This window comes from Halichoeres trimaculatus, unplaced genomic scaffold, assembly GCF_033239565.1.
Source record: "Halichoeres trimaculatus isolate MK-OKI-2021-1 unplaced genomic scaffold, fHalTri1.1 fHalTri1_scaffold_7, whole genome shotgun sequence".
Classification (NCBI taxonomy): Eukaryota; Metazoa; Chordata; class Actinopteri; order Labriformes; family Labridae; genus Halichoeres; species Halichoeres trimaculatus.
The window spans coordinates 14,826,968-14,960,954 of record NW_027437185.1 but is presented as its reverse complement, the minus strand read 5'-3'; the positions used below and the strand labels follow the sequence as shown (position 1 = coordinate 14,960,954).

The 133,987-nt window shown below is 43.0% G+C and overlaps 5 protein-coding genes across 8 annotated transcripts; 1 reads left to right on the top strand and 4 right to left on the bottom strand.

The window, feature by feature from the left end:
• Positions 1-1,547: 1,547 nt before the first annotated feature.
• Positions 1,548-20,505, bottom strand: adam19b (ADAM metallopeptidase domain 19b). The gene is made up of 23 exons (XM_074674750.1): positions 20,169-20,505; positions 19,800-19,912; positions 19,595-19,668; positions 10,740-10,818; positions 10,486-10,562; positions 8,687-8,891; positions 8,537-8,602; positions 7,900-7,971; positions 7,630-7,796; positions 7,382-7,466; positions 6,584-6,723; positions 6,311-6,488; positions 6,144-6,233; positions 5,846-6,041; positions 5,118-5,226; positions 4,773-4,989; positions 4,557-4,634; positions 3,959-4,067; positions 3,737-3,866; positions 3,514-3,610; positions 3,093-3,419; positions 2,912-3,009; positions 1,548-2,827 (listed from the first exon to the last, which is right to left on the bottom strand). The coding sequence occupies exons 1-23, from the start codon at positions 20,284-20,286 to the stop codon at positions 2,821-2,823; spliced, it is 2,832 nt and encodes a 943-aa protein (XP_074530851.1). The 5' UTR covers positions 20,287-20,505; the 3' UTR covers positions 1,548-2,820.
• A 390-nt stretch (positions 20,506-20,895) lies between these two features.
• Positions 20,896-26,715, bottom strand: thg1l (tRNA-histidine guanylyltransferase 1-like). 3 transcript variants are annotated; one of them, XM_074674584.1, is made up of 7 exons: positions 26,583-26,715; positions 24,534-24,740; positions 24,252-24,428; positions 23,988-24,157; positions 23,779-23,867; positions 23,318-23,425; positions 20,896-22,902 (listed from the first exon to the last, which is right to left on the bottom strand). In XM_074674584.1, the coding sequence occupies exons 2-7, from the start codon at positions 24,728-24,730 to the stop codon at positions 22,741-22,743; spliced, it is 903 nt and encodes a 300-aa protein (XP_074530685.1). In that variant the 5' UTR covers positions 24,731-24,740; positions 26,583-26,715; the 3' UTR covers positions 20,896-22,740. The 3 variants fall into 3 exon arrangements, with proteins under 3 accessions (XP_074530685.1, XP_074530684.1, XP_074530683.1); XM_074674583.1 differs by lacking the exon at positions 26,583-26,715 and adding an exon at positions 25,144-25,227; XM_074674582.1 differs by lacking the exon at positions 26,583-26,715 and adding an exon at positions 25,106-25,123.
• On the top strand, positions 26,154-32,137 carry lsm11 (LSM11, U7 small nuclear RNA associated). The gene is made up of 4 exons (XM_074674581.1): positions 26,154-26,858; positions 28,653-28,792; positions 29,009-29,092; positions 31,470-32,137. Exons 1-4 carry the CDS (start codon positions 26,399-26,401, stop codon positions 31,803-31,805), a joined length of 1,020 nt encoding a protein of 339 aa, XP_074530682.1. The 5' UTR covers positions 26,154-26,398; the 3' UTR covers positions 31,806-32,137.
• A 1,076-nt stretch (positions 32,138-33,213) lies between these two features.
• Positions 33,214-51,565, bottom strand: clint1a (clathrin interactor 1a). The gene is made up of 12 exons (XM_074674595.1): positions 51,363-51,565; positions 45,894-45,998; positions 41,559-41,655; positions 40,959-41,067; positions 40,368-40,532; positions 40,089-40,272; positions 38,511-38,733; positions 38,340-38,427; positions 37,693-37,758; positions 36,886-37,187; positions 35,635-35,845; positions 33,214-35,507 (listed from the first exon to the last, which is right to left on the bottom strand). The coding sequence occupies exons 1-12, from the start codon at positions 51,401-51,403 to the stop codon at positions 35,194-35,196; spliced, it is 1,905 nt and encodes a 634-aa protein (XP_074530696.1). The 5' UTR covers positions 51,404-51,565; the 3' UTR covers positions 33,214-35,193.
• A 27,270-nt stretch (positions 51,566-78,835) lies between these two features.
• Positions 78,836-132,857, bottom strand: LOC141793199 (transcription factor COE1). 2 transcript variants are annotated; one of them, XM_074673692.1, is made up of 17 exons: positions 132,070-132,856; positions 131,087-131,243; positions 130,039-130,102; positions 129,281-129,336; positions 127,917-127,990; positions 126,356-126,424; positions 104,263-104,344; positions 102,657-102,798; positions 100,207-100,337; positions 98,292-98,418; positions 91,115-91,203; positions 85,988-86,053; positions 85,368-85,530; positions 84,038-84,217; positions 81,636-81,833; positions 81,193-81,261; positions 78,836-80,000 (listed from the first exon to the last, which is right to left on the bottom strand). In XM_074673692.1, exons 1-16 carry the CDS (start codon positions 132,201-132,203, stop codon positions 81,194-81,196), a joined length of 1,800 nt encoding a protein of 599 aa, XP_074529793.1. In that variant the 5' UTR covers positions 132,204-132,856; the 3' UTR covers positions 78,836-80,000; position 81,193. The 2 variants fall into 2 exon arrangements, with proteins under 2 accessions (XP_074529793.1, XP_074529794.1); XM_074673693.1 differs by lacking the exon at positions 81,193-81,261 and having other exon boundaries at positions 132,070-132,857.
• Positions 132,858-133,987: the final 1,130 nt, after the last annotated feature.

Below are 133,987 nucleotides of genomic sequence, written 5' to 3'. Positions count from 1 at the left end.
GGGCGAGAATCAGTTGGAATTAACACAAAACTCCAGCTGACGTAGCCTGGGGGTACTAACACCTCACAATGAGGTTTCTAGGAGTGTCCCCAGAGTGTTTTCTGAAGACCAGCTTTTGGGTCCAACCTTGGTTTAAAAGCCCCTTTCTTCCCAGGGCATTTTGGCAGGGAAAAAGGGCCCTCTGCTTTTGCTTTTTTCTATTGGGGTCAAAAATCCAAAGGCATAGCATGAGGGCTCCAATACTCCTAGGTGGTCACTGTGAGGTCCCTAGGAATATCCTGAGTTCCAAATTAAAGCCCAAGGATCATGGGGATGTAGATTTGAGTTGTAAGCAAAAAGTCTAACCCTACAGGTTAGGTACAATACTTTAAATTAAAAATGCTCACATTTCAATATTTTTTGTGAAAAAATTATATAACCAAAGAGGTCAGTTTTGAAAAAGCAAAATTGTTCCATTGGCGGAAAATGTCATCATTCAGAATAAGCTTTTAAGATTTTTGAGGGTCCCAAGAATTGCAGATTCTTGTGAGTTTATTTTCATAATTTTATTTTTTATGCACCACATATTTTCAGAGGCAGACAACATATAGAAAAGGAAAGCCAGTTTTGCAACTTCACTCTTCTACTACAAAGATAACAGAGGCTCATACGCACATTTGGCAATGTCTTGCTAAAGGAAGTTCTTTTGCATTCTTTGTGCCTTTCCAGATGTGTGAGCTTCCCATGCCATGGATGCTTGTGCACTTTTAATAAGCCAGTTGGTCCCTCTTCTCGTCAGAGCAGAGGACACAGAATCTATAATTTCTAGAATAATGTCAAATTCTGATTTGTCAGATCTTTAGATAATTGCCCACTTTGCCAGAGTCTGTCTGAAATGTGCTGCAGCCCAGAGAAGTTGCCAGCAATTCTGAATCTTGTTTTTATGATAATGTTGCCTTTTTGTTTGCCTAATCTGGGTGCAGAAATAAACTGTGTTTAACACAATATTTTTTGGACTTGGGGCTTGTGTAGCAATTAGGGATGTCCCGATATTACATTTTGACTTCCGATACGATACCAATACTGCAGCATTGAGTATTGGCCTATACCGATATTAATCCGATACGATATCAGCATTAAACATGCATACTTTTATTACTTATTCTGTAATATGTCTGTCATGTTAGAAAAGGCTTGATTAAGTGATATTATTCAAACAAAGAACAGTAGTCAGCAACAGTAGGTATGAGGAAAAACTGACCCATTTATTATTAACCAATGGGTAACACAAATTTTAACATTAAACATAAAAAATACTAGTACTTGAATGAAATAAAGAATAAATTAGAAGACCCAGAAAATAACCTAAATAAATCAAATAAAAACAGCAGGGGCAGGGTCTGGAATAGACTGCTTATATCAGAGATTTTAGATGCATTCCGATACGATACCGATATTTGTTTTTTGCTGATATCGGACCGATATCCGATATCAATATCGGACTGGGACACCTCTAGTAGCAATTCCCACCACACACCACATGTAGATACACAAAAAAACACAAGCAGTTAAAATGTATAACATGTTTTTATTTTTCCACATGATTACTTGAATTCCTGTTGGTGACATGGTGTTGTACAGCATCAGGGTTTGCATAGTTCTGGCACTCAAAGGTGGCACTCTGCATTTCCATATTACAGATAAAACCAGGTCATCCTCCACAAAGTAAAACACATTTTCATACAGTACCCTATGGTAACGTCAGAGTTATCAGAGTTACAAAGCCCACAGTTATATACAATCATTGCCTTCAAAACATTTTGGTCATAAAGGAAAAGTTTCAGCGGCATCTTTGGAAAAACATGCTAACTGATTTACATTCATGGTGCAATATTGAGATGTTAAACTGATTTTAGAAATGTTTATTGATTATGGATTCGTTGTGATCTGTATTAGAAGGGAAAAGCACAGACAAGTGTATCATTACCAGTTGTTGGTGATGACCAAGAAATTAAGTTGTTGTGGGTTTGAATGGCGATCTTAAAGTGACATTAAGTGGAAAGTACTTATCTATACTAACTGGTGATCACAACTAGTCGGCAATTCGTGGAAAAACATCTTCAAGAGAAGAGGATTAGGTAATTTATAAGATTGCCTAAAGTGCAAAACACACAATATCATAAAATCATTAAGTTTAAAAACTAAAAAAAATCCTGCAACTGACATTAACCTTTCAGGAAATGTATCCCCTGACAGCATGCATGAAGGGGTTTCACAGGTGCTCATAATCCAGTTAATAACCCCAACCTTTCAAACACAAGAAGCAATCAGCATTCAGTACTGGCATCTTTTCTTAATATAAGACATCCCTTTATATCTGATGCTCCTTCAGAGGCACCATGTTTAGTACATAGACTACATTGTAAACATACACTTTCCCTATGAACAAACACTCCCTTACAGTGTTTAAACACTGCTGCAGAATCATTTCACATTTACATTAACTTTGGGGACAATAACAAAAGAAAAAGTAGTTCATAAATTCACAGCTCTGGCTGTTTTTAGCTGACACAGAAGACCCATTAGGTAAAACACAACACATAAAGTTAGCCTTTAACTCAAAGACTAAGACTTAAAACATTCTCGTTTTGATATGTACCATGACTTTTAAATGCAACTCCTTTCCTCCAAACACATCAATGCAAATACTCTGTACTCCACAATGTCAAGTATTCATTGTCTTTCACACTTCCACATTTTCAGCTGCTGATATTCAAGAAGACAGTCTGAGGCAGTGTCTTAAACGATGATAGTGATGGTCCCCAACATCTCCCTGAGTTTTTAGGTTCTTAAAGAGAAAAGAGGAAGTCGACAAGAGTTGACAGAGGCTTTGCATTGGTTTGCATGAGAAAGTATGTGCCAGCAAATTTACCTGTATGGCTTTTTCTGTCCAGCAGATGGCGCCAAAGCAGCTTTTCCTCTTTGCAGAGCACTGGTTGTAATCTGTGGGCCGTTTGTTTGATGCTGCTCCTGGTAATAAAAAAGACATAGTAGACATGAGTTCACCAGAGCATACATTTGTCTTCCTCCAAGAACACAGAGAACGTACTCACCAATGGCTTGTTTGCAGGACAAGGTGGAGGAGGTCTGTTTGGGGGGTCTGGTCTGGTTTTGTTTGCAGCTGAGTGCGGAGTTCGGGGTAAACACGGAGGTCCTGAGGGCGGAGGTGGAGCTTGTTTTCGTTTCAGCTCTTTCAGCTGCGCAGTTTTCAAAGAAGGTGAAGTGTAACCCTGAGGAGAGTGCTGTTTCTGAGGAGGATCTACTGACTGGACGTCTTTCTGCGCTGCAGCGTATGCAGGTACAGGAGGAGGCTTCACTGCTGGACGGACAACAGCATTTCTGGACCGAGCCGGGCAGGATGGGCTCGGACGAGGAGATGACTTCACGTTTAGAAAAAAAAAGTTTAGTGGTTTAATTTAATGTAAAAATAATAAAGAATTGCAGAACAGAAAGTCATTTCTCTGGCTTGTTTACCTCTGAGTCTTGTTTCTTCAGCAAAAAAGTTGGATTGGTGTGACCGTTCAAATGACTGTCTGCACAAAGAGGTTTGTCCTCAACTGGGACTGAACAACTACAGGTTGAAAAAAAAGGACAGTAAATAATCAAGCATTTGGACACTGATTGAGACTAAACCAAATGCTTAACAGGTGCTTTAGTGATGTGAAGTGTAGAGTATTAGCAGCACTAAATTACACACGTTGGCACTGGAGGTGAAGCAGAGGTTTTCATTGGCCGGAGTTTGTGTTTGTGGCAGCACCACAGTCCAACAGCTGCTAAGACCACGAAGAGAACCAGAGGGAGGACCACCAGGACTGGGAGGAGGTTACCTGTTAGAGTTTATACATAAAACAGTAAGAGGTAGAAAGAGGCATTATTTTGATCATGAAGTGTTACACATCAATATATAAAAAAGTCTTACTCTGGCTGATGACAGGTCCACTGTCCACACTGCCCCCTGACCCCCTCTGGTTACAGAATGGAGGAGCCCAGCCGGCGTCACAGTGGCAGTTGTGATTGTTGTTGCAGAGCTGTAGATTTAAAAAAAGGGGATGTCTAAATTGAAGAAGTTGACGTGAAAGTACAGGAGAGAAGATATTTTTTGTGCACTCAGGAAATCTTGAAAATTTCACTTTGGATCAATCGTTTCATTGAACACGTGCTCAGCCACTTCAGATTAAGCATTAAATTGGAATTCAATATATTCTACAATATATTTAATAACTTTTTCCTTGAACTTCACTTTATTTGATAACTTTTACATTTCATTATACATTTTTCTGGCAATACTTCTTTACTTTAACATGAGCAAAATCTTAAATGTATGCCCTTCGTTTCCTCCTTGGGCCTCTTTCTGTCCCTGTGTTGCTAATTTCAATTAAGTTAAAGCTCCAAACACTCCTTGCACTACAGCCAAGTTTTCAAGATTTCCATTACATCAGGCCAGCTGCCAAAACTTCCTCAATACTCTTAAGAAATCCATCCCTCCAGCATCTCTGCCAACACACAAAGAATCTTACCCCACGTCCGTGGCACTTGGTATTGCACTCATCAGCTCTGAGGAAAGATGCATTGCGGCACTCTCCATTAAAGCAGATCTGCAGAGAGGAGAAGTGATGTGAAGAGAAAAGTCAGAGAAAGGGTTAAAGAGTCATTTAGCTCCTATACTTGGTAACTTACACTCGCTCAAACAGACTGGATAATGATAGTGTATCTACACACATGCACAGACTTACAGAATCAACTCCACATTTAGTGCCTGTCATGACCAGACCAGGGTCCAGAGTGTCACCCTGTGCCTCCTCATCCTCCTGCCCAGGCTTGTATACATGTGTCCCCATACAGGGCAGCTTCTTGTTACCCACAGTGACAGTGGTTTCTATGCCAACAGCATTGTTCTCTATGGGCTTGGAGGCAGAGGTTAAACACTGGATCTTCCCACATTTGGCATCCCTGAAAGGAGTAACACAGACATGACCATCAGTGACAACAAAAAGCTTTAAGGAGTTTGAATTGATGTTCCCTTAATATTTTAAATACTTTATTGACATAAATGAGGAAATTAATTAATTTATCCTCACCTCTCTTTACAGCTCCTGTATTTCCCAAACAGATCCTTACCACAGTTCCCATACATGTCTCCTGCTTCATTCACCTTCTTAAAGCACAGGTCAGGAGCTGCTCGGCCATCTGTGGTGGAGAAGGAGAAGGCGTGGTCACACATTAATAAAGCTGCACATTTTTACACACACACACAAATAAACACACAAAACACTAAGAGTAAATGCACGCAGTGTGTTATTTGACCACCTGATGGAGAGCAGATGGTGCCCTCACTGTTCTGCGTGGCTCCTGTGGTACTACAAAGACTCACCTGGGACCCTTCAGTCACAACATGAATATGGACTCTGTCCAATAACAGTCTCTAATCCTACAACCCACTGAGGGCTCATCCTTTACTCTGTGCAATTTCACACTCAGTGTAGCTGTCCTCTAGACATGTAAAGAAATAATCTCTCTGCTAAAAATTTGAGAATAACATAAACATTTGAATTTGGCCCAAAGGAAGCAAAACTGAGGGCTCTCTTTATGATAAGTTCTTAATTTATTGCAAAATAAATTAATCTGAAATCTCTCATGATTTACTGACCACAATGGAATGTAAAACACTCTTACACACAAAATGTGCTTAAACCAAACCCCCCTTTTTGATATGAATAGGGTTACATCTTGCGGTAGTTTTAGCGACAGCAGGTGTAATACTACATATGAGTTGTTATCATAATCAGGGATTACAGGGTTTACTCACCTCCTCCCCAGAGAGAGCGACACTGCTGCTCCAGGGTCAGACACATGCCAGTGTAACAGTAAGCTTTCCCTCCTGCACACGATGTGCCGTCCACTAAATAAAAATTAGCAGGGCAGGTCTCTGTTTTCCCATCGCAGTACTCCGCTAGATCACATGGCCCAGAGGGACCACGACACAGCACACCTGGGCTCTTCAGCTGGACACAAAGAGTATGAATGGGAGTTTAGGAGGTGAACAATTCAACATCCTCTGTAACATCCTCTGGTGAGATGGGTGTCAGGCTTTAGAGTTGCTCTACCTTGCAGTTTTCACAGCAGACGCCATGTGCACACTCAGCTCCTGCTTTCAGGGTGCAGTTATTGGCGTTACAGCAGGGGCTGGTGCACTCCTACACAAAGAGAGGAGAAGAATCATGAGCGTTGGCATAAACATGCTTGAGAAAAACTAAACTACAGCTGAACATACCTCCTCCTCTCCACAGTCACATTCTTCTCCATCCTCGAGGTAACCATTGCCACAGCGCTGCCCTCCGTACATGGCTCTGGTGTTTGGCAGGTTGAAAAGACACTTCCCTCCTCCAGAGTTCAGGTAGTTCTTCAGCTCCTTCAGGTTACAGCTGTTAAACACACGTGGAAATGGATGCCTATGGCGAGACACAAGTAAAACATGTAGGGAAGGTTAATTCAAACATATCTCTGGTAGGTTTTTGGTAAGACAAGGAACTCTGTCTACTCATACCCAGTAGCAGCAGCCATGATACAGCCTCCATCATCAGCTTTTGCCTGGCAGCAGCCTGGGCTGTCATGGTTCATACCAAAGTTGTGGCCCATCTCATGAGCTATGGTGGCTGCTACACCCACAGCTGACTCTGAGTGGTCCTATTTAAAAGAGATCAAAGGTTATCAAATAATAAATGTTGTTTTTGAATTGAGGCGAGAAAAACAGTTAAATGTTGGTCACATTTCTTTTTGCCTTCAATTCTACGTGAATGCATCCAATCCAAAATCGCTTACATAGAAAAAAAAACAGTTGACTAACTCTTGATAAGGTAAATAAATAAAAACCAATTAAAAATATATTAATAAATAAATGAAAAATAATATAAATTGAAAAAAAAATTGAAAAAAATAATAATAATAATAAATGAATAAATAAAATTAAAAAAAAATGAATAAAAGCAAAGCCAACATATTTTGGTGTTCCTTAACTATTGTGGAGCAATTAAACTTAAAAACTTTAAAAGCAAATTAGATCATCACCATTTTTGAACTCAGAGTAAATTTTTTTGACATCATGACACAGATGTAGAAACTTTTACAAGATCCCTATTTTTCCAATCCACACATACAGGGCAATAAGATTTTTGTGTTTTGCCCCTGTCTACACTTGGAGACTGGGATCGAAACAACCACCTCTACAGCTGAAAGCAAACCAAGTGTCATGTGCCTCTAACTTACATTTGACCCAGCACATAAGTTTCCGTTGCCAATAAATGCATGCAAAGAATTCCAGTTTGTTTGGACTCTCGTCTCTCACCGTGTTCACTCCACCAGACTGGTAGTCTGAGCACATGGCTTTGATCGGAGCCAGGCCTATGGTGGTGCCTTGAAACCCCCGTCCTCTGAAAACACAAAATGTGGCTGATGATTAGTTCAAGCTGGACAAGGACCCACCGGGGTACAACCAGTGATGTACATTGACAGTAGCTCTCCCTATGGGGCGTGAGGCTTAAGAAAGACAAGAATGGTTACTAGGGGTGAAGAATGACAAATGGAGAGACTGACGTGATGAGCTGAGCGTTGTCGTTGGGGAGCGTGCTGAGCTGCTTGCGTCTCCAAGACAGGAAAGCTGCCAGAGTACTGTGAGGGTTGTCTGAGACGCTGATCAAGTCCTGGCTGGTCCAAACCTCCAGACCAATCAGTGCAACACGAATGCTGAGAGCCTTGTAGTACTGCCAGTGTGAACAGGAGAATTCAGAAACATGTGTCATAACATAATGAAGTGTCAGACTACAACATCTGCATGTGGTCTTTAAACTCAACATCAGTTGTTACCTTGTCAACCAAGTTAGCTGCTTCCAGTAGCTTCAGTCTGGTCTTATCGAGATGACTCCCATGCTTCTCAAACTGAAAAACAAAGTTAACCACATTTTACACAGAAATAGAAACACCCACACACACCCACACTTTGGTGTACATCCTCTGCAATCTCCAAAATGAGACTTGACACTTGATGACAAGCAAGGTGTGAATCATACCATGATCTTAGTTTACTTCAAATAGAGCACTTGCACTTCTTTGATGAGTTTGATCTATTTTAGATCAGGTCTCTAAGAGAGAAATTCAAGTTGTCTTATGTGGTCTTAATATAAATTTGATCACTTTTGTCACATTTACACAGGAGCTGGAAATTGGCACACCTCAAATTTGGTGTTGCTGTTAAGCATAGTGTTACATATTTCTAAAGGTTGTTTTGCAAATACAGATGATTTAAACAGTTAAGTTGAACAATCGTGTTTATATTCACAGTTATGTGTTTTCTGATCCACCTGCATCATATTCTTCAACATACAATTGCAATTGATATTGCATGCAAAGCCATGTCGTGTTCTCCCACACTTTATGAATTAGTAAAAAAAATTCCCCAAGTGCTTAAAAAGTAACCAAATAAAAAACAGTAGTGTGTCCTCACCTCTGACCTGTCTGCCACCATCAGTACCTCTACATACTTCATATTCTTGCTCAGGTCCCTTTTTTCCTAGAAATCAGAGCCAACATTATCTCAATAGAAAAAATGTTTCAAGAATAAAGTCATGCTTTGTGTAAAGATGTTCTTCCTCACCCTCCTGCTCGGTGGTGACATCATCCCATGGATGAAGTCATTTAGCCCCTCCTCATGCTCCTTGTTACTATGGTGATGCAGGCACCTTCCAGGGGGTAGACGGAGGCTCTCGGCTCTGAACACAGCATGTTGATGCTGCGCATCCGTGGAGTCAGGAAGAGGCTCTATCAGGTAGCTGACGCTTGTGTTCAGAGAAATCAGTCCCCTGAGGAAAGACGACACTGTTGATGGTTCCATCTAATTATAGCTCGATGAAATCCCACGGGGATGACAGATGATGCTGCTGTCTATCAGCACACTGTAGTGTACAGTGGAAACCACTGCTTCTGTTTCTGTAACTGCAAAATAAAAAGTTCTTATAACCATTGTAACTCCCTTTTTTTAGGATGCTGGTTTTATGGATGAGTGGATCAGAGAGGCACATCTCAGGTGATTTACTTCTGTTTAGGTCTTCTGGGACAGACGGCCTTATATTATTCTCTTCCTTCTTCTCAAAACCACTTTAAGAGTGTCGACATTTACACAAGTATGCACACAGCAGCAGGCCAGGCAGCTGCAGAAAACATCTGGAGAGGTCAGACACCCACATGTCAAAGTCCCTCTATGGAGTGTTTGCATTTCTGCAGAAAACCTACATTAAGTAGGAGGAGGTAATCATTCTCTTCATCCAGATGCAGAGCAGGGAATCGCAGCACACATGTGGCTACGATCTCTGTCAGTGCTCGCCAGTTTCTCCTCTCAGAGCGTCTCTCCCTCGCAGGAAGGATGAGCTGCTCTGGAGTCACAGCTGGCCATAACAGAGGATCTCCACACAAAGCTGCACTCAATGAACCAACTCTGGAGCCAGTGACCTACTAACCTGCTGGACTGTACAAGACGCAACATGCAAAATGTTTCCTGTCACATCAGCAACCCAACCATTGTTTCCTCGGCCACAGTTGTGGTGGCTTTCATTATAATTTATTTATATCTATGTAATGCCCGCTCACATTCTGAGGAATCTCACTGAGAGCAGCAAACTTAGCTCAACAAAAATCCACTCTAAAGCAATTTAGCTTCAAAAGTGGAATATTTTGTCACACCTTGAAGTCCTAAGAGGTTTATTTGAACCATTTTGATTTGGATCTAAATATAGTAACTTGAGGATATTTTGGTTATTGCAATAACAGTACATTTCAAAATTGAACTACAAGAAAAACTTGGCCTGTGTTATCAGCCAAAAGGGATTATCAGCCAGGCTTCTCTTGAGGAAAGCCTGTTTCTCAGCAAGGTGTAAGCTGCAGAAGTTTTGACTGAGTTTCTTCATGCATGAAACTTAAATAAGGCAAAAAAAACGGGGAGGTTCTGAGGCGTGACAAACTTCCTCATCTACTTCAGGAAGCTTACCAGGACAGGAGATGTTGAACAGTGAATCAGGCTCTTGTAGACTAGAAAAGTTTTGTACTTAAAACTTTAAAAAAAGGAAGAAAATAAATAAACTTTGATTGATTGATTGATCTGCTGCTTGGCAAAAAAGTTTGAAAATGAATTAAAAAAGAAAAAAAAAGTACTGAGACGGTAAAATTTGCTTTGATTGATAAGCGAATAAAAGTCAGCCGCCTTAACTCAGTGTTTGGGAATAGTGGAAACTTTTCATTCTGCTTTCCTTTTTCACACCTTTGAAGAAGAAACTTTTACTCTGAGAGTGATTCAGTCTTTCGGGGACTTCCTAGAAGTCAGAGAACTGCCTTTCACCAGTGGGACCAACTTTAAATATTAGAAAACTTCATAAAAGCCGCCCGTGGTTGAGTTTTACGTACCTGAGCCCTGAGCATGTACTGACAGCAACACTTGAGCCCTCCAGACCCAAAACCACTCCATGGTACAAACAGTGTCCCTGGAAGACAAGCACAGTTAAAGTTCAACATAAAGGTCTTTGTGTGGATTTTTATTCCTTGCTTGTTATCCTACTGTCATTATATGACATTAACTGCAACATTTTCTAATACTTTTCTACTCTAGGATCATTCATAACACAGTGGTTGAAGGGCATTTGACTGTCTCATAGACTCACAGTGTTGACAGGAGAGGAAGTCCTGCGAGCTCCATCAGGGCTGTACCATATTTCCTGATACCCAGGGGCCAGTAGCTGCCTGGTCAAAGACAAAAAAGGATCAATTTGAATAAAATACATTCAATGTATTTTTTTGCCATTAGTCCACCATATTGATGCTGTTTAGGGAGACTGGATGTCCACTACAAAGAGCAGAAGCTGCAGGAAATAGGTGAGACAGATGATGACAGATTCTTCCCAGCAGCTCGCAGCTCATAAAACATTCAGTCTGTCGGAGACACTCTACAAAACCAGACCACTTTAAAGATTTAGGCAAAGATCGTCAAAGTGGTAACGGTAAAAAGCGAGAAAAGTGGAGGAAAGCTGGTAAAAAGCATAAAGCTTTCCAGAATCATCCTCTTCCTTTGTGGAAACAGCAAAAGCTGCTGATAGTGATACTTTTCAATGCTGATAAATGTGTCCTGTTTTTTTTGTATTTTACTATTTTTCTCCTTTACTGTATTTATTCAATTAGTAAACACACAGCACAAGAGATGGATAATTTATGAAAACACACATAAATCAAGAGAGACATTCATTTAGTAGCATTAGGTCAGACTTCTACTCTCTATATGTGTGTGAAGTGTGTATCCACGGACTCAAGCCTTCCATGACAAACCTCTCTCAGCCTGTAGGCCCAATATTTACATCTCCTGCAGACGCTTGTTTTCCTGTCCTTCTCCCTCTGACTCTGTCTCAATCCATTCTTCCTGTTTTCATTCATAAACTCGGTCAGCCACACAGCTGGTTTTCTTTTGCTCTGACTCTCTGGGTCTTTTGTCTCCCCTCCCACATTGTCTGAGTCTGATCCATCCAACAGGCTGAAACTACAGTGAAGTCAAACTGCAGAGAATCCTGCATCAACGGTGTGACCCCCCGCTGAAAGACTAAAGCCTTAACTGAAGCCGAACATACACCTGAAACTTATTAGTCCTTCTTAGATTTCATTTCTATCCTCTATGTGTCTGTGTGTTGTTAATCTTTGCCAATTTGTGGCTTTATTCTAAGGTAATAGCTATTAATCTTAAAATTGAATGTTTGTTCTTTTACTTATCTGTTTTGTTTGTAAAATTAAAAATGTGACTCAGTGAGACAAAAGAAGACAAAATTAAGAAGCATGTTTATCAAAATTGTATATTTCTATTGTTAAAAACATCAAAACTTAAATGTCAAAACGTTCCGTAGGCTTCACGTTCAAAAATGATAAGTTACTTTTTGGCCTCTGAAAGCCAACCCATAGTAGTACTATGTAATAGTAGTACTGGAGAGTCAAACTATCTGTTTCAAACAAAGTTCATCTTGTTTAAAACCCACTTGCTAACATTAGCTAGCCGGCTACTAGCTTAATTTCAACAGCAAAAAAGCATCATGCACCCCATCTAGCTTTTTGGCAGGAAAGTGACTAAGGGCTTTCCCCTGATGTCAAAATATGCCTTTTTAAGTATGATGGAGACAAATGAAGGGAAGATGGGGATTTTTCTTTTCTCCCCGGTCAGATGCCCTGAAGGAGAAACGCTCTTGAAACAATGACAGCCTGTTGATGCAATCAGCCACAAAGCAAGAGGAAGACAGAAAACAACTGTGTCATCTTTTAATAGATAACCACTGAGGGGCTGGGGCATGAGAGGGACACGCACACACACACACACACACACACACACACACACACACACAGAGTATAAAAACAATCTCAAAATCGATCACTCCATGACGATGTGTCTGGCTGATGTCACCCTGAACTCCCTCTGTGTTGTGTATGACCCTCCAGCCTCATTTATATCTGGTTTCCTGCTTCGCTAGCCCCCTGATGTTCCCATCATGCTCTTGTGCTGTCTGTGTAACCTTCTATGTTGCTCTCACAGGCAGGATTAATGTCAGATTAGACGATGATTGACTGGCTGGTTCAGTCACATGACTCTTGTTCCTTATTCTCACATGCCAGTTAGAGGCTACGGGCAGCTGTGGGCAAACTTAATGAGTGCTTAATGATAATCACACACTCAGTTACAACATGCAAACAACAGAGCTTTTGAGTACTAAGATCTGATGTTTGACTTTCATCTTTGTGTTTCCAGATCATGTGACACATCTCCGCATGGGAAAAGTTAAATCAACTGATTATTAATCAAGTTTTCATCTTTTCTTAGTAAGCAATGAACACAACCTCTTAAATGAGTCAGTAACTTTGATTACCACTTACCCCATGCCAACTGTTGGTGGATTTAACGGTTAAGAGATTCATCAGGAACAAAACAGTGCATCTGTGGTTCAGCACAGTGAAACCACAAGACACACCCAAAGTAACCGACTGTTGTAATACAGCTTCAAGTTGCCTCAACAGTGCAACAGAGGTCAAAGGAGGTTTATTTAAGTGAATGTGTTAATTAAATAAACTGTCAGCACAACTGCAATGGAATTTAAGTTCAGCATGTCATTGGTCGATCAGCGCATTAAGTTTGTATTTGTGTCTTTAAAGAAGTCCATTATGCCGCAAGGTGAAGCCAACCAGCAACACAAAGGAATAAATCAGTGAAGAATTGTGGGATACATTGTTGGGTTTTGAAACTGCAGTGAAGCGTAGTTGCTTTGATAAAACTGATAGGTGCCTATGAACAAAGCATCTCCTACACAATCAATGGCATGGGGGGTGAAGGTGGATTTGGGCTTAAAAACAAACAGTTATGAGGGCTTTGTAGTTAAAGGCAGAGTGAGGAATTGTTCATTAGTTCAAGATTGCTTGTTAGCAGCTGGAGCTGCTATGTGAGACTACGACAGGCTGTAAGTGTGAGTAACAGGGGAACAAGCTCTGCAGCTGTAGCTGTAGCTGCTTATTGGTGAAAAGAGAGAGAATCTTTAGACACAACGCTCGTCGTTTTTAAGAAAGGTAAACTTGCTGGGGATCGTTAAAGCCGCCGGATCAGTCCTGAACAACTGACTGTGAAACTCAGAAGATGCTCCGGTGGAGGGTCATACTTCAAGATCGCTGACTGGCTCATTTCACTGTCAATCAAAAAGGGATTCGGCCTCAGATAGATCATCCAATCATCATGCAGAAGCCCAGCGTCCAAGCCAGCCCACTGCCTCATAGACCCCCAGAGACGCTGAGCGTCCGATGGGCGGGAAAAAGCCCAGTGTTTATCCAATGACCGTCCAGTTTCCACAGTGGAACAACCCACTCTACACTTCCCCACTGAAGTCAGAAGACGCTCAGCGTCTGACTGTGTTAAAGCGCTGAGACGCTGCGGGATGAATGAGAAGGAGGTGGAGCAAGTTACCTGTGATAGGAGCTGATTCTGAACAAAAGATGAAGGAATTCTAGCGCATATTTTGTCAATGAAATGTACACACAGCAGTACAAATCACCTCTTTTTTGGGAACATTTTAGGGGAAGCTGAGCTGCCCTTGCAGTCTTAGAGCAATCGCCACTGATATTTATATCATTTTTTTAGATTTGAATACATCTGATCAATATTAATGCACTTACTAACGTTAATAAATCAGAATTAAAAATGATTTTCATTGATATGTTAGAGGTCATAGTTTTGTTGGGCAACAAATCAAAACATCAAGTCACACTAAAAAAAAAAGGTCTGTATCTCATTCATTTGTTTTCATATTAAACACATGCTTTGGAAAGAGCCACATCTTTACAGCACTGGGGGACCATATGAGCTCCTCACAGTGCCTTTACAGTGGAGAAATACTAATCTTTGAGTCTTAATTTACTCTAAGGCTATCCTGGCTAGAGCTCATCACTCACCACTTTTTAACTGGTGGAAGTATTGTTTTCTGAAAAAAAAAAAAAAAACAGAACCGTACCAAAAACAATCTGTGATCTTGTGTAGATCTTAAGATGTGGAACTGTTCCTTTAAAGCCACCACACTAAAGCACTGGCACTATTGGAATATCCCTGACCACTGAGTCTAATTGCATTCCTGTAAGCGCTGCAACGGCTTTCAAATCAAGTCTGCCGAGATCTGTGCGCTTGTGCGATGGCGGGAGAGCTGCACACAGTTTGGACATGGTCCAGTGTGAGGACAGACGCTCTGATTGAGGAGCGGGGTAGGAGCTGAATCAGGAGGTCTGACACTGAGAGCGGCTGAGACAAAGGCTCGGTTCAGCTTCATGAGGGGAGAGAAAGGCTGTGTGTGTGTAGGGGGTAACGCTAATGTACTTGTGAGATAGTGAAGGAGGGAGGGAGGAGAAGGGGACGCGGGTAATGTATTAAGGTCAGTGGGTCGCATTCCCTCACAGTATCAGATGACATCACTGAAAAACAGTTGGAGACTGACGCAAAGTCAAAGTAGCACTCGGCAAAAGAATGATGAAGAGGCTTTTATTGCACAAGGATCTGTTGTGTGAAGCCTTCTAGTGTGTGTGTGTGTGTGTGTGTGTAAGAGCTCCCCTGACACAGGAGGCCCAGACTAAGACATATAAGCAGACAGGACCCCAACACCGTGAGACTAAACATAGAAACAAAGGCAACAAGGTAAAACTAATTCATCCACACTCTGTGATCCATCAGGTCTGAGCTGCCAATCGTCAGTGTTTGTGTTCTTTTCAGCTGGTGTGTGTGTGTGTGTGTGTGTGTGTGTTGCCTGTCTGCGGGTGGCCACGGTCTCCCAAAGCCCTGACCGCAGCCAGCAAGAGGGAGATGTATGTTTGTCCTCGAGCCCTGGGGAGCATCAGACGAGGTGAGAGGAGGAAAGAAAGAAAGAAGGAAGAATGGGTTTCTCTTTTTAAAGGAGTCAGTGGATGAGGTATGAGGGGCGGAGAAGGAAAGGAGAGGAGAGGAGGAATGATGATGAGTACTTTTCCCAGGGGAGTGCTTCATCCAGGTCTGTGCACTTACAAGTGAACAGGAAGGGCATTAAACAGATGAACAGAGAAAGTCGTGCAGAGGAGGAAACAAGAGTATCTCCACGATTCATAAACACATAACTCACACTCCAACTAACCCCGACCGTCTCCACTTTCCTCTTTCCATGACTTCTCTCACCTTAACCCTTCTCCTCCGCTCCATCATTCACTTCCTAACACTTCTCCTCCCTCTCTCTGTCTCTCTGTTTTGATGTCTCCTTTCCTGCGCTCTGAGTCAGCACACCAGCCCCTGCCTGGCTTTTATCCAAATCAACACTCTGAGGAAGCGCCACAGCCTTTCATTAAGATAAAAGCTCCTGCAGACACACACATTCAACCCTCACACTTGTATACATAGAAAAGCGTAGCTGGGGAGGACAAAAATGGATTGACTCTGTGATCCAGCCAGGTGAACTGATGCGCACAAAAAGAGCCCCACAGCTCTGTATTTCTCCATACTTTGATAAAGTGATGCATTAAAAAGAGAAGAGGGTGGAATTTGAAGGGAGAAAGACGGGAGAATAATCAGATTTAAAACCCAACAGGAGTATAAACAAAAAGACAAGATCAAGACCATCTCACAAATAGATCATCCTCTCTTATCTGCAGGCTGTCAGAGGAGCCGTTGCAGGGGCAACGAGGACAAGAGGGAGTAGCCAGGACACAGACACGAACACTGGAAGCTTTTTCTCTGGCTTTTCTCCAGAATCAGACATCGATCTTCACGGACATAGATCGCTGTCTTCTCCAGCGCCTCTTCTTATAGCGTAACGTAAGAGATCTGTCTCCACATTAGGCCAACAGAGGACAAATCTAAACACAGAAACCCAGTACGGGAATGCTGAACGGGGAAACACCAGCTAATGGTGGGGTGAAGTAGTAAACCTCAGACTGAATAATGGGTTGCAGAGCTGGCAGGCTCTTTCTTTGAAAGCTGTTGAGCTATTTTTGTAAGCTGCTGTGTGAAAGTTATTGTGGTAGGTGATGATGGCTGAGTCTTGGAGTTTAATGTTTGAAAAGTTCTCTGAAGAATGACAAACATGACCAGATCCTTCCCTTAAGTTAGAAAGACTCTCCTTTAATCCCGCAAAGTAGTACAACGATGGTGAACTGGTTCATGTATCATCATAAAAAGACCTGATCAAGACTTTTATCATAAATTATGTCAATACATGTTGATGATATTCACACTACGTTTACCAAACACACCAGCTGTGAAACATATTTTAAAAATGAAGTAATACATAAAAATGGTCAGCACTCTCCATACTGCACTACAATATGGGCCTTAGCACTGGGTGAGGAAAAAGCAGAGTTGTAAAGTAAAGTGGAAGAGCCACTTACAAAGGCACTGCTGTAATTGTTCAGAATTAAAAAAGTAGAGTTTAGTGTTATCTAAAGCAGTTATTCAAGCAAATTTTTAAACTAAATACAAAAATATTACATTTCACATTAAAAAGCTAGTGTCTTTCTAGGATACAGACTCAGTTTCCCATGAGCACTTGCACCCACTGTCATGAGGACAGGACTTAACAAAGTGCATTTGTTTTGATACAAATGAATGGAGATTGAATCTACTTTTTAAGACACTTTTGGGCGCAGATAGCCTAGCTGTCCAGGTTGCGTCCCATGAGGTTTGCTCCGGAGCAAGTGGCCTGGGTTTGAATCCAGCCTGCGGCCTGTTTCCTGCATGTCCCTCCCCACTCTCACCCTTTTTACCACTACTTTTCTTTGTGTAAGACAACTTCTTACTGGATAGGCAACAAGGTAATGCATTAATTCATGGCTCCGTAATGCTATTGTTTGAACAGGAAAACAAGCAAACGTTGTAAACTCAGTTTGCACTTAAGTTTAGTTGCTGGCTATATTTAATGCTACTCACAGTGCTGCTCTTATCTCTGATATGTCTGACTTGTAACGTTGGTGAATCATGGCTATGTCCTACCAGTGCTCATCTACCAACTCCAACCTCACCAAGCAGAGCTAACATAACCTCACTCTCCATTTTATCGACAGATCCTTAAGTCTGAGTAGACCACTGCATATTAACTGTTGCATGTGGGTTGAAATGGATATTATCACTAACAGCTTGACCCGTGTTTTAGCCTTTAGCTCTTGTTCTATCACTCTCCTGTTCAGCTTACTTCAGCTCTTCTGTCCTTTGGTGTCCAAAATTACCACAAAATGAATTTTAGCAATCGTTTTGAGGAGAGAAAAACGCAGATCACTCTTCTCCGCTAAGCTTAGTCAGCTGGCGTGATGTTGTCACTGGGACTAGTGCCGTAGATCAATACCGTCAGACCTGACCCTGAGAATAGCATGTGGAAATAACCTACTTTGGCGCTGATAATGTCACCTTAAAATGTTGATTAAGATCAGGCATAGAAGTGAGACTTTTTCAAGATCACTTAGAAAGACCTCACAATGCCTTTAACAGAGGATGAATTGTTAAAAAATATCAGAATCCTTTCAAAACAAACTCACTCTGCCAGGATTTCATTTCCTCTAATCACCTGCTCACTGTACATTATCCCTTACATTTAAAGAAATGCTCTAAAAAGCTGCTACACTGAGAATCGTCAGATCAATTCTTTTTAGAAAAATTAGAGAATTAAACCTCCTTTTCATGGTAGGAATTCTCATACAGGCCCTTTGTAAGTTTTGGCATACAGGAGTATATGTGTGCAGAACTTAATACATTAATATTGTCTGTAAGATTTCTTCTAGATTATTAGATCTCACAGAAACAACCCATCAAAGCACAGGAGGATGCAGGGTGTGTGCTTCCCTTAGATTAAACTATGTTTTCACTTTATATTCAATGATTCATCTTATGCAAACAATTTAAAATAGTTCATATTTAAAGTTTTTTTTTTCAAAATCATTTATTCACTTGTATTGCCCCGTAGTTGGCACAGAAGTGACTGGTCCAAATGTCTCAATGTTCTCATCCTTTCTGTTACAGGAAATAGTTGTGAAGTTATACAGAAGTGGTTTCAAAATCTTTTTTTTTTTTTTTAAAGAATTTTGCCTGTACTCAAACTGAACTGAATTTCCTCTATTTTGAACACCCTTCAATTTTTAGTTATCATCAGCTCACAATTTCATGCTGAGTAAGCACAAAAACTGTCAAAGCTTTCATAACTTTCTCTTTCCCATGTCTCTATCCTTCACTTCAACAGACATACGCAGACAAACAGTGTGTGTGATTGATGAAAATTCCTCGCCCAGGAGGAAATCTAACAGTGTGACCACCTGCTGGGAGGGTGCAGAGCAGGGGGGTAAATCCCTGAGGGGACGGTCAGTCAGACACAGAGGAGTCATAGTTTGCTCATGTTAGTGTGTGTGTGAGTGAATGAATACCAGACAGGGCCTGCGCTTAACTGCAAAAATGGACTTCAATTCTAATGTTCATAAAAGCTTCCCTCTCCACTTGTGTGCTGGCTTGAATCCAAAGTAACGTAGTAAATCAGAGCTCCGTTGTCACCACAGCACTCCCTGCTATCCCACCCAGCAATCACAGTCTCCATTGAGCGAGCCAGATACTCGGCTCCCTTCCTATCGCCATCCTTTTGTTCCTGCACAGGAACTGCTCCATCAGATTGCAGGATGTTAGGTGCAAAGGCGCAATCTGACTTCCTGTTTGCCCAAGGCATAAAGATCGGGTGTCAACCCTCTGTCGTCTGAAACCATCATGCTTCTTTCCTCTCCTCATCCCCCCTTTCTGCACACATGGGGGCACTGACCTTATAAATGTGTCTATGGGACAGCCTCCATCTGCTCAAACAAACAGAGTGAGCAGTGTATCTTGTGGATGTCTCAGAAAACAAAGGACAAAGGTGAACACACCTTTAACACGTAGGAGAGTTTTATCTAGTTGTTACCTCTTGGGAACTCTAACTGTTGCTGTTAGTGTGAAATAAACAGAAGATGATGCTGTTATTGCAATACTCACTCATTTTTCTCCAGGTGTAGTGTGAGCTCTTGTCCCTCAGCTGTGATCTGTACCTGTGCCTCTGCAGGGTGCAGCTACAAAAACATTAAAAAAAGAGTGTTGCAAACAGAAGTTGACCTAGATAAGCAAAAATCTTTGCGCAAGTTATCAGCAAAAAATAATTGTAAGGAGAGACAAAAGGAGAGACAAAGACAGTCTGGCTCACCTCTTTGTTGGCAGACCTTCTGTGTCTGTGAGGACGCAGCCATGTGGGAGAAGTAATCTCATAACTCTGTACTTCCTCTAGGATGCTCCGCACAGAACCCTGCTTATTACCTCCTAATAAAAAAAAAGAAGAAAACATGACAGATGACCACATTAAGATGCGCTACACTCAGATGACCTGCAGAAGTAATATTTTTTATTAGAGCCTGGAATGAGTCACTTACTAAAAAACCTAAGAGTGGTTCTGCATGCGCAGTCACCACATTGTTTGAATTTAAAAGAAGAAACATTCCTGTGCAATGCCATATCGATTTGTTTTCTCTAGCACATGTAGAAACCTTTTTTCCACGCGTATAAAAATGCCACTCACCATTGTAAACAGCGTCTTCAGATACAGTAGCCTCCACGCTGAGCAGGACAACTAGCAGACACACACACAGGGAGGACTGCACAGCGTCAAGAGCAGGAGGACGCGCTCCTGGACACATTCTAACAACAAGCAGCTCCAAATGGATCCTCCAGACTCAGACATAAATGTGCTGTAAGCTGTTTCACGTCAGATGGACATGTCGTCGGCTGGGTGACGACGCGATGGCTGCTCGTCTGAATGAGATGCTTGCAGACCGCAGGGCGATCGTCTCCCTTTCATTTTGAACCCCTCCCCTTCATCCGTACACACACAGAGACGCACACACGGAGACGCAAAGTGAGGTGAGGCAAGACGCGCGAGGATATGATGAAAGGATGAACCGTGAGAAACACGACGTAAAAAACACGATTTCACAGCCTGTCTGAAAGGTTCAGGCCATCCGGACTCATTTCATGGACTTCTTGGATATCTTCGACGGAGAAACGCAAAAAATTAAATAAAATGAAAAATGAATAAAAAAAATAACAGTAATTTTAATAGTTTCAAGATTATCATTTTAAATTAATACATAGGGTAGAATTATTTCTTCGCCGAAATTAATCACTAGTAATGGGGTCGTTTGAGGACTCAGTTGTAAAGGGGCACTGCACCAAATAATTTCATACCTCTGTCCAGAAGCTGGACTTAACCTAAGTAGAAATAAAATAAAATAAAATTAGTCAAACTTGAAGCAAAGGAGCTGGAAATACAATTTATTCTGAAATAATAAATGAGCGGCAATCCTGCATTTCCCTTTAGACAACAATTAGCATTAGCTAATTAGACCCTCCATTCTTCCAAACACACAACCCAGACTACCATAATGGCATCACTGTAGCATCAATAAGGTTGGCTTGCCAGAGTTAAAGTTTTTTTCGAAGCTACTGAAGATATCAAACAACACTTAAGCCAAATTGAGGAGCACTACTTTAGGTCTTAAAGCTACTTTGATGCATGCACATTAATAGGACTGTTAGAAGCCAACACTTAAATTTTCTATTACACCCCAATATTTCCTGCATTGCTCCAAGAAATGGCTACTTTTTTTTATCCTTTTTGAGTATTTCATCAAACATCCCTTTATTTCTGCATGTGTGGACACAATAATAAGCAGTGTATATCTCCTTTAAATCCACATGTTGATAGCATAGTAATTACTGGTTTTAAAGTGTGACCATTTCCAGCACCAGTTTGACATTTTTATAATTAAGTCCAGTTTGTGGAGGTTGTGAGGACTACTTCCTCTATATGTTCCAACCAGTAGCCCAGTAGGCTTTCCTTTAATCCCTAAATGTAAACACATGCTAACTTTAAATAACTGCACTTGCCTCTACATGCTCTGGTGTTTCATGCCAAAAGGCCATATGTCTAGTCACCCTATGTGTTGAGTCTGGCAATTGTCCAAGAAAGTTAATGTCAAAGAGCCATATAAAGCCAATAATAAAGGAGGGGGTCTGAGTTAAGTTATAATGAAGAGTGCAATAAAGAAGACTCATAATACACTTCTGCAATAAGATTTGATGCTAAATGCAAACAGATGAGGAGAATCCAGGTTACGTAAAGTACAGTACACGAGCAACACGCTTCTAACAAGGTCACTAAACCAAAAATAAGGCTCTAATACCCGACAGTAACCGAGCCTACTACAGAAACAAAATACAGTAAGCCTCTAAAAACCTCAAGCCTCCAGCAGCCATTCATACTGAGCCGGTCATTTATAAGTGTGATGATAAATATTCCACACATGTCAGGAGGATAGAGTGTAGCAGGGTGTGTGAGGTATTCTTAGCACTGATGACAGTGCTGGCCACTGGTTCCATTCACATCTCTAAATGGTGTCCTGGCTGCAAGACAAGGCCACACAGACTGCCAAGGTATCAGCTTCTGCTTTACTCTGCTTATTTTTACCTATGACACACCCTTTTTTACTATAAACTGGACATGATATCGAACACTCTGCAGATATGTGTCCTAAAAAATCAAATACCAAACATTAAAATTCAATTCTTTTAAAAGAGTTTAACACTCACACAGACATGGAGAACTCTCCTCACATAGTGAGCCAAGAAGGAATCATGTTAGACATGCTGAAAGATCAAATACTTGTAGTACACTAAATGCCATTCATGCTCTCAGATGAGGTTACATATTTGGAAAAGCAACTCCAGGAGAGCGACATGTACTAGAGAAGGTAACTGAGAAATGTACAGCTGTCTCTGTGAGTTGGAGATAGCTTAGTATTAAACTGCTGTGTATACGCACAAAATCCCTCTGAACATGACAGACGCCTTCATGCAACTTTAACACAAAAGAACCTGTTTGGAAACTGCGATAGAAGTAAAAAACATGAAAGTCATAATTTGTTCCAGCTGTTCAAGAGTAGCACTACAAAGTCAGTCTCAGAAATAAGTTTAAGGACAAGCTTCATCAGTGGTATGCTGTTTAACATGTTCAGTGATATCAGTTCAAATCCACTGCTTGTGCTGGTCCACTTCACTTAGTTCTGTATTTTTCTCTCAAAGAACAGGATGTGTTAGCAGTTGTCATCCTCCAAAATGTCTGTGTGTTCTTCCCAGAATTGTTCTCCTATAATGTCACAGTGATAGGCCTGCACCTTTCTCCTGCAGCGTGTCACAGGCACCTCCTTCTCTTCTTCATTTGGCCCTTTCACACGTTTGATGACAGTTTCATCTCGCTGGAGATACAGAAAAAGTGACTTAATCAATACAGATTTAGATAAGAGGAAGAAACAGTTCAACATTTCAGGAAATATCACTTTGTCTATTTGGAGACGTTGCTTGATGTCATGTAACTTCCTCAACATTACAGTATCAAGACGAGAAATCTCTAAGATAAGACTTCACACCCCCTGTAGAACAGCTATTGTTTGGAAATGAAACAAGAGGGGGCGCATCACAGAGCACAAGAGGTTGAGGCTGATTTCAAGTCTAAGATACCCAAGATAACCCTAGAATATACAAGTGGAAGTGGGTGCAGAGACACATTCTTAGTCCTCTACACACACTGTAAAAATCAGAGATATCAGACATTTATTGGCCTCAATTACTCTTCCATGAGTGTGCAGTGTCAAACCTGTTTCAGTGGCTCACCTTCTCCCAAATGAGTGCAGTGCCTTTCCTGTGGAGGGCAGATTCATTGTTGTAGTTGATGTCAAACTCAGTGAACAGGATCTCATTTTTGTCTGCTGCTAATGTCCCCTAGGGTGGACGGACATCAAGTAGTTATACATATGCATCTTAACCTCATAAAATTCAAATTAAAATAAATGAATGTGCATGTTGTTAACAATTCAATACTGGTATGGGAATGTGGGTTACATGCTGACAGGTAATTTACTTATGCACATAGTGTAGCTTTATTGATGGTTTGTCCAATAAAAAATGGGTGTACCTCTCTCAACATCGACTTATAAGAAAAAAACATTTTATTGCTGGTGATGTGGTTTACTTTTTTTTTTTTTTATTAAATGCTTTTTATTAACAGGTAGACACCTCTGACAGTAGGTTTCAGTGCATTTGCAAACATATATTTACCTAAACTACACTCTCACCTTTAATCGTTCTTCTGCCTGGGTTGTGGTAAGTCCTCCTTTCTGTACTAATGTCCAAAACACTGTGTTATACAAATTGTTGATGTGACCTGAAACATACAAAATATGGATTTATTTTTTTTTACAACAGTTTTTCTTCAGCTTTTCAGTTAAAAGAACAAATTCTCCTAAAGATAAAACACGCAACTTTCAGAACAGTGAGCACTCACAATCTGCTTGTCTCCAGCTGAGGTAGTCTTTGAGGTTGCGATTGCTGGGATACAAGACCACACGCCCATCAAAACCTGGAGGGTACAACAAGGGCTGGTCTCCAAAATAATCCTTCCAGTAAAACACATATGAGGAGGAGAACTGGGAGGCCACATGGGTCATAAGTTTGCTGCCAGAAAAGAAAAAGTTGAAGTCTGACAAAATTCAACAACTTGGGAAAATCACTGACGTGACTCATTATGCAGTTGTGAAAACCAAAGTACCTGGCTCTCCTCTTGAACCAGGTAGAGGTCCTCTTGAAAACAAAGCTGAACTCATCACTTTGACCATATGCTATGGCAATATCCTCTAGTTCTTCCATCACAGAGCGAGCACTCCTGGTCATCAGACCCAGGGCCCTGTTATCATTGGGCTTTGTAAATTTGTGCTGCTCTGCAAACCTACAAAAATACACAAAAACATATGACACAACAGTGAGGTTGTAATGCACATGGGTCGATAACCTCGTTTCTTACTTTAAAACATATAGTTAACAGGAAACTCACTTGTGAAAATTGCGTCCATCCAGTCTCACAACAATGTAGCAGTTTCGTAGACATGTGTCGTCTGTTTCAAAGTTGCGGACGTACTCAAACTTGCTCTTGGCCATGTTTCTGGTACTGGTAGAAAGGCTGGCAGAGGACGCAGCAACACAAAAGGACCTGACACGTCCACCAAATCTGCAGAGCTCTCCTATCAGCATGGGGGTGCTCCTGAAACAGAAAACTTAGGTCGAAATCAAAGACTGTTAAGGTAAGACCACAATATTAGAGCATATAGGAACTCTGGAAATATTACATGCTCAGACCAAACAGTGTTGTAACTGGATTGCGACTGTGAGATATTTTGAGGAAAAAGCCCTTATTACGGACCTCATTATGAATAAATTATAAAAATTCATTATTTAATACTTTTTTGTCCGCCCAATTGCCTCCCCGTAACACGAATCATAACTATCTGAAATAACCGGCGAGCCCGCGTGTTTACTCCACGCGCCAGCATTTATATATTTTGTAGGCTACACAAAAAACAATATTCAAAAAGGTTGTTTTAGTATCTAAACTACGTTAGAAATTACATTTCAATGCAGCACTTGACAATTGAAACCTCACTCACGCTGGTTTGTGTACAGTCCGTCACTGAAATCTGTCGTAAGGGTACAAAAAATAACACAAACGACAGTTCCGCCAAAATTGAAACCATGTAAATATGACAGGTAAGTAGTGTATGGATAAGTTCTATTATCAGTGCTGTGCCAGCTCACGCAAAAAAATGAGCTAGCTTTAAGTTCACACTAACTAGTTCACGTTTATAGTTTATTTTTTGAAAAAATTGAACTAGATGGTGTGGTAGTTGTAGCAGCAGTAGTAGTATCAACAAAATTATTATTATTATTATTATTATTATTATTATTATTATTATTATTATTAATATCAATAAGGAAGTCAAGTCAAATGCAAACAGACTGCCAAAAGTAATAAGATGAATAGAATGATCAGGCAAGCGAAACTTGGGTCGTTAATTCATTACATTACACACTAATAAACCATTGCATTCAATTTTTGCAAAGGTGATTTCTATTTCACATAAACCAAGGTATTGCACATGAGTCAACTATTTTGCATAGTCATTAACTAAATAAACTATATGATGTTGCACAAGAACAAAAAATGTATGATGGTATTGCACCAGGTATCTACTTTGTCCTGTTGTTTGTCAATTTATGTTTTGCTTGTTTGTTATATACCCCTGCTGCAGAAGGAAAGGAAATTTTAAAGTCTGAATGCAACGGGTTGAGAGACCTGTGTCGCTCTGTCGTGCACCTCGGTGGTACACAGCTGCTTACTAATTCTAATAAAAGACAACAAAATTAACGGATAACTCGTTGGGAAAAGAAAAAAAAATATTGTGTTTATTCCGAAGTTCAACATTTTTCACAACACCCTTCCCCACCACATCATATACATTGTTTTTTATTCTGGGAATTGGTACAGATAAATTCGCGCCAACGTCGTCAGCCATCACTTGTATATTAGCACCATCTAGCGGCTTAGACGTGATACTACAACCAAGATCGTCTATGAGAAAGCAGCAACGACCATAGACATTATACGGCAACGACAACGTTTCACGGAAGTTGTAGCGTTTCTCTTCGAGGGTTACTAATTTTTTTTTATGATTTATCGACATGAATTTTATCATGCAGGCTATAATAGTCACGCCAGTTCACCGTTCAGGGTATCACATATATTCAACTGTCTGGCCTGCCCTATTTCCTGTGTCGTGAAATAGGTACAGAGTGAAGGCTCAATCTCAACTACCCAGCAGTCCTTGCTCCACTGTGTGCTGCTCGTCTGTGGCTGTTTCAAACATGGAGGAGAGGGAAAGGAAAAGTGCACCCACAGACCGAAAAGAAACAGTAACTGCAACCTGTTCAAGAACACCATCAAGCTCAGACCGTGGACCCGGGGCAGAAAGCAGAGACGTGGACCATGACGCAGAAAAAACAGACGTGTGCTCCGACAAGTTTGACCCTCTCCTGGCCTTGTACTCACCGACTGTACCGCTTCCCTTTCCAAATGTCAAATGTTTCAACAACGTGTCTGCCTACGAGAGCTTTCTTAAGGGAGGTCGGGGAAGGGCCAAGCCGGAGAACGTGGAGAAAAAGCGGCAGAAGGCAATGAAAGGGGTGGCGGACCCGGAGCGCATCGCCAGGCTGAAGAGTCTCATGGTGAACAACCCGGTGAAAGAGTCTGAGGAGGGGGAGAGCAGCAGCACGCCGAGGAGGAGGAGGCAAAAAACACAGAAAAATGTCCTCACAAGGATGCCTTGTAGGTGTAACAACAGCAGTAACAACAATTGCTACTACTACTTACATTTATACTACAAGTGTTTAGCCAAGTTGTGGGAAATCTTGTTGGAAGAGTTAAGAGACTAGTTCATATCTGCACCGTGTCCCTTAAAGTCTCAAGCAGTATTTTATGCCTCCACCGTGTTTCCATTCAGATCTGGTTCATGACATACTTTATTACCTTTATTATCCATTTTATTACGGTCATGGTCAGCTTTTAATGTAAAATCAACAGCATTAACCTGATCTCTCACTGTGGTGTAGTTTGAGACTGATTGACCAAAGAACTAACACAATTTAAATACTATGAAGACACAACAGATACCAAAAATCAGTCTGATTGACAAACAACCATTTCTCATTATTTTTATTTTTAAGAATGAATTTGCTCTATCGTTGTTTTTCAATATGAAATTTGTTTCTAGAAGATGCTGTGTTGAACTATATAAATGAAATCTCCTATTAATATTTACTTGAACACAAACTGTTGTCCTAGCGTTTGCTCATTAAGTTCTCCAAACAGCTATAAACACAAAGATTTGATGACAGTAGTTAATTGAAACTGCTGTAACAAACATTGACCTCAGATAACTGCTGAGAATATAAACAGTTTTATGTTGCCATAATTCTTGTTAGAGGACTGTAGCCTCCCAACTTACCTCACACTCAAACAAAAAGCAGTGTTCACTTGGTTCAAGATAACCGTGACAAATAAGATCTAATGCAACAAGACTCAAGAACATTTCTGATCTTTGGAGAAATAATCAGTTATCCTAAGTTATCCTTGATTACATAGATTTGTCCTGTATGGATGTTAGAGATCTGAAAAAATATCAATGAGCATCTGATACTTTGACCTCTGAAACAGTGTCAACATTTCAGCTCTGAATATCGATAACTTTGTATAAATACACAAAAAAAACATATTTTGGTTGAGGTGTACATGAAAAACGACTTCTGTTTCTCCACATCGTTAGATAGCACTTTAAAGTATATTTTCAATATTTTATTCCTGAACTTAATGACATAGGTTAAATGGTGTCCACGTCATTGTTTTTTCTATTTTTGGGTCAGTTGGTTTAACATCATTTGAAGTTTAATTTTTACAGTGTAGTAGACTGATAAAATCAAATTCATAGTTTTGCCCGATATCAGATTTTTCATTTGACATTTCTCAGTTTCACCAGCTGACCAATAATTGTAGGACCAATAATTTCTTTGCAACATTATTTTTAATGTCCCAGTAATTTAAGTGGCAAACTTGATGCACTTTATGTTTTCAAGTTAAGTTTACATATGTAACACGGCATTTGACTTTCAATATTTGAAAAACAATGAAATAGAAAAGTTGTCTCCAGTCAGATAGTTTTGACTTAATTTCTCCTTTCAGTTTTGAGTAACATTTCGCTATCATGTAAACATCATCTCTGTTTTTTTCACAGTCAACTGTGTTCACTTACAATATTCGTAGTATTGTATTGTGACCCAAGTATTGTAATGTGTATCATATTGTGAGGTTCTTGACAATACTCACCCCAATTGGATTTGCTTGCTTCCCCAATGTTGACACATTTTCTTTTAATAAGTATTGTTTCATCCTCCAACTGTCCAGTTGACCCTCTGACTGTAAACCTTTAGAAGTTTGGTTGTTTGCATGTTTAGCATTTTTTATTCACTGACATGTTTTCGTGCTTCAGTGTAAACTTCTCCTTTAATGTGTGTAATGTGTGAGCAGTACAGAAAGATGTTTAACCTGCTTGTGATGTGTCTACAGTGTGCAAAGGCAGTCCACTGGGGGAGCTGTACCGATGTGTCCAGGAGAGGATAAGGGTCAAAGTTCACATCAGGACCTTCAAAGGACTGAGGGGAGTGTGTTCTGGTTTTGTTGTGGCCTTTGATAAATTCTGGAACATGGTGAGTTTTCTCCTTGAAAGTGAAATATACTTTTAAAAAACCTAAAAGTCATTTGATGTAGATGTCCGATGTACCCATGTTGTGTGTACAGCGTTTTTTCTGGGTGTAGCTGCTGTTTGCAGAATCAGAAGTGTATTTATGACAAACATGTTATTGAATGAATCTTAGTTCTGTTCTATAAGCCCTTCATCCTTTGTTTTTATTTCACCTTATCAGGCAATGGTGGATGTAGATGAGACATACAGAGAACCTCTGTTTGGAGAAGCTCTCTACCATGAGAAAGCTCTCACCATCTCACGGGTAGGCGTCAGTTTCCATCATAAGTCTGAAATGAAAATATCTTTTTCTCACCAATGGGTCAAGTCCCAAACCATAAATGAACACATTTTCTTAAACCCTTTTTTATGAATGAATGATCACTGTTATTACACACACAACACATAAATGAGTCAAAGCATCAGAATTTTTTTGTTTGACAGTTTTAAATTGTGATTTTTTTTTTGTTCAAAAATCTCTTTTTTTTTCTTTTTTTTTAAATCCTAGTAGAAACTGATTTACATGTGATGTGCATTTTTTGGGAAAATATGGCTCCTGGTATAGTATGTAGACATCATCATCATCATCATCATCATTACTCAACTTTTTCACTTGATCTGGAGTTTAAAAAAAATTGCAAAGATCAGAAATATTGAAGAATCACACTTTCAATCAAATCAGCACCCCAGAAATCTCAACAGAATCGGATTAGGAGAAAAGTATATCGTCCCAGCCCTAGTCTGCACATAGCTCTGCCCCCGACAGGCTTCAGAGGGCTGGCCAATCAGAGAGAAGGGGATCTGTGGGTGGGAGACTCAAAGAGACAGAACATCATTGTGAGAAAAATAGAGACTTTTTTTTTCATGTATGAGGTGCGGTTACATTGGCAAACCGTACTGTGCTTAAGTACACTTCAACCATCAAGTCCAGTTTGTTTGACCAGTGTGACTGCAAGTGTGCCATGCTGAAGCACAGTTCACTTCTCTGCTTTGTCAAAGAGGTGGGCTTCAGCAAGGTTAATCACGAGCACAAGCACGTAGACCGCGCGTATTAGCCATGACCTATAATCACTGTGGCCCCTCCTCTCAACAATCATTTTAAACAGTGGGGATATTTCTGGCTGTGTCGAACCAAAACAACCTAACATGAGCCAAAAAGTCACTAAAGTTGTAGTAGTGCTCTCTGTGTCTTGTTGTGCTGACTCTGATCAGATTGCACATTGTGTAAACAGAAGTTTCACGGTGACATAGGCAAACCATACGTGTGTCTTAAGTCTCCGGCAGAGGAACAGTGCTCGTGTTTGAGGACGGCATGGGTCGAATGGCCGGTGTGGTCATGCCCTAAAACTACCAAAGGGGGACCAGGAACAGAATGAAATCTAGTTAAAAAGCACAATAGCCCCACTGAAGGATTTCAGATTTCTGAAGTAGTTGTAAATATTGACAAGTATGTATGGGTATAAATTATTAGGGCTGGTATAATAAGCTTTTCTCCTGATTAGATTCTTTTACGATTTTTGGGGTGCTGATTCGATTTAAATTGCGATTCTTTAATATTTCTGATTTTTGCTACTTTTGGTTTGCTTTTTTAACACTAGACTTTGGCTGTTTTCCAAACCGCCTTCTTGGCCCTAATTCAGTATGTAGTAGGCAGTATGCGAAAACTGGCGTAATCTGCAATATGCCAAAAATCCCTGGATGTCCTACTGATCCAGGAAAATTTCTCACTATGTGACAAATCAGTCTATCTGGCATACTGTTTTCCACAATGCACGGTGCTAACGCCGTTTGTCAATGTGGGTTGCAGGTTTTGGTGAATTACCACCATCTAGTGGAATGAGTTGGCATTACAACTACAATACAACAACACTAAAGTTACAGTCTGTGACATAGAATTGAAGTGATGTGAAAAGAACACATGTAAATCTTGTTACTTCGGGTTATAAAAGAGGTGTTTACTTCAACTAATTCATTAAAGCCCATATAAACCAATAATTAGCTTTTTTAAACATACATGGATTATATGGAAGTGTTGTTTTTCATTAGCTGTAAAAATCAAAATCCCACATTCAGATGTATTTTCAGTAAACGATATAATTTTTGGTGTAAGATAAGAAATCAAATATGATGATTCTGCTGTGATATGATTAACAAAATAATTTAATATGTTAAGATCTATTGAAAGCCCAACAGAACAGTCATACTACACACTACATGCAAAAGCAGTATGCAGTGCCCACTATATATTACATTCACATGTAGTATGTAGAAGGCGGTTTGGAAAACAGCCCAAGTGAAAAAGTTGAATCATGATGATGATGTCTACAGACTATATCAGGAGCCATATTTTCTAAAAAAAAAAAAAAAAAAAAAAAAGAATATCACATGTAAGTCATTTTAAGATTTATTCAGGGGATCTGACATCTCAACTTTTTTACAACCTTACTTATAAACAAAGACTAAAAATGAAGGACTTAAATTAAAAAAAAAAAAAAAAATTGAACAAAATATCATGATTTAAAATGTTGAACAAGAATTTCCGATAAGAAGATACAACAATTTTTTCTCCCACCTGTTAAAGTCAGGATGTCATTTTTCAAGTTGAATCCACAAATAGTAAACTGAATGAAATCTTTGTCTAGCTCTTTGAGAAGCTAAAGCTCCAGGAGAGCTTAGCAGTCGAAGAGTCAGCGAAGAAGCACGAAGCTCAGGAAACATCCGGCCAAACACAGTCTTCAAAGCCAAAGAACGTGTCTACTCAATGTTCCAGCACGAGAGAGGAGAGGAGGGACAAGTCCAAGTGTCCAGAGGCTGAGACAACCACACAGGAGAAACATAGAGTCTCAGTGAAAACCAGGGCTTCAGAGGCCTGTCAGAGGAAACAGACCCAGAAGTACGGAAAGGTCCACTCACGGCATGTCAACCAGCTTTTCATCAGGGGGGAGAACATCATCCTGGTAAACCCCCAGCCACTCTGATTTAACCCGTTTAGTTGTCACAGCCACACTTGATGGAATCTATAATTTTTTTTTACCCCTGACATCTGTAACAATAGGTGTGAATTACTATAAATGAACTGACAGAGATCTGATTTAATCTGATTTGAAAGAATCAAACATGCACTGTTGTTATATCATATTGATATGGAGGTTTTTCTCAGCCCTTGAGAGAAATAATCTTGTTTTGAAGAATAAAAGCTTCTCACCTCTAATTACAGATCTTTTTCATCTTGTTTAGTCTCCTTTATTGAGCTGGTGTGTCTGCGCTGTGGTTTCTATCCAGCAGGTGGCAGCGTAAACACACAAGTGCCATTTGTGGGGCCATTGTCGTCTCAAAGAGCTTGTCCCTTTATGTTGCTTTTCCCGTTAGTTTGAACAGGAATGACAGCGCAGTCTCAGCGGACTTCATAAATGCATTATGAATAATTGAGTTTGTGAAGCTGGAGATTGCAGATGGCACTCAAAAGCTGTCATTTGTCTTGACGTCTCAGATTGCTTTTACTCTTTAATGGGCACATTACCCATAAAAACACAATTTACTGCATCTCATGGAAGTTGTAAAGATGTTGCTGTTTTTTTTCTATTTTAAATGGCAGAGGTTACTTTTGGATGATGAGCAGCCCACAATGATTGTGTGTTGCCTGATGAGCTTTGTCTTATTTTATACTTGACTGCAGAGTTTAATTGACCCTCTTCTTTATGTTTTTGTGCAATAAATAGGACAAATTCTAGCTGAAGCTGAGCTGTTATTCATCTTCACACTGTTTCTTACACTATATCTGAATGTGATTAGTATCAGGCTGCCTCTCCAGAGATCTCAAACAGGGTCAATTGTTTAATGTAAGCTGTGTTGTAGTCATGTTTATAGCACTGATGTGTTCTAACAAAGCTAAATACATTACATGAAGGTCAAAGAGTTAATGGCCTTCACAATTAGACTGCAGTCTACATTAATTAGGCTAACCCAGAAAGTGACTGAAATAAAACCTTAATTTTGATCCTTTCAATGAGTATCAGATAAATCCATCACCTGCTTGTTTCAGTCAAATTGCTTCCTGTAACAAACTGATCTGCCTGAATTATGTCAGCACTGTCTTGTGTCTGGATCTTTATGTGCAGCCTGGTTAACTCGCTGTTCATTTTCCTATCAGCTAATTTACATCTCTCCACTCTCTGTCTGAACTTGTACATACATGTGCTCGCTGGTCTTTCCTCTCCTCAAACAACAGAGTCAACAAACTCACATTAACTCAATCTAATTTAAAGTGGAGCATCGTGGCTTCACTTTTGCTGCTTGAAGCTCTTTTGTATGAGGCTAATGACACAGTGCAACAAATAACACACACCATTAACAAATTTCAATCAACAGTTTAATGTCGTAGATAAAGAATCTTGATATGTAAATCAAATCAAAAAATGGGATAATGCAAAATCAAATTCTCTCAAAGGATTTCTTTTTTTATACATTTGCATATGCTAGTGTTTCAGTAACAATCCCATAATGTCGAGAAAATCAGAACAAATCGGAAGTAGAAAAAATGCATAAAACAACCTCTACTGATATATTTTAGAAAAACAGCAAACAGATTTTGGTCATTTTAATGCTTCAGACTCGGGTGCAAGGCTACTATGTGTTAGTGTGCTCGGCCTCTGGAGCCCTTGGGAGAGCAGAGAAGCACAACTTGAATCCTCCTGGCGCTGCACAATCCACTGCCCTCCTCTAGTCAGTGAATTATTTATCTGATCGTTGACAAACTCAAAATGTCAGGCAGCCAAGAGTCACTTATCAATCACTTATTACAAGGGTCAGGAGGCAACCAACGGCAGGCACTTGAACCACTGAAGAGCAATGCTTTGTACGTCTCACAGGTCAGGTACATGGTGTACGGCTGAATGCCATTGTTCATTGTGTGCTGTCCCACAAAACCACCTCATTCAAACACTGTGACATCCTGGGTGTGTGCACACTGCTAGCTGCTGAAAGTGCTTCCTCTCACACTATCATTATCATGAGCAACACATGCAGACTGATGAGGATGGTGATTATGGTTAGAACTGCTGCAACAACACTGATTTGAATCGATGTTTTTTTTTTACATGTATGAAAAGAAAAGATGGAAAGTGAGAAGGCAGCTTTTACCAAAGACACAAGAACATTTAACAGACAACACACAGATGCATGATACAATCTTACTCACAGTCTGCACCAACACTTGAGGTGTAAAAATGAGATGCACTTAATAATGTCAACCTCTCGCACTTGAGAAGGAAACTGAAAATGGGTGAGGGACACACAAAACAGATCAGGTGAAATAATATGATTGCATTTGACATGTGGACAGAGTACGCTTGGCTTGGAGCACGAGTACAAACGTGTGTACGTCGTACAGAAGCTCTGTCATCAACACTGCACAGTCACATTGTCTCCTTCACAGAGGTTAACTCAAGGGGAAAAAGGTCTTTCAGGCACTGTTACAAACAACCCACAACCCCTATGTGAGGCTTCTTCTACCTACTGATTATCTCATTTGGATGCAAACAGGTTATAATCTTCATAAGTAAAATATATAATATATTTAGCATTAAGAAAGGCCACAAATGATGGTCGTTTAAAGGAGAAGCTCCTTAAATTAATCAGCGCCTTCAATCCAAACACTCATGAACTGCAGCACTGACACGCCACTTTAGGAGTGTGTGGACTCATATGTACAAAGAGAAGGTGTCACTGTGCTCTGTCATAGGTCTTGATTCATTTCAGATTTGGTCTGTATGATACATCTCTTCACACCATCACCTACTCTCACATCAGGACTTCATAACTTATCTGGAGGGGCTTCAAATCTCTATTTACAGGTCAAAGGAAGAGCAAGGAGAAAACAAGAGGTAACCTGACATTCTTCAATGTACATTAGAAAGTTAAAATGGCTGATCATGTTACTCAAAGTCATCATCCAGTAAAGTTACTGAGAAAACATCTCAAAAATAATAATTACACAGCTACTGATATATTTTTTTGCTATTCTGGTGATTTGACTTGATTGAGGTTATAAAGCAAATCCCAAACATTCACTCTTCCCTCCTCTCGTGGGTGAATAACCAATGAGGCACAGTCGTCAGTGTGTGTCTGACCATAACCCCAGAGCAGACAGATCATTGGTTCAAACACAAACACACATTCATTTAGATCCATATCACTACTCAGCATTATTTAAAAAAATCAAGGAGATTGCAGGGTGTTGGTATGTGATAGTTGATATTATTCAAGTACTCTTTGTTTGCAGCTCTTAACAGTCCTTCACCGACGGACGGAGAGGGAGACAGAGAGGCTGATACCGCTCCACCAGATTATCTTAGCTCTCCAGCTCCATCATTTTCCAAAGTTGGCAAAGTCAGCAAAGGCATCTTGCTTCGGCTGTTGGACCATTGCAGGGTTCATCCCCATCCCCATAGCAGCGGGCATTCCCATGGCCATACCTCCCTGTGGCATCCCCATGTTCATGCCCATTCCCATCATGCCTTGGTTTGGGGCCATCCCCATCCCCATGCCCATTCCCATCCCCATCCCCATTCCCATGCCAGCACTGGGGTGCATCATAGGATTTACAGGTGGTCTGACTGTTGTAGGTCCAAGGCTCATACCAGAGAATCCCTGGGAGAGCATATTGGCAGGTGCCTGGATTCCTGGAAATGACAGAACAAACTCGATTAATAAAAACGCCAAATTTTAAATCACATTTGATGCAGAGTGCTTTGAAGGAGAGCCCGGCTACAGTGCAGCCTCTCATGCCAGATCTCACATTCCTCTAACCTTGCTGGAGGGTATTGAGTGTGGGCTGGTTTTGCTTGGGCGGCTGCATTCCTGGACCCAGGAAGTCCAGGCTGATGTTAACTGAAGGGTCCGACCAGGTGGAGGGGAGGGATGCTTTGGCTCCGGCACTCTGAGAGGCCATTCCAGGCTGCAGCGGCTGGAGGGACATGACAGGCTGCGGTTGTAAAGGACCCCCCATGTTCTGAAGGGGCTGAACAAATAAGACACAATGTTTGAAAAGAGCCAATCACGATAACAGTTACAAAAACATCCAGTGAAAGCTACATCGAAGCTCTGAAGAACACAAAAAAAGATACGGTTTCTGCTAATTACTCAAGTCCTCAAACCTTAAGCCTGACCCACTTAACCATACTGTCAGAGTCGACTGAACCCAAACCATCTAAAGCAAGTGGGGTAAAGAAAGTGGTGGGTGTCTTCTAAGGGAAACAAAGGCAGAGTTTTATTTAAGTAGGTCAGCAACCTTTTAACACAGAGAAACAGTCGACATCCACAGGCTTTTGTGTGCTTTTTAATGTTTTTGTAACTCAAAGCTGATTCTTCTCATTCCGTGTGTCAGTAACAGCAGGAGTGGGTAGTTAGTGGGCGGTCTCTGGGGGAGATAAGCATCTGTTGAGGCTGCATGTTAACCCTCCGCCATCGTGCCTGTCCTCCATCTTTTAATCACATGGGGTATGTCTTCATCAGACAGGCACAACCACAGATGTGGCCAACAAGAAGTGTTAGCCTGTAGCTAACATGAGATCTTCTTTCATCTCTCTGCTGGAATTTTATTTTTAAGTTTACAATTTCTTTAATTATATGACTTCTTATTCCCCCTTCACTCCAACAACGCTATTAAAACTAATCATAAGCTAAGAGGTTCTTCTGTACTACATGTGCATGCCAGGGTATAATTCATTACCCTCTTATTTGTTCAGAAAGTCAGAGCCTCAGTAAATACTTTCTTCCCAAATGTAAATACAATCAAAGCAAGATGTAATATTCAAGTGTTGAAAGTAATTCAGAATGATGCTTTCCTCTTTATTAACTTAAATGTGAACTTTAAATCAATCATCAATCACAGTCTAGCTCTGTTTAATGAACTCTGAGATCACTAAGTATAACATTATTTCCCTGGAGATCATTTGTGTCCACCTGTAAAATTTCAGCCCCCAGTTTAAGACCCTTGTGCTGATAAATGAATTATTGAATAATAGGATGCGTGTGTTTCCTGAGTGCAGTCATGCATACCTGTGACATAGACTGGGGCAGGACGGTGGAGCTCATGCTCTGTGTGCTGCTCATGCTGAAATTGAGGCTCTGGGAGGAGGTGAGGGACTGAGTCGGCCCCATCAAGTCAAACAGGTCTGCCGAGGCGGGAGCAGCGCCTGCAGCTGAAACCGGTGCAGAAACAGGGGCCAAAGCAGGACCTGCTGTCATGGCACCAAAAAGGTCGTTTCCACTGTTGTCGGAAGTCTGAGCTGAAGCTGGCATCTGACCTCCAGGGAAGGCGTTCCACTCTCCGAAGTCTCCATTGCTACTTGGGGCTGGTGCTGTTGAAAGAGCACAAAAAAAGTTAAATGTATGTTTGTTGAACTATCCAAACATTGATGTTTGTATTATGAGCTGAGCAAATAACTGCAAGATGTTGCAAACAAAAGTGGAACAGAATTTTTTTTGCTGTCACAGCGATTAGGAATAAAGAGTGGAGTGTTCATTGAGGCCAGCCTTGTGTTTTTCAGGGCATTTTCAGTGACCACTGGTGCCACATTTAAAATTTTTATTGAACTGGCCCCGCTTGTTGTCTCCCTCCCTCCTCTCAATCTCTCCCAGCTTCTTCCACCCCCACCAACTTCTCCCTCTGTCCCTGTCTCCTTGTCATCTATAACAGGAGTTGATGTGTGTCTGTTCTTGTTATGCAGAGCAGGTAGCAGGCTCCATATGGCCAGGGCTTCCTCCCAGCATCCCTCTGAATATTCTAGCAGTATGGCTGCAACAGCAGAGCACAAACATGCACACACTAACAAAAAAAGGAAAAAAAAAAGTCTTGAAACCAACCAGTTCCTGAGGAGAGGCTGACGGAGGCAGCAGGCGAGGAGAAGTCAGCAAACCCACCGATCAGGTCTGCATGAAGAAAGACACATTAACACGTCAATTTTAAACAAGCCAGCTCCAGGTGTCATTCCTCCATCGTTAGCATTCCTTCAGTGTCAGAGGAGGAGGAGGAGGAGGAAGGGGGTGGTGGTGGCTGCAGGAGATAGGTGGAGAAGACCAAACATCTGTTCAGCTCTCCCGCCCTCTCCATGCACCAGGGACAGCTCCAAAAACATCTGGTGCACTTAGTTCCTATATATCAACTCCCTCCCTCTGCTGTCCCCAATATCTGAAGCTAGCTTTAGCAGCTGGGCATCCACACTGCAGAGTCTAGTCCTGCAGTCACTGTGGAGTTTTATGATTTCAACGACACTGTAACACTGAACTTAACAGATGATCCTGGATTTACTCAAGTTAAGAAGTGTTCAAAGACTATGCAACAAGAGGCAGATATTTGTTTCTTTAGTTATGCTTCGCATCTTGGTACAATTTCTAAGCTGAAACCACAGAGTTTCAACAGATACCCGTCTGAGCCAGCTCCTGTTGAGGCAGTGAATATGAGCTTTTCTTAACTTGATGTTGAGTATGACTTGAGGTTTGCGGTAACGTACCCGTGGCGGCAGGCTTGCTTGGTGTTGCGTCAACCATCAGTAGGTCGACGAGGCCAGCACTGGCAGGCTGAGGGGCTGCTGGCTGAGGCTGGAATCAAGACATTTATAAGATCACTCATGGTAAAAATAAAGTCTTTCTCATGCTCCTGTTGGCTCAGAGAGATGATCTACCTGTTTGGTGGGGGTGTTTGGGCTCTTGTCCCCTGTGTAGTTGGCTGCAGCCCCCAAGTCTACTTTCCTGGATGGGACCCCTCCTCTCTTTCGTGTTGCTGTGGTCTCTGTTGCTTGGACTATCTGTACACTCTTGGTGGTAACCGTCTCCTCTTCGTTATCTTTATAGGCTTTTGCTGACTGGCCATTGTGAGACGAGCGACTCCGGTCATCCTCATTGTCACTGCAGAGATAATTGTACATATGAGTAGGCCTGTCATGATAATCAAGAAAACGATTAACCGAACGATAAATAAAAACGTCCTTGGTAAGTTTGCCAGCCTCGATAAACTGACACATGCATGCATGTTTTCCTCCTCTCTTTCGACCAAAGAGGCTGAATCAGAAGATGGCTCACTACGTCTATCTTTCCTAACAACGGGGTGCATAGGTTCTATAACGGATTTAGTGGATTTATAGCGGAGTGAGCATCTGTCAAAAATGGGATCTTTGGCATCTTTTGCGACGGGGCTGCTCGCACGTACACACGGAGAGAGCTGAAGCGAGCGTCCTGAGGGTTAAGGAGGAAACACACGCTAATATGAGTGATGGCACCAAAGATACGGTTCTTAAGCCGCTTGCCACAGTCCCAGTGTGGGAATATTTTGTTTTTTATCAGAATGAACAAAGTGTGAGCTCATGAACACCAACGAGCTGATACGTTGCATTTGTTTGAAAATAGTGGCGACGAAGAAGAAGGGGAGGTGCAGCGGAGCCTTGTTCTTTGACAGTCCGCTCTTACTGAGGCTTTTGGTCTGCAAAGTAAATAGCAATAAAAGCGCCAAATGGTGGGCGCTCAAAGACAGCTACATTGCCACAGAAATGCAGCCCTTCAATACGGTTGAAAGCCAGAAATGTTAAAAATGTTTGACAGACAGTACGGATTGACTGGGAAAAAGGACATGTTACAAACAATTCAGGAACTGTATAAACTCCCTTTTATTTAGGCTATAAATTTTATTGTTGTTGTTTTTTTTGAGTTTCGTTTCTTCTTTAGAGACAGGGTCTTTGTTTTATTGTTTTGGATTAGTATTAATTATTTTCATTGACATGTATTTTTTTCTAAAAGAGAGTCTATTTCATTTTCATTGTATTTTTTTCTCTTTCTTGTTTGTTAAATTTATTATATTTTATGTTTAATTTATTTTATTTAAAAGATCCTGACCTTTTAATTACAGTTAAATACTCTTAAGAAATTAAAGTTTCTTGCTTTTGATATGGTGTACTCACTTTATTATCCCACTTATAATTACATCAATGAAAAAATGGGAAAAAAAATCTAAATAATATTGACAATTATATTTTGGAAAATTATCGTCAAGCAAAATATGTTATTGTGACAGGCCTACATATGAGCAAAACAGAAATGTGATGACAAACAAAACCCACCATGCAACAGCCAATTCTTTTCCTTATTTCACTTTTCATACTTGAACTAATGGTGTTTGCGCTTTTTTGTCTTTTTTTTCCTACCTGAAGCATGGTTTGTGTCTTTTGGTTTAGTATGCACAAAAAAAACAGAAGTTTTTTCAGTCCTACCTAATTCGATCTGGTGAGTCATCTCTTTCCTTTTTCCTAAATTTGCTTATGGTATCATCAATGGTGCTGCCGATTTTGTCGCTGATCTCTCCAAACTTCTCGCTGAAGGGAAACTGCCCTTTCTTCTCCCAGTCTTCATCCCACTTATCCCGCTGGTTATCGCTGGAGTCATACCTGTCCCCCGCTGAAAGGATGGACAGGAGATAGGTGACATGGTGAAGAATGAGGATTTGAACCAATCAACATTAAGTTTTCTTCATATCTGAAGCAGGGACTTACAGTAACTGCGGTATCCCATGCTTTCTGAAGATACACCAACATATTTATCTTTGTTCTTCTTCGCCTTTTTCCGTTCTTCCCTGAGCCTGTCGTCGTCCTGCACAAACTCTACCAACTCCTTCACCTTCTGACGAACATTCACACCTTGGTCTTTCCCATTCTCATCTAGGGACAGACACACAAACATATATATATTAACATGATTCATGAACTAGCACCATTTAGCTTCGACCTCACCACACACACAGGGATGAAAACGAGCTGTACTTGAAGGCTGAATGTTCTTGTTGGTAAACTGCATCTTAAATAAACACATGGCTGAACGGAGTGAAAGCAGCTTGAGGGCAGGGTGTATTCGCGTGAGCTAGTGGTAAAGGGTTTGTTGTGGACTAAGAAGTGCTTAAGGCTTCCATCCATTCATTACAGCTCACACTGAAACTTGTGTTAATAGACACTAAATGCTGCAACACTGAGGTGGAGAAAGTGACTCACGCAACAAGACTGATAAGAAAAATGGACTGTTTTGTTTTCTTTTCTGGACTGTCCTCCAATATACAATAAAATCTAAAACAACAGAGAGTGATCACTTACCTACAAAGTGGTAGCTCTCTAATGATCTGAGGTCATACAGATGTTCTCTGGCGCTGGTAACAACCCGCTCTGATCCGTTCTTGATTAGATGTGAAAGCAGCAGCAGCGACTGAGAAACAGACACACAGCAGCGTTAGGAAAAGAAGAGAGTATGTCTCATTCTTAACTTTAATCTTGTTTTAGTCATTCTGTCTGTTGTTGTTTGTTTCTCCCATAGGATCAGTTAGAGGTTTGATTTGATTAATAAAAACATCTTTACACAGTGAGGCATTCAGATGCTGTCTAGGCTGTTTCTGTTACATATTTCAGAAATGTACTCTCTACTAGAAACATCCATCTTCACTTCATTTTCTTTGTTTATAATTAGCATGTGTTGTTGACAGCTTATTCCCTACCTGTTAGCAATAAGCATTTAAGCTGAACCTGACAGATGACTAACAGCTTTGGGTTTTAAGCAACATTTGTTTTAGTTTTTTTCTGGATTACACTTTTAGGTTGAATCAAAACTATAACTGAACAAATAAGCTTTGAGTTGAGTGAGACTTTGCACATGACTAAGCCTGTGTGCTGGTGGGATGTTGCAACAGTGCTGCAGCAGACCTTGTAGACTCTCCTCCAGTTCTTCTTGTTATCTCTCAGCATGCGGGCCCACAGCATGTTCATCACCTCTGGGAACTGCTCGTACATGAACGTGCACCTGATTAAAGGAACAGCCACAGAGCAGAGACGAGAGGGGAAATATGTTTTTATTTGTTAAGTGAGACAACCAACAGCTGGATGTTTAAACCTGTTACAGCCTTTTAACAAAGATTTTCTTGAACAAAGAAGCCTCTGGAAATTCACACAGGAAATATTCAGGAACTGCAGGTTCCTTCAGTACATTTTTGTTTGTGTTCCAGGTACTGACTGAAAATCAGGTCAATAAAATATCAAAGAGTGACAAAAATTTCTGTGTCAACCAAGTCGTCCAGTAACGCCTGTGTTTATGTTGGATGCATACATGCAGAGAATATGTAATAAATAAAAGGGAGCGGGTCTCACACACACAATACATTAGAGCCAAGAATGGAAAAATCTGAATAGAAGCAGAACTATGGATGTGTTCAGATCAGATCAGATCAGGTGACTATCTGATGATTTATTTGAGCAAATTTTGTGACACTTGTGACAGGGTGTCCGCGGGGTCTTAAAAAGTATTAAAAGTTGATAAATCAGTTGTGGGAAAATAAAGGCCCTTAAAAAGTATTAAGAAGTCTTAATCCTAATGTTATGAGGTAGTAAATTTTATTGGTATTTAAGCTTTGAATATTTATTTTCCTCCTCGTGTCAGTTACAAACTAACCTGACACCCCAGACAGACAGCTCCATATATCCACCACGGAATTAGTCCATCTGGTTGGAAAATGTTTTCAGGGTCTGAACCTTCAAAAATAACCACACCTGGTGATTGGACGATCATTTTGCTCGTCACACTCATCACAGACCAGTGTGAGGATCTAGAAAAAGCTTTAGCATCTCAAAATATTTCACTCTAGATCGTGAGAGTTTCTCAAGCCTTCTGAGAGAATTTCTCGAACTTTTGACGACGCGGGATCTTGAATTCTTACAATTTAGAGAAAGCTCCCCCCTGATCTCAGTTGTTTTGGAACAAATTTTCTTTGTTCAAGTCACTTTCTTACTGTATACAACGCAATGAGATAAGGTACTAATCAATACAGTTACGTAATTTTGTGAGGCGCGGGCTATACGTAGCGCTAGCAGCCCGACATATCCGTAGGCTAATGTGACTACAAACTCAATTTGCACAGTAGTTTAGAAGCCGTCCATGTAGGGCTAATGGAAAGCAAATAACACAATCTTAAGCACATGTCTTAAATTTTGACAATGGCGAAATAAAATTCTTGTTTTTTTTTCTTTAAGTTGGCCTTGAATGACAGCTGTTACTTTATGTGGTAATGGGAATGTCAATTAACCTTCCTCTAGTTTCATATATTCTTTTAAGCTTTATTCCTTCTCAGCTTACCTAATTTATGTTAAAATGAAAACTACAATCATCAAAGATCGGTTGCTAACAGCAGCTTAAAGTCACGATAAGGTCTTAAGACTTTTTGAAAGGTTTTTAAAAAGTCTTTAAAAGGTTTTGAATTTAACCTCAGGGTTAGCATATACCCTGTGTGAGGTAAGCTGGTCTGATGAAGTGTTGAATAGGTGGTTGGGTCTTTGGAATAAACACATCAGCTTATGTAGAGGCAGAAAGACATCATTTAATTTGAGTGAGGTAGCTTCTGCTGTTATATTTAGCCATGTAAACACCCGACCTGACTATTGTTATAACTCGTGTCTGCTCCACATTTTATGAGTTTCTGCTTTTTTTCATGGCTGGAACTGATGGCAAGAGTAAAGGTGAGAACTGACCATAGCCCACACAACTTTTATACTGGAGACTTGAAAACAATAAAAACAAACAAACAAAAAAAAAGAGACATTAAAGGCAACAGCAAAGAGTGAGAAAGAGAGATAAACTCTTGTGCAGGCGTAACCAAAGTAACACTATGTAGAGTTGTGTAGCAACAGTCGTGCTCTTCTTCATTAAACTTCAACACTGCAGTGACAGAAGCGTTTGTTGGCCTCAGGAACAGACGTGAGCGAGGGCTGCTCCTGCCGTTTTGACACATTAGACCGACAAAACAATTTAGCACATGTCAAAGTGGTGTTAATCTGGATAACTGCTCAATCCATGGACACCCAGCAGGATCACTTTACTTAGCGTCAGTGACATGAGTCTAAGTCTGAATCTATAATCAGCTTCTCAAGTCTTTAGTAAGCATTAGGGCTGAACAATTAATCGATTTTAAACCGACTTCGCAATGTATTAGAATGCAATTTTTAAAATCCCAAAGGCTGCAATTAGAAAAAGAGTTTTGATGTACACAGACCTGGAGGGAATGAAGAAACTTGTACTAGTTCTCCCTTAAAACCAGCTAAAGTCAAAATGCTGTTTTTTTCTGACAAAAAAAAAAACCCTGTGGACTACAAAGATCCATCCAGTAGGGCTGGACAATTAATTGGATTTTAATCGTGATTTCAATTTTGCTATCTGACAATCATAAAAACAATATAATCGAAGAAAAACAATTAATATGCCACACAGTGTAGATGTATGCAAGTTCCTGTGCTAGCTCTTCTGTGTTCCATGTGCAGCCACAGCGAGTGTATGTGTGACTTATGTGAATCAATAATACTGTATGTGGCACTTGCTGGTTCTTTAAAGTTGTGTTTAAATCAGTACTGAAGTTTTTGAATAAATGAATAATTGTGTTTATTAATTGTGATTCCAATATCATTTAAAATAATCCAGATTATTATTTTTACCGTAATCGCCCAGCCCTACCATCCAGTAGATCGTAGAGCCATACCCCTTGGTCACTTTTTTCTGTATGGTTCGTTACTCTTACTGACAACTGGAGGTCAGTAAAATTTCACAGTGTTCCCTTTTCTTTTTCAATTAAGAAATGCAAAAAAAGAATTTTTGAAGTTCAATTAACACAAAACTTGTGTTAATTGAACAATGCAGAAAATAAACTTCCCCCCCAAAAAATCGTATGCTAAATCGCAATCGCAATATTGGTCTAAAAAAAATCGCAATTGGATTATTTTCCAAAATCGTTCAGCCCTAGTGAGCATGATGGGAAATGACCATCTCTGCCCTAGCTTTGATTCTGCAACTAGGGATTGGTACCTTCCACATTTGAAACAATACGGTACCAATTCCCGGTACCTGGCAATCGGTATCGGTACTCAACGGTACCAATTTTTTCGGTATTTATGTGTGCGTAGATGGAAAAAAATATCAAATTGTTTAATAATAAAATGTTAAATATTTTTATTTAACATATTCATTCTCTAATACATAACCTTTTAATGCTGTGTTCATGTCCAGCATGGAAAATCACCTTCTCTTCCACTCCCTCACAGTCACAAGCATGCATTTAGGTACCTAAACATGGTACCTTTTGGTTTTACGTGAATCGGTACCCGGTACTTTTGACACAATATCGGTATCGGCTGATAAAAGCTTAAAAACATGTTTATCTGTATCGGCAGATAAGAAAATTTCTGTTGATATGCACAGCCGATAAGGTGCTATTCAGTTAGGATTATTATTATTTTCCATCTGAAAAATAAGCTCCTTAAATAAAATGTAGCACTTCATTTATTTGGACTGCAGAGCTCTGTGTCTGTCACCAGGTTGTTACAGTAGCTCTAAAATAATCAAATGCAACTTGGTTATGTTTAAAAATGCATTGTACATCGTAAGTTCATGTGATCTAAAGAAATTATTTTTCTGTATTTCAATACTGAATGTCTTGAGTTTGAAAAAATAGTACATTTCTTATTTATGGTAAAATCAAATGTTTTTTTGTCTTGTTTTATGTGTGTTTCTTAAACAAATAAGACCGTCACAATAAGAGTAACATGAATTCCAGTACAGGATAGACTTAGCTTCCTTTATAGTGAAAAAAACAAACAAACTTGTGATATCGGTATCGGCCAAATGGGGTTTTTATGTATCGGCATATCGGATATTGGCAAAAATCCAATATCGTGCATCCCTATCTGCAACTAGTAATTTTAGTAATTTTAAGGATTGAAATAAATGTTCACATGTTGTAGAGAATTTGAGGCTTCTGTTCAGGACTGCCCCCAATAGTACAGTAGCTGCTGCATAAATACTACCTCAGAAGCAGGAGCCTTTAAGGGCGGGGCAAAAAGTCTCAAACTTAATGGGATCTCGTGGTCATAATGGAGGGGAACTGTGGCTGCACTAAAAATACAGATGAAAAGAAGGAGGCTTTAAGATGATCTCCACACATTCATTTACAGATAACCCTGATGCTTCTGGCAGCATGTTACACACCACTGCGTTATTCTTACCTTGAAATTTCACTCATCAGCTGCCCGGATGGTCCCCAAGGGTCATCATTGGTGGCCTCTCTGACTTTCGACTCCACCTCTGAGTAGTTCATTACTACGTTGGTCCTGTGCAGTGAGGAAAAACAAACAAACATCATGCTCACGCATCAGTTTAGAATCTATGGCTGTCTTTGAGACGGTTCTCATATTACAGCCACACCCAGCCTCTTGTCCATCAAGACAGAAGCTGAAAGGATCATGGGACAATAGGGAGTGCTTGTATGAGCTCTAAATCTAACCACCAGTGAAACCAAAAACGAGACACAGCAAAGCACAGGCAATGCAAATCTGAGGAAATATAAACACGAGTGAGCTCTCAAACCACACTGATGGCCATGTGAGCTCTTTTAGTGACGAGGTAAGATTCAGAGAAGGAAAGAAGTGGAAGTTAAACCATGACTGGAATAACCACAGGTATAGATACACAGCATGTTTCAGGAACAAGTCAGCCTCTATGATTCATAAATCCAACAGCTAAATGAGCCGCTTCAGACAATATTTACCATGCATTCAACAAGGTTGACAGGTTTGGTCAGTGAGCTTTATTCAGCATCATGATTACACAACAAACTAAGACAAACCCAGCATGGCCCTGGATCTGTTAGAAAGAACAAACGTCCATCTGATGTCGGGCTGTGACAGAGGCATGTCATTACAGGAGTTTGGAGGACAAAAACACGACTGTCCAAGCAGAGAGTAAAAACACAAAACATGTGCTTCCACCTTTAGTGAGTTACATAAGTTTACACAACCCGTTCTGTTTGACCTTTTTAAATGGATTATAATATATCATTGATATGTAATAGATATGTTAAAAGCTAATCTTGCTTGTTTCTGCAGTGGATGCTGTACAGATTATTGTGTGTCAGAGGGGGTTTGCAGTGCTGGGGAAAGTGTATCGACCTCAGTATCAGAGAGTGATCTCCCTTCAGTTTGATACAAGTTTCCTACAGGACAACCTGAGTTTAATCTGTAAACAAAAATCTTATATCAGATAATTCATCGAAGCATGTCACAGCTCTAACCAAAATATCCTGAGCCAAAACATTCCAACCCTGCACCTCCCTTCTCCTCCCTCGCTGCTGCCACATCAGCAATAAATGCACAGGGCCTGAAAGAGCAGCATTGATTTGATGCTGGAGACACCTCCTCTGTGGTTGTAGAAAAGAGCTGCTTTACTACGACAAGCTGCAGGGCAGGGCTGCCAGACTGACAACGTCATCTCTTCTGTAAAAACAAAAATGTGTCTATGCCAACAACTGTGTTAATAATGAGCATGTCCGGTGTAGTTCCTCAGGTAATTCAAGGAAACCTCTCAGTAACTGTTCCTGTAACTGTAACTTACAGAAAATAATATCATGTTTGTTCCATACCAAATCTGAGGTTAATATACGTGTTTATAAAAATTAGCTATGTAAGGAACATATTTCTTATAGAAGTTTGTGTTTTCTTTGTGCATTGTAGGCACCAAGGTTATAATAGTTAACTAAAACAAAACTAAAATTCAAAATACATTGCAGTTAACTCAAACTGATAAAAACTAGAAAAGAAAACAAAAACGATAAGTAAACTAAAACTGTATCTTGTGTTTATAAAACTAACTCAAACTAACTAAAATTACAGACAAAATGCCCTCAGTTATAGTTTTTGACAATATCAATAGCCTTTAGGATTTAAATTAATCCGACACATTTTCCCCAACCAATTTTATGACAGTTTTAGGCAGTTGTCTGCGCCGCACAGCACCATCATAGCGATGTACTGGGACGTGCTTGTTAACTGCACTGACTGGCTGTGCGCTGTGCTGCGACCAAACGTAGTGGAGCAATGAATCAGAGCGTCTGTAATAGTTTAATTGTTACAGAGTCCAAGTTTCTATTTATTTAAGCTCATATCATATTGTTTTATAATTTGTGTTTATATTATTTTATGCAATTTATGTTTATATTTTTTATATTAAGTTTATATCATTTTCATGTGTCTAAGGCAGCAGCCAACATTTCCGTATCAGCATTGACTGAGCAGTGAGCACTATCTTGGACTTGAAAATAAACAGTATTACAAAATATTTACTCTGACCTTTTTGAATCCTGCACCTGGTAAATAAAGTATGAAAAAACTAAAACTAAACTGAAACTAAGCCTTGTTGCAAATATCAAAACTTAATAAAAACTAGAATGCCTGCTCCAAAACTAACTAAAACCAAACTGTAATGGAAAAAAAATGCCAAAACTAACTAAAACTAAACTATAATGAGAAAAACAATGTCAAAACTAACTAAAACTAAACTACAATTACAAATCCAAATTTATTATAACCTTGGTAGGTACCATCATAAAGCATCTCACGATGTCTATCTGTTTGCATGAGAGGCAGGCAAAGAACATGAGGATGTGATGTAGTGATGCAACATCTTATCTCTTCACAGTGATGGCTCCTGTCCTAGATATCAGCAGATGAAACGGAAGTTGTGATACTCACAGTGACACACCATCTCACAGATTTCCGTTACAATGCTGCAGAGCTGTGTCTGACAAAAACATGCCCTGCTGTTGCAAATAAAGTCAACCTGACTTCATATGTCAGAAATCAAACTGAACTTTTACCACTCAAAAACCTTACCATGATAGGATACAACATTCATTTGTATGGTGTTGCTCAACATATTGTCTGTATCAAATACAAGAGGAAGTGTTGCGTTATGCCAGTCACTGCAATGACTCACAGCTTGGAGATTCTGCGAGATAGTTGTTGTCTAAGTTGTGTCGATACAAGTGACCATTTTTGATAAGGCAAACAATTTCATCACTCTGAGTTTCAGAGAAAAACAGAGTGAAAGTATGTGAGGAAACTCCCTTCCTTTTCTTTTGAGTAAAAGTCTTACCCTTGCTTCTTGGTCTGCCATCATCACATATGTGTCTCTCACTCTTTTTAGATTTAGATGGGAAGATAAAGGCTTTGAGAAGGAATGTATTCTTGGACACAGACACAAGAACATGTTACTCTCAGGGCTGGCTGAATTAAATCTTCAGGATAAGGGATAAGAGCTATTGCTCACTACAATCCAATGACACGGGACATGTTCATGTTTAGTCAGCAGCTAATAGCAAACTAGAGTATAAAGCGGAACAAAAGATGCACACTCCTTAATGTGTTGCTCAAGTTCAGAGCTGACTGGTAATAGTTTCTGGTCCTGAATGACAGCTACTTGCCATGCATGCTTTGACTGGAACAGCCTTCAAACTATGCAAATTATCATACATAACACATTAACCGAACGATAAATAAAAACGTCCTCGGTAAGTTTGCCAGCCTCCATAAACTGACACGTGCATGCATGTTTGTTTTCCTCCTCTCTTTCGACCAAAGAGGCTGAACCAGAAGATGGCTCACTACGTCTTTCTTTCCTAACATCGGGGTGCATAGGTTCTATAACGGATTTAGTGGATTTATAGCGGAGTGAGCATCCGTCAAAAAGGCGATCTTTGGGGTGAAGACGGGGCTGCTCGCGCGTACACACGGAGAGAGCTGAAGCGAGCGTCCTGAGGGGTAAGGAGTAAACACACTCTAATATGAGTGATGGCACCAAAGATACGGTTCTTAAGCCACCTGCCATAGTCCCAGTGTGGGAATATTTTGTTTTTTATCTGAATGAACAAAGTGTGAGCTCATGAACACCAACGAGCTGATATGTCGAATTTGTTTGAAAATAGTGGCGACGAAGAAGAAGAAGGGGAGGTGCAGCAGAGCCTTGTTCTTTGACAATCCACTCTTACTGAGGCTTTTGGTCAGCAAAGTAAATAAAAATAAAAGGGCCAAATGGTGGGCGCTCAAAGACAGCTACATTGCCAAAGAAATGCAGCCCTTCAATACGGTTGAAAGCCAGAAATGTTAAAAATGTTTGACAGACAGTACGGATTGACTGGGACAAAGTACATGTTACAAACAATTCAGGAACTGTATAAACTCCCTTTTATTTAGGCTATAGTTTTTAAAGTTTTTTGTTGTTGTTTTTTTGAGTTTCATTTTTTCTTTAGAGACAGGGTCTTTGTTTTATTTGTTTTTGATAAGTATTAATTATTTTCATTGACATGTATTTTTTTCTAAAAGAGAGTCCATTTCGTTTTCATTGTATTTTTTTTCTCTTTCTTGTTTGTTAAATTTATTATATTTTTTGTATGATTTATTTTATTCAAAAGATCCTGACCTTTTAATTACAGTTAAATACTCTTAAGACATTAAAGTTTCTTGCTTTTGATATGGTGTACTCACTTTATTATCCCACTTATAATTACATCAATGAAAAAATGGATAAAAAATCAAAATGTTATTGACAATAGTATCGTTTATCTGCAATAATATTTTGGAAAATTATCGTCTAGCAAAATATGTTATCGTGACAGGCCTACATTTTATCAAAAAGTGGCTTCACTACTGCTTTCATCTAAAGTCAATACACAACTAAGTGTAACTATTGCTAATGTGTAAACTTAATAAAATCATCAAAATGATGGAGTCTGGAGCTGGGCACCCACCAACAAAAGTTGCCTAAACACTCAGATCACTAGTAATTGATTAATGCGGGCACTGTTATGCCACTGTTATTTTGTAATCCTTTTCTGTAATCTATCACGATAGAGTGACCCCGAGTACTACACGCAGTTACAGTCAGTAAACATTTATCTAAAGTGTTGAACAGTTTTTGTTGGATTCGTGTGTTTTTATCTGCTGTCACTGTCGTTTGGAACACTGTCACAAACAGGGTTGTGTGTCATACAGATACCAGTTTCACTTGCACAAATATAAAAAGAGACATAACATTCCGACAACTATCTTAAAAGTTTACACCGCGCAAATTCTCAGTGAAGTAGTGTGTGACGTTAAGTTGAATAAACTCAGCTACAAGTGTCAGTAGAACAACCCAGAGAGTAACACTTTCTCTCCTGAATAAAGTTGGTAACATGTCACTGGACGGAGTGGACGGAGGCCAGAAACAGATAAACGTTAAACGTTCAAAGTGTCCACGCGCTGAAAGTCATCACAAGAGCTGTCAAACTAGCTTAGCAGGCTAGCCTGCTCTGCTAACCACCTAGCCCACAGGCTACGTAATTAGCTAGCTTGGGTAAGCTAATCGAGACAGGTTTAACAGTCGGAAAACAACATCAACACCAAGTCTCGTGATATCGTAACGACACACGTTATGTCGTCCGTTAATCAAGAGGTCGGAGAAAATAACAAAGAGATAGAGGAGGCCCTTTAACTTAAGACAAACAGTCTAAAAGTGAGCTAACTAACTCGCTATTAGCATCCAGGCTAGCTAACTTGTTAGAGTGGCGTGACGTCAAAGTTTTGGGTACGTGTCTCTTTCAAACAGGTAAACTACGAGCACAAATGACACGGAACACAGGAGAATAGTTAAGAGATACTTACGCTTTGTCGACCAACTCCCTAACCTTCCACATGTTTAGCATCTTGGCTCCGTGAAGGGGGGCTTTCTGCCTTGGCAAACCCTTAACTCCAGGCAAACACCGATACCAAACCCTGAACTCTGGAAAGTAAACTCTTCTTCACCTCTCTTTCAAGACAGGAGGCGCAAACGCTCCAACAGGCAGACTGTAAGGTTACTACGGGAAATGCCCCTGTAACGTCATCAAACACGCGGAAAGCAGCATAGGAGTTGTAGTTCACAACTGGTGCTCTGACTCCTCTATTGGTACTGTAAGTATCTGAGAAACTCAACTTGTTTTGGACAGAAAAAAACAAACAAACAAACGAGAAGAACTAGTTGCTCGGTGAAAAAAAAGTAGATTAAAGAGCTCGTTATTTATGAAAACTAACTGCAACCCTGTGGGGTCGACTGAATTTGACAAAATGTCACTTTTATTGATGAATGCAGTGAAACACCCGGAGAGTCCCCCACAAAATATTATTTTACAACAACAAAAGTCATAGAAGTTGTTGAAAAAAAGTGGCCCCTAGTAGTATTCACAGCCTGTCCTGAGCAAAGGGACAGTAGACATTCTGCTTGACTTGATGATGTGGTTCATGCTCGTTGCTTGTGACGAATATAATATTATTGGTACTATGTGTTTTGTCATTGTTTTGGTGCCAGATTTTAGTAGACACATTAAATTGCAAAGGTGTTTGAGTGTTAAGGTGTTTCAAAATTGTGATGTGTCTTACCTTGTAAGCTACATAGAGAAGTGACGTGTTTCGATACTTCCACTTTGACTCTATGTTGATTTTATATATTTATGTGTATTACTCCACTAATAGTATCTATCTTCCTTTTTTCCCTAAGTGAGGTGACATTCATGGCTTTACTTCTTCTGATGCTCTACTGTACAGCAAAACTTTTCCCTTTTTGTCCAAATATGTCTCAGCCTCCCCAGAACTGTAGCCTGCGTTATCACTGGCAGGTCACCGCCCTGTGTGCTCTCCATCCCTCCTCATCTGGCATTCAGGCATGCTACAATGACCCAGTGATGTTGTGTGACAGGCCAGGCAGGGCACTGGCTGTTTGTGTCAATCCAGATCAATCACTCCCTCTTCTGGACAGACAACGTCATCAACGCACTGAAAGGTCATGAGATGTACTCAAGCCAAGCCTGTTGTGGTGAGCAGGGAGGTCAGCGGAGCAAGTGAACACCCTTGAATGGCTGAGTATCATCTTAAATTGACACATCCAGCTTAGGAGAGGGGAAAAAATAGACCCAGAGCTGGAAGGAAGAATTAAATGACTGATGGTGCTTTGTACCACTTGCTGATTCTCCTGTGACTGGGCGTTTACTAAAAGTATAAAGATTCTTTGTTATATTGATTTATATTCCAGGGGGCAAGGTAAGCCCTAAGATGCCCCACATCAGACAGGGCCTCTATTCTCTAATGATACGTGTAAATACAGCCCACGGCTTACACTTCTAGAAGAGCAGGAAGAAACAACACAATAGCCAAAATACAACCCATTTGAGAAAAAAACAACAAGAAACAGCACTTAACGACCCAGAATGCACTGCACCCGAGGGAGCAACCTCAATTACGGTTACACGTCCGAAGAGGAGAACTCTAGGAGAAGTGATTGCTGTGATGGAAATGGCTGCGTGTGTGTTTGTGCATGTGTGAGTGTGTGGGTTGCAGGAGGATGGGTAGAAAGGCACTCAGTAAAAAGATCTTTCAGAAACACTTTGCCTTGGTGACGTTGACGCGAGCTGTTGATTGACATGCACTTCTTGACAGAAACCAGAGCTATCAAGCTATCTGCCACGCATTAAGAATGGCACAGTCCTCGGGGAGGGGCCTAAGTGGTAAATGATGTTGCTCAAGACACTCTCTGTCAACAATGTGTGTGTGTTTCTGTGAGCGTGTGAGTGCTGAGGATGGCAAAGTATTCAATCACAGCTTTGATTGAAAACCCTTGTGTCCTTAAAGATCAGAATTGTGTACACTGACGTATGGGATGCATGTGTGTGTGGTGAGTGTGTGCTGGGGTGAGGCTTTGTTTTAAATACAACAGTGCTGTGCAGTCTGGGAAAAACTGAGCTGGCAGAGGACTTAATTGTAGAAATCTGATTTCAATAGATGTTCGAGCAGTTAAATCATCCTGTCAAAGAAAATCTTTTTTTAAGTTTCAAGAAGAGAGACGCAGAAACATTCTCTGTAAGAAACCAGACCCATATTCTGTCTTTAGATATGGAAAGCAAATCTGCTGTGCCTTGATATTTCATATTTTATAACCCAGTTCCATTCATCATCTTGCTCTGCGGTTGATCATCAATTTGGTCTTCTGAGACCAAGTTGTCACTTGCAACTTTTGAGCTGAAGGAGATGAAAAAGTAAGCCAGATAAACACAGTGTTATTGTAACAGAAGCCACACTAGGGGGCACTCTGACTTCTCCTCTTCTTGAGAGTGCTGAGTGCTGCACAGGGGTGAGTGTGTTCAGTGTCTTTAAACATGTGAGTGTGTGTGTCAGTCAAGGGGACCACTGGGGGTCGAGACTGTGTGTTTACATGGCTGAGGTTCCCATGACAAATGTGGTCAAAACAGAATCTTGACTTGAGAAAGTGCACAGGAAAAAGAAAAAAAAAAACCTACTCTTCTACAACTCAGCTATTATTCTTTCTCTGTGAACATGTGCTTCCAATCTCTGGAAACACTGTGAGCTTTTTTTTCTTTGCAGTTTTACAGTGTCATTACAAAACAATGTTCTTTGTTTTGCACATTAGCTATGAATTAACGATCCCGCCCATCTTTGTGCCCACAGAAGAGGTTCTGATGTGTGTGGAGTCACTCGCTGGGGCCCAGCTTCCCTCCTGTCAGAGTGCGGCTTCATTCACTGCTGTTATATTTCAGGCTGTTATTGTTGGCTCTCTCACAGCCTCGGTAAGATCTTTAGTCCTTTTCCCAAGCGATATAACCCCCACACACATCACACAGTATCTGACCCCTGTCTCCATGACACATGACAGGTCCACTGCAGCGCTTGTGTGTGGGCATGTGAGAAAATAGCGCACATGTGTGTGCGTGTGTGTGTTTGCTTTCATGTAAATGCTGCATAGATATGTGTTCAAGTGCACATAGCAAATCTGGCTCAGTATTGAATACCTAAAACAATGAGGCCACTTGTCACATGTTCAAAGTCGCACAGACAACCCGCTGTGATCTCAAACCGCACACACAGATGTTCCTAATGGGACTGAAGTAGCGTTCACATTCTTGTGGATAACCAGACTGTTTATTTTGCTCTCTAAACTGGACTGGATTGCCACTTTCCCTGGTGAGAAAAAGGACGGTGGATGTTAAAAAAAAAAAAAGTACGAGAAAGCTGATGAGAGAGGCTCCCACCGCAGTTTAGACTTCTGAATCCAACTGTCAGTCCGGCTCAACCAGTAAAACCTCCTCTGTGCTGATTTAAGGGTGACAGTAATTCAGTGTATAATGGAAGTTGATGCCAGTGTGCAACTCTCTGAATGCTTAAACCACTGTTGTATTTCTCTCTTACATGAGGAGATGGGCCTGGTGTAATTTTCAGTGCTTATGTTTATAAGTCAAGATGTTACAGTAAATCCTGTTGCTCTGTAGATGGGCAAGAAAGAGACACACACAGAGAAAACCCACACAGGTACACTCAAGTCCTAAGAGCATCTGCTTCTTTACAACCAGATTGAATTAGCAATTACAGAGAGTAAAAAGCAGAACAAAACATCTGGAGCTGTAAGCAGCAGAGGTTATAAATCTGAGAGTGGAAGGGGGGGGTATGAAAATGAGCCAAAGTGAGATTCTCAAGGACAGTGTCTCTAATTGGCCCATTAACATGCCAGGGGTGTCAAAAAGGACCCGAGGCAATGGGAGAAATGGGACAGAGCAGAGGGCTTTAGAGGGCGTGTGGAACACCAGGAGAGGAGGTAGAGCGGTGGCGAGATGCTGTAGGGGGAGTGAAATGCAGTTTTAGCAAAGACAGCTGAGAAGAAACATGGGTGCTTGAACCTCCTTACAGGAAATATACCCGATAAGCAGAGAGAAATCTCTGGAAAACGCTGAAGGGGAGTTGTGAAAAAGAAACCAGAGCTGCGTGGGTGCAAGAATCAAGAAGCTGGAGATTACAACTTTGCCAAACCACAATCATGCATGTTTAGGCACAGTTAACGCTCAAAGTAAACCTGAGGCTGAGCGTTCATAAACGCATTTTAATGTTTGAGTCCAGTTTGGTTGAGGTCCATATGAAAGTGAGGCTGGAAAGCCACAGCACCATTATCACATCTGCTTTTGCTATTATTGGCACAATAAATTACGTAGGCAATTTGTTTGCGCTGTTGTTGGAGTAATAGAATCAAATTATCTCATGTTAGGGAAATGATTATGTACGAAGCGGAACCCATCAGGGATTCACAAGGCGATCAGTGAAGACAGAGCTGAAATGTTGCAGCTTTGCACGTCAACTGTACCAGGTCCACTACGTCACTCAGAAGAACTCCTCAACCTTAGACAGGAAGTAATGATACCTGGTTCACACAGAAGTTGATTCACTCTCTTTGATTGCAGTTTTAAGAGTGCTAAGTCAGTGAAGCAGCCCTGCAGTACATCAATGCAGCAGTGCTCACAGAGAGAGGGGAGGGCAGCCATAATGAGAGAGCCTGACACACCTAAAATGAGAAAAGTTTGAGAATGAAGGACAATATCAAATGAGTCTTATCAATTAATAGTCCAGAAACAGTGTTTACATTCTCACTCCAAGGCCAGACACAGGGTGGATGTTTCAAATAGGTCAAGGTTGGAGCGAAAACAAAAGTTAGTCGATTAGCAGTCGAGGTGCAACATTCCTACTTTGTATGCTAATCCGGCACATCATCGTATCATGTAGGCACCGGCTGCGATTCTACATCTGCACGCACTCATTTAATTATCCAAACACAATTCACAAAAGTCACTGGAAACAAACCAAACCAAAATAAAATAATTTGCATATATTTAAAAGAGCAGATAAAGTCCCTCGGGGTTGGTTAATATTTCAGAGGCATAATAATAATATGCTAAATCATTCACATTTTATCCAGCACCAAAACAAAGTGGCTTTGTCGATGTAATTAGGGTGTTTTAGAGTTGAATCACCCTGGCAAATGACCATGTTTTTCTCTCCGGGAGATCTGTGTGTGAATATACCTCAGCCTCTCTCCTGTACGTGTGAGTGTTTGTGTGTGTGTGTGCTTGTGTTGTATTGTCACCATTCCTCCATGTGCACTGCAGTCTTAGAAAAGGATTGATTAAAGAGAGAGTGTCTGTCTCAGAGCAGTTAATGAGGTTTAGTCCCATGAGCTGAGAGGTTCTGGTTGTGTGTGAGTGCACGCACATGTGTGTTTGCGTGTGCGCATGTGGACCTAGTGGAAGACGTTGTTAATTGGCTAAGACTTACTTTCAGCTGGGGGATAGTCAAGGGCACGGTGCTTGCACTTTTGCGGAGTGCCATTTGTAGAACACGGTGATATACTCACTTTCTATACCAAATATTATTGAGAGGGAGTGATGAGTCAGTAGCAGGCTGACAGAAAGAAACATGGCTGTAATTATTTTCATTTAATGTAATTTTAATCTGGAAGGAAAACATCTGGCTGTTTCTCTTCATGTTTGACAGAAAAAGATAGAAATTAAAAAAACAAGCTTAAAACTGAATGAAGAAATGTTGTTCTGCTGTTTTTTTGTTATCTGAAGATGTGAATGAAACTCATTCATTTTTCTCTCTGGGGAAAGGAGTGAGACAAAAAGGAGGGAGATAGAAGGTAAAACAGGAGAGGAGAAGAAGGAGAAGAAGGGAGGAAAAGAGAGGGATAAAGAAGTATAAAGAGAAAGAAAAAGAGAGACACATGAAAAGAGAGAAAGGAGAAATGAGCAGGAGATAGAGACAGAGAGATATTCCACAAAGGCCAAGCTATTGTAGATGGATACAATCTCAGCACACAGAGCTGTCCGTCTACATATATACAGACCTGTATGTTCTATTGCAGCACAACACACGGCTCGTCTCAAACAGCAGGAAGCATCAGTGCTTTCATGTGGAGCACAGCCCAAAGTAGAGCAAGATCACAATGTGTGCGTGTGTGTGTGCATCCATGTGTGCGTGTGCGTGCAAGCGTGCGCGTGTGAAACCCAGGCTTTTCCCCCCTTGGGACCCGCACAAACACGCTTCCCATCTTTCCTTTGAGTTTCACATTCAAAGGTTCCACTCGTTCAGCTGTCAATCATCCTCTCAGCCAATCAAGACGCTTCATTCTCAGTCTGTTTATAGATCAAGGGTGGTTTAAGCGTACGTATGTGATGTGACTGGAATTTTTACCATGACTAATACTAATACTGTAAATATTCATATCTTTTTTTTCTCTTTTTTTTTTAACACATCACCAGTAGTGTCAATCAAAACCAACACTGTTGTGTCTTACTGTGAAGATGCAGGAAGTCTAAAACAATGTTTATGACTTCAGGTCCTGGAAACTCATTGTTGGTACTAGAAGGATGCCAGAAAAACAAAAAGAAATCTGGACAGAGGAAAAAAAAAAAAGGTCTGAAATGTGACTGAATGGAGAAAAGTAGGTTCATGTATGAGTGCAGAAAGAAGAGAACATTTTTAAACATGAGGCACAGATGGAGGTTATAAAAGGAAGTAGCTTTGTGTGTGTGTGTGTGCGCGTGTGTGTGCGTGCGTAAGTGCTGGTGGCTGGTGTGTGTGCACAATGTATGTGTGCATTTGTACTTTCAAAAGAGATGTAATGCTGTATAGAGGCATTAACTATTGTGTTATAGGGCTATCGCAACCCAGATATGTCATGCTTAATTTAGTGGCTGAGAGAAAAGAGAGAGGAAAAAAAAACTACAAATTAAAGGGAAATGTACAACAATTCTGCAAGTATGAGTGCATCACTAAGCAACTGCACTTGTGCTTTAGGAAAACTGTGAAGTGGAGAGAAATTAGGGGGAAAAAACAGCGTAAGACAAGCAAACAGAGGGAGCATCAGGTGACAGCAGGCATGATCAGACCTCACCTCTGATTGCCGTCTATTATGATGGAACAATGGTTTCCTGTGGGCCTCACTAATGACCTGTGTTTGTCAGCAGCAGGGGAAATTAACCCAAGCCACACTTTGTCTGCTTTATTTTATTCCAGGAGGGGAACTGACAAAAGAAGAGGAGCGGAGCAATAGAGGAGAGAATCACTCACACACCTGTTAGGAAGTGATAGACAGCTGCCATATGTCCCTACCTGCAGGCGTGGGAACAGAGAAGGTGAGTTTGAGCTACCAACAGAGGGCAGCAGAGGGCTTCAGAGCAGACATGTCCCTCAGAGACCGGTCAGAAGGGCTCAGATTTAAACTCAGAGAATTCACAGAGTCTACAGCCATATGTCACCTCTCAAACGTGCACTAATTTAGTATTTGGTTTGAAATTATTTAGGGATATCCAGGGTTTAAGCTCCTAACAGCGTCATGACAGATAACTGCTAAGACACTTTTTTTTTTAAGTCAACTCTACCCATTTTTCCCTGCTGAAACAAGCCGGGGAGTGTGGTTTGAACTGCGGGGCACTGGTAATGGCGCAGTGTGTGTTCTACAGCACGTCTCGGCGAGAAACTAGCTCGATCTATTCACACTACATGCAGAGCCGTGGCCTCCAGGCTCGAGTTCCTGCTTCGGTAATGACTCCGTTCCCCTGTGGAATGTAGAACATTGTCTTTCCTCAAATGAGGGAAGCGCACAATCACACTCAGACACACACACACACACACACACACTCACACACAAACACACACACACATATCCAGAAAAGCACACTTAAGCTTGCACTTCAATATGCATGAAACTCACAAGCCTGTAAACATACACAGACAAAATAGTGCACACTTGCTTGTAAGTACTGCACACACTGCCCCCCCCCTCTCTCTCACACACACACACACACACACACACACACACACACACACACACACACACACACACACACACACACACACACACACACACACACACACACACACACACACACAGTCTCTCAGTCTCAGAAACATTGATTGGGCCTCCCTCTCAGGTTTGCTTGCCTCTCCCATGATCAATCAGGGAGTTTATAGACCACAATGTGTGGCAGCTTGCATTGCTCTTTCTCCCTCTTCGTTACCGATCAGAGAAAATCCCACTCTAAGCAAGCGCAATGCACATTCATACAATTTTAATGACTCTTAAATTAACCATCATATTTTTGCTCCACTCCTTCACCGACTAAATCGCTTAATATGCATCAACGCTGGCCTCACTTGTGGGTTCGCCGTGACATTTTTATAATTCCTTTGCACGGGCATTGTGTTTATTTATGAGCGTGTAGGCTTTTTTTGGCTGATAAATGGCACAATTAAACAGTGCTCAGACACTCGAGCAGGCGTTTCAGGCTGCTGACAGATTTTTAGTGTCCTCTTCCTTGGCTAACGATGAAAGTAAATAATGTCTTAACGAGGTTGGTGGAGCAGTTGTTTGAGGATTCATTTTATATTTCACATTTGCTTTGAGCAGCAGTGGTTGAACACAAAACAAAAGTAAGGTTCACAGCCTAGATTTTTTTTCCCTTTGAACATAATTTAGTAGCTTGTTAACAAATTCCTTTACAATCCTAACCAAGGTTAGAAATGAAAATTGAAATATTCTTAATTTTTATTGGACTGTGTTCGCAGGGAGCAGGCCTTCTAAATTATTCACACACTTCTGCCTCCAAATTCATCCACTTTTCTTCTGTATTTTTAGACTTAAAGTGTCTTTTACTTTCCAGTTATATTATGCACAGCGTAAGTGGGAAGCACAGTCAAATCAAGCATGAAACAGAGGTGATGAGATGCTGTTCACAGGTTGCCACGGAACTCCAGTCTTCCAACTTCCTGTATGCATAATTCAAGCGCCCTGATTGGCTGCTGTGGGTTTAGTGATGAGAGCAGCCTGACGCAACGCTCAGCAACAGTGTTTTACAGTATTGTTTTACAAACTATTGTAAGGCAGGGTTGGAACAAGGCAGAGTATTAGCCAGGCCTTGGGAGGAGGGGAGCTTTATGAGCCCTCTGAGGCTGGCTGGGGAGCGCCGGTGCTCCTGTGCAGTTAAGCAGCGGGCTCCGGCGCTACAAGCTGCCCCTACATTTACAGATTGCCCTTGGACGGAGGATGTGTGTGTGTGTGAGAGGGAGAGAAAGTGTGAGGCATGCATGCTCATGGGCTAATGAGTGCATGTGTTAATGCCCGTGTGTGTGTGTTTGTGTGTGCATGTGAGTGTGCACGGGCGAGATGTTGTTGGGTTGAGTCAGTCTCCAGAGGAAAGGAGAAGGACAAATGCTCCTTAAAAATAGCCCCTGGGCAGCTGGTGTACACAGTCTATCAGCAGTCCGTCCCTGGGGCCAAGGAGGGAGGGAGAGGAGAGGAGAGGAGAGGGGAGGATGGAGAGAAAGAGAGAGACAGAGGATGGATGTAAGGGAGAGTGAAAGAAATGTGGAAAAATAGGGAGGAATATGCTTGGATAGGACAGCGAGAAAAGAAAAAATATTACATATAGGAATGAAAATGATAACTCACCCCTCAAGAAAGAGGGAAGATAAAAAAAGGGAACCAAAAGTCAAAGAGAAAAAGGAGAACAAACTGAGATAGTCAGCGAAAGAGAGACGGCGAAAGATGGAGAGGGGCTCCCAGTCCCAGTTGTGAATGCTCTGGAGGTCACAGTGGACGGATAAGGTTTTAGAGAGAGCAGCTTTGTCCCCAGACGTCTTCAGTTACTAATATACCAGCGTGTGTTTCGCTAAATCGCTCCCAGTCGGCAAGAGTAGAGATCCTTGAGACCCACTGAGACCCTTTATGGAAATAACTCTACCCCATTTGCTCTCAGTAACTTGCTCTAACATTGTGTGTGTGTGTGTGTGTATATGTGTGTGTGTGAGAGTGTCTGAGGGGTTTGTGTATATTTCAATTGCTCATTGAGCATTTGCGTGCCTAGTTTTAATGGACATGAACATAATGGATAGATGGTTTTTACAACTGTTCAATCTACTGGGAGCAACAAAATCATCAAGCTATTAGATATTTATGGCACTGCAACGCTCTGATTTTAAGGCTGCCGAATGTGCTTTTGTGATCTCAGGTATGGCATTACAACACACTGGAAAAATTTAGATTAAACCCAGACTTGAGAGAGGAATATCAGAGGAAATATCAGGTAGAATATAGTTAGCAGCATGCGACTGGGAAGGTTTGTGGGTGTATTTCAACTTTAAATGAGAAATAAAGAGCTGGAAGTTATTCGATGGTTGCCTGAAGGATCCCACACTCTCACCGTATCATCAACACACCAATTAGAGCCCCAGACTGGGAGAGGATCAATGCGATTTTGAGTGTGTTAGTGCGTGTGTTTTAGTGTGTGTGTGTGGGTGGGTGGGAGGTGTGTGTGCACGTATAGATGTATTTCGTTAGTTCCTCCACGGAGCTAATTGAGCTGTTTTTCCTCAACAGTTGGGAGCTCTTAGGCTGCGGACAGATGCCCTTGGGCACAAGGTGTGTGTATCAGTGTGTGTTTGCATGTGTTCCACCCTGCCACAGTGATTGCAAGAGTTTGTCAGTGCATGCCAAAAAGAAAAACCTGCGTTATGTGTGTGTGTGTGTGTGTGTGTGTGTGTGTGTGTGTATGGCATGCAGGCCGTAGGTCTGTCAGTGGCGTATTTAGTGGTCTCCAGGCGTCATTAGTGCCCCGACTGTCACATCGAGCCGTCTAAGTTGAGCTCTTTATAAAGCTTTGTTTTGAATACTCCGGCCACATGTGCTCCGCTGCGACTGATGAGCCCTGAGCGGGTGCTGATGGAGTGTGTGCATGTGTGTGTGCGTGGAGGCTGGGTGCTGATGGAGCAGAGCCGGCCTGACAGAGATGTTACCCAGCAGCAGGATCCTGTGCCCCACCCCCTCCTCTTACACACACATGGAAACACACACACTCTCACCTACACAAACAGTGTGGCTCTCAATGTCATCGTTGGGGTTATGTTTAAGTTGAGAGACGAGGATATACTTTGTTTATACCTCAGGAAGGACAGTTGACCATTCCTCACATACAGGAAATGCAGCACACTGCAAAAGTGACATTACACCTCTGCAGAGTCGCAAAATAACCACATAAGTTCACTCAAGCACTCTTTTGAAGTACTTCACTTTCCATTTTATGGTACTCAAAACTTGATCCTCACTGCAGTTTAAAGAAAAACATATCCAACATTTACTTTACCCCACTTTAAAATTCTAGTTTGTGTGTTACACAGATGATTCCCTGTTGCAGACAAACTGACAAAGTTAAAATGAGCCCACATTAACCAGCATGAAATAACAGAGGCCTCACTGTGACTGAATGGTCCATCAGCATCTTAAACCTCCTGTCCTGTTTCTGTCCCCTGTTGGAATAGTGACTGCTCTGTCTGCTCTGTTTGTCCAAATCTTCAAACTGTCAGGACACAAACTAAAACAGAGATTCAGAAACAGATTTTGGTGGTCGTAGGAGAAGGTGGTGATCAGTTCCTGTTTACTCTTACTGAAGTGGCGAGGACAGTTTGAAGACAGTGTAATAACACCTCTGACAATCTGCCTGTTTAAAGCATAGACTGTATATAGAGTGGACAGCATGACTCCGCCATTTATCATTGTACGGTTTTGAATCTAAAATTCCGCCGTCGCAGGCGCAGCCATTGTAGCAGTTGCAGCCGGAGTCTGCGCAGTAGAGGTGATGAGGGAGTCTAATCAATTCTTGACTCTACCTCCCGACATGTTTTACAATCCCTGAAAAAAATACATGAGAACGGCAGCTGTCAATCATCATTAAACCTTACGTAAAGCCTTGTTTTTAACCTTGTATAACTAATGAAAACAAAACTTTTCAGAAAAATAGGACTTGGATACTAGACAGCTAAATGATATCTTCAAATCACCAAAACAATCGGACGTGAGAAACATTTCTACAAGGAAAAGTAATTTTTTAAAGTTTGACCACAGCCAATCTGGAATGGCTGGGAAGCCAGATTTTTTAACCTATACTGCAGCCAGCCACCAGGGGGAGCAGTTTTTGTGGAGACCTCACTTCAAGCCAAGCAAGCGGAAGTCCATTTTTTTTTACAATCTGTGGTTCAATGCATATAAAGTACAAAGCAAGCATCAACATTAAAAGAAAAAAAAAAAGATTTTATAGATCACGAGAGTGAATAGCTCAGGTTATGCCGCTATGGCAAAAAATACATTAAATTAAAATGCAAATACAAAAACACCCTTCTAATAATTAACAAGATGCTTCGCAATGGTAATCACTTTTGATGAGGACTGTGCCACTGAGGCCATAATGTTTTTGCCTCTTTTTTGACCTCCTGCTTCCTGCTGTCACAGTGATATATAATATCAATACCACTGCGCTTTTGAACTTCACATTTCACGTAAAACAAAAACTCCAGACAGCTTTGTTGACAAGTCAAAAGCAATAAGCACTTTGTATCTGAACAGAATTGAAATTTCACAAAGTATTATAAGTTGTAACTACCACCTGCCGACTAAGCATCCTGGTGTGGCTATATAGACTGATGTCAGCAGAAAAATGCATCACTATAGCCAGCAAAGCCTAATTTTGAGTGCAAACCTCCACAGACAGAAATCAGAAAAGCAAAATCAAGACACGGGTAAGAGTTGCTTTATTGGCTGTCAAGGTATTTTTTGTCCAAGTTGTTTTGTATTCAGGCTCTAATGCCTGTATTCAGAGAGGACAGCTCAGTGGATAGAGCAGAAAACAGAGTGAGAATGGGGAGTGATAGCCTGAAAGAGGCTGTAGGTTGGATAAAAACTTGGGGCACCTTCTTGAGGGCTAACTTCATAGGGGCAAACGACCCTACTGCTCAGCCACACTGGCACCCCAAAGGCTGTCACAGTTAACCTGTGTTGTTCTGACCTAAAGCTGGTCGTAAGAGCAAGTTTGACCCCACCGTCCTCCCGTAATTTTGCCATGTACATTAATCTGCTTGTACCAGTCCCAGGGATGTCAAATGCAGTTAAAACTCAACTGATGAGACATCCCTTGGGTCACTAATCTGCAAATTTGGTTTAAAAAAACTATCAGATGTTTATTTTGAGAAGTACAAAGTTGTTTTCAAGTACTTCAGAGACCATTTCTAAAACAAAGCACTAGAAGGTTTAAAGAACTTCCTCTTGGTGAAAACACAAAAAATACCAGTATTTTAACCCAATGATGCATGTTGTAGCAAATTTGTGACATACCCTGTCAGGTCTTAATGCAGCTGAAATGACCTTTGTATCTCATTATCACTTATTGATTCATATTCTACACAAACCAAAGATCATATCAGATCCACTATGTCATAATATATTGTTCAGGGGATGAACTTCTCATGTTTATAGATATAAGTTACAACTATTGTGTGCACTTAACTTTAATCTAACATCTGTAAGAATGAAAAAAAAAAAAAAACATGGATAAAAACAATCAATTCTTATAACTGTTAATTGATTCAGGTAGTAAGGGGTTAAAATAATGATTAGTTATGCTTAACCATGGCCTGCTACTGTGATTAACTTGAACATTTTTTATCTTTTATATTCAACAATATTTTGAAATACAAATTAATGGAATATTCAACATGTAGTGAAAAATGGATTAATTTTGATCAACAGTTCAAATGCGATGATTGATTGTGGTTCAAAAAAAGTTTAACTTGACAATCCAACTTTTGACCACAGTTAAAATGTGACAAACAGTGCTGTATTGTTTCCAGGGAAGTGACTCAGTGGTGTGTTGAGTTGAGTGTGCATGGGGAACAAAAAGAGTTAGAATTGGGTCTGAAGAAAAGTATTTGTTTTAGTTTTTATGGTCAAAAAATGCCGCAAGAAATCACCCAGCTTCAACACGTAAATAAATAAAACCCTCTGCTTCTTAAACAGGCTAAATGAAAGTCTTTCAGCTTCAGGTCTAAACATGGTTTTTGCTGATTTAGAGCATTTCTCTGTACAATATGTGTGGGATCAACCTAAGTTTTCAGCAAAATGATGAAACATCACAGTGACACCATCACTGTTGTTTGTTTTTTGTTTTCTTATATATTGTTGATCATTTTAAAACTCTCTCTCTCCATGGTAAAGAAAAATATCAGGTCTTATGTGTGCAGACAGCACTTGAAGAGTTAACTTTTGATCATTAAGCTTTAGCTGCTTCTTTTATTATTTGAGTAAAGAAATCAAAATAAACTATAGCTCTAACTTCAAAGTTCAGCTTTTAAAATCTTGATATTAGTAAAGATGAAATTTATCATGAAATCCTACCAAATAAAGCTCAAACTGCATGAGGAGTTCTTGACTCAGAACTTCAGTGTGCCTTTACTTTTGCATGCGGTACTCAGAGTTTAGATGTTTTATTTCAACTCAGCCACTTTTACCATTGCAAACCCCCTAAATACATCGTCTTCCTCTGCATTGTGATGTGAATTTCTATATGACAGTCTGTTTGGAATTAAAGCTCTCACTCATGTTTTGATGTCTGCTGTAATATGTGAGAGATACAAGCACCTGAGGAATCAACAAGTATTCAAAGTTGTCGGAAAAAAAAAAAAAAAAAAACTTCCCCGCAGCATCTAGCTGGTGCTGGTCGTCTCTCTTCACCACGGCAGCTGCCTCTGATGGTTATCTCTCATTCATTTTCACACACACACACACGCTCAGACCCACGCGCGTTTGCACACACCCATTCCTTCAGTTCACACACTTCCACATTTGCACACGTTCACACACTTGAACACGCTTGTTCTTTTCCCCCCTTCTCCTTCTTTTTTTTGTGACAACACAACTTCCAGCTAAACTTCCAGCAGAAGTGCGCCACTCTCAGTCCTTCAGTGGGAGTCGCTACTTTGAGCTACTCAGGAATACAGTCTAACTTTCTAGTACAAGACTAGTCGTTGAGTGTCTCTCCTGGGACCCCCTGCTATATAACTTATACTCACTTTACAGGACTTCCATATCAGTGGAAGGCATCTCTCTGTGAGCGCACAAGCAGGAGTCGGGATAAAGCTATTTGATGTTTTGTTGCAATTGTATCTGAGGTAATGGATACTGTGTGAAAGGCTATGGCTGCGTGAGTGAAGTGACAAAGTTAGTTTGGGCCTTACAGATCTTTAAATCCCCCCGGATCACTCAAACTGCCCCCTTTTGCACTCACCGCTCCACTGATTGTGTGTGTGTTTGTGTCTGTGTGTCTGTGTGTCTGATGATTGGTACCTGGGCTAACAGAGCGGAGTCCCTCAGGTCCTTCTGTGGAGGTTCTCAGGTCTGGTCAGTTAACCTCCATCTCTCTCTTTGATCGCTGTGGCTCAGACAACCCTCAGGGAAAAGACAACACACTCAAACCTCAGCAAGACCTCTTTTAGCACACACACACACACACACACACACACACTAGAGCAGACAAACAGATTGACACAAAGGAACACAACAAACTTTGTGCATATGCCAATGCATGCGCCCCCTTATCTACGCATCAACACACTTCAGCACACAGTCTGACCAAGGGGTAATGCTATACAGCCAGTGTCAGCAAGAGCAGGGTACTTAAGGTGCTATTACACTCCCATTACCTCTGCTCTCATGTGCAATCAGGGAGAGGTGATGGCCTGCGCTCTGGCAACACACACCCTGTTTCCCCTTCTGACAGCACTGCGGACAGGAGCCTGAGGCGGCGGGGTCCGGGATCGTAAGACGAGGAGATTAAATCTGAAAGGTGTGTGTCGTTTAAGGAGAGGAGAGGAGAAGGAACGCACAAGGTAGCATGGGGGCTAGCAGGGATACAAGCTGGTACTCCTCTATGCAGATGATGATGATGTGTTTGTGAAGGTTTTTTAATGAACGTGAGAAAAGAAAGCGTCTTCCCCTTCACCCCGTTTTCTACCTCTGTCTTTTGTGCCCCCTCTCTTCCTCTTCCTCTCTCTCAGCTGGCCCTAGATACTTCTGCTCTTCCCCCAGCTCCTCTGGGACCTCTTCTCTGTGTCGTTAATCAGAGCTTCTCAGCTCAGCTCCTCTCCCTCTCCTTCTCTCTCCCCCTTTTTTCTTTCTTTTCCAACCAACACACACACTTGCTCATGCACACACTCACACCCACATACCCGCACACACATACACGCAGTCTTACAGTCGCTCCCCCCTTCTCCTCCCCCATGCATCCTCAGCCCCATCCATAATAAAACAGCAGTGGGAAGGTGGGGTTGTGCGTAAGTGTAAGTGCGAGTGTGTTTTTGAGTGTGTGTCTATGTCTGTGTGTCATGTATGTGTGTGCTCTAGGCTCACGTCCCTGTGTCTCCTCAGCAAAAATGAATTGAGACTTTACAAGAAGAAAGCAATTAGGCCAGGGCTTTGCCCTATCATTCACTGGCTAATGTATCAGAGGCAGAGTGAATATTATTAACGGACGGGGAGGGTTCAACTCTGTGGGTTTTACAGCCAGGAGGTAGGACAAGAGAAGACTAATGATTGTGATGGAGTAACCTCCAGTTGAAGGGTTTTAATCACTTGTAGGCTTTGTGGCTTCACAGTTGACACGCTCTTTATGATAACTGCATGGCTCCCAGCTCCCAGCGTCTGCCATCCACTGAACACCGCGAGGAAAGAATCAAATGAGCTATTATCGAACACGGACAAGGATGGCTGGGTACAACGCAACAAGATTCCTCATTCATCAGCAGGTGTGAGCAAAGGCCGCGAGGCTGAGGCAGCAGAGGAAACAAACCGCGGGTCGGGAAAATGACAAACAGAGGACAAAGAGACAAATTGTGAGGAAGAGGGAGAAGGTGCAGAGCTGCGAAGAGGTGACTGAGGTGGAGCATTGATGGACAGAGTCAAGGAGGAGCCGACGGAGGAGAAAAGAGGTGAAGGAGCAGTGTTGGGTCAGTGATGCGTAGAGACAAACCATTTGCACCTCAGCAGCATCCGAGCAGAGTGCCCTCGACTTGTGTGTGTGCGTGAGGAAGAAAGTGTGTGACAGGTCGAGGAGGGAAACTGAGTTCAGATCTCGGATGGGTCACGCTGTAATGGGGAGGGGTTTTTTTGTCAGCAGCGTTTTTTTGTTTCACATCTCTGCAGAGCTCTTAAATGTCATGCCTTTAAGAAGTCAGGTCTCTGCGGGTCGAGCTGACATTGATGTGTGTGCTTTTATTCAAACAGGAACCTTCCTCTTTGTGATTTAAAGCAACATTTCATGCTCTCTGGTTACAGTTGTTGACATCACTCAGCTCTTAACAGCAAATGTGATATGATAACTCAATCAGGCAAGACGTTAAATATTGAGATAAGCCCATAGTGACCCTGAAGAAAAATATGAGGCCAATCTGTTCCAGCCTGTTTCTGTGTTACAGTCACAATTACAGGAGATTACAGCTAAATCACTTCCACATGGGCTCAATGAAAACTTTACAATCCCTCCCACAATACACCATGAGGTGACTCTGCTTGGACTTACACCAACAGCCACGAAGAGGAGAGGAGGTGAAGGAAGAACAGGAGAGATATGAGGAATAGGTCGAGGATTTTTGCAAAGAGCTTTTTCTTTTCATTTGAGCCATCATGCAACCATCATTTTCTCTCCCAAGAATTTCTGTTCCAAAATCTGTCAAATGAGAAACAAATGTTGTGGGTGAGACCGCACGAGAATAAAAAACATTCTTGTTGTTTCACAATCCACCACCAGAAAAGAGCTGGCTCAGAGGAAGAATAAAAGAATGAGCAAGCAAAGACAGAAATCAAAATCAGCTTCAACATCACACAAAGCAGAGGAATACTTGAAGGCAGACGCCGAAATGTAGTTACAGGCCTCTCTTAGAGAGAGGAGGAGAGGCAGGGTAAGGGACTGTGTATGAATTATCAGAGGGTAAGAGGAGTGTGAAAGGGACACTCATAATTTGGGATTAGTAGGGGAGGTCTTTTGTTTTATCTTTATTCAAAGTGGAGTCTTACTAAGCCTGGCAGGTTAAAAACATAAACCAGGGGAGGAGAAACAGACTGCTAGGCTCAGTAGTGAACCAGTTTGAACTGGGTTTCCACAAATGTGTCAACACTGATGTGTGGCTCACCAATTTTATATTTTACCCATAAACAATCTGAAATCTAGGATGAACTGATGGAAAGTGATCTAAAGCTGCAGAATCTGCAATTCTGTCTTTTCATGCAAGGCACTTTTCCTGATATGAATCTAAAGCCTAAATTTTCTGTCATCCAACTCCACCATCATTTCGTCCAGTCGCGGACTGGGACTGAAAAACAGCCCTGGTCTTTGACTCGGCCCAGCCCACAACAACGGGACCCCCTCAGGATTAGGGCCCACGATGGTGTCTACTGTCTAGTGTATTTCTCCCATCTCCACTTGCACACAACACGTATAGGTAGCCGGTGGGCAGGCGGCACCGACTGTCAGCCGACCGGCAGCACCAGCCATTCTGGTATTCTCCAGAACGTCCAGATGACCACTCTGCCCATGACATCATTAATTAAAAAAAAAAAAAAAGGTCTGACCACGGGCCGGTTAGCGTCTGGAATAGACCGGCCGTTCAGGAAAAGTCCAGAATTTCCCAATGGCCAGCCCACCCCTGATTTCGTCCATTGTCCTACACCACTTACCCATCTCAACTTCATAACAGCATCGAAACAAAAATCTAAACTATTACTAGGGATGTCCTGATCAGGTTTTTTTGCCCCCAAGTCATTTGATTTTGAGCATCCGCCAATACTGGGTCCTTATCGGATACTTCTACCACAATACATTGCGCTCCCAGCTTTAAGCTCCGGCCATTTTCTGCTCCGCTTTACGGCATTTAGCCAATAGAGTCACAGCAGCATAGTGATGTCATGCCCTGCATGGTTTCTGTGTGGAGTTGTGACGGTTTGACTCTGTACCACCACATGATGGTATTGATAACTAAGTTGCAATTTTGTCCCATTTGTTTTGAAATATTACAGATCTGATAAAAGCATAATGAGAAAATATATATATATGTATATATATATATATATATATATATATATATATATATATATATATATATATATATATATATATATATATATATATATATATATATTTATATATATGTGTGTACCATGTACCACAGTGTGTGATTCAACACTTCATTGTGTGCAGAAGTGAAACATATAAACATGCAGCAGAAGCTCTGTGTGCCCACACATTCAGACATGTGCTCACACAAAACACTGGTCCATCCAACTGGCTCCTATTCTACACATTCCCGACACCTTCCCACCATTACACCTCTGCTACGACCTCTAAAGTGGAACAGCTTTGCTCACCATTACACCTCCGTGCATCAGAGGTGTAGATGTCCTGCCTTCATGTAGCAAAATGTAACAGCCAAATTCCACCAGAACTCCGTATGGTTCGTCTCGGCACTGGAACTGTTAGGCTGCGGTTCAACTCAGTGTGTTAAATTCCACTGACTCCACTCCTGCTGTTTGGGCTGCGTTTCACACGCAGCAAGTATGAACCCTCTGGAGCTGATATGCAAAACTTGTATTTTTACAGGAAGTCCTGCAAAAGTCCTCACAGCAACTTTGAAGTATGCATGTGTATGTATATGTGTACATTGGTATTTTTTTCTTTGTGTATGTATATATTTGAATAACATTCTTGTTCTTGTCTTTTGGAGGGCCACTGGACAAGCCCTTATGGGTTTTTTTTGCCCCTCCTGCACATTTTTTCTTGAAGTTACTGTTTTTTGTTTTTTTTTCTGTTCCATTAATTATGTATTGTTACTTTTTTATCTTTCTATATGTGCAATAAATTAAAAAAAAAAAAAAAAGAAGTCCGACAACAAACTGTCAAAATGAGCGGAGGGCGGATCTGGGGGAATTCCGACATAGAAGCCTTTTACATTCAAGCATGCTTTGCTAGCGGTGGCTAATGTAGCCTCGAGCTAGCAGTCTAGAGCAGTTGTAATGAGTGAAAGGGGTAAGGTCATCTTGCTTCTTTGTAACTTCATCCTTCTGATTATGTTCATTTCCATCCCACAGATTTAAAAAAGTCACTTTTGTGGTAGCACTCACCCATAGCTTGAACTGGACCAAATGGTCTTCGATGTAATATCAGAGAGACTTATTAGTAACTGACAAATTGTTTGAGACATATGGAGCACTTGGCAACAATAGGTCTTTTGTAAAGGTAAGGGTCCAGGATAGTTCTAGTTTATCATCCGCCAGGTTTTGCTTTTTCACAGTGAAACACAAGTTTCCCCGGCTCCCCTCCTCCTCTTGCTGTTCATTTTTACACGGTCTCTAGGTCAGTAAAAGGAAGGAGGTCATTGTTCAGCGACATAAAGTCATTTCTAGTTTTCCCTACTTTTCCTCCATAAAGTGAACTTGTTGAAATGTCCTCTTTGTCCACCGCTGCTCCTCGGTAAAACAATCCCAGGTAAAGTCAGACTGTGCGGTTGTTAAGTCAGCCTGGCATACCTGTCTTGCTTTTATAGGTGGCAAAAGCTACTAATCCTTCAGTCCAATATTTACTCAGTCCAAGTTATGCTTTCCTGGACCCTCGCTATGCATCTCTCCTGCTCCATGCTTATATATTCTTGGCCCTTGATGTATTCCTGGCTCAGGAAACAACTTTTAGTGCCCCGCAAGGGCTGAGTGAGAATTGACAGTGTGTGCCAGAGTGAGAGCGAGAGGTAGGGGGCCTGTTTTAGTTCCACTGTGTTTGTAAGGTCACTCAGAGTACATCTGTATGGAGTGGGAACTCACTCGCTTTCACTGTCACAACCACTCACAACAGCCATCTGTAATGCTGTTATGTGGAGCACTGTGTCCCTTTGTCCCTTACACACACTCTCACACACACACACACACAACCACACACTCCAACACATATAAGAGTGCATACATGTGCACGCTCAAACCCACACACACTCAGCTGGCGTCACTGTTCACACGACAACAAATGAACCAGTGCAAACACACATTAACATAATGCTGGGTTCTAATTGCGAGAGCATGTGTTTCTAATGAAAGAGTTGTTTTAGGGTTTTATTCCGCTCGCCTGTCAAACAATTCACCCGTGTTTTGAAATATAATTGTAGGGACTGTAAGAGTTTCGAAAGCAAACCAAAACACTGCAGCCATCCTGGTTTCTAATGTTTCTAATTTGTTAAAATATGCTGAGTGAATGACAAAAGTAGAAGTCCGACCTGCCAAAGAAAACATATCAGAGGCAGAGGCCATGTGGAAATACAGGGTCTCTTTTAGAAACATGATCAATGTAACCTTTGTTACAGGAAGGAATGGGAGGAGGAGGAGGAGGGATGGGGGAGAGTGGGAGGCGAGGAGACAACATACAGACAGTAGGCTCATGTTTGTGTACATGTTTATGTTTCACCATATCCACAGAGTGTACGCAGTAAAAAAAAGAAACAGAGTCAGAATCCAAGCGGACAGTTTTGTTCTGCGCCACATTCTGATGTTCGAGCATTGTTGTGGTGAACCCAAGGTTTTCTTTGAGTGGGGAATATGTGAGAGTTATTTTCACAAACTGTCAGATGCAGAGAGGAAGAGGAGAGAGATTTAATCATTTGCAGATGGGAAGTATAACTTTTACTTCTCGTTTATGCTCAGTCGCTCTCTGGCTCTGAAGGGGATGTGCACCCCCTCCCTCCCTCTCCTCCTCTCCTCTTCTCCACCTCCTCCTTATCCCACACACTCCAAACCCAAAACTAACACACAGCCTGGAAGTGGGCTGAGGGCTGAATGTGTGTGTATTGAGAAGTTAAATTCATATGGTTTTAGAGCATCACCCCCCTTCCTCTCCTTCCCTTCTGTCTCCCCTCTCCTCCCCTCGTATCTGTTTCTCCGAAGAATAACATACAAACCCTCTGTGAAAGGATTCATGGTTTATTAAACCAGAGGTCCTTTTCCTGTTTCAACACCGAGAAGAAAAAATAAATACCTCCGTTTGTTTTCTCTCCCTCTGGCTTTGCTCCCTATCTATCTCTCTATCTATTTTCATACATTTTTGCTCCTATGATTTCTTTTTTCCTATCATCCTGCTTGTCAGTTAACTCCACCTGAACTTCTTGCACTTCAGCATTGTGTCTGAGTTTGACTTTTAAGTGTTTGGATGCAAAATGAGCCACACAGCTTATTAAAGCTGAGTGTGTGACTGCTGAATGGGTCCCTCTGCTTTGTGAATGTGTGTGTGTGTGTGTTATAAGGAGGGCAGTCTAGGATAACTCAGGGTAATGTATTGTCCTGGGCGTGCACCCTGACAGTTCCCCCTGCCGGTGCCTGGTCATTCATTACTGCTAATTTGACATGTTTACGGACCCCCCTCCTAACATTACATACTTAAGGCAATCGACTGACCTTAAATGGAAACACCTACAGCCGCGCGGCATGTCAATACCAGATGAGGATGTTTGTCTGTGTGTGTGTGTGTGTGTATGCGATGGTACCTGGGAATCAGTGCGTCAATACTGAGTTAGTGGTTAATCTGGAGGAGCAGGTGAGTTATGCCTGTGGAGACGCTTACAAGAATTATCTGAGTTAGTGTGTGTAATGTGGCTAAAAGGTGAACAATTCTGAATAAAGTGTTTGTGTGTGTGTGTGTGTGTGTGAGAGGCCAAGAGGGCAGAGTGAGAGATAGAACCTGTAAGAACTGCTCTGATTTCAATCACAGCTCCTCCAACACACACACACACACACCTTCCTCTGTTTGTATTTTTACACATTCAGCACTTAAATACAGTGTTGTGTCATTAAACGGCCAATCTTGCATTTGTTCTCTCACTGATACACAACATTAATCACCAATTAGCTTGTCCTGCGACCGGCCACCTCTCTCATTAGAATATGATGGAATATAATGGTACTTAATGATGCTTAGGAAACATAATTAAATGACTGAGCTGTAGAACATGTGGAAGAACCGCGGTGCATCAATCAAAGGCGACCCTGTCAATCCAGCGCTCGTCAGAGAGCAAAAACACAGGGTGTGTGTGTGTGTGCCAAAACCGCTGGCCTCTATCGTGACCTCATTAGGGAGAAATGAAGGGTGGACGTGTCCCCATCACAAGACGCCATTGGTGCTTCAGAGTGTGAATGACATTAATATGTTACTGTGTGTGAGTCTGTCTGAGTGTAGGTCGGTCTAACCGTGCGTGCTGGAACATATGAAAGGGGGGGTGACGCGGAGGGACGCCGTCTCTCTGAGGTCTCTGCTACCAGCTCTAATTAGCATGTGAATAAATGGAATAAATAATCTATATTATTTATGGATTTGCTTTTATCATTAATCAACATAACAAAAAGCTTGTCTAATGTGCTGGCTGCAGTCGCCACTGTACTGTCAGGCTAAGAGGAGGAAGAAAGAGAGAGGAGGAGGAGGAGGAAGCAGGATGGAGGAGGAGCGGGGGGGCAAATAGCTTATCTTTGTTTTTTTTTTTCATTTCAGTAGAACAATAAAGATAAGTGTTCTACATGCTTGCTTAACACACACAGTTCGCTGGCCTCCTCCCCTTCTCCCTCTCTGTGTTCCTCTCTGCCGGCAGTGGTGAAATCCATCTCTCTATCGCTATCTCTCTAACATCCATTACATACCCCAGCCCCTCACCTCCCTACTCATTAGGCCAACGCACAGTAAATTAGCAGCAGCAATTACAGGGAGTATAAAGCATAGGCTCTGCCGGGCTGCCTCTGACAGGTACCACACAGATCATAGACAGACACCCACAGTCAGCGGGGATAATTACTGTGGGAAACGACCACACACCCTCGTAAGCCAGAGCGCAAACCTGAAAGTGAGTGTGCACTCATTCTGGGTTCGCCTGCACTCAAATATGTCTTACTCTCTGGAGTGACAGTGAACACACAGATGCAGGAGTGGGGCCTGTATGCACCTGTAAACACACACACACACATTACAGAAAGTAAGGCCTGGACAGATCTCTCTATAATGTCCATTGTTACTATCTATCCAACACAGAGTTGTATTAATATTCATCCCTCCTCTCGTTGTCTAGGTCTGCTTCCATTCTGAATACCCTCCCAACACTTCCCCCACTTCCACCCCATCCCTTCCTCTCTCCTTTCCATTTCTTTCCTCTCCTTTCTCTATCTGGGATCCCCATGGGGACTCCTGCTTTTCTTTCAAATACGCCTCTGTCTCTCTCCGCTCTTCCTCCCTTCATGTGTCCATGCAGGGAGGAGAATGAGAAAATGAAGGAGGAGGAGGAGAGCGGAGAGATGTTGAGGAATATGTGCATTAATATATTTCATTAGGATACCAGTGGCACAGAAGCTCCTGTACAGCACCTCTCTTGATGTGCGGAGCCTCTGCCGTCTGAATCCAGAGGAGCTGAGTTCTCCAGGAATAGCATCTTTAATGTTGCGTCTCCAGAGGCCTGAGGTCTGCCGGCTCTGCGCTGCCCTCGGCCTCCCACTCCTATTGTCCTCCTCCCACACTGACCAGTCTATCTGGAACCTGAAAAGCTGGTGAAAATAAAGAGCAAAATGGGTTCACCTTTTGTCTGCGTGTATTTATGATTTATGAGTGTGTGTGTTGCAATGCTGGCCACATTTGGGGGGAAGTAGAATCCCTGGAGCCGCGCGGTGTGTTGCTCGGCTCACTAATCAGAAACATTAGGCTCCAAGACTCATTTTCCCCGGCACTGAGTGTGTAACCTCCATAATTCAATATCCCACCTCTTACTGCTCAATCGTGCTCACTACACACCCCACTTTACTGTTTGTCAGCAAACTATCAACTCTCTTATTAGATGTATGGGAGAAAAAGCCCTGAGCAGTTAAGAACCTATGGGCAATTAAGGAGGCAAACACACAGAGTGTTTACGAGTCCTTATTTCATCAGTACTTCCAGGTCATCCCACTCCACCCCCCCCCTCCCCTCATCGCTACGGAAGCCTCCAGTTACCGTGGAGACCCTGGAACACTCGGAGGTCAGCAGAATCCTAGGATCCGCTGTTTTCACCGGCTAATCCAATCGCAGCGTCCTAAATTAGATATGCAAAAATAAAAAAGAAATTAATTTTCTGCTGATGACCGGGTATGCAAATGATGACTCAATTACGGTGGGCTGGTGCGTTTGCAATTAATAACCTTGGGATCATCATTAACTAATATGTTTAGGAGGAAACTTGTCAGGCTAACCATGTTCACCATGCCATCAGTAATGCATTAATGAATTAGATTCATTAGAGAAAGACGGCAGGCAGGGGAGGGTACACAGGCCTCGTTTTGACCTGTGGAATTAGTCTTAGCCAGTTCTTTATTTCTGAGTAAACCACCAGGCAGCTTTGGAAGATGGACCACAGCCAAAGAAGAAGAAAAGTCGCAGAGCAAACATTTTTTCATTAACTTTTATGAGTCGGGTGAACTGAAGTGTGTTTGGTTTCACGCTGTCCAAAATTTGAAATAACAAAATGACAACTGACAAGGTCACAGACAAGAGGTAACTTTAATTCAACATTGTGAGAGTCCAAAAGTTATCTTACAGCTCAGTTTTCATCAAAAACAATAACAATCTATACAGTAGAATTTTTTCTTCCCTTGTATCATAGAGCTGTTCAGTGTATTTGCAGTCAAAGACAAAACAGAGGAAAAAATAGACACCAGCTATTTGGTTTGCATCTTTTTTTTTTAGTCGTTTGTTACCTAAATACAAAACTTTGTCACCCATTCACCAATATTCATAATCAAGATGGAACTTAGCGTACAAAGAAGCCATTGTATGACAACAGACCTCTGTAGTTCATTTGAAACAGATATGGTGTGGCCCCCCCCCGCCCCAGGCCTGACCAGCGCGGGCACACAAGTGCCTGAAAAACACTCGTCTGTCAGCAGGCGCCTCTGTTAAAACGCTCCTTTCTGCCCACTTAACAAAACCAGGCTCTAGAAAAGAAAAGCAAAGAGAAAAGCCCTATTCTCTGTCCAGCAACAGCTTGAAGACACACGGCAGACACAAAGGAAAGACTACAGAAATGGCTAAGGGGCCGAGGAGCTCCTTTCATGCTCCCTCGCTTGCTCTTGTTCTGTTTGGCTTGTAATGAAGCTGTTTAGTCTGATGGCTGATGCAGTGAGCGAGGGGCTGTAGGATTGACTGTCAGATACCGGAGTCCAACCTACGATATTCATGTGTGAGATTAAAATTGTGCTGTGACAGTGCTCGTCTCCGCTGTGCTCCCCTTTGTACTACAATTAACTCAGCGCTGTGTCGTCACACTGGCGTGATCCTGTGGTTAATGAGAATTATCACCAACATGCGGTTTGAATTATTTCATTAATCAAAAAAAGCTACATGATCGCTACAAAGAAGACAAAAGTGCAATGAGCACAGCCAAGACAGGCCTCTGAGCGTCCTTCAAAGCGTGCCATTGCCGTAGTATTATAGTACATCGGGGTGTGTGATTGTTGAATTATGGCTCTTTGTATTCTAGTCTGGCTTCACCACCAAACAGAGTGGGTTTGTGCTTTGTCCCCAAGTTCCCATGAATTCCTCTGTGGCAATAGACAATTGTGGTGAGGGTAGAAAACTGTACACGTGATTGAATGAAGAATGGGTTTGCATTGTTAAGGCATCTAGACTGCTGGTAAAGATTACAGTGACGGAAAAAAAGAAAGAGTATATAGATACAGTCTGTAAGCAGGCATAAATAACGCAGGAAAAGAAAGAACAGAGGGGGAAAAAGAGGAATTTAAAGAAAGAAAGAAAAACACAGAGCAATTTCTTAGTTCTCTTGGTTTGCACACACAAAAAAAAGAAAGTGTCACTCAAGAGAAGAACCCATGCATATTATCAGTTCAAGAACAGTTTCAATCTGAAAGCCTCAAAGAGTTCAAACAAAAAGATATAGATTTACAGTATATATTAATGTGTGTATATATTCTTAAAAAATCTACTTCAACCAAATACTCTGAATAAGATGCTACTTTTTGTCATACAATAAACATTTTCATAAGGAAACAAAAAAAGATTTTTATTAACTTACAAATAATACAAAAATAGACAATGGCATGTTTTTGAATCAACAAATGAAAGCATGGTAAACTGATGCAAAACAATCAACATACAAAAACAAAAAGAGGTTTAAAAAAGTCACATTTAAATAGTGAGAGACAACAGTAATAATGAAACAATAGACCGTGAAATATGTTCACTTACTGTATTAAACTTACACAACACAACTAAACAAAGGTGAGAGGCAATGTACAAATACAAGGGATAAATACATATTTATAGGATATTTTACACAAATCCCCTTTTTGTATCCAAATCCATGTTTCTCATGTTTAGCAGATGAGATATTGACACACACACACACACACACACACACACACACACACACACACACACACACACACACACACACACACACACACACACACACACACACACACACACACACAGTAAGTCTATCTTCTGTACTGAGAAGCTGCCTTAAGACATTTAATGTTACATTTCAAACTAGAGCTATCGCAAAAAGAAGAGTCGAACGAAAAAAGAAAAATTATGTACAAAAATATATCACATATATCACGCATTTATTCTAATTTGATATTTGCTAGACTCCTTCAGTACAGTGCTGGCTGGACGCACACATCCTCTGGCTTTTCAAGTCTTCTCTAAAATCGCCTTCGAAAATTTTGGCTAAGTCATCACCCTTTTTTTCTTCACATGACAAGCAGAAAAGCATATTGCAAACAGCTCAATCCTCACAGTTTTATTCAAAGTCAAACAAACAAACCAAACAACAACAACAAAAAAAGACGAAAACTCAAAGGCATGTTTTCTGATGGTAGGGAGATTTTGTTGCACAACTTTTAGATTTATGGAATAATTAGCAGCAAAACAGAGAGTGGATTTTGTTCTTTTGTGTGTTTCTTTTTTCTTCTTCCTGTTTTATGTGTTGACCTTAGTTCCATTTGGCCGGTGTGTTGTCGTGTGGTTTCAGAAAGCAGGCCGAGCTAAGGAAAGCATCTCCTATTGTGACAGAGGTTACGTAAACTTCTTAGCCAAACCAACACTTGACTGTTGTTTGTGCGAGTTTTACGGATTGCGAGACGACGTGGGGGCTCTCCAGTAATCAAACCCAAACCTAACAGGCATAAACATAAAGAAGATAAATAAATGCTCCTTTCATGAGGTCAGTGTCACACTGTGGATAATCTATCAGTCTCTATACACTCCATCCAACGCGGTGTCAGAGAAGCTAAGCTAATTCAACCAAGAAGGAAACATCAACACAAAAGGCTTGTGTTGTCCCTTTTTTCTCCTCCCCTACCCCTTCAGATGAAATCCCAATGGAAAGGCCTGAGTTTTACAGAGTCCTGCATCTTATCTTCACTTCCTTCAGTTCAGTTCAGCTCCGGAGCATAACAGAGACTCGCCAGACTCTGCTACTGTGTCTTTTTTCTCTCAACATTCCCAATTCTCCAGCTATCCCAGATCCTCTACATGGGTGGAACGATCATCCCAGGAATTGCTGTTTTGTGGGAAAAGAGGGGGAGGAAAATGGTGGTGGTGGTGGTGGGGAGGGGTAGAGGAGGAAAAAGAGAGAGGTCAGTCATGTGATTGCTGGGTTTCATCTGTCATCACAACAGTCACATAACAGAAATGTGCTCCAGCATCTGGCGAACAAAGACGACTCTCCCTCATTATCTCTTCATTCCGAGGCCCCCAAATCAAAACATTTTCCTCCACTGCTCCGCTAACTTGGCGAGCAACGACAGCATCGTTTGGCTTTTCGCAGGCTTTCTGAATAGCTTCATGCAAGAGCTGCCACTGTTAATTGTTAGCAGCTACATAGTGTCAGGCCATTGTGCATTACTGAGCATAATTCATACATGAGAGGGAGTCGCGGTGACGTGGGATGACGGAGGTGATGAAATTAAACTCAACAGTTTAAAAAGGAAATGGAGCCCATGAATCACTGCTGGGGAGATTTTTTTAAAGACAGATTTTTAACTTTTTATATCATTTTCTGCCTTCTTTTAGCAGCTACAACCCCACCTCCCTCTTTCCCCTCGCCCCTCCTCCAACAGAAGCCATCACAGTGAAGAATTTTTCATATAACATATTGGCTCCCTATTGATTTCCCTCTCTCCTCAATCCACTAATTCCCTGGTTATTTCCTAAGTGTCTCGGGCTGTGTGCGTGCGTGTGTGAGAGTGTGAATGCGTGCATGTGTGTGTGTGTCAGTGTGATCAGTGTGCACTGGCCAATGGCCTTTGGGTCACCGTGGTCAGCGCTCATCAACGCCGACAGAGGAAGTGAGGAAGTGCTTAGCTTGGGGCTCTGATAAAGATTCCCATCCATCATTTCTCTCTCTTGCAGGATCTCAACACCATGCAACATCCTGCCTAGACCAGCAGACCCCGCGCTGCATTCGATGGAAATGGGAGAACAGAATGACCTGTGGTATCATAACAACCCCCCTTCAAACACCACCCCTCTACAATGACACCCGCAGGAGCGCAGGCAGGAAGCAGGAAGTGAAAACAGGAAATGGAACACATATGGTGTGGCATGCTGTCTCTCTGACAAGTCAAGAGTGACAAATAAAAACAGAAAAGAGAAGAAAGGGTAGGGTGGGATGAGCTGCTGGTGCAAACACGCAGTGTCAGATGTGAAGAGAGCGTGAAAGAATGAGAAAATGAAAGCAGGGGGTAACGTACTTCAGGAGAAGGCCAGGCCCTGCAGAGAGTTGGCTGATGAGTACTTGCTAGAGTCCACAAAAGACTGATCTAGAGTGAAGGAGGAGGAAAGGGCAAGAAAAGAAAAGGGTGAAGAGAAGGAAGAAAAAGGAAAGGGGGATTAAAAGTGAGTAACTGTTATAAGGAAGTGTAGAAGAGCAGGATAAAAGCTCGATGAAGAAGTTGACTTGGCAGGAATCTATGCATCAAACAGTGGATCTGTGTTCACTGACTGTTCATAGAAATAAGAATGTGTGCACATGACCTCCAGTTGTAAAAAATGAAGCCAAAATAGTGACATCACTAGGAGGCTGTTTCTGCACAGTCGGGATCTGCTTGAAATGTTTCAGCTTCACTTTCAGGAACTTATCATAGTGTCTCTTATCAGTGGGATCTACTTGGATGGCTAACATCTCGTAGCTTACCTTGGAGGCTGTTAGCATTAGCGCTGGTGCACGTGGGTGGAGGGGAGTTCTGGGGTCGCACTACAGGGGCGAAGGCGCTCTTCTGCTTGACGGCAGCGGATACCATGTTGGCCGGGGAGAAGGAGAAGATGCCGGAGGAGCTGCTGCAGTTGGAGGGCAGGCTGGTGGAAGAGGCCATGGTTGGGCTTGACGGGACGACTGAGAGAAGAGAGACGGGTGGGAGAAGGGCGGGGTTAAGGGGGGGTCACAGGGAGCACGCCGGGGATGAATGACAGGGAGCAGAGATGAAGACGGAAAGGGGAGAGATGAGGTTAGAGAGAGGGCCGAGGGCAGAGGACGGGCAGACGGGATGAGCAGAAAGGGACTGATCAATGGATGATGGCAGGAGGGATAATGTTTTGGACTCAGATCATATGGCTCAGACTTTTTTTGGCAACCTTTTTTGATGTCAAGCAATCACCTGGCAATTAAGAAATTCCAACAAATGTGCTTAGCTGGAAACTTGCACTGAAAACAACCCAGAGTGGTTTTCTCCTGATCAGCTTGTTTTGATGACTCACACTGTTTCCAAAGGGTTGAAACAGCACGATAAACAACTCATGCTCACTCTGGGTGCTGTACCTGTAATTTGTTTTTTGGGTAACTTACAAACAAGGCTCTTCAAGATCACCTGTTTTTATACACAAGGAAGCTTTAAGAGATTTAAGCGCACAGTGAGTGCTTGTGCTTTGAATAAATCCAACACATGGTCTGATAATGTGAACTTAATGATGAGCACTGATAAGTTTTTGGGTGGTTTGTGTTGCTTGCTGTCACACCTGGAAATGGTACAAGGAAGTGCATCCTTGTGTCTTAAGAAAACATCTTTTCTGGCTATCAGCTGTAGCTATCTGGCTTTTGTAGACAGCTGGTATCACTTTCACGCTACCCGGTGAGAACATGCTGGTTGAGCTTTATTTTAATACAGAACTTTTACTTTTCCACAAAACTAAAGGTTTGACTGGGTAGGAAAAGAGCTCCTTAGCTTAGTCACTCTCCTGGAAAATAAGCTTGTAGAGTTTTTTGTATCAAAACTTACAGCATATCTTCAAGTATAACCACCTCTTTTTGTTATTGATAATGACTCCAAGTCCTGGGTTAACTCCCTGCTAATGTAGTAAATGATAGCTACATTTGAAAGTTTATCGTAAGTTCAAAAACTTGAAAATGTGTCAGTAAAGCTAGTGCTTTACTACCATGACTCTGGATTTAGACATTTATTTGCAAAAATGTCCTCTCATCATGCGCCACACAAATTGTGTCCTCTGGGGTCAAAATAACCCCTGCTTTAACTGTTATTTTAAGCATAAAGTAAAAAAAAAAAGTAAGTCCACTCTGATTCACCTGTAGTCTTATTTCAGTTCCATGATTTTTTCCCTTCTTTTTGGAATTAAGGGCCAAAAGGCCTTGCCCACAAAAATGATTCCACCCTGATTAATTTGATGGCAAAGTATTTAATTTGGGGTCAAAATGACCCTAGGACAACACAAGAGTTATATAAAAGAGAGCTCTTGGCTGCTGTTTCAAGCTTCTGTCTGCTAAAAGTACCAATCCTGAGAGTCGACAGACAAAAAATGACCAGAGGGTTATCTTTACTACCCAAATCCTGTCTCCCCCTGACATCACCCCATCCATCCACTTCTCCTGGGTTTGTCTTTTGTCTGCTAATACACTAAGAGCATTTTCCCCCTCAGTGATTTTACAATCAAGCAAGTCGTATTTCACCTGCCCTCTGATATCTGCTTCTGCCTTTATTGTTGTTATTATCCAACACTTAGCTTTTATGGCTCTTCCTGACAAATCCTCGCAATAAAGTCATAATCCATTTATGAAGGGGCCTAACTAATCAATTAATGAAAATTGGACCTACAAAGGCAGGCCGAGGGGCCATTGATTGAAAGTGTCTGTGTGGGGCCGATGAGCCTGTTAAAATACTTGTTAACACCCAGGAATCAAAGCGCTGAAATGGAATTGCTTCTCTAGCAATTAGTTTATTGATTTAATCAAGGGTCTTTAATGTAGAGGGTGAATGTGTGTGTGTGTGTGTGTGTGTGTGTGTGTGTGTGTGTGTGTGTGTGCAGAGCTGGTGCTGTGTGTGTGTGTGTGTTGGAGGTGTGCTAGGTGATCTGCTCCCCTGGCCAATAAAGTGGGGATTTGCGTTTGACTCTGTTCTTAAAGAAACAGATGAGCCAGCCAAACTGCAGCCCTCTCTCCTCGCGTGTCACTTCTCATTTGCAGCTCCTTTCCTAACTTCCTGTGAAACACTTTTCCTCTGATGTTTAAAAGGATTCAGTCTCTTTGTTTCTCTCCTGCCTTGCTCCTGTCTCTGGGTTTCAGACATAGGATGTGGTGTGTTTACTCACTAGCATAGGGCGAGTTGCCTGCAGATCCATTGAGGAAGTTGGGCGAGGTGCCCAAGGTTGCCATGCCAGAGTTAGCGTAGCCATTCATGCTAGTGGAGACAGAGCTGTAGCTACTCTGCTGGGGGGTGGAGCTGGGGACATAACCATGAGGGGACACACTGCTTGAACTCCTACTGAAACCTACGAACAGGGACAGACAGACAGACAGACAGACAGACAGACAGACAGAGAGAAGGTGTTAGCAGCAGAAAAACAGTAAGAAAGCCAAACACTCTTCTCCTTTCACGTTTGAGAACACAAGCAAAAGGAAATTTATTGAAAAATCTAAGACAGCATATGGCAGAGCAAGAAAGAAATGACCAGAGCAGAGGGAGAACGATACAAGAGGGAACGCGCTGTAATCCAACCACTGAAACAAGAGGCCTTTAACCCCACTGGCTCCACTCCAAAATTAGATCTATTGATAAGGCAATTAACACTAAAAGGCCTGAGCAGCTCTCCTGTAATTTATAAAGAATGAAGCCAGTATTTCTGACAGGACCCTATTCTCCTTTATGCTTTACAGGGCCAGCCAACAGAAAGAGGACAAGATGGAAAGAGGACTATAAATATACATCTCAGGTCTAACGTGCTGACACTGGAGAAAAGAAACAGCTGGGATTGAACATCAGGAGGATCTGCTCCTTGGCTGCTTCAGCCTCCTTTTTATGTTAAGGTATCACAAACTCCCTGTCCTCATCTTTTATGATCAGCTAAACATCACACAGGATGACATTCAATGTTGTCTCACTCCCTGAAATGTTTCCAGGTGAGGATGAAGATGAGAGGAAGAGGTGAGGGGAGCTCATTGGAAGTATTGAGACACATCCAGAGGCCGGTCCATCCACTCTCCGCTCTTTCCCCTGATACATGTGATGAATCACCGCTGACTGCACCCACATCTCTCTCTGTCAGACGAGGGCCGACCCCAGTCTAATATACACACCCCTAGGACCCACTCATATTTCTCCATCCTACTCCATCTGCAGTTCCCTTTTTCTCAATTCTTCACTCCCTCACCTTCGTTCCTTCCTCAAGTTTTCTGTTCCTGTCTGCTGCCACCTTCCCCTCCTCCTCCGCCCCTGTCCTCCTTTTTCAAAATCTTCTTTACTTCCTTCAAACTCTTAAATCAGCCTTTTTTAATTTCCCACATGAAACATTAAATGTCTCAATCACACTACGAATCTGTCTCCTCCAAAAAAAAAAAAAAAAAAGAAAAAAAAAAAAGAAGAAGTCACTGCCACATCTCCCGTGATAACAGCCTGTAATGGTTTCCTGTTGAGTTCCTCACCCTGATTGGCTGTTTGTGCCACCTCTGACCCAGTGAAGGAGTTCACCGCCATCATGCCAGCGTGGACGGAGCCACTGCCAAGACCAGTGAGCTGGTTGTGCCCTCGTGGCACTGTCGTGTAGAGGGCCTCTGCGATATCTGCTGCTCGTTTCAGAATCATCTCCTGACAAGGGGAGAAGAAAAAAATAAAAAGCTGTGGTCAGAAACAGAGAGAGGAGTAGAGGAGAAAATGCACCCTTGATGCAGGCTCACTCAGATCTCCAGTGGAGATACTGTGCATGTAAAGCTAGCAGGCTGAGTGGTTTTTATCAGCGGTCACAGGGAGCAGTGGGGTTGGTTCCAGTAAATGGAGGAAAGCCTCATTAACAGACTCATCAAATCTGTGACCTCTCATCTTCTTGTGTCCTCCACTTCCTCATCTTAGTTTATTTTCCTTTTCCGGTACAAAATACGACATGAAACGGCTAACTCCCTCCTGCGTGTGTCTGTTGGTCCTGGATTTGTCTGATCAGGCCATCAGAAGCACCCTTTGATGCCACCAGAGGCTTCAGACTCTCCACGTAATTGCCTGTGAAATAATTGATGTTTGTCTTGGTGTTTGTGTTTGTTGGAGTGTTTACCTGGTTATTATGAGGCATCCCGTACAAAGCCTCCACCAGGTCTGCTGCCCTCTTTAAGATCACCTCCTGAAATCAAGCGCAGGGAGAAGAAAAGGATTGCTCATGAGTGTGACGGCTCAGAGTTCAGTCACTTTTATTACATTTCACGTCTTACATTATGCTGTGAATGCAGAACAGAGAGTGGAGGAGGAGAAGGAGGCCGACAGAGGAAGGCAGAGGAAGAGAAATGGGCCTGTCCCGGCACTTTGTTACTCGCCGGGCAGTTTTGGGAGAGCAGAGGTAAGATACTGTTCTCTGTGAATAAAACATGAGCCTATATCTCTTTATCAGTCAACCATCTTCTACGTCTTCCCCTCCCCTGCTGTCAGCGCCGGATCATGAATCCAGCGCACATGATCACACATCAATCTCATTTAACACAACATATCATCACTTTGACAGCTATACAACTCAGGGACACACCCGTCTTCTGCCCTGTATTAACCCTGGTAATGATCCAAGTGAATAGCCCTGCATCCACTTTGTGTGATAAATGTAGAGCATCATCGCTCAGGTGAAAACCGCCGAGTGGAATTTCCCACATCAAACATTTATCCTTCCGTAGTGTTGCCACTTTCTCCACGCTCATTTTCTACAGCTTACCCTGCTTTCTCTCCTCGCTCCGTCTCTATTCTTTTCCCTCCCTGAGTGTATGAGTGTGTGACTCCAGGCAGTCGTTATACGTGTGTGTGTGATGTAGACACCTACAGCCCTACGAAACCCTTTTTAAAAGTTAATGTGCCGGGGCCAGGATATATGCTGGAGGCGCGACAACCAGAAAATTGCAGCCCCCTCCCCTCCAACCTTCCCCTCGTTTCCCTCTCCCTCTCCTTCCCTTCTTCTCGCACACACACGCTGTGCGCTATACCCTCCTGAGTGTATCCCTCGCTGTGAACAAGCCCTGGAGCATGTGTGCTCTCTGTTCCGTGACACACCGCCTTTCAATCAGACTCATATCGCACACATACACACAGGCACACACACGCAGCCACCGCGCACATGTGGAGGCTGTCGAGCACGCCCAGGACATGACGAGAGGGTCAGCAAAGCAATAAAGATTGTAGAGCGCTGTCCGAGGTGCTAAATTCACTCAATAATGGGAGCGCTGCCTCTGTGTTAACCTCCCATTACTAGCACTATCTGGGGGAGGCAGAGAGGGAGGCAGGGGGAGGAGACGGAAAGGGGGAGACCAGAGAGGAGGCCTGCTCGAGGTGATTGAGAGATGTAGAGGCCCTAGGAAGGTAAGTGGTTCTTTAGTATGTATGCACCGCTCCTCGCCTTCTTCTCTCTGCTTTTCCTCGACTCCACATGCCTCCCAGGGATTGCCAGATAGGTAGATGGATGGATGATGGGAGGGAGGGAAGGAAGGGGAGGAGGAGGGGAAATGAGGGAAGAGTAAGGCATTAGGACACAAACAGATGTGCAGCTGGAGTGTAGTGGTGTTCAGGGGGGATATGGAAACCTCCATCACTTCATCCCAAACATTTTTCACCTCCGTGCTCCAGTTTGGAGTTTTAAAGTCTTCCTGTCTGCGCGCCTCCATCTCTAATCTCCTCTTCCTCTCTTTTTCACCTGTGTCTCCAGCTGCTGTCTCCTGTCTCCCTCTTCTTCTTCTTCTTCTTCCTCTCTCCCATCTTCTCGATTAATCACTCTCTGGTGGTTCTGCTCCCTGTCTGTACCTATCAGTCTCTCGTTAGCAGAGGGATCTGTCCAGTGGCTAAACGCGATTAGGCAGCGCTCCAGAGTCGTTCTGATAAACAGATAAATGTGGTTAGCGCCGTGCTGCCTCCCGAGCTCTGCTGCTGTAAGGGGAGACCATTTCCTGGGCGCAGGGTCTCTTCCCGTAAAGTCAGGCCCGCAGAGACGTCAACAGGAAGGGGAACCTGATCCAGAGCAGAGCCTGGCCCCGTCTGGTAGGGCGGTCACTCATTAGCCGGCCCCAGACCCCCAGCTACACCAAAGCTCCAGCTAAACACCCTGCAGCCTGGCTGTGCCTCCATCCTCACCCTGACTGCCTGAGTGAGAGCTCCAGCACAGTGTGGAGCTGTGTTCAGCTGCTCACTGATCATTTCCTCAACATACAGTCTACAAACAGTTCAGACTGGAACAGAGATCCTGCTTGTTCCCTGCAGGGTTCAGAGTTCACAGGTCAGATTTCTGCATCACCAAGAGATAACGCGCCCGAGTCCAGAACTTTCTGGACAGAGATGGCACTGACCTGAACAGGGTGGTATGAATTATAGTGCATTCACTTACTGTTTCAGTGAGTTTTGAACTGACATGCTCAGACCAAAGTAACAACAACATGTTAGATTTTTAAAAATTAAAGAAGTAACATTTAAGACTGAAAAAGAAGATGCATCAACTGGGAGTTAAACATTATGCTGGGCCCCGCAGAAGCTAGCAGCTTCATTTCAACAAAGCCCAATATTTTGGTTACTTTAAGTTCCTGAGGAAATTCTGCTGAGGTCAGTTTTGGCTCTCCCTGTGTTAAAGTTAAACCTCTTTATCTTTTTGCTGATCCTGTCTTGTTTTCTTTGACTAAAATAGTATCCTGTTGTTGTCCAACACTCATGGGATGGGTACCATTCACATTTGAAAGGATACAGCACCGATGCTTGTTACCTGGCAATTGGTGTAGATACTCATTGGTACCAATTTTTGGTACTTTTATGTGTGTGTTTATGTGTTAATAAACGTTAATTGGAAAAATAATTAAATCTTACAGTTTTTCAATTTAACATATTTCTTCTTCAGTATCTAAACTTGCAATGCTGTGTTCATGTCCAGCATGGAAAATCACCTACTCTTCCACTCCCTTAGGCACCTAAACATGGTACCGTTTGATTTTATGTAAATCGTTACTTGGTACTACAAACAGAATTCGGTCCCATAAAAGTAACTAATTCGATACCCATCTCTAGATGTATTACTCACTTTGAACTTTTGTTGCTGAAAAACTAAAAAAACATCCTTTCCTTCAGGCTGCTGTCAATTGTATGCCCTGATACTTATTCCTCTCAAATTTTTTTCAGGCATCAAGATATAAAATGTAGGAATGGTCACTCTTTTTTATTCTTTTAAGTTTAGTTTTTGGGCTTGGACACCTTCATTCAGTGGAAATAGGATGGTGGATTAGGGACGGGTACCAAATTAGGTACTTTTATAGCTACCGACCAAATTCTGTCAAAAGTACCGGGTATCGATTCATGTAAAACCGTAAGGTACCATGTTTAGGTACCTAGGTGCATCCTTCTGACTGTGAGGGAGTGGAAGAGTAGGTGATTTTCCATGCTGGACATGAACGCAGCATTGCAAGGTTATATATAGAAGAATAAATATATTAGATGTTAAAAAATTGAGATTTTATTATCAAACAAATTGATATTTTTTACCACATTAACACACACAAAAGTACCGAAAATTGGTACCATTGAGTACCAGTCCTGATTGCCAGGTACCGGGCATCGGTACTGTATCATTTCAAACGTGAAAGGTACCCAGTCTTACGGTGGATAGAAGAAGAAACTTGGGGAAGGAGAACTGTACATGACTTTACAGCGAGGCCGAGCCCACTCCTGGGAAAGGTCAGTCCTGATGCCAATTGGCGTGTTGCTTTTGCAGGTCACAAAAAGGCCTCAGTTTTAAATTAAATCTGTTTAAATGCAAACTAAAACCCCCTAACAGCAGCTTTGAGTCGCACCTATGACTGAAAGAGTCATGGTTCAGGACTACTTGGTGGCCAGTCAGTGTTTAGGAGCCACCCTGAGCCCCATCCCTGCAATGAGGAACTGGAAAAACAAGCTGAGGTGTGGCGAGTTGCACATTCAGAAGAGGTGTCTGTGATTATTTTGACAGTGTTGAGACTCATAACTCGACCACATTTAAAATTTTGTGACAGCACTCTGTTTGGCATCATCTTCTTTAGGTAACTCAGAATTAAGCTCCTGATACATTTCTTTTAAAGATCTATAAAACTAAAGCCAGTGAAACTGACCACATTCTATTCTAAGTTAAGTTTCATGGGGGAGGTTGAAGGATAAACAGCACAGAGGTGTTGCCATGGTGGCCATGAGCGAACATTTGTAGCAGCAGAAGTTGCCAGTGTTTGCCCCTCTTCTGCCCCCTCTCCCTCATGATTGAGGCCAACAGTTGAGAGAAGTGTGGTCAACAAACTGTTATTACCTCAATAAAGGCACAAATCAATAGAGCTGAAATGAACAACCGGGCCTGCCAGCTACCGCTGTTCATTTAGAAGAGAAAGAGACACCACATAGTGAGGGAGGAAGAGGAGGAGAGGAAAAAGAGATGGATGGATTCAGAGATATTTAGAGAGATACAGAGGGGGGTTGATAGGCTAAAGACCAGGACTCACCGGGACAAGTCCTGCATCCAGCAGACATGACACACAGCGAGGACAAGTGATTTCTTTATCTTCCTTCTACCTGCGCTTTCCATCTCTGCCTCATGGTGACTTCCCTCTGCTCAGTGTGTGTGTGTCTCTGCATGCAGAGGTGCAGAGAGGTGTGTAGGTGCATTCTACCTGTGTGTGTGTGTTTGTGCCTGTTTGTGTATGTGTGTGTGTGTGTGCTGGAAGTAATAAAGTCCACCCGGGGTTGACTTCGATCCACTGACCCAGCAGGAGGTAAGACTGGACAGCTATGATGGATCACCTAACCTGCTTCTGCCTCCCTCTTCCTCTCTCCCCTCCTCTCAACCTCCTTTCCTCCTTCTCTTTCCCTCCCCCTGTTCCTCCCTTCCTCTCCTACTTTGCCAGTCTAAATGTCCTTATAGTCAGTGGAAGGATGAATAGAGCTGCTTGTGCTTTTCACTTTGCAAATTAAGTGTTTGTTTGGGCAGAAAATGAGTGTGAACATAAGATAAAACATGTTGGGTGTCACGTATAGCTCACTGTCTTTAGCATACGGTTACAACTCTGTATAGATGAGGTCATGTGCTATTTTTATCTGCATATGCTATGAAACTTTAGAAGTTGTCAATACCTCTCTGCGCCAGTATTACCAAGACAGAGTCCTATAAATTAATTGCAAGTAGAAACAGAGGAGTGGAGGAGTGGAAGCAGCGTACCTTGGGTAATCTCTCTTGGTCTCCGGGGTGTCTGGGGATAACCTTCTGTAACCTCTGGAAGCCGTAGTCTATGGTTGGCTCATTCAGCGCTAAGGAAAAGAGAAAGAAAAGAGACAAAAAACATTTAATGCTTGATTCTTAATAATGAAAACACCTGCTGTTGAAGAGAGACAGACACAGAAAGATGTGATTCTCTGCTACGGCAGAAACGACTGAATTAAGAGCGCTTTTACATGAATATTTCAAGATTAAACCAAACACGCTGAAAATGTGGGTGTTCTCTATTAAGTCTGCTGTGTGTCTTTGTTTGCCTGTGATGTAATGAATCTCTCTCTGTCGCCTGCTTTGGTGGTTAATAAAAAGACTGTCAGGAATCAGGCGGGGTGTATATGTGTGTGTTTGTGTGCATGCATATGTGTGTGTGTGTGTGTGTGTGTGTGTCCTGTGGTCTTGCGTTGATCAGCGACTAATATAAGCAATTACAGAGCCTGGTTCCAATATAACAAAGGCTTGATCGCTCCGGGGAACTAGCTAAACACACACACAGACACGTAGAGACAGTGGCGCACACACACAGACACGCACGCGCACGCAGCAGAGTTAGATCATCCAGCAGCAGGGAGAAAGCACTCTCTCGGCATGCTGTGGTCGTGCTACGGTAATTGAATATGAGAAGATTTACCATGAATATTTAAACATTAGAATAAATACAATGAAGATCTGAGGCTTATAGTACAAACACTTCAGAGGAGGATTGTTGGATAAGTGCTCTCTCCACATAATTCATTCTAATGTACTCCCTCTGTCTTTACCCTCCTCCCCTCTGTGTCTCTTTGTGGGCTGCCTGGGGAGTCGATGCACACACACTGATAACAGTCTTGACTCCTTCTCTGCACACTATATGATGCTGCTGTACACACTGTGTTTCCTGTGTATTAGTGCTTGTAAAACATGAAAAAGTAGGATCCATTATGCGAGAGGATTGCCTCTATGTGTCTGTTGCCGTCCGTCTGTTTCCCCCGTGGGTCGCAGCTTGGACGTTTCCTGAGGGCTGATGCCCCGCTCGCCTCACATCTGAGCAGCCAGGCTGACTAGGCGGCCCCCAGAAAAAAGGCCCCTAGAGGCTATGAGTACAAGCTGTCCTGCTGGACCTCTAGTGACTTCACCACGGCGCCTTCTGAGCCGCTCACTCAAACTGTACACACACACACGCACATGCACACGCACACCAAAGGAGAGCAAGAGAGCAAAGCAGCGAGAGTCGGTGATGCTCTGTTTTGGCAACACAAACGTATTTGGACAGCTCTCCCAGCGGAGCGTTCCAGTAATCCATAAGAGTGAAAGAAAGGAAAGGTGAAAAAGCTGGAAGCAAAGACAGTGGAGAGGCAGAGAGGGAAGGAGGGAGAGCAAAGTGGGAGTAGAGATGCCAGAGGCGGGCTCAACTTCAGAAGAATGACACACATTATTACAGGCCAGCTGGTCCACTGATAAAATAAGCCAAAACAATACGATGATCACATGCAACAAATAAAGTATGAATTATTTCTGAGGACAAATATTTGACTTTACTTCCGTATTCTCTGATCTCTGTAAAGCCTTAAGGAGGATTTGCCCTGGATTAGGCCCGCAGTCTGAGGAGGGGATTGTTCCGACAACATCCTCTCTCTTTCGTCTCAAAGGCTTTTGTTTTTATGATGAATTTTTTATCAGTTCTCCACAATGCGCCAAATGAGCCTCGAGTGAACAATAGCATAAAAACCCCAAGACGTACACAGATACCCCCTATTACAAATAAAGAGACAATTTTGGTAATTGAGAGAGGAAGCGATATTGTCTCTGCTCGTTTTCAAGGACCATAAAGCAGAGGAGGAGTACGTGGGGGACAATGGCACCACTAACTACCTGACTGTGTCTCTTTGGGGATTATCTTTGTGTTTTATGCTCTTATATCTATGCTCAATATCTCAATTTACTACAGAATTTAGCACTGGAAGTAAAAAAAAAAAAACAGAAGAAGTCTCCTGCCTGGGAAGAAAAGTGGTGTGCTGGTGCACACTCCAGGATTCAAAGCACACTCTCCCATACAGGTATATTTATAATCCTTAGCTGTCGCTCTCCAGAAGAGCAAATCAAAGCCAGTAAAACATAACTGCCATAAATAAATGAATAGATGAGCAACAGCCCTGGACTGGAGGGATTCACCTAGCAATCACCCACATCAGATCAGATCAATGCTCATGGAAATTTCATGAAGCCTAGAATCCACACCGCTTCATATTTCACTATAATAACCCACAGAGCCGCAGGGGGAGTGTGTATGAAGGGGTGATGGGGGGAGAAGAAGGAGGAGAGCAGGGGTGCTGGAGGTATGAGCTTGAGGGGAGGAATGAAAGGGGGAGTGGATGTTTGGGGCACAAGGAGAAAGTGGAAGGAGGGGTAGAGGGATAATTGAGAGGTCAGCACAGTGGAGTCGTCCTGGAAACACAGGAAAGGAGGAGGAGGAGGAGGAGAGATGGAGGAGGAGGAGGGGAAACTACAGTAAGTGTCCAGCAGCCCTGTCTCCGTCTCCTCCTGTGTCGGGCGGAGTGTACTTGCAGGGTTAGGTAATTGGCTCTGAGGCTTGATGTTAACACCTTAACAGGCCCTCAGACGGTTGGTAAGGAGCTGATCATATCACAACCCTCTGTTTCTCTCACTCTCTGCTCCTCCGTCTCCCCTCCTCTCCCTCCGTCTCCCTCCCTCCCCTCTGCAGTCTCCAGTGCTCAGGTGTGATCTCATAAGCGCTGCCTTGCGATCGATGCCGCCAGTGGCAGGGGGTTCAATAGCCCTGAATTACGGCTTCATTTCTCCCCCCCTCCTCACACAGATGAGAGCCACCCCCCTCCTCATCACCACACACACACACACACACACACTCACACACACATATACAACACCCCCACTGACTACTCACAATCCAGATCAATACCTTACAATCTAATTTTTATCCATTTTTCCATAAACCCAGAGATTGCGTTTATTTGCAGAATCCGACAAGCTAAATAAAGCATCGCTTGAACATGTCAGGGAGACTAATGCATGGCTGGAAATTCATACACAGAAAACAGATGAGTGGAGCTTTTTGCTCCTAAAGGAAGGGAGAGGCTGAGGCTGAGGGAAGGGGAGAGGATGGAGGAGGGAGGGGGAAACTAAGAGATTCTACAAATCAATGGAGGTGTGGATGCTACTACAACCTAAGCTCTAATTATCTGTTGCAAAAAGTGCATGTCGACAGTTAACAATACCTGACAGCACGGATCCTCACCGCGAGAATGCAAATTCTGGAAATCTGGAGGGAAAGTGTGCTCTTGAATTAAGACATAAGAACACATAAGAAATCATTCCCCCTGGTGAACGCTGCTCATTTCAGCGGGGTGTAAAATCATCTACGTTCAAAATTCATTTACATCATCATCATGGACCAGATGCTCCCGTAATAAGAACGGAGGCTGCTAAAGAGGGAAGACAAGCCACATGGTGCAGAAAATTAATCTCAATCTCAAATAGAGGTGTGAATTTCCTCACTGGTGAGACTGTGTGCAGTAAATGTGAGCGTGTGCAGCTATCTCAGCTGGCCCTGTCTCCAGCTGGAGACCGGCCGTTTTAATCAACAGCAGGCCTCCACCCAAGCTCAATAAAAGAAGCATTCACAAATAGGAGCAAGACCAGTAATTGACCGGCTTGTGGCTGCACCCTGCTTTTATTGCCAGATTACTGCTTGTATGTGTGAGCTCATGCATGATTGCAGGTGGATCACATGTGCATACGAATGGTGAATAAATCTGTTCACTCTTTTTTTAACAATCTGACAACTTGCACCAAAACGACGGTATCAGCGGTGGAGATTTTGCTCGTTTGAAGAACTGAGGCTCCATCTGAACAAATCACTCCCTCTCAGAGTGTGTGACAGATTTCATCACTATGCAGAGCAGCTTAATGAGGGCTAAAGTAAATCACAACTTTGCAGAGCATCTTCTCGCTTGCACCACTTATTGTGCCATCATCTGTGCTCACTGCACTGTCTGTACAGTATGAAATGACAGACAACTGCCAGCCCTACCTCCACCTCCAAAACTAATTTGAAGCTCCGAGGCAGAGCAGAGAGAGACGGAGAGAAATGTCAGCAGCATCCCCGCCTGGTTTAAATTCTGTTCTTGACTTTTGTCTTTTTCCCTTGCTCTTTGCAGAGTCTGAGTGATGTTTCCTACACACCTAATCTGCACTCAGAGCTGAAAAACTACCCCTAATGTTTGTGCGTGCGTGTGTGCGGATGCGTGCTGCTGCGCATGGTGCCGGCCTTAATGTGAGCCAGCAGAGCCTTTTAATATCAGCAGAAGCTGTAGAGGAAGCACTAAGCAGACAAGGCTGCATACTGAGGAGGGGAGGGATTGCCTTTTGAACGACAAGGGTGATTCATCAACTCCCCCAATCTATGGCCAGTATCCCTGTGTCACACACACACACACACACACACACACACACACACACACACACACACACACACACACACACACACACACACACACACACACACACACACACACATACACACAAACAGGGACCCCAGTGGCAGAGAGTATTATCACTCTATATTGCATGGAGAAAAGAAAAGGGGGAGCAGCTCTGATGAATGTTACAAAGACAGCAATCCAGTAAAGGTGATACACAACCAAACATGGAGATGCATTTGTACTGGGAAGGGGAGGAGGGGGGGGGGGCAATGACCTGATAATGAGAGGGGGAGAGGGAGGAAGAGATTAGGGGGAGCGCTCAGCCCCAGAGGTGGGTAAGGCAGAGGGCAGAGAGAGGAACAGAAGGGGGATAAGGGGATAAAAAGACAGAAGAAGAGCAGAGACTAAAAAAAAACACACATTCTTTTATTCTTATCAGTGGAGAGCTTAATTGCCTTTGATGAGTCTAATTGGAGCTTTCTGAAGTCTAATGGCAGAGGAGTCCTCAGAGACGACAGAGGACACATTACTGTAATAGCTTCTCTATGAATCTCCTCTGCACCAAAAGTCCCCTGCTTGTCTCCTCTGTCCTGAGCATCAGCTGAAATCTTTTCACGCAGCGACGGGCAGTTGTGGCGTATCAATGCTTGTGCAGAGGGCGGGGGGGGAGTAAACCTATAGATGTGCTGTGTGTGTATGTGTTGGGCATGTTTGCAAAGTAGCGGTAGCAGCAATATTGGGTATGTGGTGACTTAATTAGGTCTGTGAGCTGCTCGCTTTCCTCTCCTCAGCTGAAGTTGATTAGCAATGCCAGCTGTCCCCAATGTAATTCGGTGTGCGCGTGTGTGCGTGCACAAGTAATATACGAGTGTATGCATGTCTGCTAGTGCAGGGTTGTGTTGATGTGTGTGTGTACGTGTTGGCTGCCAGCTGCCACGCAGTGCTGCCAATCCTCCATGATTAGTACCCACTGGCAACTGGGCTCAAACTGGTGCCAAACAGACCCAGGAGGGCAACATGGCCCATGGTAATCCTGCATCCCTCTCTCCCATCCTATTCCTCTTTTCCCTTTCTCATCCTCCACTCTTCATTCTCATCCTCCACTTTTTTTTTTTTTGCTGAAAATTCCTTTATCATCCTTGTTCTTTGTCTCTTATTCAAGACATGTGAAAGTTTCAGAAGAGTTCAATACGAGGACTTAAAGTGATAAAAAAAGAGCTGATAAAGGAGCTCTGGGAGCAGTACAAATACCCACTGAGGGTACAGTGCACACACACTGAAGCGAAGTGTGTGAAGAGTTGAGCTGGGATCTATGCCTGGACACGGTTGACTGTGTCACCATGAAGGTGCCGGAGCTTGGCAAGCAGCATCACAGAGAGTGTGTTCAGCTCCCAGTGGATGACCTCTTCATACCCCTCACCTGTTGAGATCCATCTTTGTGCTTCCGTAGGAGTAAAAAAGCAGCAGAGGGAGAGACAGAGCAAGACGAGAGGAAGAATCCACCCAGAAGAAGCCAGTTTGGAATAAGTGGATGTGACAAGGGGAGAGTGGAGGGCTGGGAAGAGATAGGGCGTTTATGCATACGGTTCCCACATGTCTGGCACATTAAAAAGCTGCGCGCACACACATGGAAACACGTATATACACACTGCTTGATGGGTTTGGCAGAGTGCGGGCTGTTGGACAGCTCTGGCTTGGTAAAGGCTGCCCACCCATCTGCCCTCTGTCTTAGTAATGCAGTTACATGTCAGGTTGTGTGAGCGTGTTTGGAGTACTTTCACACTTCAGTAAAAACAAAGTCAGGCGGTCTACCCCAGTGTTTCCCATACAAACAGTCATAATTATAACCCATGGATGTGGATTCTGTCCATGCACGGTAATTAAAACATGCACAAGATGTAAAAGAAATGCATGGTGGTGATCTGACACACACGTTCCTTCTCTCAATTGTGATTTTGTCAAATGTTGGCAATTCCAGCCGGGGCTTACAGCCTAAGTCTATCAGTGGTTGAGATTACAGACAGATTTATGTGATTCACAATCTCCCTGGGGACCCGCGGCCGCACATTGGTTAATCACTGCTTCACATTCACTCTCTCCACCGCTCTTTTCACAGCACGGCTATAACTCTGCACTGATACGCTCTGATGTAACACTTGAGCTATTCATACCCCTGCACTCGCTGCCGAAAATCACACTTTCCACATGGACCTCTTCCTTTGTGAATCATACCTTCGACAGGGTTAAAACTCAATAATCCCACTAATCAAAAGGTTAAACCTCCCCCTGACCTTCACCTGCTTCATAAAAGAGGGAAAACACTTTTCTTCCTCTCATCAGCCGGCTTTTCCGCTGAATTATTGAGTCATGTTATTGAATTTTGAAATGTTTAGCCCGCACATTTTTCTGCAGGAATAGTAGTAGGAGTAAAATGACAGCCTTTATAAGGGTTTCACATTACTTAGAGCAGATTCTAAAAATATTCATAAAGACAGAAGTCACCTTTAAAAACATTAATGTGTTCGAAGCTTTTCTCTCATTCCTCTTAAAGCGAGTTGTTTACAGAAAATGAGAGAATTTGGGTGAAGTCTAATGAGAAAAGTCAGCAGATAGGTTGAAACTACATTATCCCTTTAGATTAAACTGTTAATGAGTGTCATTAGTACATGTTAGTGCTTAGCTGGTACCTGTGTAGATGAAGCGTCCAGGTGTGCCTTTGCAGAACTGTTTAGATTTGTAGGACAGCGTAACCTCCACCACTCCGGGGATGTGTCTGGGTGGAGTTTGCACACGAATGGCATGGGGGGTGATCAGCTGGAGAGAGCAGAGAGAGGGCGTAAAGATTAATGCAATGAAACTTCATATCCAAACATGCACTCGGGGGACTACTCCGGGCTCGCCTCAGACCTTTTCCTTTTCAGCTTTTGACTTTCTTTCTTCGTATAATCAGCCTGAAAATGATGTGTTAGCGCTAAAGCCCTCAGGTGGCCTCATAGCCTGAGGCAATGTCACTGTGAGGCTTAGGATGGTTATCAGTGCTGACATGGGCTCTGTAAGAGCGGTTCAAAAGCAGTTATCTGTTTATGAATAAAACACACCTTCCACTGCATACGTCTATTACACAGTCTAAGGAAACGTATAATCCACCCGTCTGTGCTGCCCCTGTCTCTGTGTCTGTCAGCTGTGGATGTCGAGCTGCCATTAGCCACATTAAAGTGCCACTGTCTCTTAAACAGGCTCACTTAGCGTGGTTGATGAGCCCACTCCCTATGTACGTCTCTGTGTGTATGCTGAAGGGTCTTTGAAGGAATACAGTAACAAGACAAAACACAGATGAGACCTCAGCGAGTGCTCGTTTCCTGCACGCTATACTGAACTAGCACTCAGAGCTAGCAGCGCTCAAAAGCTATCAATGCTGCTGCCAGAGCCTTGTGTGTCTGTGTCTGTGTCTGTGTGTGCACCTGTATGTGTTTGTGTGTGTGTGTATGTTTTAACTGTCCCTTTCATTGCTCACTTAGCTGTGCTTTCATTCTACCATTGTCTGGCCTCCTTCACCTCTCAGGGAGATAATATAAGAGCTTTTTATAGAATTATTCCTTTACTAAAGAGAAAGCTGTTTAGCTGCGACGCTCACTGACCTTCAATTTCACACATACACTACATTTACATTTTAGTCATGTGGCAGATGCTCCCTACAAAGAGATTTATACAGTACGGTGTGCACACATTCAAAGAAGGCGGATAGTCGTATAACAGAAGACAGGAGGGAGCTGAGCAGAGAGGAGAAAAGAAAGAAGTGCTGCAGAAAATGAGACAGCAGACTGTTCACACAGGTTTACAGTAGGTTTCCAATTAATGATTATTTTTATCATCCATTTATGAGGTTTTTTTTTAAATCTGGAAATTTAAAGACACAGTAACAGCCAATTATTTCAGCTTCCAAAGAGCCTTAAAAACCTTTGGTTCGTCAAAGAATGCGAAAAAATCTGAAATTCCTTCTTTAAAAATGGATTTCAATGGAAATCTTTCAGTTTACGAAGCTGAATCCATCTTATGTTTGGCTCCACACTTGAAAAGGGTCTATGAAAAACTTAATAAATTGACAAAGAGGTTCAGTTTACGACAGAAGTTTCCAACTTTGGTATCAAAGCCTCCCCCGAGGGATCCATTGACACTGTAAATTTATCAGGTCACAAGATGATTAAAGTAATAAGAAACAAAGATATATACCTCTACTTCCACAAACGGTTTATGCTGCTTTTGACTCTTTTTTTTTCTCACATTAACACTTGAACACTTTCACTTCTACAGACCTGTGAAAGACTTTAAGTTTAACAATCTCAGAGGGAAAAGGGACGATTTGGTTAAACTTCTTCCAGTCCCAAGTGTTGAGGCTTCTGTCTGTGTTTAAGAAAGTTTTCCTGCCCCAGTTAACAAGGCTGTGGTAATATTTCAGACTATGGGTTGGAAATAAAGAGGTTACTCTGATTAGGATTTAGTTCTTTTTGATATTTAGAGATTGACAAATATAACAAAAGACTTATCTGTGAGGGAGAACAACGCTAACACTCACATGCTGATGATATCAGAGTTTTAACTAACCTCACTCCAGACCAGCATCGTCCCAAAGATGACCTGCAGCCCGTCAAAGAAGTTGTCCCCAATGATGATGACGGTAGCGCCCCCTGTAGTCCAGCCTTCGCTCGGGCTGATGGCTTTGATGCTCGGGGTCGCTGCGAGATTAACACACAAAATAGATTAGATGCTAACTAACCTAATGACAGCACATAAAGGCCTTGTACAGCTCCATGTACAGTCACCTCCTCTTCTTCCCATCCCTCACTCACACACACACACACACACACACACACACGTACATCACCTCTCTCCTCTTTCCCAGGGGTCGGGGGTGCACGAGGAATACTAATCAGAGTGATTATACGCACCCCGTTATTAAACATCACCCCTGCCCTGTGTGTGAGGGCAGCGGCGGTGCGCTTGTTTTATGACACGTGGCAAAGCGTGCAGGCGTGTAAATGTCAGGTGTGCTGAGTGTCTGATCAAAGGCCACGCGACCGGGGAGCAGAGCAGAGCCAACAGAAGCTCTGCCCTGTGAATACGCCGCCTTCATTAACCAAACACTCAGCTCTTGCTCAGCTGGCTGCTTCGCGTATCAGTGCAGCTATCTCAGCGCCCCGTCGATGGGTCATTTCAGCTCCTGCGTGGAGATTTGTGATGCACTCCTGTAAGCTTAAATGTTTTTTTATGAAAGCATATTCTCTATGTGTTATCCAACAAAAGTACATGGAATAACAACAATAAACCACAATTTCAATAACTGGTATTCAATGTGCTTTTCGACCTTATCTGCTGGTATTATGGACTTTGAGATTACTGGATGTGATTGAAGAAAAGAGCAGCGTTGGGAAAATGCATGTTTATACAAGCTAAATCTCCTCTCCTTAACAGATATGCTGCTTGTCAGACATGCTGTAATTCTGCAAAGCGGCATAATCCACTTTAGACTGGGCTGACTTTTTTTCCCCTGTAGCCTCGCCTTTTGCTCTTCGCCTGACTCCCTGTTCTGTTGATCCTCCCCAACAAGCTGGACTGATATTTAGCCCCCTGATACGCCCGCAGAGATCAACGTTCACCAAGCAGCAATCTGTGGCCGTAATCATGGCCTAAGATGCCTCCTTTTTCACAGCCGCTGATATTATGTGCGCTCCATGTGCATGTGTGGATGTGTGTGTCTGTGTGTGTGTGTGTGTGTGTGTGTGTGTGTGGATTAACCAGATGGTGGAACGTGAATCCATGTGATAGGATTATACTTTGGGGTGTTCCTCGGTGCCATCTGTTCAACTCTATGCACTGCTCATCTATTACCGCCTGATATGGGCCCCCAAAGTTGTGTATCCTGCACACAAATTCAACACATGCTACAAAACAAAAAGAAACCACTGCCTTCTTTCTTATATCTCATCTTTTCTTTGTACAATCATGTTTCTGTACCCCTTCTTCATCTCTTCATCCTCCCTCTGTCTTCTTTTATCACTCCTGTTGTTCCTCCTTCAAACCCAAGCCATCAGGAGAATTGAAAATCAGAGAGGAGGAAATTCCCAAACAAATCTCTCTGACACAGGGAACATCTGTCAGCGTACTGTGCGTGCTCTTCTGTCTGCGCCTAAGTGACGTCCCCAATATGTCTCGTCTTTGTGAACTTTTCCAATTGCCTGTGAGACCAGCCGTAGGGACAAGTGGTCCACCTTACCTCCAGAGAATAGTCATTAGATTGACTTAACCACAACATTCAATCTTAATGCAATCTACTGTAGGCCGTCATGTAAATCCCTTCTTAGTATTTTGTCATTATCATCCCTGAGGTTGACTTTCCTCAAAGTGAAAAAAATATGTTTCTCTTATTCAATGTCTGGGAAATCGAAATGAGAAAATAACTGGATTAGGGAGTTGGGAATCAGTGCGGGCTCCTAAATCATGTGCACATGTCATTATGAAGTATTAAAGGTTTGGGTCTGACTGTGTATGTGTGTGCATGGGCTCCTCTCTGTGCGTGTATGGGTGTGTTTGAAAACCTGAGGGATGGGGAGTGATGGAGGGCTGGAGGATAAAAGTGGGTCTCCGAGGAAATAAAGCCAGTGTTGGCTTTAAGCAGAACAGACCTCATAAGACACATAGTGCTTATGCGAGGCAGAGTAGAGGGCCCAGAGGCAGAGACCTGAGGGGAGCAAGCCACAAGGGAGAGACAAGAGACTCACTCTAGCTACCACTCGCTCCTCTCTTAGCGCGAGTTAGAAACCCTACAAGAGAGGAAAGTGAGAATCTGGGAGGAAGCAGCGGAGAGATAAGAAAGAAAGCGAGGGAGCAGGTTTGAGAGGGATAGAGTGGAGACGGAGGAGGGGGTTGAGTGCTGAGCCAGACAGGGAGGGGAAAGGGGGAGTAAAAGGGAGAGGGGGAGGAGAGGGGAGTTGAACAGACAGAGAGAAAGTGAGAAGACAAAGACAGCTCAAGTATTTTGTTCCTGATTTTAGTACCGTGCTCCAGGTAGGACGGTGTTCCTTCCGACGGGTCCAGTCTCCGAGCTCTGCGCCCGTGTTTGGAGTTGTTGTGCACAAACATGTTGTCGGAGACAGCCAGGACATGACCCTCCACGCTCACCGTAGTCGACACAACCACCTGAGACAGGGAACGACAGATGGAGACCACTGAACCAAAACAAATATCACCCTATTATAGATATATGTGGCTGTGCTGTTGTTGTTGAACTAAGTTCTTATCAGGGCAAAACAAACTCCTGCAAAATGTGATGTGGAGTAAGAGCAGACTTTTATTTTGAAGGAAACACATTCACACAAACAAAAAGTTTTTATCTTAAAATTTATCCTCTTCAACACTTTTTGATAAAGTTTCAGCTCAAAGCATGCTCTCTATACATGAAGTCACTCCAGACTTGTTTGGATCCAGTGTTTTTGCCGCCGATGTAACACTGGGTTACGCTACAACTTCCTTACAGTTTTAACGCTGCTTGTGGCCATGAAAAGGTAAAGAGCAAAATTTCCATTTATCCCAACATTCTTGCACCCTTGTACATGGTAGTCCAACATAAACTCTCCTTAACTCATGTTTTTGGCCTGAAGGAAGCATTTAGCTCTAGCTCTTCCTGGTAGCTCATCATGGTTCCCTGCTTAACTCTTGACTCCAGCTTTCTACTGTTTAGCCTGGAGCCTGATCAATGACAGCTGCATTCCTGGGCTGTTAAAAGCAATGATAACTGTAAGATGGGATTAAAATATGATTTTTGATATCTTGAAAACCAATGCGGTGAGCCAAACAATGCTTAAATGCTTTGTAGCTCTGGGGGAGAACATGAAAAATTGGCCAATAAATCTCAACAGATTCAAATCTTTGCAATTTAAAGCTCCTGTGTCAATTTTGGCTCCTATATGTTTGTAGATTTTATCTTGTGCACGCGTGAGGAGAATTTTCATTTCCATTTTACCCTGCTCCTATAAATGATCAGACTTTAAACTGGCAATCTTTATACTGTTAGTTTCATTAACAGCTAAAAACTCTTCACAGGAGCTTTAAGGTACCCATATTACCCAATTATTATCTAATTATTGAATATCACTTTAAATATGTAAAGTTAGAAAGTTGACATTTTGGAGTATAAGTTCAAAAATTTTTAATTATATGCCTGCTTTGATAAAAAAAAAGTTTCTATGGATGCTTGAGGGATGTTTCATGTTGAGCTTGGCAGATTCATGTGTTAGTGAGCCAGCGAGTTGTCTTTGTGTTTTTAATCATTTTGTTGCTGATATAAGGAGTGTGCTCTTTTAAATGCTTTGATTCTTTATTGTTTAAGCTATAAAGCTTGATGTATGATTATTCTTGTTTTTAAAGGCACAAAACAACATTTTTTCTATGTTTATGAATGATTTCATTTCCAAGTAGTGCATTTGGTAATCTCTTTTATCTCTGGATTTATCTTGGGGAAAGCCCAGAGAGCATTTATGTTGAACAGATTTTGTTTTGTTCTTTTCCAAAAGGTTATGTTGTTACCTTGTAGGGTTTGCTTTGCACAAACAAATGAGGTGTGTCCACTGCACAACCATACACCGTCTGCAAGATGTGGCTCACCTGAAAACGCCTCATGTCTCGAGGGTTCCCTGCATTCTTCAGGCAGTTCTGGTTACACTTCAGGAAAAACTTGAGGAAGAACCTGCGAAAACACAGACAGAGGGAAAACAAATGAGTTAGTGAAAGTATGAGCTACTCCAACAAACCACAAAACACAAATAAAACAAATAAACTGGCTGTGGCAGACAGGGCTCGTACTCTTTCCCACCCTCATCCATCAGTTGTTTATGGCAAAGGCAGTTTTGGATGTAAAAACAGCTCGGGGATATTGAGTAAGATGCTACCTTGTATATCCATCTCCGAGCTGCTGTCACAGCTTGCCATAAACTCACCGGGGCAGCAGACACAGACACCCCCCCCCACCGCTCTCCAAAACTGCAGAGGCGTGTGACGGAGGTTGTGCTGTAGCTACTTTGCAGCACAGTGTTGCCATTCCTGCCTCTCTCAATCTCAGTGTGAGAGACCACATCAACAGCACCTGCCATGCATTATTAATAGGCTGAGATGGCAAGTATGGCTACCCACATCAATACTTAATGAGGGAGGGAGGGCTGGAGAGGGGGGTGGGGTGGGGGGTGGAGGAGTATATGGGGAGTGTGAGTGTAGGGGGGCACTGAGGGCCTGAAAAGCAGAAAGGGGACGTCTGACAATTTATTCCCGAGCCCCACCCTGTAGTTTAAAGCCCGATAACTTCTTTTTTTGAGTGCAACTACAGTCGTGAACATCCCTCCACTCTCCCTTCTCTATTGTCTGTCTGCTTGTGAAGAAGAAAAACTATATCAAATGAACCGCAAAAATAAACAGCTCCGTGTACAAATAAACAGGAACCCTCAAAAGGGGGGAAAATAATACTACAACATCCCACCCCTCCTCCCTTTGAGGTAGCTCAAAGAAATGCTGACAGCTGAAACTGCTTACAATACAGATCTCCAGCAGCCAGAGAGAGAATCACTCCTTTGCTCAGCTTTTCTTTCATATGTCTTATTTTCTACCCACTGTTCATTTGTTATGGCTAGGATTCTGCACTGGGCAGCGCGTTTGGAGCCAACTGCCTTAGATACAATCATGCACGAGGAGTCGCAACACGCACGCGTGCACACACATACACACAAGTATAGAGAAGAGGAGGGAGGCATGTCAGGAGAAACAGAAAAGCAGCCTTGGACAATTGCTTCATCTAGAGGAAAAAAAAAAACAGAACAAGAGAGCAAAGAAGATAAATGGACAGATCAGAGTTCTGTCTCATTTCAAAGGCTGGCTCACTGCTGTGTGCATTACAAGCATCTGATGTAACACAAGAACTGGTGAATTTATCCCTGACAACTTTTAAATGCATGACAGCTGGTTAGTGGTAGACAGTGTTCTCTGAGTAAAGAGGAGAATGCCTCTTATGATGTGAATAACAAACTGTCTTTCTTTGCTGCTTTCTTTTTTTTTATCTTCTTCTCCTGCTTTGTTTGTGTTCTGATTTACGATCTCTCTGGCACAAGAAGCTAAATCTGAATGAGAAGGGGGAGAAAAAAGAAAAACAAGGAGACAGTGACAGGAGAAAGCAGAGTGAGAAGAGAAAATGATAGAAAGATAGACAGAAGGACAAGGTACGTGAAATTCGAAAGGAGAGACAGACCACACTCCTGTATATTTTAGAAGCTGTAGGCCAATATCTCAATAATTCATGATGCACAGAGATGGAGGGTTTTTTTCACAGTGGCGGTTGGACCCCAAATGCTGAGGGTCTCCCAACTTTCTTATCTCCTCAGGGTCAGAGAGCAGCCGCGCAGACAGCTGTGGACTACATCCACTTGTCCAACATACTCCACCTTCTTCACTGGCTCTCGTGTTTAATTCATCAACTCCGCTTTTCCCCCCATGTGTCCTTCTCCTGCTCCTCTGAGGTATTCATGATGGACAGATGATGGATAAGTGGATACAGGAGAGTGAGGGTCAGCGGAGTCAGAGGTGGCCAACGGAAGAGGTTAAATATTAGAGTTTGGTTTGGAGAGGAAGAAGAAGTGAGACTTTGCTGAAGTATGAAGCACCAAAAAAAAAGAGGGAGAGATGAAGACAGCAGGAAGTCAGTATGCCTCATTCGCTTTGCCATATGTCAACGTGTCCCCTCCATCTCCTGCATGCGTGGATCATCTGATTCATTATTTACATGACTTAAGGTGTCTGGAGTCAGCCGCACGGAAACATTACAAAACTGTAGCATGTTGATTCCTCCGTTCTCCATCTCATCTCCCCGGGAGCCAGGGGACTGGAATCACCGCTGCACACATTTACATGGATCAACAGAGAGTGGGTGTGTGGCAAAGGAGGGAGGAGGGGGGGGTCAAATCAGGAGCAGTGCGTGATGATATGCAATAGCAAAGAGATTAGCATAAGGATTTATGGATAATCTGATTGACAGCTGACCAGTAAATATGGACAGATAAATAGCAATAGCCTTTAATTCTCTTATTTGTCCTGCTCAGCTCCCCTTTATTTTGTTTCTCTAACTTTTTCAATCCATCAGAAACGATAAGTTATTGCTTCACAATTGGTTTTTGTCTGAAATAGTCCATAATCCTGCCCCGGTGATCTCAGATGCCCCTTGAATGACATCACCCGTTGTGATCTCTAGCATTAAAATTGATTTGTTGTGAAATTACATGTACTGAATGCTTCATAAGGGGGGGCATGTGGACAGCTCAGTGTCTAACATCTTAGCTCCGGCCCTGCCATGTTGAAGATTCACAGGGATGGTGCCACAAAATATAACCTGTGCATCTGAAAAACATACATTTCTGCTGTTTACCAACAAAACTGCGTTAGTTCAGATATTGCCCTCTCTATCTTCTTTGTATTTGAGACCCTTGCTGGTTTCAAGCTGTTTCACCGTGCAGGCTGAACAACTACAAATATAACTCGTGCAAATTGCTGTGCCGGCCCGGATTAAATGAAATAAAACCATTTTGCTCTCACGTAATTACCCCCAAATCCAGGAACGGCTGTGGAAGTGAATTTGTGTAAATAACTGCTTGGCCTCTCGAAGCCTCGTGGCGTAAATTTGTAAAAGCGAAATAAAAAAAACAAACGAATAAACACATGCAGCCGGTCGCTGCAGTAATTTAATGATCTCACACTTTCATCATATCATAACGGCCATTATTTGTCACTTTGGAGCAATTAAACACAAAATCACCCCCTGCCCATAAAAAACAAAACAAGGAAAGCAATTATAACACAACTTTTAAGTAATCCCTGTAGCATCTAAATATTATTACTGAGGTGATAAAGATTGTCTACACGATTAGCTAACAGCACAGAAGCCTCCGAGGGACAATTCTGTTATATTTTCTAATAATTTTCCGACATTAGCAACAAATGAGGTAAAGAGTTGTTTTCCTTGTCGAGTTTAACACAGATAACTTTAGAGCTGTGCTGTTTTATCTTCCTCAGTAGTTCCAGTTTATTCATCTTTTCAGCCTTTTGTGTCTCAGTGTACCGTTCATCTTCCTGCCTCATTTCTTTATCCGCTGGCCCCTCCTCTCGCTCTGCTCTCCCTCTGTTTTGTTCTGATGCGCAGTAAAAATGGCTGTGGGTGATGCCATAACTCAGCCCTCTCCTCTCTGTCTGCCTCCATCCATTTCAGCCATACAGATCATCTCCAGAAGAAAAGCAGTGTGTCTGGCTCCTAATATGCTTCATGAGGTGTGTAATTCACTGTGCTCCGGAGGGGAGCCATTTGTCTCGGGGGTTAACTAAGTGACACAACAGCACTTCCCCTCGCCTGTTACCACCGTGGGACATGTTGAACTAATCTAGGCAGGTAGAGGGATGGAGGATCCTGCACTTGAGCAATTAAACATCAACATTTGTTCAGCAAATCGATCCTAATGTAGTCCGAAGCAAGTTCAAATTAAGTGTAAATATTTCTAAGCAAATATAACATTACAGGAGGAAAAAAAATGATGAATCTGTGGCTGAAGTTGGAGTGAAGTCTGGAGCTTTCTGAGAACCAAATTTCTTCCTCAGGTCCTGTTTTGTGTATTTTCTTTTCCTCCTCTTGTGTTTCATTTCTCGTCCTCCTTCTTTCGCTCTTTCCGCCATGCATCACTGACACTTCAACCAAGAGCCTGACTGGCTTGTTTTCATGGTGACCTGTCTCCCTGCCTGCAGTATATGTTTAAGCATGGAGGCACACACACTCACATACACACAGACACACACACTAATTTAGGGAGATTTATGAGGGGGGCCTTGCACCAGGAGCCATGCAGGCTGACCCCAGGGGTGTAGGGGGGCACTGGGTGGGGGAGGAGGCCTGGCTCCACAGGGGGGGACATTAATAATCCAGAACCAGGTCTGTCTCTGGGTCTGGCCCAGGGCCTTGGACACTGGGCTGTAACAGTCTGCAGTGGCCCAGTTTACTTGAAGAAAACAACCAGTACAACATAAAACACTAATATCAGGAAGATAGATCTGATGGAAAAAGACATGACATGAAATAAAACACACAGGAACAAGAGGGTAGGTGGTCAGAAAGAGACTGTAACAGACACACATCCTTAGCTTCATTCCTTTGGAGTGCTACTCTTTAAAGTAGCAGCAAGCACCTCTATATTGGCCCCATGTCTATCTTAAGTGTCATGATTTATTTAAATAGAACATCTCACTGCGCTGAAAAATTCATCTCCAGCTCGCTTCGTGCATCGTGCCATCCTCCTCCTCGTCCGTATCTGCTCGATGTGTGTGCATGTCGTGTCAGCTGAATTTGCCCGTTGTTAAATATTTCTCAGAACAAATGGACCCTGGAGGAGGGGGACGCTGGGTCAGGGAGGATCCGTGCTGCGCCTTTGCCGCTCAGGGAAAGGCCCCACTTGGGAGAGATCGCTCCTCGCCCCTCCATGAAGCCGGAGCTCCAGTCCCAGCTTGGGGACAGAAGTCCCAGAGACACTTAACCAATTGTGTTTCATCCATTTCATCCCAAAAGGATCATTCAAAATTCAACTGAGAAATGGTGCTGGGAGCGTTGAAAGACAGGCAATGAGAGCTGTGCTGCATGGGAGCAGCAATGAAAGGAGAAAAGGGAGCCGGGTTCAACAACTTGTAGCCTGATAACATCGCTACCTGTGGCCTGGATTTACACCAGAGCACCAGGGGGAAAATGCAACCAAATAAACATTCGTGCATGTGTGTGTGTGTGCGTGTGTGTGTATCAAAGCCATGATGAATAAGAGGCTGTCTGGATGATGGACAAGCTTGGCAGGCGGTGCTGATTGAAACACTTCCTCTGTCGGGGCCTGGCCCATTAATCTGATGGAGACAGAGACAAAGAGAGAAGGAGACAGAGGGAGGGAGAAGGAAAAGCTCGAGGCCCCCGATCACAGGAGTAATGAAGGGTCCTGGTCCCTCTCACCTCAACGTTGTCCTGCCATGCTGGGACGCTCTGCTACCCTGTCCGGCCCAAACCCTGCCCTCATGGGACTGACCAGTGAATAATGGCCCTGTCATCAGCCGGGGTAGGCGCCGAAGGGTGTGTGTGACCGCTTGCTTAAGCCCGCCTGTTCCCTCCCTGTGCAGTCATTTACCCTAACTGTTCTCCTCTCTACCTTGGTTGAGGACTGATGTATTCATATTGAATAGTGTTGATTTAAGCGCATGTTAAACTTAATGCATAATGCATCCACTATATATAGCTTGATAAAGAGCATTGTGTCAACCCGCGACCGGCCCCATACATTGTGGGGATGAATGTGCCGCTTGCAAAAGTTCTTTCTTTTTGTTCCATTTAAGCACCGTATTAAATCATAACTATGACTGTGAGTGTACGCAGGCTCAAGGTTATGTTTCTAAATGCAGCAGGATCAGAAATCAGAAACTTAATTAGTGTGCCGTGTTTGTTCTCGGGTGAAAAGTTGTTCCCACCAATGGGTCTTGAGGGAGGAATATGGAAGCAGGGAGTAGGAGAGAGCAAGGAAAATGTGAGACAAAGTGTGGTGTGTGTGTGTGTGTGTGACCGTGGAAAAAAAGAGGGAGATTGATACTGAACAGAGACGTATGGCTTCCTACAGAGTGCGTGTGTGCGTGTGGACATGTGTGTTTTGGCCTTGCATCCCTCTGTGTTTATCAAATATATTACAGCTCCTTCTAGATTCCTCACCTGCACACCCCCAGCCTGCTACATATGGCCCACCAATCACAAAATAAGGAATCATGCATACATTAGCATAGCTAATGGCCTACCCTCTCCATTTAATATGCAAATTTCCTGAAACATTACTGAATGCCGTCTGTTCTAAATGAATAAATTTGAATCGCAATTAGAATAATCCTTTATAATTAATGAAAACTGTCAATTTTGGTTCATAAGTAATTTGATTAAAGTGGTGATGGGACACTTATGAAGTTCATCGGGCTGCGTGGAGTGTGAACGCACACACATGGAAACACACACACAAGCTGCATGACAACCAACAGCAGGACCAGGGCTGCAATATTGATGAAGATGATTAATAAACTTATGAAAGTGGTTGTCACACATGCCAGACCTGTTTTTTTTTTTTTTTCTACCCAGCACAACTTCTTTTCACTCCTTCACTGCCGCCGAGTAACAACAGATCAATCACGCCTTTCTGCCACCTGACAGAGAGGGAAAAGTGAGCCAGTGATTGAAAAGGTTCCCCGGCCTGCTGGTGCTGTGTCAGTGGCCTGTCTGTCCGGTGGGAGACACTGATGGACTGTCGAGGCAGGGGGAGCACCGCACACACACACACACGCACACACACACACATGTTGAGTCATCACAGGAGGGGCTGACACCTTTCCCTGTTGTTCGTCAGAGAGCGAGGACGAGGGTGCTGCCGTTTTATCGGCTTATAATAACATGTTATGAGGAGCATATTTGAAGAAGAGGGCGTCCTGTGTGTAACTGTGCATCCCACCTTCACCATTAACTCTGTCGTGTTCTGCTTTGCTGCTACTGAAGCGTGTAATGGTGTCGCTTAAATGAGGGTCACTCAGCTGTGGGAAATTGTTGCAATGAGTGCTGCATGTGTATCTCTTCCCCTTTTACGCCACAAATACAAACGTGAGTGTGCTTGTGTTAACGCATCAACTCCAACATGAGTGTGTGTAGCCTAGATGAGTGTGTTTGCATGGCATCAACCCAATAATAATGGTCCAGATAGTGTAGAGCCCCGCAGACTAATTAGCCATATCACTGAGAAAATAGCAGCCTGCTAATTAATGGGTATTATGGCATTTCAGAAGTCACTGCTCTAATTGGGAGGGAACTGAGCCTCACATTTCCATACTGCAGTAATACAGGCTTTATCCACCCGTCTATCTGTCTGTGTGTCTGTCTACCTACTTGGCATGCCTGCTTTTAAACACAGTTCCTTACACACACGCAGGGAAATAATTATCCTGCACAGTTTCAAACAAACACATACAGTCATGTTAAAGATGTATACATTCAAACACTGCCAAGGTTTATACTCAAATAAAACTACTTCACACACAAGGAGAAATGAAGCATTCACAGCCTCTGATCTCTTACCTATATTTATTCTAATTAGATATATTTATATTGCTTTTATAGAGAAAAAGGCTAATGTGAGTGAATTGGTGTGTAACATAACCCGTCTGAATGATTCTCAGTATCATTTTGTATGTGAGAGTGTCTCTGGTGTACACATGCACACATGCATATCCCCCATAGGTTCCTCTTAACCCTATCAGACGGTGGGACAATCACAACAGATTTGCATTCAAATGCCACATGCTCGGTATCAAATATCAAATCAAACCCGAGTCACTGAGACAGACAGTCGTCTCCTCCCTGATTTCCCCCTCCTCCTCCCTTTCTCCTCCCAGGGTCCCAGGGACTCCCATTCTCCGCTGGACAAGCTCTATGGAAGACTGACAGGCAGTGGCGCGGGTTTGATTGACAGCCTGTTGATGCACAGAAGGAGACACGCACACACACTCCTGATTTTCCTCCAGCACCTCCCCTCTTGTGCTCGTGCACTGGTCTGGGTGTCAGTGATAGCCCCTGGGCTAGTGCCCCGCAGGCTGCACAGCACTATACATACAAATCACAGTGTGTCAGCCTTGTGAATGGGCCCATTTTGACTTTGTCCTTGTAAAGTCAGGCCCCCCTTGAAGCGGCCTGGATCTGTATCCTGCCTCTTTTTCTTTTTTTTTTCAAACTTTCCCTTTCATTCTTAGGTGCACACAGAGGAAAAAGCATGACGAAACTAACACAAAAGGACGAGAAGTCAAAGTATGCACACATGTGAAGAGAAACACATGAAAAAATGTGAGGTAAAGCCTGGTGCTAATGGGCGGCACCTCACAGGAGCCGGTATAAATACATCAACAACACACACACAGACAGAAAAGTCCACACACACCATAATGGCCAAGACCTGGGGCCTAATCTCACACACTCAGCTAGTACACCTGGTTAATGTTAGGAGGGCAGTTATAGTCAATTACATTCCCATATAACGCATAAACCTCCACCCCGCCTGTGCAGGGAGAGTAATTGAAAACAGGCACACTTGGGTCCAGACAAAAAGTCAACTTCCCACCTCTGACTTTCCCATTCACTACAAGCACTTCTTCCTATTTCATATTCTGGCTCCTGAGGGCAAATGTAAGAGGGAGGGAGGGGTGAGTTAACATTTGGATATAAGGCAGAGAAAGAGCAGGAGGAGATGGAGTCATATGAGGTACTGCGGAGGAAGACAAAAGGAGCAGAGAAGGAGGAGATGGAGGGTTTTGTCTCCTGTGCAGGTGAGGTCCAGATAGGGTCGAGGTGAAAGGGTGGCGGACTGGAGGTGGCGTGAGTGCTGGTGTTCCATGAGGCTGGAGAGGGAGGGGGGTTAGGAAGCGGGTGAGGGCTGAGGGGGTGCAGCGGTTGTAAGTAGGAGTTTGAGACTGACAGGTGACATTACCCTGCGTCATGGCTGGAGGGACAGAGGGACAGAGGGCGCGATGGTTATCCAAGCAGAGAAATGTCAACGTCCAGACACCGCTGTGACACACACACTCACACACAAACAAGAGCTGCACAGACACAACCACGCCACACACACAAGTACACAAAGATCCAGGACAAAGGAGTCTGGAGTCTTTGAGAGTGAAAAAGGCTGGCTACAGTGGGCAGAGATGAGGAGATTACATCCTCTCCATTTAGAAAAGGAGATGAGAATAAAGAGACAAAGCAGAAGAAAAGGCAAAGAGTCACAGACTATACCATTACCAGTCAACATGCTGCATTTATTCATAACGCCTGCTTTCCAAACACACGCCTGCGTCCTTTGGTGGAGTTTTCGCCACATTTGTCCCTTTTCAATCTGCTCTCTGGCGTTTTTCATTAAAGCCTAACCCAATTTTGGCAAAGCTTATAAAATGTCCATATTGCTGCTCATTCGACCCCATTGATTTAGTGTTTGGTTAAATATTCACGACTGTGGATGCAATTAACATGCTGTTAATGAATAATTGATCGCATCTTAAGCGGCCATAAAACTCATGCATATTAATTATTGAAACAGGAAATATGAAAAAAACAACCTTCCTTGTTTTGCCTCAATCAACCTTCTTTCATTTTGTTTCTTTAGTCAGGAAGGCCTGCAGAGAGTGTTCAAGGGGGAAAGTGCAGCTCAGTGTGTGTGTGTGTGTGTGTGTGTGTGTGTGTGTGTGTGTGTGTGTACAGAGACAGGAGGCAGAGAGTGCGATGAACACTATGCAAATGCCTCCCGTAAACACTGCTTTTACAGCTCTTATATGCGTTTAAGCTGCCTTTGAGTACATCCATTTAGCCCGTACATACGTCTCTACCTGTGTGTCTGTACGTCGCATGGCTCGCAGGGATGTGGAGTGAAGTGCGGCTGAGCGTCGTGTTGACAGCCTTGGTGTGACAGAGGTAGAAGCTGCCTGTTTTGAGAGGCAAGTGTGTGCCAGGCAGGAACACAACAACAACAACAACAACAACAATGACAAAAAAAAAAAAACAAAACCAGCAAACATGAGAGGCTTGTCAGCGCAAGACTGGAGATCAGTCAGCCAACAATGAGCTTTCCTCTCCCACTGTGTCTCTACCAGTGTACGCTTATAGGCTGGTGTCCCCCCTGGCACCTCCCCGGGCCCAGTTGAGTGGAGAACAATAGTGCGGAAAAGAAAAAGGAGGGTGGGAGTCAGGCTGCTTGTGCCTCAGATTAATGCTGCCATGCACCTGTGGTCAGGTGAATATCGCCTCCTTTCCACACGAAAGCTAAACTGTGTGTGTTTGTGTGTGTGTGTTTGTGCGGTGGGTTAAATTCATTACCCGTACATCCTGCACTCCTAAACCACTCTAAAATGTCTTGACATGAAAAATAAATCCCCGAAGCAGCCACACACACCAGGAAAACACCAATTTACATCGTCGCTTGTAATTTATTTAGCACTCAAAAAGCTCTGGGAGACGTGTGTGAGCGTTTTGTGTCTGTTACCCCCCTCCTCTTTTCCTCACCAGCACCTAACTAACTACTCTGGGATGTTGGTGCCTAGGAGCTAAAAGTGACAAGCCGTCAATTGTGTTCCAATATTAACCCCCTCTCAATGTCTGCGTGCCCGTCTTCTTCTCTGTGATGTTGTCTTGATCAAAGAAGCGGCACTTTGGCAAAAATAACCAGGAGGAGTGAGATGGAGGACACCATGCTGCTCACAGACTGATGAACGACGGCCAGTCTCTCAGCAAAACACTGTCCCATGTTTTTCTTTTTCTTTGTCTCTCCTTCTCAGTCATTATCTCCATCTCTGGTTCCCTCTCGGAGTCTGCACGAGGCGTTGGCTGAGCATGATTCAATATCTCCTGCATACAGCCAGCAATAAGTGGTAGTTCATGGAGTGGACTGTATACAATTTTATGGAGAGGGAGAGGCTATATGCTGGAGCTTTTTATAAGGAGAGGCAGACAGCACTCGCCAACATTTTTTCAACCTATTTTGTTCTTGTTATACTGAGGAGAGATCGGAGGAGGGCTGGGCGGGGGATAAAAGCAAGAAGCAGACCACCAGAGAGACAGAATATGATAGAAAGATGCCCTGTGTCTGTGTTTCATCTTATCTTAGCAGGTTCACCTAGCGGTGAGATTCCTCAAACGCACCTTCAGTCGTCGGTAAGGGGGGGGCTGAAGGGAAAGGGACGGAGAGAAGAGAGGGAAAGTAAGCACACACACATGAAGGGAGAAAAAGCAGGAGGGATGGGAGGAAGGTGGATCTCTCTGTGGCTAATTCTCTGGGTGTGGGAAAGCAGAGCACCTAACACAGGTTGGCCTGGTTTCAGTAATGAGTTTGATTCTTCCCTCTGCCTCCTCTGTCTCACTGGGGACTAAGACTGCATAATAACATCCTCCACACACACATATACACACACACACACACACAGGCACAAACAGGTCTATGGGGAGCTAATTATTCTCACCTGTGTTAATTATTGCTGTAAGCCAATCAGCGGACTCTGTGCTAATTAGGCAGTGTTAGGTCTGATTAGTGTTTTGCAGCAGGCCCACTCAAACTGTTATCTACCATACTCGTCCCCTTAGGCGTGAGAGGAGAGAGGAGAACAGGTGGAGGCTTGCCCTGCCTGTGTGTGTGTGTCTGTGTGTGTCTGTGTGTGTGTGTGCTCATCCTTAATAATAAATAACTGAGGGACAGCTTAAACTCACAATAAAACAAAAGTGCAATCAGCTCCTTTTCTAATCAAACTTTTATTAAACAAAACCAGGCATGCCATCAATTCCAGCGCCTTCTGCCCTCTGAGTTAATTGGCCCTGCTTTGGGGTCATTTCTTTTATCTGGACAAACAGCCCCTCTGCCCTTTAAGTTAATGAGGGCTGATCCAGGATCAGTTCTGCCACTAATAGCTCTTTTTTGCCAGGATAACCCTTCAGATTGATCTGCACATCACACATGCAACCTCCGTCCTGACCCGAGAGAGCTGGCCAATATGTTTGAGTGTGTGTGGCAGAAAAACAAAGATGGTAAATGATGGAGGGGAGCTGAGTGATAAACGTATGAATGTTAGTGTCTGTAGATGAGGGGAGTAAAAGGAGGAAGGAGGAAAAGGAGGAGGAGGAGGAGGAGGAGGAGGAGAGGGGCAGAAGCTGGAGGAAACCTTCCTCTTATGACACGATTGATTTTCTTTCAGAGGCTTGAGCCTGTCACTACTGAACACTTGGTCCCCCTCGCCTCCTCACACACACACACACACACACACACACACACACACACACACACACACACACACACACACACACACACACACACACACACACACACACACACACAAACTCTGTGCCCTGACCTCCACGTGTGCCTGCTGGTCCATACTGGGTCTAATGACACCGGGGCCTCCCACAGATCAATACCAAACTGTCACTCAGCTGGAGTACACACACACACACACACACACACACACACACACACACACACACACACAGACACACACACACAGACACACACACACACACACACACACACACACAAACACACACACACACACAGGAGTAGTTGGACAGATGCAGACACACACAAGAGCACACGCACATGTAAGGTAGGGTATGCGTTTGCACATTTGTGTATGCTGCAAGCGATGTTTTCTACAACCTCAGCAGATGCCCTCCTCCTCTTCCTCCTCCTCCTCCTCCACCACCCACACACACTCACACACACACACACACACACACACACACACACACACACACACACACACTCACGCACACAAACTGGACCAAAGCCATATTCTCTCTCCTCAGCCGTTTTCTCACCCTCCTGCTCCCTCACACTGAGGGTCTGGGTCCTGATGTAATATTGATGAGCCAGGATGGAGGCCCTATAAAAAGTGAGAGGTCCTTGTGATGGTAAATTATAAATTGTCATCGATTTAACGCCAATGCCCGCACACACACATACACACACACACAAACAGACACACACTCAAACACATCAGAGTAGACACACAGCAGCTCATTTGGCCCTGGAGAGAAGCAGGATAGTCCTTTTCTCCCTCCTCTTGACTAACTTACTCCACGTCATTCACAGCCGTCTTTTCCGCTTTCTTTTCTTCTCCCCCTCCACCAGCCCTTCACTCTCTCCTCCTCCTCCTCAACAATCTCAAGCACCCATCCGCCTCTCTCCATACACATCTCAAGTGCCACTTAGAAAACCAGACTGGGGCTTGAGCCAAACTCTGCTCTCTGTGGTTCTGTGTTTGTGCGACTGTCTGTGTGTGACTTTTTTTTTTCTTCTTTTCTGGCGTCCTGGAGTTAAGATCACAGTAAAAAACACACACACACATACCCACAAATCAGCCCTTTTCTTTTAATTCTGGTCACGCTGGATAATTTATGTCCAACTGCAAATCTGTTGACTGTGAAAATCTCTGGCTAAAAACATTTGTTTGTCTCTGTTAAATCACTAATTATAGGCTGGCACAACACAGGGCAGATGCAGGCTAATTCACCATTAGGCCGTTTGCTGTTTATTAAACTTTTATAATGTGATCACTCTGATAACGACACAATTGTTTCCCTGGGCGTGTGTGATTATACTGTTGTACCCCCTCTGTCCCCTTGTAATGGCTCCCGCCGAGCGTGTGTGTGTGTGTGTGTGTGTGTGTTTGTCCGTGTGTGTATGTATGTGTGTGTCTTGGAGCTTGCGGAGCAGTGTTTTCCATTTCTCATTAGAGTGGCACAGACTCCTGCTGCAGGGTCAATGAAGGGGGAGAGGGTGTGTGAATATGTGTGTGTGTGGATCTGTTTGAAGGGGGAGTGGGGTGGTAATGAGCGCAGGAACATAATACTACGGCGTCCATTAATGCTCTGAGGCAGTGACATTAGGCATACTTAACTAATAGAGCCAGTCTCTGCAATTACCCACTGTTATCTCTGCAGCTTTAGAGGGGAACCGGCTTTAATAAATGTTTGTAGTGATGTGATAAATGCCAGGTTTGCTCGTTTGTAATCTACACTGTGGGACAAGGGGAAGCGGGTGGATCTAATTGTTTTCCTCCGGATTTGAGAACGTGGTTGAATTCAGAGAAGGAGGGAGAGGAAAAAAACTCCTTTACTGAACATTTTCCTGCAGATACATCTTCTCTCTCGGCTCTCAGTGGGGTTCTGTTACAACTGTCCTCCTGTCAAACAGAGAAAAGCAGTCCATACCCGGCGCTCACCGTCACGTCTCTGCCTCCTCTTCCTCCTCTCCTCTCATCTCTCTTTCATCCTGGCCCACATCAGAAGCTCGGCCGTGATTGTGTGTGTAAACATCTTGTCATGCTAACACGGGCGTCATGACAGAAGAGAGACGCGCTTCATTAACAGCGTGCTTGTAAGTTTGTCTTTGTGTTTGAAGGTGTGTGTGTGTGGGCTATATGTCTATCCTTACAAGCGTGTGGGAGTGTTTTTTCTTGAGCTTCAGGGGTCAGCGGTGGAAACGCAGACGAGCTCTTAAAGCGTATTGTACAAATGTGACACAATTTAAGGGCTAACACTCGCCACAATCCTGCAAAAGCAAAATGAATGCCTCTCGCCTTGTTAGCTTCACTCCAAACTTCCTCTCTGAATAACTACCACAACAAATAACTGTCAATTAACAAGCTAGAAATCACCAGCTACAGAAAATACTCAAACAGCTTCCCTGGCTTGCACAGCTCTCAGTCTTTTGGTAGTAAATCTTCCCTGTTTGTGTGAAGACAATAGCCAGAGGAAGAGAGAAAGGGAGTGGTGTAGCAAGAGAGAAAAAGGAGGGTACAGGAGAAAGCGGTGCTGTTAATTGTTTTCAAGAAAAAGGTTGTGAAGGTCTGCACGTTTTGAACTGAATGTCACCTCATGTAAATCACAGCCTCTGTGTTGGAGAAGCCAATAACCGGGATAATTAGTATGACTCTCTCCCGCGCCGCACGCCGAGATCGAGGAAGAACACGCTGCACGCCGAGGAAGAGTGTTCAAACGCAAGGGGAAGACTCCAAGTGTGATTAACCACAAAAACCTCCAGAGTTAAATCTGGAGGTTTGAGTGGGAGGACCAAAAGAAAAGAGACATAGACAGAGGGGCAGAGAGAGGGAGGAAGAAGAGAGACACACATGGATGAAGAAGAAAATCAGAGCGACAAACACAGAAGGAGACGCAGAAGAAAAGGAAACGAGTGAACATTCCTCCCAGTGAGGTCAAGCCACTCGGTAAACAAACAAACAACGTGAGCAGCGCACACACAAAGGAGGTGAGGCGGTGTAAAACAACAAAGTGTCTCAGTCGATTGCCTACGCCTTACTTTGTCTCCCCTCATCAGTTACATAAACACAAACAAAGGCCTTTAAATCCAGCTCTGCTTTTTGATCTGGAACAGTGACATGTGCTTGGGCCTCATTTGTTGATGATTAATGCAAACTATAAAGCATATATCAGAAACTTGAGACTATATCGTCCCTTTGATCCAATAGTGCTGTTGACCATAATTGTCTGCATGTTGACGTCGCTGCTTTACGTTTAATTACGGCGGAGACACTTCCTTGAAGGTTTCCTTTTTTCTTTTAACACCGCAGCTCAAATTAGTCAAGCTCAATGTCACAAAACTAGTATAGAGGAGCAGAAATGAAAAGCTTGAACTTGGAAATAATAAAGATCTAGTCGCTAAATAGTCGACGGTAAGTGTTGTTTTTATGTTCTTACAGAAAAAAAAGGAAGAAAAGGGAAAAATACACATAAAGATGTCGATATTCAAAAGGATCATTCCCATGTTGCTATCACACTCTGTATCTCTCCCTCCCTGTCTCCCCCATGCCGTGCAGGTTTTCCTCCCATTGTGGCGTGTGAAACTGAGAGCGCCGCTCACAGTGCCTGGCCAGCGATCCATTCTTCCTGGACAGATTGATGGAAAACAATCAACAGACTATACATCTTGCGCGGGCACAGCGGGTCACCAGCACTCATCCTGGACACCTGGACCTACATCCTGGGCTACAGCGCTGAGGTAAAGAGCCAGAAGAAGGGGCCGGGACGGAAACTGGCCTGATGGGAAGTGAGACGCCAGGTTTGGCGGGAGGGGGGTATGTTGAGCTGGCATGAAGCGTGCAGTCTGTGTTCTCACTTAGCAGAAGTAATCAGTAAACAATGAATCATCCGTGAGGGCTGATATCAAGGCGGCAGCACGGTGACACGCTGGCTGCTTGGCCTGCTGGGAAAGGAGGCCTGAGTTTCTTCCACTGAGAGGAGCTGGTGTGTCTATTCAATTAGAAGCAGTAACACAGGCAGCCATGTAACACATGGGCTGTGAGACAGAGCACTTAGACTGTCCACACACATCAGAGCGCTGAGAAAACAAAGCAGTGCTCCTGCACACACACACATAAGCATGCACGTCCAAATGTATAGCATCACACCAGGAGGCGCACACTCGCGCTCTTCACGCCTCATTTGAAAAGCAAATTGAGCGCATCTTCTAGGGCGAGTCATGGACTAAATCCTGGAAAACGTTACTCCTTCCTCACTCGCTGCCTCACACACGGTCATACATAAGACCTTTTATATGGTAAATATATCTCCATTCTATTTCAATCCCTTACTATCTCCATCTCTCTCTGTGTCCTGCAATTTCCAACACCAAAAATGTCTGAAATAGCTCTCGGCAAAGTAGGACGCTACTCATTTGGGTCAGCTCTGGCCGGCTGAACCCCTTCATTCTGGGACAGAACAAACACTGACACAAAGGCAGAGGGAACGGCCAAGGAGAGCGGCCAGGTCAGGCTGGGAATGTCGAGCAGTAATGACAAAGCAGTTTGCAGAGGAAAAATAGAGCTCGAACAGCGATATTTACAGCAGCTCTGGCCAAAAATACCCCAAGAACTTTTCACTGTTTTGACATTTGTAAATTACAGTTTATATGGCCTCATAAACTGTTTGTTACCTGTATTCATCTGGGGAGCATTAGCTTAACTACCTATAAAGTGTGATAGCAGCTCTGTTTAGTTTATTGGGGAAAGAATTAAAAAACAACAATGCAACACACACAAACTTCAGCTCACTCATTTACAGTGTGTTCCTCATTATTTCCTCCACACAAAAACAAAAACAGATTGTCTTAATTTAATATTTCATATCATGGAAACTAACCCCGTGTTTACTCTGAGAAGGATGTGTTAATTTTTTTGTGGGGTGTTGGCAAATGAAAGCGAGCCAGTTGTTGGAGGGTGAGAGTGTTGAAGGTCTGCATGAGAAAGAAAGAAGCAGCGCTGCTTTAAAGGCTCCTCGACCTCCAAACTCCCTGCTGTCAATCAGCGCAGCCGTCCGTCCCCTGGGGCCGCGCTTTCCTCCAACCCTGGGGGGGAAACCACCGCAGGGAGAAAAAAGAACACAACCAAACAGATGCAGAGAGCTGCAGGTCAATGTGTGTGTGTGTGTGTGTGTGTGTGTGTGTGTGTGTGTGTGTGTGTGTGTGTGTGTGTGTGTGTGTGTGTGTGTGTAAAATTGTTGCACGCCTGTGGATTCTTATTACTGCGCATGCGTGCGTCTGCATATGTGTTTGTGCACAAGTGTTTATGAGTTTATCTGAAGGTGAGGGAGCTGCATCTGTGTTTGTGAGTGTGTGCGTGTTAGGATGTGTGTGTGTGTGTGTGTGTGAGGCAGATTTGTGAGGCAGCCAGCACCTGAGGGAGGGGAGTTCTGCCTGCATATCGATGAGCCAGCAACTCTTCCTCTTTGCCCCTGAGCCCTGCACAAACACCAGAGCCAGCTCAGGGCCAGTCCTTTTTGAAAGCTGCCCGTAACATCTTCTGCAGCTGTTCCCGCCCCCCAATGAAGAAACAGCAGATCAATGGAGAAAACAAGAATCTTCTTACAAGAAAAAGGCTGCACAGAAATATCAAGGAACAATCTGAAAAGATTATCCCTCCACGACAGAGAGAGATGACAAAACCTGAGCTACTGTAGGCCACAGGGTGTCATGCACTTCTCTTTGTCCCTGAAGGGAAACATAAAGCCAATGATAAATGGACAGAGATACAACAGAAGCAAAACAATAGGATGGAAACGGGAAATCTGGGAAAAGGGAAAACAATTAAGACCTCAACATCCAGACATCAGATGTGACAAAGTCTAGCGAATGTTCAGCTGCACAGTCAGAGCGTTTCTACCTTCTCCCCAACAGTCATGGATATGAAAGTGAAACTAAGCTGAGGGGACGGAAGCTGCTGCCAGTAAACCACATTAGCATCAAATGCAAATGAGAGCGAGGCTAATGGCTGGACAGGTGCAGACTGGGCCTCTAAATGACACACACGCACACACACACAAATTTGCAGCAACACACACACACACAAACACACAAATGAGATGGATGAATTAAACATGGGTGGGCTCGGCTTGGGGGGCTGGCAGGGCTGACATAAAGTCAATGACATACATTATTCACTAGCGCACGTTAGCCCAGCCAAGGCAACACATGACCTCTCACCCCAGGAAGTGCATCCAAACATAACAACCAAAACAATAAGGGGGATCCCCACTTCACAGGGAGACAGAGAGGTGGAGAGTGACAAACAAGATGCGCAGCAAAATGCATGTAATCCTGTAAACACTGCAAGATGCAAAGTTTATTTGTCCCCACCAGATGTGTCAGCTGATCCGGTGTCAAACCAGAACCAGGTGTGAAGCTAAATCAGTCAGAAGATGAACCAAAACCTGGTCCACTGGCGTTAACTACCCACCGTGAAGCTGAGAACCAGCCCGGACTCTGGCTCACAGAACAGGAAACTGTCCGCCATGACATCATCTTCCCCGGGAGGAGCACTTCCTGCCCGACATTCTTCACTCAAGACACACACACACTCGCCAGGAAATGGCCTCTATCAACACATACACACACTCCTGGGGAAATAACCAACACCGGTTCACATACACAAGCACAGACACGCATGCAAGGAAATGGGCCACACTGACAGCAGGCTGCAGGAGTGTGTGCAAATGCAAACATGGGCACACACTCCAAAACAGCTATAAACCTGAAACAACATGGTGTGTGCATGTCAACTCTACACCCAAAACCCCTCCCTGAGTGGAAAGAGGGATCATGGGATACGAAGGGCTATCCAGCGGATCCTTATCTCTGGTCACAGAGAGGTTCCCTCCCCCCTCAGGAGAGGCTCTCCCTGCCAGGGGGACACCCTGCGGCGGGCCTGGGGGAGCTGGATGGGCAGGGAAGATCCAGGGGACACAGGTGGCAGGAGGCAGGAGAGGACACAAGGGGCCGGAGGGACAGTCATACCCCCAAAGAGGATAGAGCTCACAGATTGGGCCACAGTTACAGATGTGCAGAGGAAATAAAGTTCTTTTAGGGGATAAATCGGAGAAAAACGAATACAGGAAGAGGTGAGAGGGAAATGTGTTTGCGATTTGAGGCCCATCGAGGCACATGATAGACCGACTAGCAGTGGCTGCATATGATTAACCCCACGCTAACAGGAGTGATGGAGAGAGGTGGAAGTGGAGGTGGGGGGTTAAGGGCTCCCCTCATATTATACTGCCTCTGTAAGAGGCTGGAGTGGACCACACATGTATCCCTGGGGAAGATATTGAGAGGCGCACGGGAGCTTCTCACCTTTCAGCTGATTTCCATGCCCAGTGTCAAGAGCAGACACAACACATCACGCCAGGGTCTCTGAGTTTCTGAGACTACCCATCCCAGAGGTTAAATACATAAAATATGGAAGTTGTCTCCATCTTCACAGACTGATTCAAATCAGATGGGCTTTGAAATCTCTGCAAATCATTTAGAGATGACAGTGATACTTGTAAAATTGAAAGCTGCTGCAACCATGAGCGCTCCAAACCAAAACAGCATGAAAGCAAGACAGACTGTGGGGGATGTTTCACTCAAAGTCAGTAAAAAAAAATCAAGAAATGTAAAAGTGTTTTTTTTCTCTCATACTCTAAACAAACATGCTTCATAATTAAAATCTGTATCATATTGCTCCTTGTAGACGCTTTCAAGCCCAAACAAATTCTCTTTACCACAGGAGGCGCGATAAAGAGCGAGGCGAGCTAGAGTCTCCCGGTGAGCGCGTACAGTACCCAAAGCGCTGCCGATCCACACTGTACCAGATTTGTTCTCCTAACAATCAAATAAGTTTCTCATTAGCTGACTTTATTTTTCCTCATTCCTGCGGTTTTGCTGCAGTGGCCTGTTTCTCCCGTCTTAACGAGAGAGAGCTAATTAGGCAATCAGACCCATTACTCTTCCAGAAGAGTTAGAGCTAGCCCAGCTAATTAGGGCTGTAAAATCTAATCATCTCTGCGAAACAGCAGAGGGCTAACGAGCCCTTATTTAACGAACTAAATAACTTCAAGGGTGGAGAGGGGCTGCTGATGGTATTTCTTTATGAATTTGAAGGAGGGGAACTCACGGTAATTGAGTCAGTTTCACCCTCACAGTTGTTTGTTTGTTTATGAATCCCTGATTATTACAACTGCCAAGAATATATTGGTACTAAATGAGAAAACGAATAAACCCTCCTCTCCTTATTCCCCTTTAGTGCCCCCCCTCTTTAAACCAAGCCAGCCCCCCTGATCACTCTCCTCTCACCTGACCTATTTTCCTGTCCAGAAAGAGAGCTCGCTGGAGAGGAAAAGGGAGATATTGCTGTTGTTTTCCCTCCTCCTGTTCTAATTTGTTGTTCGTTAATGCTGCCCTCACACCTGAGCCATTGGGCGTCAGGGGAATACCGCTAGCGAGCGACCAAAACACATGCTCAGTGTGGGAAAGCTGCTCTGCAGCAGCTTGTTTCACCGAGGTGGCTCTGCTCAAACTGCAGCAAACTGATGGGAAAGTTTTAATGTAGCAAGGAAGGATGGCGGCCCGGGTGAAGCAGAACCACGGGGTGCACAGATGAGGAAGTCAACAAGTACGCACAGGAGAAAAAACAAAAATCAGAAATGTGGCACAGAGTGATGGGCAGGCGTGTTGTCGAGGCCACGTGGTGGGGTGCAGCTGTCTCAGGGAGCGCTGAGGTGAGGCCTTTCGCTTCACTGGAGCGGAACGAGGGTGGCGCACACACATACACTCACATAAACACACACACACACTCACTCGTATACATACATACACAGGTAAAGAGTGTCTTTTGACAGAGCAGCAGCGAGAACAGGACAGCTGTGTTCATCAGATAGCACAGGTCACTGCCTCATTAACACACACACACAAACACACACACACACTCAAATGTGACACATTCAAATCAGACATACAGCCTAAATAACCCATGATGCACTTCTTCCCTCACCTGAGTAGTTTGGCAGGTTAAAGATCACAAATTACAGCCACGAAAATCAGTGTGTGTGTTTTTTGCTCTCCTTCCTGAACAGAGCAGCCCTAAAGCTACACGCTCCAACAATTGCTCGAGTATAAACAAGTGATTTCCTTCATGGTGTACGTCCACACATGTGCCACACGCATAACACAACTCACTCAGGACTATAAATCTATCTGCCTTTTCTTTTTTCAACACTCGCTGTAAATCATTGGAGCTGCTGCATCAGTCAGAGGTAGTTTATGATGGCAGGAGAAAGGTGTGCGCTCGAAGAAAAGTGTGCACAGGAGTGTGTCTGAGAGTGTCAAAAGCTGCAAACAAGCCCCGGTCTGCACAGAAAGAGATTTATACACAGAAACACACACACACACGTCAGGATGTAGCTGTAACCCTAACTGCTAATCAGCTAAGTCATCAGCCAAACCACACAAACAGTGTTTGACCACACTTGAAGCCGAGCTCCACCGCTCTGTGATTGCTCCTCCTCCTCACACACACCACTGGAATATTATTTACTGCTGTTTCACACGTTTTTTTCTACACACTCGATTAGGGTTTCTGAGATTTAAACAACCTGTGGCCGGCTTTATTAGGCTCACAGGATTTATTCTCACAGCTGAAACATTGGTTTGAAAAGCTTCATCAGAAATTCAGAGGAGAGTTTTTGGATGATTCTGCACAGTCACACGTGTTGTGTTTGCGTTCGTAGATGGTGCAGGATCACATTGTTGGAGGTCAAAGGGCAAAGTCTGCTTACCTGTCGATGATGACAGGGTCTGATGGGGTCTCGTTCCTGTTGCCACAACTCTTCTTATCACAGCATCGACTGCAGAGAGGTGAGAAAAAGAAAGGGGGGAGACAAAGGGGGAGTTAGTAACAGACATGGGAACAACACAAAGAGCAAGATAACATGGAGCAGAGTGAGTGAGAGGAAGCCAGAAGAGGGATACGGGATCGAGAGAAGGGTGTAAGAGGGCGTGAGACTTTTGTGGAGCGAAAGAGTCGGTGTGAGCTGGATTTTTGTCGGGATTGCGAAGGTAAGACCTGGGCTCTCGCGCTACATTTGGTGGGATGAGCGGGTGGTTTTTAGGAAAAGTTTTGAGGAGAGGAGCTCAAGCGGCGTGCTTGAACGAGGCTGGATACAAACTTGAATTAGCCTCCAGGGCTCAGGTTAGCTCCATTTCTGTCAGACATCACACAACCAGACATCTTATGTTCTCTATTTTTCCTCAGTGCTCGTCCCCTCCCTCTATCCCGCCTCACTCTCTCTCGCGCGCTCGTTTTCTCTCTCAGAAGTGGGTCACAGAGTGGTCCCACTGGACCTGGGGAGTAGTGCATGCTGGGTAGAAGGGGGTTGCATACTGATGTGACGAGTCCTTTCTGAATCATTTGACTGCAGCACAAAGTAACAGTGTGTTTTATACCATCAACCCCCCAACCCCCCTAAAAAACTATCATCACGTCTACCTTTTCTTCTGTCTGCTGTGTGTGTGTGTGTGTCTACCTGTGTCTGACTACATGTGTGTGTGTGGGTGATGGAGGAAACACAAAAGAGAGACAGAGAGGGGGAGAAAGGGGGAGAGAAATTGACCCTCCCCCCTACTTTCTTGAGTCCCTCAGGACAGGAGGCTTGGAGAGCCAGATCAGATTTCTGATCTCCAACGTTTCCTGCAGCGTATAAAAACAAGTGGTCCAAATTGCCTCGTGTGATAACCAGGAAGTGGCTTCACTTTGCCATCAGCCATTTTTCTGCACATAACGCTGCATGTATTTCAAAATAACTGGTTTGTTAGGCACAGTGACATGCTGTGTGATGCTTTTATCGATTGTAAATGCACGCGACAGCCCGTGAGATCCATGCTTACTTTAGTATATCTGACTCTGAGTGTGTGTTTCAGTGTGTGTGTGTGAATATGTGTATATTCTGTGTAATTTGAGTCAGACCCCCTTCTGCACATAGCTCACTGTCAGGACACAGCAAACTGCGTGTATTACACAGACTAAGGAGGATGGGTTTGAGTAATGAGCTTTTCCTTGTCCTAATTAGCTGAACATGAGAGGGATGCACACACACACATATACATACACATACACAGACACTGACACACACATCCCTATCAACAGAAATAGGCCAGGGCCTGGCTCCCCAACCCACTTTGAACAAAATGATAAGATTTTTATTGTAATTTAGCAGCACTGCTCTCATCTTAGTCCTGTCTTTACACCAGCAGGGACAACTCAAACGTGAGAACGACGCACAAAAAAAATGACCGCTGGACCAACATCACACAGTAGTAGGTGTGTGTTTTTAGTCTTACCTGCACATGATCTCATGGGTCAAAAGGACGCGGCACATCTCTGGGTTTTTATCTTGGCCTTCATAGACGATCGCCTTGAAGAAAAGAAGTGAAAAAATTAAATAAATGCGATTCATATTTTATTATTGCGGCATGCTGAAAAAAGAAAATAGTGAACCACGTTGCATTGGCAAATAAAAAACAGATAAGTGTGTGCGTGTGTCTTTCATCTGGGAGCAGTGTTGTCTATCTGGCAAATGTGTGTATCGTGGGAATCCAGTCCTCCTGAGCAGAACGCTCTGTTCTGACAGAGACAGTCACAGAGAAAGCATTAGTGTGTGTGTGTGTGTGTGTGTGTGTGTGTGTGTGTGTGTACTCCTGAGCGTGCATATGTGTTTGTGCGTGCACGTATGTTTATATGCTGTGTACAGTGAGCAGTTGGACTGCCAGACTGGAGTATAGTGCACCATCTGGTCCATACAGCACCGCGTCCAAAATTCTAGTCTGGTTACCCCTCCAACCCCACTCAACATGCTCTCCAGGGTTGTGATCACCCTGCACACACACACACACACACACACACACACCAATAAACATGCAAACACATACACACACCCACATGCACGCGTGCTCATGCATTTGCACAAACAACATCCCCTCCTACTCCTTTCATTCTAAGGCAAACTCTCTTCAAGCCTAATGGCACTAGAGGCAGAATTGGCAAAACAAAAGACCTGATATCAAAACAGCGTATTTTCTTCACTATCTAAATCATCCAAATGAAGAATTCCCTCAGTGTGTGTCAGCCCACATGTGCTGCTCTGTATTTCTTTGTGTGATTGAATTGGCCATAACACACTCAGGGATAGTTTGTTCTGTTTCACATTGAGGAAATGAGGGTCAAGGTCCTCAAAGAGTGAGCTGGCATGCATCACTGTCTCTCCCAAATGCTAACACACAACAGCTTCTGCAACTCTCCCACATATTCACACACTGCAATCACAAAACCACACCGACTTCCACACACATACACATTTACTACCTGAGGCTTGTAAAAACACACACACACACACACACACACACACACACACACACACACACACACACACACACACACACACACACACTTGATCCCCTCTTTCTGGAGAGTATGAGGACACATGTCCTCTACTTTTCTGGGCCTCTGTAAATGTATTCCACAGGTAAGACAGGTCGTTTATCACGCCGGCTGTGCTGAGCTGAAGTTGAGGGTCTCAGACACAGGCATGCAGCAGGGCAAGGGGGGAGTGAGGCGGAGGAGGAGGAGGAGGAGGGGGGAAGTGTGGGCAACATTTAAACCAACATCCAAACACTTGAGTTCCTGACATTAAATTCAAATCTCTTACCTGTTTAGTCATCGAGTCGATGAGTCGAACATACAGGTCCTGCTCTGTTCTGATGCCTGCAGACAGAAAAAGGAAAAAGTAACTAACAGGTTTCAAATCACATCTGAGGCTCTGCTTTCACCACTTTGGGGGATATTTTACAAGATTTATTCATCTGACTTCCCCTGTGAGTCTTTATAGAAGCTGAATGAATACAAACTGGAACTGATGACTTTCAGAATTTGGTGCAGACTATTTTTTTTTCCAAGAACTTAAACTCCAAATTTCTGTCTTTACTCTTCTTAGATTGCACATTTAAGCCAATGTTGTGCAAATGGTCAAAGCAGAGGGAACCCTTTCCAAATGATAATCTTAATTAATTTTCAAATTTAATAAAACTGAAAACTTTGAAAAAAAAAATCCCCACACACAAAAGATAGCATGGAAAACATTGTATTTTGCTGCCTTGCATTGTGTGTTTTTGCAAAAGTAAACATTTTTTATTTTTTTTTTAAGTGTATGCACTAACATTATAATAATAACTACTAATATTACAATAATTAAATAGATAAAAAACAATATTGTGCAGATAAAACATTTAAATGAGAAAGCATTGCTATTGCACGATTTAAAAAACAAAAACTGATTTTGTAAAACGGTCAGTGAAGTGACCTCCTGAAACATGAGTTTCCTCACTTAGTTTCCTCTCGCCGGTTTGTCGGATCATTCACTGACTGCTTTTGTTTTTGCTCCATAAAAATGATGGAAGCCAAACTCACCGTTACTGTAGAGGAGCTGGAGTCTATAATGGATCCCATTGTTGGTCTTTTCCCCCGTCGTTTCCTATGAAAATTAAACCAAACAGAGCCGAGTCACAGCAAAGCAAACCCTCTCCTCCTGGGACTCTTTCCACAACTCTTTACATTATTCACATGCTCCGTCTCATTTTCATTCATTCATTCATTTCGTTTCACTCTAAAAACTTGGGGGAAAGGAATGTCTTTAAAGTTGACTCCTTTTTATTTAGCTTCAATTTCATGTAAAAAGAAATTCTTGATTTTCTTATGTTTGAAAAATTCCCATTGACGAATAGCCTTGTTTACAACTTAAGTGACTCACATTTGAAATGCCAACTGTTTTAAAATGTTGCTACAAAAGCAACACATTTAAAATAATAATCAGCTTTTATTTCCTAATTTGAGAAGTCATATCGAAATATTAAAATATGTCAATAAAATTGACCAAGATTTGGGTCAAACGTGCTTTTAAAGGAACCTCCTTGAAAACAAGTCTGCACAGTTAGAGGGTCCACCTTTAAAATATTTTTTTTTCTAAAATAAATAAATAAATAATATGCAAAGTAGACACACATTAAACGCCCCTAAAAAGTCAATAATACACTGATAGTAATGATCGATTTAAAAAATCAAAAATCAGACAGACACCACCTGCAGGAATAGACAACCCGCTGTGCTCAGCTGCCTTAAATTCAATACTAGCAGAGGAGACTCTGCGGGAAAGTCTTCGTACACCACGTTTACATTTTTAGTTAAATTTAAAGCATCTAAAGTTTTTGATTTTGATAACAGTTACAGTTATCAAAAGTTGGTAAATATTTCAGGAATCCACATCACAAAATCACGACATGAAGTCTTCTGGACGCATGAGCCCTGCTGTGTGCGTCTGCTCACTTTGTTAACACACGTCTGGTAATTTATTTCTTTATTAGCAGGCCGCTGGACCGTGTCTCCGATCAATGTGTGCAATACAACCTAGATTATTTCTAATAAATTCTCCTTTATGAAAAAAAAAAAATTCTAAACTCACCTTTTCCTTCTCCACGAAGTCCACAAAGGTTGTTCTCTCTATTTCCACCGGCTGACCCTGCCTGTCATATAAAGCCAGCACGAAGTGGAAGAAGTTGGACTTGCGGAGGTTGGAGGGCGGCTGCTTCTCGAAGTGTGCCCGAGCAAGACCCACTCCGCTGCGGACACAAGCACAAACCGGCACCGGACACAACAACAGCTATTAAAATACATTCACTCCTTCAATATGTAACACAGAAAGAGCTGCAAGACACGGCCGCATGTTTCCAACACTGTCCTTCTAAATGTGTGTGTTTTTATAAATGGATGGTTAAAGTTAAACATCCCTCTTATGCGCACAAGCGCCCTTTAAAGGTTATTCAACATTAATGGAGCAAATATGTTTACAATTATTCAGCTAAGGGCAGAAATTGGTTGAACAAACACTGATTCATATTAAAAGATAATTTAGACAGAGCAGTTGTTCTCATGCCGGCTGAATTCTTGTCCATAAAAGCCCATAATTCCTATTTCCACTTTCACCGACGTAGCATTATTTAGAAATTAATTTCACTTCATTGAAATTTGGAACTCTTCTTTCAGGTTGGAAAAGAAATATTTAAGAGGTTTTTTTTTATTAGATTAACCCTTAACCAGAAAAAGTACCAACCACCGCTGTGAACAGAAAATCTACAACACAAACTCACAGCACACAAAGTTAATCTAAGCCTAAAAAGTGCTTCGAGCGAACTGTGCTTTCCGTCCAGAAGTGCATGCTTCTACTTTGAGCCGCATTATTTAATCATGTTGTATATTAAGCTCAAAAAAACTTCTAAAGCCAGCAGAAACATTGGTTATCCAACAACTGCGTCCTCAGGGGACGTGCGCTGCCCCAAGTGATACAGCCGCTCCGTCTTTAACACCGACGATCTTTACGCGCGCTCCCCCCCACACAGGTCTCCACGCCCCGGTGTCAGCGCAGCGCCAAGACCGCCTCAGGCTCACCTCTGGGCGGCTGTGTTGGCGTCCAGAACTCCGGCGCCCTGCATCCATGTCCGAACCGCGTTCATCCCGGCCACCATGGGCTCCTCTTTCATACTACTCCCACTCCTCTGGATAGTCTCGTGGATGCCAAACATCAAAACGCACCTTCACACCGTCGCTATCTCTCTCTCACTCTCTCCCTACTCTCTCTCTATCCTCCTCTCCTTGGCTCCCTCCTTTTCTCTCCCTACCTCCCCTCCTCTTGCGTCTGTTTGATCGCGCTGTCAGAGGAGCAAAGTGGCGTGGTCTTTTTCACTTGGCGTTTAGTTGCGCGTGTGTTTTCTTAAAGTAAACAAAAGATGCGACATGTGGAAGGAAAAAGGGGAGCTGTCAGCATCCAGGGTTAGCTGCACCTCATGTCAGCGACTCCAGAAGAAAAAAAAAGAGAGGGGGAAGCTGCAGCTGTGAAGATGAACAACGTGAGAGCGATGAAAGGGGAAGCGCAGGATGAGAGGCTGCGCTGAGTTGGCGACAGTCCTCCGGATCAAGGTGCAGCTGACAAAAACACGCGCAAAATGTCACTTTTTTGCAACAAACAGTCCACAGTGAGAAAGAAAAGCCAAGGGAGATGAAACACCTTCTCCTTTACAAAGTCTTCTCCTCTGCTCAGAGAGATGAAACGGAAGATTACGCGCAATTAAGAGGCAGTCCTGGGCAGTAGCGTCTCCGCTTCTCGTCAGCTCCAGCTCGGGTGATTTGCGCTCGATTCTTCCCTGAGGAATCACTTTGGACCATCTCTGGGATGCCAAACAGGAGAGAGAACTAGTAGGTGAGGGAGGCGTGGTCTAGGAGACGAACAGCCACGCCCCCAAACACAGTTAATAACACGGACAATCAGCTGTCCACCAACCCGACCAGCACGCTGCTTCTCCGCCCGCCTGCCTGCTGTCCCCGCCTCGTCCCACGCAGCGTCCCGCCCCGGCCACTTAGCCAGAAGCTGTGCACGGTGTGTGTGTGTGTGTGTGTGTGTGTGTGTGTGTGTGTGTGTGTGTGTGTGTGTGTGTGTGTGTGTGTGTGTGTGTGTGTGTGTGTGTGTGTGTGTGTGTGTGTGCAAAAGTATGTGCGTCTCCGTCTGCATGTGTTTGGAGTTGACAATTAATGCATTCACGACTATCAGACATGAACTCAAGGGAGGGCATTAGTTTAATCCACGCAGTTTGCCCGCTGAGGCTAAAGGGCAGAGTGAAGGCTTGTAACATCCATCGTCTGTTTGCTGCCGTGACACTTGAGCTGCTGCTGTGAAAATGTGTTCGCATCATGTCTGCAAAACAAGACCAAACACATTCCGATCACTTTTTCCATGAGCAGTGACAAAAATGTTTTTAATGTGAAAGCAGCTTGCAACAAAAGAAACGAATACTTACTCTGAATTGCACTCTGTCCTTTTTTCAGATGTCTGTATTTGTCCAACACCAGAGAAATTAGCTGCCATTAATGTTTGTTTTCACTTAAGTACGCAAGTTTTTTTTTTCTTTTTGAAAAAACACAACACAACTCAACATTTCAAAAAGAACTGAAATGTTTTATTTTCTCCCAGGAAAAGAAACAACAGTCTAAGTGCTCATTCAGAGTATCAACTCAGGCAGATTAGGAGCTTCAGAAAGTTTCAGCTTCACCAAAAAGCCTGGCAGCCGCTGCGCACATTTTTCTGTTCAGCCCGATGGTTTGAAACGAGCTTTGATTAGATGCATTACAGAAATCTTGCGGGACTAAGTGCTGAATCCAACATAAATACAAGGATTACAGCTAAACTCTGCTGTGTCTCGCTGTCCAAATTTTGCAGCCAGTCTAAAATTATTGCTCAAGAACAATAATTTCGAAAAAAAAATGCATGAACTAAATATTTGCATGGCAGCTCACAGACCCGTGAAAATGCACA

Bases quoted from the DNA above. Each gene is read 5' to 3' on its own strand.
- clint1a (XM_074674595.1), bottom strand. From the start codon at position 51,403: ATGCTAAACATGTGGAAGGTTAGGGAGTTGGTCGACAAAGC. The intron at 40,533-40,958 runs GTAAGTGATCAC...GTCTGTCCCTAG, and splicing joins AGAGAGCTACCACTTTGTAG to ATGAGAATGGGAAAGACCAA. The intron at 37,759-38,339 runs GTACGTTACCGC...TTCTTCATGCAG, and splicing joins AAGCAAGCCTGCCGCCACGG to ACCTGATCGGTGGGTTTGCT.
- lsm11 (XM_074674581.1), top strand. From the start codon at position 26,399: ATGGAGGAGAGGGAAAGGAAAAGTGCACCCACAGACCGAAAAGAAACA. The intron at 26,859-28,652 runs GTAGGTGTAACA...ATGTGTCTACAG, and splicing joins TGTCCTCACAAGGATGCCTT to TGTGCAAAGGCAGTCCACTG. The intron at 28,793-29,008 runs GTGAGTTTTCTC...TCACCTTATCAG, and splicing joins TTGATAAATTCTGGAACATG to GCAATGGTGGATGTAGATGA.
- thg1l (XM_074674582.1), bottom strand. The intron at 24,429-24,533 runs GTGAGTTTCCTG...GTATTTTTGTAG, and splicing joins GATGGACGCAATTTTCACAA to GTTTGCAGAGCAGCACAAAT. The intron at 22,903-23,317 runs GTGAGCCACTGA...CTGTATCTCCAG, and splicing joins CTGCACTCATTTGGGAGAAG to CGAGATGAAACTGTCATCAA.
- LOC141793199 (XM_074673692.1), bottom strand. From the start codon at position 132,203: ATGTTTGGCATCCACGAGACTATCCAGAGGAGTGGGAGTAGTATGAAA. The intron at 130,103-131,086 runs GTGAGTTTAGAA...TAATTTTCATAG, and splicing joins ACTTCGTGGAGAAGGAAAAG to GAAACGACGGGGGAAAAGAC. The intron at 100,338-102,656 runs GTACTAAAATCA...TTAATCTCGCAG, and splicing joins ACCGTCCTACCTGGAGCACG to CGACCCCGAGCATCAAAGCC.
- adam19b (XM_074674750.1), bottom strand. From the start codon at position 20,286: ATGTGTCCAGGAGCGCGTCCTCCTGCTCTTGACGCTGTGCAGTCCTCC. The intron at 8,603-8,686 runs GTGAGGAAGAAC...TCTGATTTCTAG, and splicing joins TGTCACCACCGAGCAGGAGG to GAAAAAAGGGACCTGAGCAA. The intron at 6,234-6,310 runs GTATGTTCAGCT...CTCTTTGTGTAG, and splicing joins GTGACTGTGGAGAGGAGGAG to GAGTGCACCAGCCCCTGCTG.